Source organism: Lampris incognitus, chromosome 18 (genome assembly GCF_029633865.1).
Source record: "Lampris incognitus isolate fLamInc1 chromosome 18, fLamInc1.hap2, whole genome shotgun sequence".
NCBI lineage: Eukaryota > Metazoa > Chordata > Actinopteri > Lampriformes > Lampridae > Lampris > Lampris incognitus.
This window is the reverse complement of record NC_079228.1, coordinates 13,846,534-13,963,377: the sequence shown is the minus strand read 5'-3', so window position 1 is coordinate 13,963,377 and position 116,844 is coordinate 13,846,534. Positions and strand designations below refer to the sequence as shown.

At 44.9% G+C, this 116,844-nt stretch overlaps 6 protein-coding genes across 9 annotated transcripts; 3 read left to right on the top strand and 3 right to left on the bottom strand.

Moving 5' to 3' along the window:
• Positions 1-8,822: 8,822 nt before the first annotated feature.
• Positions 8,823-25,992, bottom strand: kat2b (K(lysine) acetyltransferase 2B). The gene is made up of 18 exons (XM_056298428.1): positions 25,741-25,992; positions 23,758-23,884; positions 22,246-22,391; positions 21,949-22,035; positions 21,612-21,793; positions 20,003-20,194; positions 16,674-16,777; positions 16,026-16,151; positions 14,163-14,296; positions 12,980-13,188; positions 12,124-12,250; positions 11,908-12,018; positions 11,039-11,182; positions 10,501-10,615; positions 10,369-10,399; positions 9,886-9,949; positions 9,684-9,768; positions 8,823-9,016 (listed from the first exon to the last, which is right to left on the bottom strand). The coding sequence occupies exons 1-18, from the start codon at positions 25,939-25,941 to the stop codon at positions 8,823-8,825; spliced, it is 2,379 nt and encodes a 792-aa protein (XP_056154403.1). The 5' UTR covers positions 25,942-25,992.
• A 600-nt stretch (positions 25,993-26,592) lies between these two features.
• On the bottom strand, positions 26,593-41,051 carry rab5aa (RAB5A, member RAS oncogene family, a). Of its 2 annotated transcripts, none has more exons than XM_056297883.1 (6): positions 40,872-41,051; positions 37,996-38,206; positions 37,229-37,380; positions 34,370-34,492; positions 29,523-29,616; positions 26,593-29,262 (listed from the first exon to the last, which is right to left on the bottom strand). In XM_056297883.1, exons 2-6 carry the CDS (start codon positions 38,159-38,161, stop codon positions 29,147-29,149), a joined length of 651 nt encoding a protein of 216 aa, XP_056153858.1. In that variant the 5' UTR covers positions 38,162-38,206; positions 40,872-41,051; the 3' UTR covers positions 26,593-29,146. The 2 variants fall into 2 exon arrangements, with proteins under 2 accessions (XP_056153858.1, XP_056153859.1); XM_056297884.1 differs by having other exon boundaries at positions 37,996-38,174.
• Positions 41,052-47,591: 6,540 nt separating this feature from the next.
• On the top strand, positions 47,592-54,094 carry otud6b (OTU deubiquitinase 6B). The gene is made up of 8 exons (XM_056298626.1): positions 47,592-47,857; positions 48,461-48,609; positions 49,142-49,243; positions 49,537-49,737; positions 51,382-51,502; positions 51,704-51,765; positions 51,855-51,961; positions 53,182-54,094. The coding sequence occupies exons 1-8, from the start codon at positions 47,782-47,784 to the stop codon at positions 53,264-53,266; spliced, it is 903 nt and encodes a 300-aa protein (XP_056154601.1). The 5' UTR covers positions 47,592-47,781; the 3' UTR covers positions 53,267-54,094.
• Positions 54,095-63,646: 9,552 nt separating this feature from the next.
• zgc:110239 (uncharacterized protein LOC550326 homolog) lies at positions 63,647-73,905 on the top strand. 2 transcript variants are annotated; one of them, XM_056298456.1, is made up of 12 exons: positions 63,647-63,692; positions 64,654-64,730; positions 65,662-65,721; positions 65,807-65,899; positions 66,254-66,426; positions 66,638-66,899; positions 67,847-68,042; positions 68,268-68,461; positions 69,060-69,151; positions 71,512-71,673; positions 73,083-73,272; positions 73,382-73,905. In XM_056298456.1, the coding sequence occupies exons 1-12, from the start codon at positions 63,682-63,684 to the stop codon at positions 73,567-73,569; spliced, it is 1,698 nt and encodes a 565-aa protein (XP_056154431.1). In that variant the 5' UTR covers positions 63,647-63,681; the 3' UTR covers positions 73,570-73,905. The 2 variants fall into 2 exon arrangements, with proteins under 2 accessions (XP_056154431.1, XP_056154432.1); XM_056298457.1 differs by lacking the exon at positions 63,647-63,692 and adding an exon at positions 64,400-64,434.
• A 2,531-nt stretch (positions 73,906-76,436) lies between these two features.
• Positions 76,437-83,575, bottom strand: si:dkey-166k12.1 (solute carrier family 22 member 13). Its single transcript, XM_056297968.1, has 10 exons — positions 83,210-83,575; positions 82,374-82,477; positions 81,630-81,784; positions 81,081-81,249; positions 80,478-80,592; positions 80,179-80,285; positions 79,801-80,012; positions 79,122-79,230; positions 78,778-78,990; positions 76,437-76,536 (listed from the first exon to the last, which is right to left on the bottom strand). The coding sequence occupies exons 1-10, from the start codon at positions 83,573-83,575 to the stop codon at positions 76,437-76,439; spliced, it is 1,650 nt and encodes a 549-aa protein (XP_056153943.1).
• Positions 83,576-88,247: 4,672 nt separating this feature from the next.
• Positions 88,248-109,507, top strand: LOC130128550 (trafficking kinesin-binding protein 1-like). Of its 2 annotated transcripts, none has more exons than XM_056298177.1 (18): positions 88,248-88,391; positions 92,424-92,618; positions 94,664-94,740; positions 94,920-95,036; positions 96,928-97,034; positions 97,297-97,402; positions 99,304-99,382; positions 99,616-99,746; positions 99,947-100,021; positions 100,157-100,294; positions 100,565-100,641; positions 100,938-101,186; positions 102,883-103,163; positions 105,469-105,587; positions 105,829-106,036; positions 106,177-106,282; positions 106,510-106,626; positions 107,514-109,507. In XM_056298177.1, exons 3-18 carry the CDS (start codon positions 94,690-94,692, stop codon positions 108,178-108,180), a joined length of 2,628 nt encoding a protein of 875 aa, XP_056154152.1. In that variant the 5' UTR covers positions 88,248-88,391; positions 92,424-92,618; positions 94,664-94,689; the 3' UTR covers positions 108,181-109,507. The 2 variants fall into 2 exon arrangements, with proteins under 2 accessions (XP_056154152.1, XP_056154151.1); XM_056298176.1 differs by having other exon boundaries at positions 102,880-103,163.
• The last annotated feature ends 7,337 nt before the right edge of the window (positions 109,508-116,844 follow it).

Here is a 116,844-nt window from a genome sequence, read left to right as displayed (position 1 = left end):
AGAATTTTGTTCTCAATTTCTCAGCTTCATCTTTGGAGAAATATTGTAAAATTTAGTTTCTGTTTGATGAAAATGGATATAATTCTTTGACAAAGACTCTCCGGATTGTGGTGCTGGGCAACTTTAGACCGATGAGATCACGTCCATTCACCAAACGTTTAGGAAGGTGTGGCTGTACATTACTTTGATACAAGTTATAAAACATCACTATTGTAGAGTGTGGAATTGCTTTGACAACAGCATCATATTGTTTTCGGTAATTTAAATTACATTTTGAAAAAAAATTTATTATAAGATATAGCGTTTCCTGTATTTTTCATTAAGTGCTTTACAGACCATATTCCTTTCTTAAGCCAATTTTTATAAAACAAGTATTTATTTATAAATACCACATACCTTCAGTTCCACAATGGGGTGGTATGGGGACTAAAATTATGCTTGTAGATCATTTTCCAATATAGTAATGTCCGTTGATGAGACGTTGATAATTAGATAGGGAGTTTTTTAAGGTCATAATCACATCTAAGAGGAAGATTGATGCCTCCAAGCGTTGTAAAAATTTGGCTTGGGATATGGAACCATAGGCTGTTTTCATCTTTCTCAAAGAACCTTAACCAATTTAGGTTGATAGTACCATTAATACATTCAATGTCAATAGCTTTTAGCTCTCCTTCCTCAAAATCTTTAACCATAATTCCTTTTCTAATATAGCTGGGGTTTTTTTTCTTTTCCAGCTATAATTAAAGTTGACCTGGTTTATTGCTTTCGTTGCATTTTTGGGTAAATGAAATGAAACGGGTAAATGCATCTTGAAATGCACTTGTGAGGGCAATTTACATATAAATGTATGTTGCTTATTTTTAATCGTTGACCACAGGTCAGCCATACGATGTTGACATTGTCTGGATGGATGCCTGGGGGCTCATGCTAACCAGCATAAAGGTGGTGTTAAAAGTGCCTCTTCGTTTAAACATGGTAAGGGCCTGATAACAGAGGCAGGAGTGAAAACCCTTGTGAGTGTCACGGGAGGCGGTCCTGGAGGGTCCTGGCAGAAGACAAGATGAGGGACAGACTTAAGTATGCACCATTGTGGTGGAAATACCTCCTCTTCATAACAAAGGAGACTCTGGGTGGAATCGAAACAATGGGCGTTGTTCTACCGCAGGCTATAAAGATGGTGCGCTCAGATCGGGGCCTGTGCGTCATGTACATGAACAGTAAAATCGAGTGCAGTACTGCAAGAGATTTTTGTGCCGCTCCTCATTTCATGTCAGAGTGGAATAAAGTAATTGCAAAACCATTTTTTGGGGGGGGGGGCCTCGCCCGGGAAGCCTAACTCATATTCTGCTTTGACCCACTCTGCGCGGATTACATCTGGCCGGCCAGTCTGGTGAAGCGATTGAAAAATCGCCTAAGATCCAGGAAGTCTACCTCCCCTGAGGACGGCTCGCAATCACTCCCGAGGTTGAAAAGAGACCGTTGCAAGAGAGGGGAGTGGGGAAAGGAGTCTTGTGATACGGCTTTTTGTTTAACTGAGGACGCAGTACTGAAGACCACGTGAAGACGTCTGAAGGTAATGACATTCACTTAGGGGTGACGACCCATTGGCAAAGGAAATAATGTCAATTGAATGGTCATGATAGGAAATTTCCGGGTAAGAGTGACTGCAGATTAAACGAATGGGTAAGAAACAAAGCAAACTTTTAACTGACAAGTCTTGTCTGACAGGATGTTTCAAAATTATGTGTGAAAGACATGGTGATGACTCATGTAATCAGCTTTCAATGAGGAGAATTTTCCTGAAACTGGTAGAAGAAAAAACGGCTGCAAAAAAATAAACTACAGGCTAGGGATAAGATGGGAAAACATGAAAGTAAAATAAAAAGGACAGTGTTCCTTTTCCTGTCTCCGTCTTCTGACTAGCTTCGCCGGAAGTTACAGGGGAACCCAATTTATTTCGGGTCCAGGGCCGAAGTGCGCTGGCGCTGTCCGTCACTTCCTGGTCCTAGCTAGCTAAACTCCGAAGTACAACCCAACACAGTTCAATAGTTCACTTCGTCTGAAAATGGCGAGGACACCGTCTTCTCTCTTTGGAAACACATTTAATCCTTCTTCACAGCTGCACAAAACGTTGACATAGGTTCAATATATCAGTTCTTAGTAATATTTCCTTTCACTTGCGCGGAGCTCCCAATACCGTTCGCGCCACACAACAACTTCCTCATTCGCCCCTCCCTACCAACCAATCAGAGTCCGACCCCAGATCTTGCTCTTAAAGCGGTAAACCCTTATTTACCAACAACAGGCAAATTGATCTTAAGCACTGATGATGTGGAAAGAGGAAACAGAGAAAAGAAACAGGCAAAAGAACAGTGAGAAAAAATATGGGAGGGACAATTAATTACTGTCCTCAGCTTTCACAGAAGGACCTGGATCTCTTCCCCGTCTCAGCCGCTCATCAGAGACCCGCAGACCAGCAGCAACCTGCCACAGACCGACGGCAACCTGCCGTCTATTTAAACAGGCCCGAGTACACCGGGCTGTAGCCGCAGCCCGTCACGCCGAGCCCGGCGACCGCCCCGCCTCCACACCAGGCGTGCACAGCCGACTCAGTACGTTCACATGATGTTGGAAAAAGTCGATATATTGTGTTAGTCCGACTGAAACTGGACTTTTGAAATACATGTAACCGCGTTAGCCCGACTGAAATCGTACTAAATTGAACGGGACCGAAGCGTTCTGCGCACCAAATTCCAGCGGCGGTCTTTCACCCGGAAGTCGAACAGCGTAGTATCAACATGGCGAGTGCTGGAGCGGGAACCACGCATTTCTGGACAGACGTGTTGAGTCTAAGGCTAATCATAAACATGTATTAGCACCTGAATTAAACCAGACTCCGAACTGAATCAATGATGAACTTTACTTGTCACCTTGCAGTTCCATACATCACAGGTTCTTCCACCCATAACTCCCGGTACATTCCAGTCTAGACAATTACGTCACAGCTCTTAAAGGAACAGTACATAAATCACATACGTAACAGGATGAGGAGACAAACTTTATGTTGCGTCAGCTAAACGAGTTGAATATCCTTAAGTACATGGAAGGAAGGAGAACGCAGAATGGCGAACTATTTAAAGTGGCGGAAAAGTTGGACGAAGCGGGATTTAAAAGAACCCCGTGTCATCCGAAAATTCTCCCTCCACTCGCCACCCGCATCCAGTATGTACGAGAAGCCCGTGGTAGTAAAGGGGGCTCAAAGCGGAGCGTAGCGGAAGTCCCGTGGTGGGAACACTCCAGGAGCATACGGCGCTGTCTTCTGCCTTCGGACATCACCATAAGCACCAGGGATAGCGTGCATCTCATTTGTACCCAAAGTAAAGCGTAAGTAAAAGTAAAGTATGTCTACGGCTACTACTGCTACTTTTCTGCTCCCGTTAGGGGTCACCACAGAGTACGTATGAAATGTACAGCGCTGTAAACATGTCCATGTTTTCACCGCTCGACGTGCAACCCCGCTTGCTAACGTGTTTGGTATGTGACGCAATAGGTCAACCGGAAGAAGGTCCGATAGCAACCAGATGAAAGCGTCCGGGTGGCGTAGCGGTCTGTTCCGTTACCTAGCAACACGGGATCGCTGAGTCGAATCCCCGTGTTACCTCTGGCTTGGTCGGGCGTCCGTACAGACACAGTTGGCCGTATCTGCGGGTGGGAAGCCATGTGGGTATTTGTCCTGGTCGCTGCACTAGCGCCTCCTCTGGTCGGTCGAGGCTTCCCCCCCGGATCGGCAGAGGGGGTGGCACAGCGACCGATGTCGCCCCCAAGTCCGCTTATAACACGCGACTTTGGGCTTCCTCCTTTTTTTTGAAGTCGCTTGAAAAAATCATGAGTCGCGGGTTTCGTTTTTTTGACGTGTTTTTAAAACTATGGTTACTTAAATTTAGACATAATAAGCGACTTTGTTTTTACATCCAGAGTGTATTTTCAGCAGCTGCGTTGATTGACACTATCTGCTTACAGCATGGCTTCTGCGCGTAGCCTACGCAGAGCCTACGTACGGCGCAGCCTGCGCGTCGCCTACGCATCGAGGCTGCCCAGTACGCGGTTGGCTCTGTAAACGTTGGACGTGGACGCATACAATCAGTGCAGCGAATCACCCAGCGCTTACCTTGCGATCGTCAATAGCCGAGGCAGTTGGGAGTCAGAGATCCTATTTCCAAGTGTGGAAAAAAAATATAACACGGACTGGGAGAAGGACAAGGAACTGTGGTCGGTGATGAAAGTAAGGGTTTATGTAGGTACTGTAAAGCAGAGATTCGTGCTCACCATGCAGACCTCCTGCAACATGCTAACGCTGACGAGCATAAGAGGAATGCTAAGCCATTAGCGAAGCCCTCCACCAAAAGTCACACAGCTGAGCTTCAGCTTGCTACCTATGTAGCTTGCCATACAGCAGTTAGTTCAATTGATCACTTGGGCGAATTGGTTGGGTCAGTCTTTGGCCAGGACGTGAGCATTCGTCGCACAAAATGTACGGCCCTTATTAGCAATGTCATAGCTCCCTGCATGTTCCAAGACTTGTTGAAAGACATTGGAGAGTCTCAGTATTCTCTGGAAATAGATAGCACAGATGTCGCCACTGTATTCTGAATGTGAATGTTGTGTTTAAATGTTCTGATTTGCCAAACAAATATGCATGTCATAATTTGAATTGAGTTTGATTAATGCCTGCCTTCCCTATGTAGGCATACTTTGTTGCTGTTGGACGAGTTGGTAAAATAAATTCTATTTTTGTTTTTCAAACTCTAAATTGTTTCAGTTTAATATATGTTGTTAAGGCCACGACAGGCTATAGCGGTATTGGGCTTGTTTTTGAAGCTGCAGATGCTTATTTGTCTCGCGAGAGTTGACAACACTGTGCCTCTGCCGCAAGAGGAAGGAATTTAGGTCATCAGAGTATCAGAAACTAAGGTCAGTAGGTACAATTAGGGTGTGGCAAGCCATTGTACATATACCAATGGGATCTGTCGCCGTCGGGGCCGAGATCAATAACCTCTGATTTGCTTAAGATAGCGCATACTTGCATGTCACCACAGCACACGTTCATAGAAGATTCTGAGTTGCATGTTACAGCCAATGTAAGGAAGAAGGTGATGAGTTTGAAGAAGTTTAGTTCAGGCAAGGGAAAGACAGTGATCTTATGACTATTATATGTGTGCATTAACAGTTGTGCCGACCCCGCCGTAACCCAGCTCTACTGGGTGTGTAACTTGGCACTGCATGTGCCTCTACTCAAAATAGTTGACACCCAGTGGGAGGATTTAGGGCCATGGATCACTCGGTGTTCACAAGACCACATGTGGGAGACTAGGGGAGAAGGAGTGCAATACTCACCCCAAATGTAAGCATACAGATGCCCATTCCAGAGCACTTTTATGGGAAAACGGACTGTGCATTTAGCAGAGCAGTAAATTCAACTTGACGTTTCAGAATGTGGACCAGGATGCCACAAGGTTATGTAGACTCCCCAGCAGTCGACTCGCAGGTTTTGTTGTGCATGACGTTGCTGCACAACAATTCTGACTAGTCAAAATGACGTTTTGGATATCCGCAAGTTTCATTCTGCCTAGTCAAAACTGAATTACAGATGGCTTGAATTACTGACTAGGTGAAATGACGTTGCAGATATCTGTAATTACGTCATTGCAGATATCTCGTCTAGCTAATAAATGTTAAAAAGGCTTGCCATAAGAGACTGTACCAGGAGTTGTGCTGCATGCTCAAGACAGGTAGGGTCTACTTTTCCTGTTGTACTGGAAATCAATTGTTCAATTAGTCAGACCAAGCAATTCAGAGGATTTGGGAATGTTTGCAATCACAGCATTGTAAGATGGTGACAGATGTACTCTTAGGCCCCATGGCGACATGAATACTTATGAGCCCCTGAAATGAGATCCAAGCAGTGGTAACAAGAAAAAGGTGAGAGATTGTCTGAAGCTGTTAGAACAGAACAATGCTATTGACAGAATTTTGTACCATAGATTATAGTCAGGGGAAGCTACATCTTTATGGAGAGGGATGAAACAGTGGTCTCTTATGATGTTAAGTCTCTTTTCGCGTGTATGCCTGTTGATGAAGCAGTGGAGATAGTCTGTATGAAATTACAAAACGACCCCACCCCTGGCAATAGGACACTAACCAAGTGTGTCTGCTACTGAAGCTGTGTCTTCAGTCCACAAATTTCACATATAGGGAGCAGTACTATAGGTAGAGGCATGGGTGTGCTGTGGGTTCCCCCGTCTCATCTGTAGTGGTCAACCTGTAAATGGAGGAAGTGGAAAGAGGGCTCTGATGTCCTATCCAGGGGCACCACCTATCCGTTGCTTCAGATTTGTGGACGACAAAGTTAAATCTCAGGACGTACCGCATTTCACCGACCACATTAACTGTGGACAGCCACATCAAGTTCACCAGGGGGGATGTGAAAAATTAAAATTAGCCTCCTCCTTGGACTGAAATTGCAATTGGTGATGGGGGACATTTGATTGTTGATGTTTACCATAAACCAACACATACTGATCAGTATTTCAGGTTTGACTCTCATCATCCACTGCAGCACAAACTAGGAGTCATCAGGACGCTGCACCACCGAGCTGACAACGTCCCCACTGACAGCGGCCGGGGAAGGGGAGAAATCCCATATTAAACAGGCCCTGGTTAAGTGTGGTTGTCCTGACTGGGCGTTTGTCAAAGCCAGGAAGACACCCAAACAGTGCACCAGGCGATCAAAGAGAGGAGAAGGACAACAGCTACCTAAGAGTAAAGCAGGGGTGATTACGTATGTGGTGGTAGTGTCGGAACCATTGAGAAACACATTTTCCAAACACCGCATCTTGGTTGCTTTCAAACCCCAAAACACGCTTCGCCAGAAATTGGTCCACCCCAAGGATCGGGTCCCCTGGCATAGACCAATATAGTGTACACTGTTAAGTACCAGGAGGACTGCCGTGACTTGTACACTGGGGAAACTAAACAGACGCTGGCCAAGAGGATGGCACAACACAGGAGAGCTAACACGTCAGGCCAGGATTCCACAGTCTACACCACCTACAGGCCAGGGGCCACTCTTTCAAGGATGAGGATGTGCACATCCTTGATAGGGAGGAGGCCATCTATGTAAGAGGGAACAACCATCCCTGAGCCAAGGGAGGGTTACATCTGTCACCATCTTGTTTGTAAGTGGGGATACCTGCAATCAGTTCAGACTGAAGAGGTCGCATAGATGAGTGATGAGACATATATGTCAATAATAAGTGTTGTGTCCAGATGAACTGATTCAACTTTCTTTGCTATTTTGAACGTTTACCAAATCTAAATAGAAGCATACAGGGGTGTGGTTTCTTGATACTTGAAAGAGGAAGGGTACAGATACACAGCATTACTTTCACTTTTCACATTTTATTCGTTCTAGAAAATAGGCTAATACTATGTCATTAAAACAAATGGTACAAAGAGCATGAAATAACTTCTCCAGACATATTACAAAATTCAGTTTTCCCCTAAAGTTTGAAAAGTACAAACATCTTTTTACAAAACAGCAAAACTACATAGTATTGCACAATCTTGTTTTTTTTTTCGTTTATCTCCAAAGTACAAAGGTATCAATCTCCATCTGCAGGACAAAAAATAAGACTAAATAAATTAAGACCTTTCGTAAGCATTATTCTTTTTTTTTTTTTAAATTACAGCACATAAATAAGAATAAACTCTAGATATTTAAATTATCCATTAGTCAACAACGATAGTTTTTTAATCTAAAACATTTTTTTTGAATGGAAAGAAGACGCTCTTATTTCCCATGTTAAAGAAAACTGGGGAGGGGGGGTGCATCTGATGGCCTATTGGGGGAGGGGGGAGTAGCTTTTGAATTCTGAAACAAAAAAAAAGAAAAAAATATATATATACATTTAAAATATACACATGTAGTTTTAAGTGCTCTAAAAGAGTTAAAACTTGCACATATTTAAAATATGTTTTATCTTTTTTTGGCAGGATGAACTCGACACAGACTTTGACCTTATCGACACCCTGCGCTCCTCGCCACAGGACAGGAACAGAGTCAGATAAACAGGAAGTCCTGATCACTCAGTCCAGTTCTTCACAGGCAACACCAGTAAAAACTATCGACTCCATACAGACGTGGTTTCTGTGTTTGACATCTCTTTACCTGAGTCAGCTGAAAGGGGGAGAGTAAGAAAGAGGCAGACTGCGGCCGACAGTGACACGAACGAAGAGAACAGATGGAGAAAGATAAAGTAAGGTATATTGGTGAACCTCGGCTCGTCCCTCGTCCTGTGTTGTCCCTCAGCCACCGGCATAATACAGAAAATGGGAAGCCATGTTTAATATAGCACTATAACACCCTCCATTGTTCCTTCCTTCCTTAAGAATACAAATGGCGGGTTATTTACAGACAAAGGTTTTGTCCTGAATCACATAATCTCTTCACAAGGCGGACGTGTATTCTCCTTAAAAATACCACTTTGGTCTCTCTCTCGCTTTCCAAGTATCAACCTAGGCTACCGATTTAGTATCTGGGCTGGCATGCATCAAATAATAAAGGCTACGTAGAAAAAGAGTGCTAATCTGAAACCGGTTGATCAAACTTCACGTGGTTATGAATACTGACCCTCGATCAGCAACGCCATTCTTTATCTCGTCGATGCTCGCGGGTCCCGATTTTTGTTTCCCATCTACCAAACCTTTACTATTCGCAGGTCAATCTCATCGAGGGGACCTCCTCGGAAAACCTCGTCTTCCGTCTACTTCTCAATGAGGCCCGCTTCCTTGATCTTGGTGTAGAAGAACTTCTCCAGCAAGTTGGCACACTTGTAGTACTCGCTCTCGGGGGGGTTGTATTCACGACAGTTGGTGAAGATGCGCTGCATGTCAGCCATGAAGAGCTTGCGTGTTGTGTAGTACCTGCTCTTTAGCCGCTCGCTCATGGTCTTCAGGTCTGCAGTGGGAGCATGACACAACACCTCAAATGACTTTTTTTTCTCCTCCCTTTTCCCCCCTACTTGTATCCGGCCAATTACCCCACTCTTTCGAGCCGTCCCGGTCGCTGCTCCACCCCCTCTGCCGATCTGGGGAGGGCTGCAGACTACCACGTCTCCTCCGATACATGTGACGTCGCCAGCCACTTCTTTTCACCTGACGGTGAGGAGTTTCACCAGGGGGATGTAGCGTGTGGGAGGATCATGCTATACCCTCCACAGTTCTCCCTCCCCCCTGAACAGGCGCCCCGACCGGCCAGAAAAGACGCTAGTGCAGCAACCAGGACACATGCCCACATCTGGCTTCCCACCCGCAGACCCGGCCAATTATGTCTGTAGGGACACCCGACCAAGCCGGAGGTAACACAGGGATTCGAACCGGCGATCCCCGTGTTGGTAGGCAACGGAATAGACCGCCATGCCACCCGGACACCCTCAAATGACTTTTCAAGACGTCACAGTGGTCCTTAATGGCCGTTGAGCTGTGACACAGCAGGGAAACACTGAATTAATTGGTCTCCACACCTAAATAACTGGGTGTCCAAAAGAGAACTCCCCCTCTTAGTCATCAGCAAATGTCACAGTGGGTTTCTCTGAAGTATACCTTGCACGGCTGTACATACATACCCATAGGGAAGCGGATGACTTGGTAATACCCGGGGGCCTCCGTTTTCTTCACAGGCTCCATAAAAGGCCAAGCGTTCTGGTGGCTCTGAAACACAAAGAGCAGTTTGGCTAGAAGAAAGTGTGTGTGTGCACGTTCGTCCGTGTGTGTGTGTGTGCGTGCATGCGTGTGTGTGTGTGTGCGTACTCTGTGTGTGTCCCCCACCTTAACATGTTGGAGGATGGTCTTCAAGGTGCTGTACAGCTGATCTGGGTCTTTCAGCTCCTTCCTGAAGAATGACCAGTTGCAGAAAAGTTAAAATTGTGCGACCTCTTTTAGTGAAAACAACAGCAAAAAAGGGGGAGAAAAATCAACAGGTTTTACTCGTATTTAAAATGATTACATTTCCTGGCCGCAAATGACAAGGTCTACATGCTGGGTCAATGACACGTGTAAATTTTCTGAATCTTTTCCTTCATATTTCAAGGCAGCAAAACGGGACCAAACACAACGAATGTCAATCTGTTGGTCTGTCACCGGCTCATTAATATTTATGGAGCTCTTAAAGACCATCAGCTTCCTTCATAGTACCTTCAAGTTGTAAATCTAAACCATTGCCCTCATGGGGGGTATTAGTTCCCCAGCCAAGGCATTTAAGAAATGTATAATTCGATCTTTACGAGAGTAGAAAAAACGGGTCCCTCTTACCCTTTACCAACTGGTTTCCAGCCAGTTTCACCTGTGGATATGAAGAAACTCTGTTCAGTCACATCACTCTACTGCACAGCATGACATTTAAAAAGATCTCTGGACGAGTCAGAGTGATGGGGAGTTGCGTACGTATGCCGGGAATGCTTTCAATGGGAATCTGCCGTACTCCTTCCTTAAAACAGGACAGCCCTGGATAGACTTTCCTAATTTGAGCCTGCTTTCTCTCGATCAGCTTCTTGATGATCTGAGACCGAGAGAGAGAGAGAGAGAGAGAGAGAGAGAGCGTTTTCATGGATGGATAAGAGTGATACAAGATTTGGAAAAAGTCACAACTGAATTCCAAACTCAACAGTGAATCACAGACACAAACGGACGAGCGTGCACACACACACACACACAGATCGTGCACACACACACACACACACACACACACGGACAAGTGTGCACCCACACAAATGGAAAAGTGTGCGCACACACACACACAAACAGACAAGTGTGCACACACACACAAGCGTGCTCTCACACATGGACAAGCATACACATACACGGACAACTGTGCGCGCACACACACACAAATGGACAACCGTGCACACACACACACACACGCGGACGAGCATACACACACACAGAGGAGCGTGCACACACACAGAGGAGCGTGCACACACACCTCCTTCTGTTTCTTAATGATGACAGAGAACTCTGTGTAGGGGATGCTGGGATTGAGTTCACATCCCATTAGCGTGGCTCCTTCATAGTCTTTGATGTAGCCCACATACTTGGCCTTGGGAACCTTGATGTCCTTAGAAAACCCCTGTAAAAACAGACACGTCCAATTTCTCATGACATTTCGGCTCGAGTCCAATTTTGTGGTGTTGCTTTTGAAAAATGGGCAAAGGATTCTGCCGATGGGCTGAGATATCAATTTGCTTTCCGATGCATTTTCACTTTATTTTCCAGCCAGCAAGTCCATCATCAAACAAGGCAGAATAAGGCAAGCCACTGTACAAATGTTAAAAAAATCAAATGAAAGCTTTATCTCCTTTCTTTTTTTAATAACATTTACAGATTCAACATTGGATTATGTAGCTTGTTAAGGTGGCTCTTTATGCAGCACATTTCTGCTCTCGCAGAAAGAATATGTAAAGTATATATTTTATGCAATGCAGTATATACATATATGCAATGAAAATGCAAAAAAAATAAAATTACAGCTCTCTCCTCTTTTTTAATAACATTTAAATATTCAATATTGGATTATCTAGCTTGTGAAGATGGCTGTTTGTGTGATGTGTTTCTGCTCTTGCAGAAAAGACATGCAGAGGAAGTATGTAGAGTAAATGGGGGGGGGCGGCACAGAAGAAGGGCAATACAGAGAGGGAGAGAGAGCTAGTGAAAGACAAGGTCATGACCCTGCCTTGACCTCGCTACGTGACAGGCGTGTTACATGGACACTGCAGACCACTTCAGCCCTGTGATAATGGGCCAACAAGCGGTTATCCCATTTCAGCACTTCAGATAAGGTTATGCAGGACTGACCTGTTTCTTGAAGTAGCCAATGGCGTACTCATCAGCATAAGTGAGGAAATTGAGAATGTCATGCTTGATGTGGTATTCTTTCAGGTGGTTCATCAGGTGGGTACCATAGCCCTGTGACCAGATAGCAAGAGCGGTGAAATATCAAAACTGACCAAACAGATTTGGGTCAGGTCACTTTGGGCTGACCGATACCAGACAAGACAGGAATCCTCTTACCTTGACCTGTTCGTTGGAGGTGACGGCGCAGAAGACGATCTCTGTGAAGCCCTGTGACGGAAACATCCGGAAGCAGATGCCGCCGATCACACGGCCATCTTTGATCAGCGAGAGAGTCTTGTGCTTCCTGTCAAAAGAGGAAGTGTATGGATTTCTATTGGGGAAAAAAAAGTCCTCTCATACTAAGTGTATCAGTAAAATCGAATTTCAGCAAAGTAAACACGTCACACAAGGAGTCCAAACAGTGAAGTGGAGGCAAAAAAAGGTAAACTACCTACTCCAACCATCAGTCTTCACTGGGGGATTAACCACAAATACCAATAAAAAATGAAAAGTTTTACAAAAACGTTAAAAAAAAAAAGAAGTTAAGCCTTTACCACTAGTTTTAATGCAGAATTTAATGCATAAATTAATGTCAAGTTTTACCTCATGTGAAACGGGTAGTTAAACTTTACTTGGTAAATCTACAGGTTGGTACGTAGACTAAGTTAAAATGGATTTACTGAATATACAAGACACCTCTCACACATTTGCACCCGGGGTCGAGGCACTGTGGCTGGGGACACGTGTATAACATTGAACATTCGTATCATATTATATACTAGTAGCAAATACAGTATTTTAAGCCCCCCTTCATGCACATTTCTACACCCTAGTATGAGCCCCTCCGTCTGGGTAAGAGTGCTGACAACGCCGGCCTGGTGCTCCAGGCGACCTCTCATACACGTGCACCCGGGGACGAGGCACTGTCGCTTGGGATACATGTATAAGGCACGCTCATATCATATTATATACTTATAGCAAATACCATCCTTTAAGCTCCCCTTTATAAGACGTGACATGGACTTCAACTCACGGATCAAAGACGAGCCGTGTGATGTACTCCTTGGGCATGCGGGGCAGCTGGTGGGAGAAGACATTCTGGAGGCCCACCAACCACATTAGGATCCTCTTGTTGGGCTTCTGGTTGAGCGAGTTACCGATCACGTGGAACTCTATGACGCCCCGTCGCTCCTCCAGACGGGCGGCTTCATCACGTGCTGAGTGGGCTGACAGCAGGCTGGTCTGAAGAGGAGAGAAACCATCGAATACACAGTCAGAACCACCGGTCGTCTTCCTCCTCATGGTCTTCACCGCTTACAATAACGCCACGCAGGTCTTTATCCCCATCATCCTCATGAACATTATCAAACCCAACTCGTATCTAACTCCAAAACTACCTCTTCGCTACTGACACAGCTTTGTATCTCAGTACTGGGAGTAAGTCACTGATGGATTTAAAGTGGTTGTAGTGAAAACAGTAAATGAGATGTAGTCAACAAATTATATGCAGTATTTTCTTTTTTTTGGGGGGGGTGTTCCCCTTTTTTTGCCCTAATTGTATCCGGCCAATTACATCACTCTTCTGAGCTGTCCTGGTCGCTGCCCCACCCCCTCTGCTGATCCGGGGAGGGCTGCAAACTACCACATGCCTCCTCCGATACATGTGGAGTCGCCAGCCGCTTCTTTTCACCTGACAGTGAGTTTCGCTAGGGGGATGTAGTGCGTGGGAGGATCACACTATTCCCCCCAGTTCCCCCTCCCCCCTGAACAGACGCCCCGACCGATCAGCGGAGGCGCTAATGCAGTGACCAGGACACATACCCGCATCCGGCTTCCCACCCACAGACACGGCCAATTGTGTCTGTAGGGACGCCCGACCAAGCTGGAGGTAACACGGGGATTCGAACCCACAATCCCCGTGTTGGTAGGCAACGGAATAGATTGCTACGCTACCCCGACGCCCAACATGCAGAATTTTTTCTTGGTTGGTAGCGATATAATATTTCCTAATTAAGCCAATCGATTGGCAAGCTCTAGTTTTCCAAACTCATTCAATAATTCTTTTTTGAAAACACCATTCATTGTTAATGAATGAGTATTCCAGTCCCTGTTTAAGCCGTATACTTAGAGTGTCAGACTTAAAATCAGAACCCAGTATTGTTGTAAAGCACTCAGGGAAATGCTGTTGAGAAACCCTGGCGTGCAGGCTGGTTTACCTCTGGAATGGCGGCCGGGTCTGTGATTGTTGCCATCACTTCATTGATGAGGTCCATAGGGATGTCACCCAACACCCTGGGCCTTTTGTTGTCCTCGTGCAGAAGAGGCTCTGACGGCTTGCGCTTCTCTCCAACTGAATGCAAACACACATGCAAAATAACGTAGACTTGGTTGAGTGACGTATTTAGCCAATTTTGATTTCTATTTGAATTCTGTTTCCGTGCACGTCTGTGGAAACGTAGTCACACAATGACGCAAGACTTATGCGGATGTAAAAGAATTCTCCGGAGAATTCGTGGGAGTAAGTGGAACCTAATTTCCCGCCAGTAAATCTATGGAGAAAAAAAAAATACCAGAAACATTACTTAGATTGGTAATCTTGAACTTTTCCCACATCAACAGAGGACCGAGTCATTCTTTTCCAGGTCATAAGCAAGTCTCAGATCTTATCACTCAAGTCCCGAATAAACTCCCATTTCCTAAACGTTTGAGTTTCAAGTCCCAAACAAGTCATCGTGCACTCCTCTTCAAATGTAATGCTTTGTCAAAATTCTAACAGAATAGCAGTTATACTAAAATGTTTAAATCACGAATGCTTTTTAAAATGTGTATTTACTACAGATTGATTCAAAGTGGATCTGTAATGATGGAAATGGAAGAATTGATTGGCTGAACACTTTTTATAAGCATCTTGTCTTTGGTCTTGGAGAAGGTTTCAAGTCTTTCAAGTCAAAAGGCTCGAGTCCAAATGAAGACACGAGTCACTGGTGTCAAAGTCGAGATGCAAGTCTTTTTTCAATTTTGTCAAGTTTAAAGTAAACAAATTTGTGACTTGAGTCTGACTCAAGTCCAAGTCATGTGACTCCAGTCCAAGTCATGTGACTCAAGTCCACGCCTCTGCATGTCCATTTTGTTACTGTCCATCACCGACTATAGTAAAACAATAATGATTCAGCTCACTCTCAGTTCATAAAAGCCTTTTCTTCTAAAAGCAGTCGTTTTTCAAAAAAGTATTGGTCTGTCCCATACCACAAAAAAAAAAAAAAGACGTCACTGATTCTTCGATATGTGAATCGCAGTCTTGAGGATTTGTACCTGTTAAGACACTATCTTTGGTCAAAGGAGGTTACACAGGGATGATTCAGTCTGTCACCCAATAATGACAACCTTTGTGTTTGCAGCACACTGAAAATACAAAGGGGGCTGTCTGTGCCAACAGCTGCGGGGGAAACAAATCCCAAACTGCACACAGGTAGGGATGCATTTTACCTCAGTCAGCAGCGATTGGTCCATGAGAGAGGAAGACGTGGAACTTCCTTGCTCATGGACCAACCAGAGAGAAGCCTCAAAGACTCAACTAGCAAAAGTCAGTAATCTAATGGATGGTGGAAATCTTCAAAATTACCACTTAAATGTCTACAAACACAAGCCTTCCTTTAGTTAAGGGGCCTTTGGTTTGCTGACATCTGTTCAAGTTCACATTGTGTTATAATTCAGCCTCTCTCACACCCTGTGATGATGAGAATCAGAATCATATTCATTTGTCATGTAGGTTTGCACAACCGTCAAATTTGACTCCAGTATTGTGGCTCTCTCAGTTTATTTAACATAGAATAACAACATGACAACACAACAATCTTCAGATATATACACAAGGATTGACTATATACAGGCAAAATAAGAGGTGATAAAGTGCAGTGGTGCCGAGGATATATCAGAGATGCTGTAATAGATGTTAGCAGGTTACTTACATACATGCCTGAGGTAGATGGACATGACAGATGCTCCAGTATACGTACATGTACAGTACAGTATATACAACATGGTTGGGTTTATTTGATGAGTGAGGTTGTCTGACCTACCTGGGCTTGGCTCCAGTACAGACGCTGTTTTCCTGGCAGGACTGACGCTGCCACAGCTGGATGGGTCCATTGACACAGGACTAGTGCTGTAATACAGGGGTCTGGTCACCGGCGGGGCACTGATGACTGCAAAGGAAGAGACGGTCCCAGTGTGAGATCCAATCACACTTTCATCCCGCTGTTGTTCTATGTGCTTATTTCTTGTCTGATCTATAAACAAGGCTTAAAAATTGTCTGTCAGCTTTTGGCCGTGTGTGCGACGCAGAAGGTTTTCATGGACATTGGTAGTGCAACCTTTTAAAGTAATGGACTGCGAAACACTTTTCTTCAACAAAATGTGTAATCAGATGTCATCATCAAGGATGATGTGAAGCAATATGATGGTCACTTAAAGAATACTTAACACATATTGTCATTTTGGTGCCCTACAGTGGTTTATATTTTCACCCTGCTCCACAATCTGCCCCAACCCAACCTGTGATGGCACAATAATAAATGTAAATTCAGAATGCAAAAAAAAAAACATTTTAAATAATTGGCTGAACTTCAACTAAGGAATTGCTGTTTCGTTTCTGAGCACACAAATCACACACTTTAAACACTTACAAATCCTGTCCTGTCAGCAACAGAAAGTGCTTTTTGAGCTACCTGTATGGATCGGGATCTGTCCTCCTGATGCTCCAGCCAAGAAATCTTGGCTCCAGATAGGAGAACTGTAGCTGTACACCTCCTCTTCCAGCATAGATAGGAATCTACGGCAGAAAAGCCAAAAACCATCACAACTTGACAACATGAATAAGGGACAGATTAAGTACAATCAGGGGTTGCATTAACTGAGAATGTTCCATCATTTATTTTGACTGACTCAACATTGGTAATCTTCGTTGGCTTTTTGAGGAAAAGCTGACTGATGTTCTTTGGAAATACACTGGAGGGAAACAACAAATATCGCACAGGAGAATTTATATTTAAAATTCCCATAAGGAATATAAGAAACCATCTTTGCTCAGTTAAAACCAAAGAAAGAAAGTTGAACCAGTTCATCTGGACACAACGTTTATTGGGAGAAACGTTTCATCACTCGTCTAAAGGCCCAGACACACTAAACCGCTTCTGGCCAGAAAGCAGCACTTGAACACCCCGCAAAGACCACAGCCAGCAGCCAACTAGCATGTACGTTCTGTGCCTCCGTGAGAGGAAATAACGCTCCATACCAGCAGGTGGCGGTAGTCTGTATTCGTCATTCAAAATTTGAAACCGGAAAACCCAGGACTGCGGATATACAAACCGAATATGAATAAATGTGAATAAATTGACTTTTAATCTTTCTATAACATTTTATGAAGCACGGCCCTTGTAAGCCCCTTTATTGCGCATCCGTTAAGTATTATAATGCACACATACACAAATGTAACACAAATCATATTGTGAAACATGAAAACATTTAAGACGGGTAAAAAATCAACTCTGAGGAGTCCGCGGTGGTGTAGCGGTCTAAGCATCGGCTCTGTGTCGATGCAGTTGCCCACTGGGGACTGGGGTTCGCGCTCCGGTCTCGTCAGATCCGACTATGGCCGGACTCGACGAAGCAGCGATCATTGGCAACGCTGTCTTCGGGAGGGGGGCGGAGTCGGCTTGTGTTCGTCACGTGAATGCGTCTCTGTGTGTGTCGGAAAAACAGTGGTTCGGCTTGGAGTCGCCTTGTCACGAAAGTGGCGAGGCGGTCTCCTTCGAGACTGCCGGCCGGAGAGATGCAGTTGGCGAACGCATACAGTGCGAGGGTGGGTGTTTGAATTAAAATAGGGATCGATTGGCCACTAAATTGGGAGAAAAAGGGAAAAATCAGAAATAAATTAAAAAAAAAAAAATCAACTCTGAGGGAGTCTTGATGCATGCTCAATCATCCAGGTAGGAAAATCAAAGAAGGTTGACTCAGTTCATCTGGACACAACGTTTATTGAAAGATACGTTTCATCACTCGGTGACCTCTTCAGTCTCAACTGACTGCAGGTATCCCCACCCTTATAAACAATACAGTGGCATCACGACCGAAACCAACGACCAGTTTCATATGCAAATATGGGTGTGACCATTAACTAGATTTTCAATGGTCATGTGTAGTATTCGCAGAGGATTTGGGAATGTTTGCAAGCACAGTATTGTAAGATGGCGACAGATGCATAGCGGCCAGGGAAGGGGAGAACTGCCACATTAAACAGGCCCTGGTTAAGTGTGGTTCTCTTAACTGGGCGTTTGTCAAAACCAGGAAGACACCCAAACAGTACACCAGCCAATCAAAGAGAGGAGGAAGACAACAGCTGCCTAAGTGTAAACCAGTGGTGGTTCCGTATGTGGCCGGAGTGTCAGAACAGCTGAGACGCATATTTTCCAAACACCGCGTCTCAGTTGCTTTCAAATGCCAAAACACACTGCATCAGAAATTGATCCACCCCAAGGATCGGGTCACCCAGCACAAACAGAGCAATATAGTGTACACTGTTAAGTGCCAGGAGGATTATCGTGACTTGTATGTTGGGGAAACCAAACAGATGCTGGCCAAGAGGATGGCACAACAAGAGGATGGCACTTAGATGAGTGATGAAACGTATCTGTCAGTAAATGTTGTGTCCAGATGAACCGATTCAACCTACTTTGAAACTATGAGGGAATTTTTACAACCCTGCCCGTCAAAGTGATAGATCATAATTAAGTATAGCACAACTGTTGTGTCTTCTGGGTAGAAACTAATTTCCACACACACTATAGAGATGTGCAGGCATCAGCTGTAATCTATGGCAGAAAGGGTTGTCGATTGCAACCATACAGTGCTGACTTACAGTACACTGTGGTGATACACAAATGAGGGTAGATTCACCAGGAGCTGCTGCTCCTTTAAGGCGGACATTCAGAGTGCTGACGTAGGCACTGCTTAAGAGTTTCCGGGGGGAGCCATGTTTGCAGCAGCCTAGCGGTTAGCTTGTTGCCAGGAGAGATTGTGCTGTATCGGTGTTGTTTTGTGTGCGAGTAAACGGAATTGACTCGACTCGATCTCTCCGTCTCCTCATTCCTACACTCCCACAACATATATATTTACAACAGTATACATAATTGTTGGGGTTTTTTTGCAGATGTTGACATGAGAAGTCAAAGATACAGATGACGTTTTAGCTCTTTCTAAATATGAGAATAGGATTTGGGATGTTTGGGTGCGTCGATTCAGTTAGGATAAACATGTTCACAATAGTAAAAAGGACGGCACGGTGGCGCGTTGGTTAGCGTAGTCGCTTCACAGCAAGAAGGTCCTGGGTTCGAGCCCTGGGGTTGTCCAACCTTGGGGGTCATCCCGGGTCATCCTCTGTGTGGAGTTTGCATGTTCTGCCCGTGTCTGCGTGGGTTTCCTCCGAGTGCTCGGGTTTCCTCCCACGGTCCAAAGACATGTAGGTCAGGTGAATCGGCCACACTAAATTGTCCCTAGGTGTGAATGTGTGTGTCAGCCCTGTGATGGCCCGGCAGTCTGTCCAGGGTGTCTACCCGCCTGCCACCCAATGACTGCTGGGATAGGCTCCAGCATCCCTGCAACCCTGAGAGCAGGATAAGCGGCTTGGATAATGGATGGATTGACAATAGTAAAAATTTTACCTCGTCTTTAAGTAAACACTATTCAATCCAAGTATGATTTGCAGTGAATTATTTACTTAAGGGCAATAAAAGGTGATGACATTTGACAGGGTGTAGCTAAGGAGGAGTGAAATGTCTAACACCATAGGTATCAGTGTGACGACTGTGCCATAGCAAAGCACACATCCAGCTTCTGTAGAAGACCTCTTATTAACAAGAATGAGTACCTGTGAAAACGTGATATGCAATAACTGGGTAGTAGTGTATGCATGTATGCACGAGAGGCTTTGTGCATGATTGCATAGTGACATGTAACTATATTTTTTTTCCACATGTTTGCTCGCGTCTGTGTCTCTTACTTGGGAAAGTGTGTGAGGATGAGGGTGCGTTTCTCAGGCGGTAGCTTGTCCTTCTCCTGTCTGGCCTGCTCCAGCAGCTGTTTCCTCAACACGGTGAACACCGAACGCAGAAGTGTCCGCCCGAAGATCTGGGTGGTCTCGTACCGAGGCAGACTGTCACAGAACTGAGGGACGTTGCAGTAACAGAGCCACCTGTAGGAAATAAACCACAGAAATAAGGCCTAAACGTTATACCTGTAAACAGATCAACTGCGGGATGAGAGGATATGAGTGAACAAGATAAAAGATACTCCAGTGGAATGGTGGAGCCTATCCCAGCAGTCATTGGGTGGCAGGCAGGGAAACACCCTGGACAGGCCGCCAGTTCATCACACAGCTGACACATTCACACCTAGGGACAATTTAGTACAGCCGATTCACCTGACCTACATGTCTTTGGACTGTGGGAGGAAACCCATGCAGACACGGGGAGAACATGCAAACTCCACACAGAGGATGACCTGGGATGACCCCCAAGGTTGGACAACCCCGGGGTTCGAACCCCGGACCTTCTTGCTGTGAGGCGACCATGCTAGTTCTCCAAATTCAAAACGTGACAAAATCAACAAAATCTGCTTTTTTTTTTTTATTTCAAAGAGCAGATAATTATCTTCAATCATTATTAGATTAATAAATTTGAAAACATTATATAACGGGTAATAAGGTGGTGCAGGAAGTCAAGGGAATTTTCATGTCCCAAGTCAGCCAACATCAGCCCGGCTTGAGAAAGACACTGAATCCCATCTGCCTTAAGGAGGACGGTTTTATAGCTCGGCCCTGACGGCCCTGGACTCTAACAACAGCTCCGTTCACAAAGTCAGTGTTTGCAACTGACAACTGCATTTACCAATGAATCTCAAACTGCGCTGTACGTATTACAGCAGGGGTGTAGGGAAATGAACAGGTGAACCGAGTCAATTCCCTTACTGGCAATCTCACCATAGCAATGACTAACACCTGTAGTCATGGCAACGTTTACTACACATCAAAGAAGAGCAGTTTCAGGAAGTGTTTCTCATCTCACATGGCCAACCCGAGGTGTGAGTTTATACATCCATTTGCACTAAACTGACAGCAACTTCGGATGCTTTTGTTGTTTGCGGATTTGTTAACATCCCCGGACCACAACACTGGTGGGAGCAACTCCAGCTAAAAATGGTCGGATGACACATCGCCCTTATCTCCGTCTCTGTGAGTTACTGGCACCCCGACATGGAAAAACACAAAGCACAGCAGCTGTTACTTGGTGGCATCTGAGCATGCTCGAGTACCGCACATTTTCCTTCTGCACACTCATGTCATACATGCAAACATGGCCCGCTATCGCCTATCCAGTGCCGTTCTGACACACACAACGGAAATCAGCCGAAGCCACCCTCAAGTTTGGCGGTGACTACCTGAACATCGCCGGTCATCAGTTTGGTTGCAGAATGTGGTCGTCACTCTCTCTAAATTATTACCAAATCTAGCTGCTGTGTGAACGCAGCCAGAGACTTCTCTGTAAGACTGAATTACATGAAGCATCAGCTCTCTTCCTCTCTAAAGCTTCGAGACACGGCGGTATGGTCACCTGGTGTAGTTGGCTTTGTATCCGGCCACGTCATCGGTGGGTACCCTCTGCCGTCTCTGGGACGGGGTCTCCAGCTGCCAGTAGTTGATCTGGTTGAGGAACATCTTGGCCAGCTCCATGATGGTCTGACGCTCTTTAGACGGCAGGTGGCTGAACTTGTACTGGACAAAGTTGTTCACCCCCTAATCAAAATAAACACACAAGGAGAATTCAAATCTGTGGAAACAAAATGAGAATGTTGACAAATCGTGGCATAAAAAGCACCGTAACTGATGCTTGCTTTTGTATTGTGACTGTTTTTAGTGATGTGTTTGTGCCCGTGCTTCTGTGTGCTCGCCTGTTCGATGCTGGGTCTCTCAAAGGGAGGACTCTCCTGTGCTTCTAACATAGGCTTACCCATCTGCAGGATGGATTTCCTCAGCAGCTGAGAGGTAAACACAACAAGGAGAAATCATGTTGTCATGACACTCGAAGCACAAACACACCGCAAGAGCAATCCACGTCACAGCAGGTTGAAAATACAGTGCACATCCTTGCAACACGGGACGGGTGCATAACATGAAATACTGAAAACTCCTTACAACACGTCAGTCATCCTTAAACTTGAGATTTTTACTGGTGAGCGGAGGCTTACTTTGAAGAGGGAGAAGTAGACTTGCTTTGTGTCAGCGTCCTCCTCCTTGTGGACGCACGTGTACAGGTACTCCACATCCAGCACGATACCCAGAAGTCTGTTCATCTCCTCCTCTGACACATTTTCAAGATGGGTCACATGATCGCCTGAGAGAACGAGCGAGGAGAGAGAGAGAGACAAAATGAGAGGACAGAATAATGTCTAGTGTAGATGGAAATCTGCTAGAACTGTCCTTAAACTGAGGGTCTGTCACCTACCAGCACAACCTAAAGGACCTCACGTTCTACACCAGGGATGTCTCCATCAGATCTGAGACGTTGGTATCAGAGCCAATAGAGACCTATTCGAACTGATCGGTATTGGCCGTATTAAGCCTGGTCAAATTCCGGGTACTGTTTGTTTTACTGCCTTGTGCGCCATCTACGCCAGCTGTCGTAAAGGTGATGTAAACGTCCCATTGCCTCTGTCTAGGGAGTGGTAAAGGGAAATTATCCACAACCTGCAGCAGTGAAGTGCGTGTTTTAAAATGTCAAGAGGCTAATATGTCTGCAGTTTGGAGCTCTTTCATATTGGGTGATGAAAGTCGCCCAGCAGCCACTTTGTCCTCTCGTTTTGGTCCTTTCATAGTGTAGTGAGCACGGATAAGTAGACACGGCTAACGGGTCGGCCCCTTTAGTCGACTGGTTGACATTGTCACCCATGGTGCGGGAAATCCGAGTTCGCATCCCGGCTGTGACGGTCCGGCTGGGCTGCCCCCCCCGGAATTTGCTGCATCATTTCCCGCACCGTGGGTGACAACGTTAACCGCTTGACTAAAGGGTCCGACCCGTTAGCCAAGGGCCAGCGAGCCTATTTATCCGTGTACGTTACACTACCCCCCCACCCCCCGTCGGGGAGCGCATCCGATGGAGGGGACCGCCACAGCCGGGACGCGAACTCGGATTTCCTGCACCGCGGGCGACAATGTTAACCAGTCGACTAAAGGGTCCGACCCCTTAGCCCAGGGCTAACGTGTCTATTCATCCGTGATCGTTACAATATATTGTATGGGCTGTTGTATTTATTATCACTTTTGTACTTTGATTATTGTGTTAAAAATAATAAACAAAAACCATTATGTGGAGCTTATTGAATTGTCAAGCATACTTTACCTAAACTGGATCACTTTTACTCCAGCTGTATTTATTATACTGGAAAATCTAAATATCAGATCAGGAATCAGTTATCAGCATATGCTCAAGACTTAATGACTCAGATCGGAGGCGAAAAAAAAACTTGACGGAAAAATCCCCACTCCAGGTTTCAGCGTCATGATCTAACTGAAACCACTTCACCGTCGCTCCTCACAGTCCCCCCCATTAACCCCCACCTCTTTCTTCTTCTGCCAGTCTCTTAATACTACTTAAGACCTTTCTTTCACCTCGGTCTCTCTGCTGAGGTCGGTTTCATTTCACTTCCCAGATGTTGGCCTTCCCAGATGTTGGCCACCCCAGAAAATGTGAACAGGCATACCCAGAGTGTGGGAGCAGCTTCTGCACGGCTCCTGCAGGTTGACTGTGTTGGACTGCTGGTCGGTTCGTGGAGGTGTTGGAGGGGGATTCTGACTCTTCCAGCCATTGCACTTACAGGCTCCTTCAGCCTGCAGAGAAGCAAACACATTAAATAATTAGACAACACCATGCTGGATTGTTGGCCTCTCACAACCAAACGGAAACTGAGGGAGGCCTTCTTCAACTTGGGGCTGGGCAATATACTGATATTATATCAATATCGTGATGTGAGACTAGATGTCATCTGGGATTTTGGATATGGTAATATTGTGATATGACTTAAGTGTTGTATTTTCCTGGTTCTGAAGGCTGCACTAAAGTAAAGAGATGCAATTTTCTGAACTTATCAGATTGTTCTAGTTGTTCTATTATATTTGTCTCTTCCTGTCTGGACATAATATCCACATTATTAATGAGTGTTTATCAAAAATATCACTGTGTAAATGTTTTGTGAGGGCACCAGTACTCACTTCCACAATATCATCAAAATATCGATATGAGATATTCGGTCAAAAATAATGAGATATTTGATTTTGTCCATATCGCCCAGCCCTACTTCAACTATGTCCCCAAACTGTGGAATAGACTTCCTATAGATATCAGAGAGGCCAGCTTAGTGGACATCCCCAGCAGCTTTTTAATTTAGATTTTAACCAAAACTGCCTTTCATCCTCTCATCTGCACTACCCATAACTTGATCATTATTTTAAAAGGCAAATGCATTGCATTTATATAGCACTTATCTAGCTGCCACAGCCACTCAAAGCATTTTACAGTCAATGAAGGCCACACACACACACACACAGATGTAAACCATGCAAGGTAACGACCAGCTCATCCGCAGCAGCTAGGGGGTGCGATGTCTTGCTCGAGGGCACCTCCACATTTTTGCAAGGAGCCGGCGATCGAACCGGCAACCCTCAACTTACCTCACGACCTGCTCTACCTCCAGGCCATAGTGATCTTATTCGTTTTATTATTATTTTTTTAACATTCATCTTTGTTGTAACTTTTAATTGTATGATCTTATAAGCTCTTAAAATCGTTTTCCTCCTGTTGTTGACATTTTTTCCTACTTGTCAATTCGTCTATTTCACGTGGGGGGAAAAATGCTCAATGAACAAAGTTAACGATGATGAGGATGGAGATGATGACCATGAGTCGAGTAACAAACCTTTCACTTTATGGTGTCTCGCATGAGAGGGTCAGAGCAGCGGACTAACATTAGAAGTCTTGATAAGGAAGCTGTCACCGCCGAGGATTTGTGTACGACCGGGGCCGTCAGCTGGAGCCGCTGCACGGCGCATGCGCTTTGAAACAACAACAAACTCCGCCCCCACCCCCGGCAGCTGTCACCCTGTCAAAACAAAGACACCGTCCCTCTTCGCCGATCATAGATAAACCCGATAAAATAACGCGGTTTGCCGCCATGCTCGGAGAGGCGGCGCCGGTCCGGCTACTTTCCAGGCGCACAGGACGCGGGGGTACCGCCTCGCTTCTGCCCGTCGGCACGCAGCCACCTTTCACTCTGCGAGACGCTGAATCTGACAGAGCGCCAAGCCAATGTTTACGTTCACCCACCCCCCCGTCTACCCCCCATCCACCCCGCAGCAACATTGTGAAATTATTACGGGAGGGAGGGCAGCGCTTGCAGCTGGGAGGCCTCGGGTAAAAAGCCTGCGTCTATCTTGACGCTAGAACTAACTACACGACCCCCCCCCACGTCATTTTCAAAACAAATGGCTCGCATGAGCGAAATGAAAAAAAGAAAAAAAATGTGCGGCAATGGCTTCCTTTGCTGCGCTTGCATTTCTGCAAAGTGTTGCAAGCAAAGCCCGAAAAAAAACAAAAAAACAAAAAACACGAACGACTGAGCGCATTGCAAAAAAAGAAAACGTATAAAATACACATTACGGGAGGTCGGGCGTCAGCGAAGCGAACCTACTTTGCAGGAGGAATACACCCCGAGTTTTTCCAGTTTCTTCGGCCGCGGCGAGGAGCGAAGCTGCGCCTTCTTCACGGCGATACGTGCGGATCCCACAGCCGCGCCGGAGCCCTCCGTCCCCCCGGCGCCCGGAGCGGCCGGAACCGAGCCCGCAGCTCCGATGGCCGGGGAACCTTGCTGGATCCCGGCGCTCTCCGCCATCCTTTTACACCGAGCCCCGATGGGACCCCAGTCGGGGAATTATTCGTCCTGGTGTCCGGTGTTCTATTCCACAACCGGAGGCTCAGACATGGCGCTCATCCTTATTTTTAATTTCTCACTGTAGGCCCATTTTCTTCCACTAGGGGACCCAAAATGGGATAGGCCTAATCCACTGTAAATCAGGGGGAGAGGTCACAGAAATGTAACCATTTCTGACAAGGACTCAAGGTCAAATGTTTTTATTCACGTCGTGTGTGTAGGTGTGCTGTGCTTCCCTGCATCAAAAGCTGACAGCTGGCAGAACATTTAGGTTATTTTGATGGATCAAATTCAACGTTATACCGTCCGTTATAAGACTCGCATACTTATCCTTTAAAACAAGAACGGCCTGTTCGTTCCATTGAAATAGGAAACCCACAGCTTATCAAAGCAGACGACACTGAGCTGTGAAGACCACTGGCCTCTATAGGAGACAGTCGAATGTCCAGGTAAGAATAGAGGGACGACGAGAAGGACATCACGGGGGGACTGAGCAGATGTCAGCTATGGCCAAACATCAACGTGTTTACAAAACCATAACCTCAAGAACCTACACAGCCAAATCCACACACAAGCACATATACAACCTGAGTACAATAATAAATGATCAAATTTATTTCATTATTTATTTGGTCATTTCATAACAGTACTGTAAAATGCTTGCATTTAAATGTTTCAGCTGCAATTAAGTGTCCACAGCAAAAAACTTACAACGTTCATCCCTATTATGCGTTAAATTATTTATTCATGATGCACCAGCGGGGTGGCTTATGGTTGTTACGTTGTTCCTACGCGGCTCCCATAATGTTACTGAGACGTTACGGGAGGGACAGACGGTGGTTAATCAAACTGTTTTATATTCTGGAGCTGTGACGACCATTGTCTCTGGAAATTCAGTTCTACTCACAGGGAGAAATGTTGGACAAGGCATCCTAGCCCGATACCACAAATAACAAAAGAAAAATGAATTAGTGAACTCCAAGAAAGAGATAATGTTAAAAAAGAGAAACCAAAATATTTGATTATCTTTTTTTTTTCTTTTGAGGGAAAAAAATACAAGACAGACCACTAAATAAATTTGATTTCTTTTTTTTTTGTTAATACCTCTACATACATTTATAAAGACCACCACTGATTATAATTTAACCATTTGTGTGAAAATAGGAACAGCAACAAAACTCCAAATGCAGATCGAAGCTGTTTTTTTTCCTGCTAACTGTACAGTTTTTTCATGATTATCTAGACAACTCCCTAGCAAGCATTAGTCCTGTCAATTGTAAATCGAAAAAGTAGACTACATTGCAACACCCTATTTACAGTATATTATTTATATATTTATATATATTTATATCACACTGGCTGTAATTATGACAAGATATATTCATGAGCGTCATTAGTGCAAGGCATGAGTAAGACAGATCTGTCAAGAGTTGACCAGATGTGTGTGTGTCTAACAATGTTTCAGTGAGGTGGTGGGGCTGGAAAGAAAATTAAGTGTGTGCGTGTGAGAAAGTAGTGTAACAGATAGTACTTTATGTGTATGTCTGTGTGTGTTGTGCACTTGTTATGTACAATGATGTACAAGACTAGAAGGGTCCAATGGGGAGAAATCAATTGCTTCTGCCTGCATGTGCAAACGTGTGTTCACTTCACACACTCACACACTCACTCACACACACACACACACACGTCACACATGTGGGCATGTGTGAGTGAGTCCCATAGATGTAATTCATCACCACAAAGACACAAGGCAGTGTCTAAAGCACTTCTTAACAAGCGAGATGACAAATTATCCTTACTCCGGCATCAACTGATCTTAGGTACTGCAGTTCCTCAAACATAAACATCACCCTGGCTGTTTACCAGTTACATAAAAAGCAGCCATCAAGCAACTTTGACACACCTGGAAAGGCACATTCTGCATAAACCAAATAACCCAGAGGCAGACAATATGAGAATCAGTTGAGACAGGGACCAATAAGCAGAATGGCCCAAAGTCAACAGCAAAGACGTGGTCGATACAAAATTCATAAAGGGGTTGCAGGGAGGCTTTGCATCAGACACAAGACTGACTTGTGTGTGTGTGTGTCTCTGAGGCCCCTGTGTCTTATAGTGGAGAAATTTGGGTAGTGCCAGGGGCTTAAACATTGTGTTGCGTTGGTCCTTGCAAACACTGAAGTCACAGAGTTAATACTGTGAAACATTGCACAATGCCACTAGGAACAGCTACAAGCAGACACGGCCTTGGGACAGGGCCTTGGAGCAGAAGAGGGAGGGCAGTCGAGAGAAATTTACATGAGGGCTACTTTAGGTCAAGTGGGCAAGAGCACGTGGGTACTTTTTTCTTGCAAGAAAGAGGTGGGCAGGAGGATGAGGGCCAGAGAGAGAGAGAGAGAGAGAGAGAGAGAGAGAGAGAGAGAGAGAGAGAGAGAGAGAGAGAGAGAGAGAGAGAGAGAATCTGAAGGCCTGAAGTCCCAAGGCCAGTCTTTTTAAACTTTCAGATGAAATGGCCCTAATGAGTCATAGAGAACTACAGAACTAGAGATTCCCCTCTTTCTCTCTGTCTACTTCCTCATCTTCCCTTTCTTTCACCGATGTACAGAAATGAAGTCCTCTTCTTCTCCAATAGATATTTCTGTGCTACCAAAGACAACAGTTTAAACAATTTTTTTTCTACATTTTAGGCCTTGTACATGCGTCCATAATTCTGAGTTGTTGTTTTTTTTTTAAAGAAAAAAGAGAGAAAAGGTTGCTACTAGAAAAGCAGTGGCAGTCTTAAGCTACCCCAGGACAGAGAAGAGACTGCTTGAAAGAGCGACACCTCTCAGCTCAAGCCAACACATAGGGAGGTTGATGGGAAAAGACATGGGGAATCAATATCAATCTTATCTATTAACAATGATAATGGATGGGAAAAGCTGGAGGAGAGACGAGGAGCAGGAAGGATTAGGAGGCCTCAATTATTTACAGCAGGACCAAAGTAGGGAAAAAGGAAGAGGGGCCTGAGGGGCTTCTGTTCTTGCTTTGCAGATTGGAGAGTGTGGAGAGTACGACACATCACATTAGTAATTGCAGTGGCATTTGGGGCATCGGTCGCATTTGTTACTGCAATACAGGATGCAGGGAGGGGTCGGGGGGGGGGTCAGAGGCCTTCTTCATGTTTTCAGTTACTGCAGCACGGCGCCTTGGTTGGCTGGGCGGTTTCTGTCAGATCCACACCCCGGTTCCGCCCACTGTTGGCTCCTGCAGCCTGGGGCTCACTCTTGGGCAATCTCTTTGCTAGAAGGAAAACACAAGCCCATTAATGACAACTGTTTTATCTAAATCATGAAGCAAATAAACAATCAAAAATATCTTCCATTAGGTGCAATAATAAGCAATAAAATTAGTTCCATAAGCCAAAGAGCTCTTGTTAACTGTTGTTTTATCACAACATATATTCCATATTGGAACCCATGAGAAAGCGTGAGAGGGCTCCATTTATAATACCCCTGCATCCACATGTGCAAATTCTACAGGCCAGATGGTAAGTCACCTACCAATAGCCATGAATATCTCATTCACATTCATAGATGTCTTAGCTGACGTCTCCATGAAGAGTAAGCTGTTGTCATCTGCATACGACTGAGCATCCTGTGAACACACAGCAAACATGAATGAGCTCCCAACCCTTCTCTCTCTCTCTCATATACAGTGCATCCGGAAAGTATTCACACCCCTTCACTTTCCCCACATTTTGTTATGTTACAGCCTTATTCCAAAATGGATTCAATTCCTTTTTTTTCTCATCAATCTACACAAAATACCCCATAATGCAAAGTGAAAATGGTTTTGTAGAAATTTTTGCAAATTTATTAAAAATAAAAAACTTAAATATTGCATGTACATAAGTAATCACACCCTTTGCTATGACACTCAAAATTGAGCTCAGGTTCATCCTGTTTCCACTGACCATCCTTGAGATGCTTCTACATCTTGATTGGAGTCCACCTGTAGTAAATTAAATTGATTGGACATGATTTGGAAAGGCACACACCTGTCTATATAAGCTCCCACTGTTGACAGTGCATGTCAGAGCAGAAACCAAGCCATGAAGTCAAAGGAATTGTCTGTGGACCTCCGAGACAGGATTGTATCGAGGCACAGATCTGGGGAAGGGTACAAAAAATTTCTACAGCTTTGAAGGTCCCGAAGAGCACAGTGGTCTCCATCATTCCTAAATGGAAGAAGTTTGGATCCACCAGGACTCTTCCTAGAGGTGGCTGCCCAGCCAAACTGAGCAATCGGGGGAGAAGGGCCTTGGTCAGGGAGGTGACCAAGAACCCGATGGTCACTCTGACAGAGCTCCAGCGTTCCTCTGTGGAGATGTGAGAACCTCCAGAAGGACATCCATCTCTGCAGCACTCCACCAATCAGGCCTTTATGGTAGAGTGGCCAGACGGAAGCCTCTGCTCAGTAAAAGGCACATGACAGCCCGCTTGGAGTTTGCCAGAAAGCACCTAAAGGACTCTTAGACCATGAGAAACAAGATTCTCTGGTCTGATGAAACCAAGATTGAACTCTTTGGCCTTAATGCGAAACGTCACGTCTGGAGGAAACCAGGCACCTCTCATCACCTTGCTAATACCATCCCTACAGTGAAGCATGGTGGTGGCAGCATCATGCTATGGGGATGTTTTTCAGCGGCAGGAACTAGGAGACTAGTCAGGATCGAGGGAAAGATGAATGGAGCAAAGTACAGAGAGATCCTTGATGTAAACCTGCTCCAGAGCGCTCAGGACCTCAGACTGGGGCGAAGGTTTACCTTTCAACACAACAACGACCCTAAGCACACAGCCAAGACAACGAAGGAGTGGCTTCAGGACAAGTCTGTGAATGTCCTTGAGTGGCCCAGCCAGAGCCCAGACTTGAACCCCATTGAACATCTCTGGAAAGACCTGAAAATAGCTGTGCAGCGACGCTCCCCATCTAACCTTACAGAGCTCGAGAGGATCTGCAGAGTAGAATGGGAGAAATACCCCAAATATAGGTGTGCCAAGCTTGTAGCTTCATACCCAAGAAGACTTGAGGCTGTAATCGCTGCCAAGGGTGCCTCAACCAAGTAGTGAGTAAAGGGTGTGAATACTTATGTACATGCAACATTTCAGTTTTTTATTTTTAATAAATTTGCAAAAATGTCTACAAAACCTTTTTCGCTTTGTCATTATGGGGTATTGTATGTAGATTGATGAGAAAAAAAAGGAATTTTATCCATTTTGGAATAAGGCTGTAACATAAAATGTGAGGAAAGTGAAGGGGTGTGAATACTTTCCGGATGCACTGTACATGCACAAAAGGCAGGCTAGCACAGGTGACATGAACACTATTATTCTTCACACCAAAGATTTTTTTTGGTCTATTTCAACCTTACTCCAGTGAGCAGGGTCTGGCTGAATCTATTACCAAAGTCAGATAATGAAAGAATCAGATGACGTTTTTATATTATGAAGAAAGAAATCGCTATTCTGGTGAGCGGGAATTCAGGTGACTGCTCTTCTTAAATTACATCAAGTCGCAAATATGTTGCTGACTTGGGGAAGTGAGTAATGGAGAAATGTCCTGCCAAAATTTCACAGAAAATATCTAAGTTTGTCAACTTTGTGGTTTTAATTCTAATGAAAACAGATGAGCACAACCTACTCTATGGTATGTAAAACAGCAATATATTGTGGCTTTAGATGAACTGACTCATCGGGTGACGTGACTGTTGCTAATGCCAACTCCCTGCAGACAAAGGGCCATATCTGAAAAACTGGGCATTTATTGTGGCTGATTGTCAAACAGGCAAGGACACTGTAGTTTGAAACTAAGTGATTTATAGATATTCTTCACGAATCTTTGAGTCAAACATGCCTTGAAGAGAGTGCGACCAATTTTCTTATTTAAGTTATCCATGTTTAAAGGTTTATAGTGTTGCCAGGGGAATACTGAAATCTTAAACGCAATGTGCTCGGAGAGGCAAGGGTGAGATGTGTCTGAACAGATTTGACTGGCACCAATCAGTGCCCGATAAAAGTGTCTCACATCAGTTAGGCCGGACTACTGGACAAGTAACAAAAATGAACTAATGACTAAATCTACTAAGACACACAATGCTGAGACACCCAAGTCACAACACATACTGTACCACATTTATAAAATGTAAAAAATACACATATATAGAGACATTAAAGTAACCTGTCATACTAACTGGGCCATGGCACATGAGACCTGTCACGCTGTTACTTGAAAATAACCTGTTGCCGATCTGAATGGAAATTTAACTTATAAACGGCAACGCCATGTAGGCACGTTAAGTACTTTCAATTTTCTCATTATATCCATATCGTCTTTATTCTGATTAACGCCAACAAGTCAATTGATTTTTCATGCTATTGTCAAGTCCACAGACTATCAAGTCAAGTTAACTGAAACGTGGGAAAGGTGGGACTTTACTGACAATACTACATTGAGTGAATAAAGTAGATGTACACAGTTATTTTCACATTTAGACAGAGAGGAAATCCCCAGACAAGCGGCCCCTGCGGACACACAATGAAACGCGTGTTGATACCAGGTGCAAACAGAATCAGTCTCTAACACAATAGCTGGATCAGGGCTTAATTTATGACGGATCCTGCCAGAACAGGATCTAGGACCTCCCAAAATGAGACAGGCATCTTTTTGACTGGATCCGGCACCTCCTTTGTCACTGTAAAAATCTGTAAATAAATTCTATGTAATATTTAATGTTAGCTGTTCTGTCATTCTTTTATTTCCCAATGAAGTTACTCATAAATCACTTGCTTGCCTATTTTGGATGCATTTTAAATCTGATTTAAAAAAATTTAAAAAAAAAGATGTCAGGTCAGTGACACCTGAAGTGCGTGAGTTATGTGCACATCACATGAGCTAATGTTATTAAAATTTGAATTAGGATACCCTCCGCAATGAGGAAACCAGTAAAATGTCAAAAAGAGTCAAATTTGTTGAATTTCTTCAAACCAGTGGGTCAGCCAGACCCTAAGCAGGCCAAAGTTGTTTCGGCGGATCAACAGGGTGGTGATAATGGTGCTGTCGATAGTACTGAAACAAGAGTGCAGGAGATCGATAGACAAGACACAGAACATGTCACTTAGTTCAGTTTCTTAGACTGCTCCCTTTTCATGGTTGTAAATGGAATTTTCGGCCCTAATTCCATTTTCCCCCCATTCTAGCAAGGAAATAACAAGGAGGTGAAGGGACAGCCAGCGAGCGAGCGAGTAAGTGAGAGAGAGAGAGAAAAAGAGATGGAAACTGTAAACAGCTGTTTCTATGCTCCTCCCTGCTAATTTTGAGTGATTACTGTGAATGCTCTGATTAATAAATGTTAATACATAATGCTTTGTATGTGATGACAGCTGGCATCTAGGCGTTGTCCAGTGTGCTCCAGGCACTGTTACAAATTAAGCAAATTGATCTGGAAACAAGAAGACAGGGCTCGACTTCTACAGTCGTCTGGTTGTCTCTGATGACTGGAATTTCCATGGGGCAACGAAGGTAGAACACCTTTTGAACGACTAAAAACAAGCTGTTGACAGTCTTACCAAAATATATTCAGTGACAGATCTACGAGTTATTCAAAAATTAATGTTCGTTAACTTTTCATTTGTAAGGCAGAACACATTTGCTTGGTGGTTTGAAATAACAGTAGCTGTTACCACATGTTTATTCAGCTTTCAGTGGTAAGTGTTTGATTGTTATCAATTGTGGAGTGTGCTTTTGACTTCTCGGTTTTCCTTCTCTTGCATTTAAATGTTACATGCTGACCTTAGATTAAGAAAAACAAATTTCGAACTTGTGAAATAAAATCAGCCAATCCTGAAATTAGCTAAACGTACTGCCCAAATTATGTAATTGTTCTCATTAATATATACCACTTTGCTACATTCGAGTTCTACTTGTGAAATCAACTTTGTGATCTGTGCCGTTTTTGAACTGAGATGGTTTCTGTAAACATCAAGACTTGCGTTCCAGTCGTTCAACTGATCCTTTGACAAGAGTCTTTCAACTTATGCTTGCGGTTGTACACATTTTTGCTTAACTGCATTACAAATCACCTAAGCAACACAAAGAGTTTTCAAAAACAGTTTGCAACTGTAAATGAAAGAATGAAGCCCTCACTGTGGTGGTTTGGCTCAGTTTTGTGTGGGATGACCTTAACTCTTGAGGGACACCTTAAAATGAGCTCTTGGGTGTCCCATGTATTAGAAATGTTCCTTAACATTGACCCTTGACAAGTTAACAGGGCCTGAAGATAAGATCAAGAAACTGCCAATCTCATGTTTAAAAAACTGTCAAAATTAACAATCCAAATTGTCTCTCTGACCTGGAAGTCAACAGCTCGCTTGTTGGCGAGGTCCGCCTTGTTGCCTGACAAAGCAATGACGATGTTGGGGCTTGCTTGTCTTTGAAGCTCCTTCACCCAGTTTTTGGCTCGTGCAAAGGACTCCTACAAAAAAAGAGATGTGTCGTGCTGTTTGTAATATGGTCTGATGACTTGGTTCATTACATACAATCAATCAATCATGCTGCATTTCATATAGTGCTTTTCTAGCTGCAACAGTTTCAACTTTAGGTTATTGTACTCTTCTAAAGTGAGAAAAGCTGGTGCTGGCCTGATTACAAGTCCACTTTCATTTCTATCACTGATAGGGAGAAATAGGAGGAAGCATTTTAATTAGGGAACAAGCTAGGGATGGGACATTTAGCAATTTCAGTCCGTACCACGGTAAAAACGCACGACAATAAGTAAACCATTTCAAATTTTAACTTTCACAGTAATCGTGCTTGACTACTGCATTTAAAAATTCATGATTTTTGTGATGAAAAAGGGATTGGCCACTGTGCAACATCAACCCAAGTCAGCCACACAGCTACAAAGTACGCAACCAGGCAGGGGCAATATGCACTGTGCACTTGGCTGCAGTGACTGCACTCTGGATCTCTTCTGCTCTTCTAGGACTAAGTCAGAAGGATGGTTGTATCTTGGTTACATTAAAAGTGCTGAAGGGAGGTTAATAGAAGATGAACACCCTTTTTGGAGAACATATGGAAAGAAAGTTGCAACAAAAGGGGGTGTTACACAAAAATCTGCAATCTGTCAAATCATGTGACCCTACTCTAGACGCTATTTCAGCCAGGATACGGCAATTAAATACAGTAAATTTAGGCATCGGGTCAAAAATGGTTAAGTTTAGGCATTAGGCTGAAAATGATTAATTTTAGATGTGGGTTTGGCATAGTTAAAATAAGATTAGCATCTGGGGAGTGGGGGCTGAAATTATGTATTATAAACAGTTATTAGGACAGAGTCATATAATCTGATGGATCACAGATTTTGATGCAACAGGGGCAACGCAGCAAACTTAATCCGCTGTCTGTGAGACCTCCATCTGTGACACTACCATCTGTGAGACCACCACTTTATAGTGAATACAAGGTAAATCAACTTTTACTTCAATGCATTTGAGCTCTGTAATAGGGAAAACTTGTGGTTTGTTCAACTTGCTAACAGCTTGCCAATATGTTAAGTGTAGCTTCCATATTATATGCTCTAGTAAACGCACTGACTGCAGAGGTGTTGTCTCGCTATATGGATTTCTTTCCTGTGTCTGCATTATAGTATAAATAAAATGTAAAAAAAAAAAAGAGTAATCCAACAGGAGAAACACTTGTTATCACTGTGTTCTGAAGACTCATCTGCATTTATGTTGCATATGCAAAAAGTGTGAGTTTCAGAATAAAATGTGGTGAAATGAGTTCAGTGTGTATGTATAAATGATACCGCGGTGAAACCATGAATCATGATCATTTTGGTAACTATAATTAAGGCTGGGTGTCTGTCACGGAAAATATTGACTCAAGTCACGGAGCAATCACGGCAAAGTTGTAGACAATCACGGAAAACTGAAAAGAAAGAGGCAGAAATCACGGAGTGTTTTAAATAGTTTGAATGTATTCAATTAACCAAGAGATCTCATGCACAGTAGTGGTAAATTATTGAAATAACATGCGCAACTGTAGCAACAGTAACAAGTGCTTGAATAAAAAAAAAATTAAAAAAAACAGCCTGCCCGCTGTTCGCCTCGTCAGCAACAATGCTAATTCCGTCACAAACCTTGAGTTTGTCTTTGATCTCGTTCACGTGTTTCACGAATATGCTAGGCAGGTAGGTGTGTTGGAGTTGACAGGCACTTGGAATTACTCCGATGTCGCGGAGATTGCGTTCCAGATAGGACTTCAGGCCAACATTGTCCAGTGTGTGTAAGGGGATGTTGGCTGAAGTGAAAGCTTCTGTAAGTTTAATTACCTCACTCTGTCTATGCAATTGTGCGGTTGTTTTAGCTTGAAACAGCTCTGACACAGTTTTCTGCTCTTCTCGGTTTCAATGGCCCCATCTGCGGTTTTCTTTTTATGGACGTTTGTCTGCAAATGCTTGTCACAACTTGCTTTTCGAGTGTAGTCCACTGGGATGTTACACACTGAGCAAAATAACAAACCACCACTGACATGAAAAGTTTTTTCTGGGTATTGTAGGGATCGTGCTTTAGCGGAGGTCTTTGCAGTTTTACTCATTTTGAAGTTTTTGATCGGACCGTGACTAACGTTAGCTGTTCATTCATTCGCACTTCTAACGTAACCATGGGAACGTAACATTACACTAAACTTCCGCTAATTGGGACAATCTATGGGTCGGAGTGTAGGTCAAAATGTACAATGCTAGGCTATATGCGGTTCAGAAGTGATGGTTAAAATGCTTAGTGCCTATACAGATCACACTGTAGGCTACGTTAAGATTGACAGTTAGGCTACCATTCAAAACTGTAGAAAAATCACGGAAAGCACTAAAAACTGGGGAAATCGCGGACATGGCAAAAAAATGGCGAGAATCACGGAATCCGTGACACCCGCAACTTCCGTGACAAACACCCAGCCTTAACTATAATCGGTGATATGAATTTATGTCCCATCCTTAGTGCAAGTTTACAGTGTACTATGGCAAGGATGTATGCATGGTTTTCATTGCATTCTGGAGTCGCGGAAATAAATACCATTCTTAAACTGCAGCACCTACTGAAAATGACTCTATAGGAACAGGCCTAAAAGTATGCCTGTGTGTCATAACCCAAATTATCACTGTCTTAAAATAATAAAGTACAGCTGCCACAGATGTAAATGAACACACCTCATTTGTGATGTCATAGACCACAATGGCGGCCTGTGCTCCTCTGTAGTACATGGGTGCCAAACTGTGGTAACGTTCCTGGCCTGCAGTATCCCAGATCTCAAACTTCACCGTTGTGTCGTCAAGACATACCGTCTGGGTCAGAAAAGCCGCTGGGACAACAAAATGAAATGGGGGATGAATTAGAAATAGATTAGTGACCAAATTACAAAGACACTTTATGATGCAATGTAGTTTAAACTACTCAAATGCACACATTAGACAAACACATTATCAAACTTTGCATACAAGACAAATAATTTCCAGGCTTTAATGCCAGCTGAAGAATAATAGGCTTTCGAAAATTAAGGACAGATAAATTGATTATTTAAAAATCAGGGTCAAGTTGATAATAAGTTGAAGGATCAAAGCGGCTGAAGATGAGATGAGATGAGATGAGATGAGATGAGATGAGATTAAACACCTTCAGCAATCAAAAAAAAAAAAGCTTATTAGGGTTAATACTCCTGTCTGTGCCCCTGACCGAGGCATGGCAAGACGGACTGGAGTTGGTCTCCAGGTGCTGCACAGCGGCTGCCCACTGCTCCTAGTTACACAGCTAGGATGGGTTAAATGCAGAGCGTAAATTCCCCACAGGGATCAATAAAGTATCTCAAAATCAAAATCAAATAAAAAAAAAAGAATCAATCAAATTCAAGCCTCCCTATAATCTTCAACTTGGTCACAGCCTATGAAAAAATAGCCTGTCCGGTAGGTAAGGAACTTACCTCCGATTGTGCTCTCTTGAAATTCATGAAATTGGCCCTTGACAAAGCGGAGCACCAGGCTGGATTTGCCCACGGCTGATTCCCCTAAAAGAACCAATTTAAATTGGCAGATCTTGTTCCCCGAGTTGGGCCCATTGGGCCTTGTAGCTCCTCCCCGGTTGGCCATGATCCCCGGTGTCCTGTGTGTCAGAGTTCACAATCAGGACTTCAACTGTAAGAGCAAGAGAGAAATTATTTTTTTCAGTAACTGTCAGAAAAATATTAAACATCATTTTAACTTTGAGGAGTGAAAGATCTAGGCGTGACTATGACTAAGAATATTTATTTGAACACTAACTGCTATAAACATATTTGCATAGAGCTGTACAATTACTGTGTTGCACTGGGAGTAACTAAAGCACACTAGCACATTCCCTTTATTGTGTAAATTGGCACACAAGGTGGTATATATCCACATTTAACAGAGCATCTTCTTTATCCTTATTACTTTTTCTTTGGGTGCTTATCTTATTTCTGTTTACTGCAACTAACTTGTATTGTACTCAACTCACTCATTCATTCATTCACTATCCAAACCACTTATCCTTTCTCAGGTTCGCGAGGATGCTGGAGCCTATCCCAACAGTCAAATACTTTCAACTAGTCTGTGCTTATCCACATGCTGGAACAGGTAGTTTTCGCTCTTGAGTTCATTTTGGTTTCATTTCATCAGATCCTTCAGGTAATTAGATATCAATTATTTCTAACCAAACAGTTAAAAAGTATACTCTATGCTTGTACAGCTTAACTCATCACTGTCAAATTCAACAGTGACACAAAATAAATTATGCCATAAAAAAAGACTATATATAAAAATGACCCGATAGTTCCCATTTTCTTTGGCCAGTAAGCTGTTTCTGGCCTTGAGATGATGTGGGAATTTTTAAGGCTCATAATAGCATCATTTCTTTGTTTCCTTTATGACACACTAAAAGCCATTTAAAAGAGCAGCAGACAGTAGGACTCAAAGACTTCCTGACAGCAAACCCTATGTGTAGGTTAGTGATGATTTGGTAATCATTTTGAAAGCAATAGGCCACATTGAGAGTGAATGACACATAGCACCTTTATGGGTGAAATGACTGCAGAGCCACACCAACCCACACCAACAACAGAAGACAGGGAAGCTATGACATGAACTCCAACTATTCAGTTTTATCTAACAGCACCACAACAACCCATTGCTACAATGAGTCCTTCTGTATGGTAATATGCATTGCATTCTTAAAATACATTAAGTAATTTTAGATTTTAACTGTTAGTAGGCAACGGTTTGGTTGTTGAAAAGAGAAAAGCAGAATGACTAACTTAAACTCTGCAGAGATCATTTTTCAGAATTTGTTGTGAAATCTATCTCTGATCAGAAAACTAGATAGTATCTTCCTGTGAGTATTCCTTTCTATGCGGTGTATCCTGACATCTTTGATCACAACAATAATGAGAATACAATGGACTCAGGCACCCTTGTTGTTTTAGCAATCCATGTGTCTACAAGGCTCCACAAACGGTGAAGTTCAAAATAAACGTGGAATGCGTAAATCATACACAGCCATGCAGCCGTTGTTTTTAACAGGCTTCCTATCTCAGGAGATGGATCTGTGTGGCTGCTGTGTAAGTCAGAACCTAAACTGTCGACATAATCAAAAACCATATTTCTGAATGTCTTAGACTGTCTTACACCTGTGCAAGCCTTTCACTGGTGGCGCTTTCTAGTCTGGTCAAAACAAAACAAGAAGTCATTAAAACGTCCAAATATAACTCCGATACAAGTAAAATTATTCTTCCTGTTACCTGAGAAGAACTTAAATAATGGCAAAAGATCCATTTAGATGAGTAATGGGGGAGAACACAAAAACATTCTTACAACCCTGACTGCACAGGTCAACCGTGTCAAACCATGTAACCCGGATTCTATTGGACACCGAAGACAATTTGACAAACGAGCGTTCAAAATGTTAACGTGTACCGAGACAACGGTGCTGTTTTTAAGACGTCAATAACGCAACATGAAAAAAATAATAATGAGGAACTCACGACAAAAGACAAGATTGTAAAAAATATTTGGGCTGACCCAACCATGTAATTTAACATCAATCCAGCTCATGTGCGCCAGCGGTCACATCACAGAGCCATCATCTCGGTGGCGTTAGAGCGCGAGCCCTGGCCGCTTCTGTTTACATTTTACAGAGGACGCCATCTTCCAAAAAGTATTTTATTGCCCAGCCGGCTAGCTCGTTCGCTATTAGCTAACGTCAACTACTTTCGTAGCCCCCAAATTGCTAACTAGCTAACCGACAAAATGTTAGCTCCACAAGCTACCTGACGCGCAGGCACAGCGACGCGACATTTCATCGCCAACACCTAAAACTGGAGGGTAACATCGGCACATGTAGAGTAGAGGCGCGATACTGGAACCAAATTAGTTCAGGGGTGCCGCTGAGATTCTGACGGGGCGCAGCCAAACCTTAGGCAGCCTAAACGTTGGCTAACACAGACGTTAGCCGACCAGCGCTGTTAGCATTCCACCCAGCGACTGGAGACCCTTTAAACGAGCCAGTGACGAAGCCAACCGCACACTTCGTTTTTCCGAACTGGATATCACCGGCTATTCACCGACTCTACCATCAGGACACATAAAATATCCCACGGGGCTCATTTAGTCGAGGCAGGCCTGCAATCCCCCCCCCCCCCGACACTATTCTCTGGTCTAACAACGGGGCTGGTTAACCCGCACGGCATAGCCCCGCTGACGGCCAGCGCTCTGCTAACGTTAGCCTTAGCCTCTCGGGCAGCTGGGGTCCGTTAACTGGTCGGTCGAGTCACGCCAAGTGCCCTACCTGAGAGCGACAGGGTGTCTTCGGACTCTAAATACCACCACGGCAGTGTTCACACACGAAACCCGGGGCGCCGCGGCGAGTCGAGAGTGCTGCGCGGACACACGATTTCAACAACCCCGATCACGTCTCCTCCTTTCTTCCTTTCTTCTCGCAACTTCCCCCTTGGAACCAAAACACAAACGACCTCTTCCGCCTCTGGTGCCACGTCACGCGGCGCGTCTGCCCTCCGACAGCAGCGCCTTCTGGTTTCATCCTTAACAATTTCTGTTCATTTCCACTATAAATTTTCACGCACGTACACGCGAATGTACATGCAACAACACATCCATAAATGCATTATACCTAAGCCTTGTACATAGAGATTAGTACACAGATTGCATATATATTTTAGGAAAACAGACAACAAAAAGGTGGGGGGGGGGTTCGCTGTTGCCCCAATCTAACTACAATCTTCCTTATTGATGGGGGATTTGTAAGCTCTCGTAATACTCGAAAAATGGGTCCAAATCTTCACAAACGTTTGTATAGACCCTTGACGGGTATATCTGATTTTCTCTACTTTCAAAAACTGGATAATATCTTTAATCCATCTGGAAAAATTGGGCGATGCTTGTTGCTTCCATGAGAGGACAATCAAGCAAGGAGGTAAATACTATAATTACATGTGCTTTACCTTTAAAGGGTACGAGTTTCTGGAGCAAAACCAAATAGGGCACATATGGGGTTAGGAGGAATGTCTTTTTGAAACTGGTCCAGAATGTGTTAAGGTTAGAGCATGACCAGAACATGTGTGTGACCTGCTGGTTGACTTTTACAGCGAGGACAGGAAGGGTCTGCACTGGGGGGGGGGGGGGGATTGGCCAGTCTAGCATTGGTCAAACATGCTCTCAAAACAAACTTTAGTTGTATTAAGCTGTGTCTTGCAAATGGTGAGGACTAAGGAGGTATGTATTAAGCCAAGTGCAGCCTCCCAGTCATCATCCATCGTTTCCCCCTCCAAGGACCTGTTCCCAAAGTTTCCAAACAACTTACAGTGAGTGAGGGGAAATATTACTTATTCTGTCACAAAGAACTGATACTAAGCCTTTGCAGTACGGGGATAAAGAAAGAATGTGATCGGTTGTATTGTTTGCTGGCAAATTTGGAAAAGAAGTAATGTTTTCCTGGGCAAAGTGTTGGATTTGGGGATATCTGAAAAAGTGAGATTTTGGCAGATCGTACATACATTTGGGAAAGTTGTGTAAATGAATCTCATGTTCCATCAATGTGTAAATCAGAAATTGACTTGATTCCCTTTGAGAACCAAACTCCAAAAGTAGAATCAGAGAGACAAGGTGGGAGGTGCCAATTATTTGGGATAGGGGAAAGTACTGATGTCGTATGCAACTTAAAACATCTCCTAAATTGCGACCAAATTCTAACTGAATGGCACACTATTGGGTTGGAACAAAATTGACTTTGAGGAGGGGGTGAGGGGGCACAAATTAAGAAGTGTAAATGAAATGGGCTGGAAGCCTGTTCCATTTGTACCCAGGCCTCACAGCTGTCTGTCACACATTCCTCCATCCAGGATAATATTTTCTTGAAGTTACAAGCCCAATAATAATGAATTAAATTAGGTAGAGCAAGGCCAGCAAGCTTTTTAGGCCTCTGTAGGGTGCTTCTTTTAATTCTATGTGCTTTACCATTCCAGATAAACGAAGTTATACTCTTCTCTAACGAATTGAAAATAAGACTTCTTGAGCAGAATGGGGATATTTTGGAATAAATAAGTAAATTTTGGTAATACAATCATTTTAACAAGATTAACTCCTCCAACTGGACAGCGGGAGCTTCATCCATCCAGCCATAATTTGTTTATTCATTATGTGTTGACTTCGATGACAGACTTTGATGGAAAGACAGGTGGGCGTTACAGCCTACAAAAAAAGTCTGCAGTGTGGGCTATTTCTGTTTCAATTTGACAATTACTGGCCTATTTTGAATATTAATATCTAACTGTGAGCATTTCTAAAAACTTTTTGTGATGGTTGAAGGGAGCAGATGTCCTCATTTACTGGTTGAAGGGAGCAGATGTCCTCATTTACTGGTTGAAGGGAGCAGATGTCCTCATTTACAACAAAGTTCTTTGATACACCATGTGGTGCAACCTGGACGCATCATCAGTAACGAACCAGGGGTCATCAGGTGTTTCGGGTCTTAACATCAAACACCCTCGCCCAAGCGACCCAGCCAGGAGTGCTCGAGCCCCGACGTGTCACCCCTCTTTACCCAGAGCCAACGGGAAGCCTTTTAGGCGACTTCCAAGATGTGATCCTAATGGCTCTTCTTCTTTGCAGCCCCAAGAGTCTCAGAACCTGGTGTAAAGACTGGCATTCAAAGCCCCTGCAACCCACTTCAACCGGCTCACAGTGGGCCTTCCACCATTCCTCCGACTCTCAGCTACCAGATCTGCATACTTGGCTCTCTTCCTTTCTTGCGCCTCCTCCATAAATAGTTTTCACTTGAGTGTACATCACAAGTGTGGTTCGTAGTTTTGGTGGCATGGTGGCGCAGTGTTTAGCGCAGTCGTCTCACAGCAAGAAGGTCCTGGGTTCAAGCCTCGGTTAGCCCAACCTTGGGGGGTTGTCCTGGGTCATCCTCCATGTGGAGTTTGCATGTTCTCCCCATGTCTGCATGGGTTTCCTCCAGGTGCTCCAGTTTCCTCCCACAGTCCAAAGACATGTAGGTCAGGGGAATTGGCCATACAAAATTGTCCCTAGGTGGCAAAGTGTCAGCCCTGTGATGGCCTGGCAGCCTGTCCAGGGTGTCTCCCTGCCTGCCGCCCAATGACTGCTGGGACAGGCTCCAGCATCCCCACGACCCTGTGTAGGATAAGCGATTTGGACAATGGATGGATTTTCAAATAAAATACCAAAATTCTTGGTGAAAAGTCTCTGTGTGTGATTCCTACCCCAATATATTTAAAGCCATTTTTGACTAGCTTGAATGGGAAATGTGAAATAGAAATTAGGTTAGCTGCCTGATTAAGGGGAAACATTTCACTTTTCTGAAAATTAACTTTGTATCCTGAAACTTTTCCAAACTTAGTGAAGATATCAATAATGGGACGAATGGAAGTTAAGGGGTTTGAAATACACAACAGAAGATCATCTGTGTACAAAGACAGTTTATAAGTTAGGCCTGCACATTCCACACCCAATAATTCCTCGGACTGTCTAAGAGCGATAGCTAGGGGCTCAATGGCGATAGTGAAAAGAAGGGGCAAAAAGGGGCAGCCCTGACAGGTACCCCTGCCGAGTGCGAAATATTTAGATTGTTGTCCATTGGTGATCACACTGACTGACCAAAAGATGAGAGTAAAGTAGTCTAATCCATTAGATGATGACGTCATCAAATCCGATCGAACGCTTTTTCTGCGTCAAGAGATGCAACCAATTCAATCGGGAATCAGGAACACTTTTTTGTCATTATGAAATATCGTTTCTCCCAGCCCAAAGCAGTGCAACACAAAGACAAAGACACATATTTAAAAACTACAAGAACACATCTATCAAACTACAAAAAAATAGGATAAAATAAAATTTAAAAAAAGGACAGGAGAGCGGAGGATTCAGGGGAGCGGCTCGAATAAAAAAATGATAATAAAAGAAGTTAAAAGAAGAGCGTCTCACGCTCTGAAGTAGGAGATTTAAGACACCCAGAACTCAAGAGAATTCGTTATTTCAGGTGTCCAGGAATATAAATCAGTATTTTGGCCCAATTTTAAAAAAAATCATGCAATATTGCTGAATTTATCAATTATCTGAAATGATTATGAACCATGTAATTGAATATGACAGAAACTAGAGACAAAGGAGATGTGACTGATAACCTGAAGATCATCATCATCCTCATCATCGGTGGTCACTCGAAGCGAGTATGACTGTCCTCTCCATTTGGGTTGTCTACTTGTGGGTCTTCAGATGGCTGTAGAGACCAATCTGCAATCCACATACTTTGGTGCAGTGTGAACAGGGGAAAGTGGCGGCGGTGGCCGGTGGTGGTGGTTGAGCCTTTTTCTTTCTCTCCTTGCAGCGCTGTCACTTTTCTCTGCGATACAGTGGAGTTCCATTTCATGACATGCCACTCCTTCCTGCATGGATTGCTTCTAGAAGCGCCTATCCAGTGCAGTGAGCTCCCAGTTGCTCGATGTGATGTTGAATTTCTTCAGACTGGCCTTGATATTGTCCTTACCTGTCTGATCTCCTTAAACCATACATTCCACCTCATGGTTTTCACTCTCAAAATACAGGGCTCCTGTGTGTACCCAAAGATAAAAAGAAGTCAGCTGGTATCAGGGCCTTTTCCTATCGGGCCCCATTCTTGTGGAATAACCTGCCTGCTGCCATCAGACAATCAGAGTCTGTTGAGTCCTTTAAATCCAAACTTAAAACTCATTGTTTTGCCTTGGCCTACAATTAGCTGTCTTTTAACTAAAGGCAACTAATTACTTGCCGTTTAACTAAAAGGCAACTAATTAAAACAACCCGCTATGCAGTAAAGATTGTGACGCACTCAACTGAGTGCGTCACAATCATTACTGCATGGCGGGTTGGTTTCTGTCTCAATTAATTTACCAGGCACTGTTCTGCCGACAGGATTACAGCATATAGATTATTGACTATTGCAAACTGTTATCTTCTCTCACATGTATTTTCTCTCTCTCTGAAGGATGTCTTCTCCTTTCTCTTCTTCTGTGTGTGTGAATGGTGTGATGTGAGTCTCCCTTGTGTGCACTTTTAGTTTATACCCCTCTCAGGTCTCCATGGTGATGGTGGTTGCCACCTGGACACTGCTTGGCATCCCCTGATCACATTTTCTTTTTATAAATCTTAACCAAATAATTTCTATGTTATATCCTTCTCTCACTCAGATGTGTGACTAATGTGTTTTTGTTTTTTTGTTTTTTTGTCTACATGGCTGTTCCGGTGGTGTCTGGACAGTGCTTGGCATCCTCCTCCTCATATTCTTCATATATTTTATAATTCCATTATAATTCTGTTATCCTCTTTCAGTGCTGTATTTTGTAAATTATGTAAACACAACATCCATTGGGGTGGCACGGTGGTGCAGTAGTTAGCGTGGTCGCCTCACAGCAAGAAGGTCCTGGGTTCGAGCCCCGGGGTAGTCCAACTTTGGTGGGTCATCCCGGATCATTCTCTGTTTGGAGTTCGCATGTTCTCCCCGGGTCTGCGTGGGTTTCCTCCGGGGGCTCTGGTTTCCTCCCACAGTCCAAAGACATGTAGGTCAGGTGAATTGGTGGTACTAAATTGTCCCTAGGAATGAATGGGTGTGTTTGTGTGTGTGGGCCCTGTGATGGCCTGGCGGCCTGTCCAGGGTATCTTCCCGCCTGCCGCCCAATGACTGCTGGAATAGCCTCCAACATCCCCGTGACTCTGAAAGCAGGATAAGCGGTTAGGACAATGGATGGATGGACAACATCCATTGCACATTGTCCATCTTGGGAGAGAGATCCCTCCTCCATTGCTCTCCCTGAGGTTTCTTCCTATTTTTTCTCCCTGTTAAAGGTTTTATTTTAGGGAGTTGCAATCACAGTATTGTAAGATGGTGACAGATGTACTCTTAGCCCCCCCACCCCCCCTTCAGTTCAGGGATGGTTGTTCCCCCTTCACATAGATGGCCTCTTTGACTCCCTGTTCAAGCCAACGTTCCTCTCTATCAAGGATGTGCACATCCTCATCCTTGAAAGAGAGGATAGTGCAGCCACTGGCCTGTAGATGGGTGTGGACTGGGGCCTGGCGCATTAGCTCTTCTGTGTTGTGCCATCCTCTTGGCCAGGGTCTGTTTGGTTTCCTACAAGCCATTGCAATCCTCCCAGCACTTAACAGCATTTCGGATGTTGCAGGTGTGTGTGAAGCAAGAAGAACGACTAGATTCTGAGAAGGGGAGAAGGACAGTATAAGTCTGTATTTGACTTTTGAAAGGGAATTGCCAGAAAGAGTGTACCTTGATTATGTGAGTTACAGGGTGAGGCCATATTAGGGAGCTCCTCTCAGATGTTTTTGCTGTCAGGAATATGGACATATTGCTGCTATATGAAGATGGGGGAGATGGGGGAAGGATAAATGCAATGTGGAAGATTGTAAAGTTGAGAAAGCGCAAGTTAAGTGCCTGCACTGCAAGGGAAACCATTAAACGGGTTCAGCACAGTGCCCAAAAAGAATGAAGGAAGAGAACATGAATAAGATGAGAGCAGAAAAGGGATTGTCGTATGCCGAAGCTGCTAAAAAAGGGAGGAAAAACAATGGGAATGATGTGAGACAGGAACCTAAGGAGGACGAGTCAGTCAAATAGTATGGCATTTTTTGCAACGGAAATTAACTGTACTCCTGGAGTAGAAAGGAAATCGGAGAGAAATTGACATTGTTGATGCATCGAGGATAACTGAGAAGACCCGTGAAGACGTTTTGCCTCTCATCAGAACTTTATCAGAACAACACAGAGCTGACAATGCGCCCAGCAGCACTCAGGCCCACTTGATTCAACTCCAACTCAATTACTATGACCTGGATGAATGAGAACATTCACAGACAAACTGAGAAGACATGAGTACGAGTTTTTTGGGGGGTTTTCCCCCGATACACAATCCATACCAGCTGGTGGCGGTAATGTACCAATTCGTTGTTTGCCAACCGTCAACAAACACCAAGAAGAAGGAGCGTTCGGCGAAGAAGAAAAAGAAGCTCAGCACATTTTATCGCTATAGTCAACATTTTATTTTCGGCTAGCGATGTTACTAAATTCTGAAATGGAAGCATTATGAACACCACCTTTGCCCAACGTAAGTCATATTTATGTGACTCGCCAAGGGTTTAAACCCAGCGGAACTGAACAGCAGTACACAGTCATGGACGAGGACAAAGCAGAGGCGCCGGAGGAGTTGCTGGCGAAGCAGCAACGCAAGGAAAAGAAGGACCTACAAGGTAGGCGACGTTACACGTGCTACTTAAATTAGCTGTGGTTACCGACTCGCCTCCTCCTGTTGGAATCGGTGTTATGTCGCATCACGCGTTTAGCGGAGTTCAGTGAGAATGAGGCTGAAGCTAGTCTTGAGAAACAGGCTGTGCAGTGTCATGCTCTCTTGCTGTCATTTAACTGCAACGCTAGTAATGCTATGAGTACGATTCACTCGTGTGTTTTGACTTGGTTATCATTTACTTGGTCTCACACTTTTGTGATGAAGTTTGCAGTTTTTGCAATAGGAAAGAGCGTCATGTAGGATTTGTAGGATGCTAGTGACCTTTTTCCATTAACCTTCTAAAATGTTTTAACACTAACAATGCCACTGACATCAGCAATGCCTCATTGTGAGTTTGTTTATTTTTATTGATACATTTTTATGTTTTTTTTCACTGCTCCATTTTATAATAGTTATGAACTGGTGATGCCTTGTGTAATTTGTAATTCACCACTAACCTGACAAGTCTTGTACTGGTTTCCATTTCTGGGTGTCGGTGTACTTCACTTAAGTATTGGTTCGTCGCCATAAATAATATGTCGATTTGCTCTTGTGCTACCTTTTCCAGCTAGAATCCAAAGCATGAAAAATGCAGTCCCCAAAAATGACAAGAAAAGGAGGAAGCAGCTGACAGAGGACATCGCCAAACTAGAGGCTGAACTCAACAAGAAACACGAGGAAGAGCTTGAACAGCTCAAATCTTCATCTGAAAAAGAAGTCAGTAGTCTCAAAAGTAAATGCGATCATTCAAACAACTGGCAAATCCAGCCAGTTAATAGCATTGCATTATTTCAATCTATTATAGCATTTTAGTCTCCTGTTTAGTAGGAGGCATGCTCCCTTGTACATAAAGAAGATGTAGGCCTGCAACTTTAATCTGTTTTTCTAGTCTTGATCAAGGTGCATTTTTCTGTTGCACTTCACTGTGACATATGGTATTAGAGACAAATTGGCACACCCCTGGTTATTAGCATGTATTGTTGAATAGCATCCCAGATGTATGTTGTCCCGAACTAGGAGATGTTGCTTTGTCAAAAATAAAACCAACTGTGACAGACTAAATTTGGTAAGGTTTTTTTAATAATAGTAATAATAAACTTTATGTATAGCACACCTTTCTAAACAAGACAGGATTTGTATGTATGTACTTTTTGTACTGCATTCGTCATATTGGGTTGCATACTTAAAATTAATGTTATAATTCACTTTATATTTCAATTGCACAGTTGTACTTATTCTATATTTTAAGGTGGAAGAGGTGATAAATGGGGTAGATTCCATTCACGTGGTGGATGAGCAAGAGAAAGGGGAGTTCAGACAGTCCCGTGTAACCAAGGCTCAGAAGAGAAGGGTAAGATGTTTGTAATTTGTGATATTGGGCTATACAAATAAAATTGACTTGACTCTTCTAAGTGCAGAAATGGTGATTTGAACTCTTGTGTGTCATTGACTACCAGTTAACAGCAGCCTGACAATCAGTTGTTATGCCTTTGCACCTCTTGTAAAATCACCAGGAACCCAGCCTTACAATCACTGCAGTATACTGGATTTGACCAAATTAGGTCTAAAATTCCAGCCCAGTACTGTTCTTTTCGTTTGTTCCAACAGTGGCTTCAAATGCTCACTTTTTACCCATTCATCCAGGACAAGAAGGCAGCCCAGGAAAAAGAGAGGGAGAGCCGAATAGCTGACGCAGAGGTGGAAAACTTGCTGGGTGTAAGGCACCAGGAGGGGTTAAAGCTGGGCCAAAAACTTGCCCAGCAACAGCTACAGATCAAGGAGATCTCCTCTGATGGCCACTGTATGTACCGTGCCATTGAAGACCAGCTGGCACAACGAGCAGTGGTGCGTATCATCCTAGCTGCAGGTTCTGACCTATAGATTCAGGAGGTGTATAGTTCAAGCCTTTGGAATCTGTAAAAGGTGAACGTATACGGCAGGGGTGTCAAACTCCATGCCTCGAGGGCCGCAGTGTCTGCAGGTATTTGTTGCAACCGTGCACTACACCACCTGATTTAACTAATTAGCTCACCTCCTGGATCAAGGAGGGAAAGGAACTAGTTTAATCAGGTGGTGTAGTGCATGGTTGCAACAAATACCTGCAGACACTGTGGCCCTTGAGGCCTGGAGTTTGACACCCCTGGTATACGGTATCAACTTACTACTAGGACTCTGCGATATAACAATATATATCATGGGGCAATATTAAAACATCTTATCGTTTCATATTATACTCTTATCGTTCATTTCGTTGTGTCACAAATCACTCTTTACGGCAATATTTTTTGTCATTTGGAATCTGTCCAACATTAGCACAGATTGCATAAATACACTACTCTTATGAGCTTTTTACGCATGAAGACTTTATTGCACTCTGAGTAGCGTAACTAGTGTAGTTGTCGTCAACTCTCCACCGCTGTCTCTCGGCTGAGCTCTGTGTGTGGAGAGTCTGAGCCCCGCCCGCGGAGAAACAGGGAGCAGAGGAGAGGAGACGAGAAACTAACACAACCATAATGACAGCAAAACGCAGTAGAGAGTGTTTATTTATGTTATTCACCTAATTTATGTGCACTCGTTTCATTTCAGTTCAGTGAGAGTTTCTACTGCGTTTTTCTGTCATTTATGGTCACGCTACTCTCCTCTGCTCTCTGTGGTTCAGCAAGGGCAAGGCTGCCCCTCCACACACATACACACCGTGTGCACATGGACTAGAAACTATTTATTCCATGAATTCACAGAAAATGTGCTATATCGTGATATTTATCGTTATCGGGATATGAAATTACCTTAATGAGAGTTTGGTCATAATAATAATAATAAATCAAACGTATATAGCGCTTTTCTAACACTCAAAGTCACTTTACAATAAACGGCGGTGAAACAAGACAACAAACATAAACATAACACAGACATACAGGGGTGGATGGGAAGGGGGGCTATGAGAGGGAGAAGCAGCGGCCACATACGACGTCAGCAGTACTCTCCCACTTAAACAGGTACAAAAGGGCAAGAAAAACAACAGCACTGTAGACGTTACGTTTCTGTAGGGGTTTACTCCCGTAGCCCATTCCTCTCCCGAGGTATCCACTAGATAGTGGTACTATTGAACCCATAGCTGGGGGCTGGTTCGTGGGCATCAGGGAATACCACAACTCATCATGCCCATATACAATGCTATATACTCCCATTATATTACACCATATTATCTTATGTACCAGAAGTATACAGTATATATTCACTAGGGGTGGGATGATTCACAAATCTCACGGTTCAATACGTCTCAAGATTCAGGCGGGTCATATCGCACAGCCCTACTTACTACTAATATCTTATCTACAGCTAGTTTTGTTGGACATGGCACTGTTTTATCTTGACAAAGTAAACATATTGGTACAGTTATCTTGCAATTGGTGATGCTTTATTTCAGACAAATTCTGTTAGTTAGATAGAATAGATTCTGTTTCTATTTCTACTTTATTTCTGTTCAAGTCTGGTCTAAACCTGAGTCTGAAGGAATTGCGATCCCGTACTGCAGAGCATATGAGAGGCCATGCTGATGATTTCATACCCTTCCTCACCAACCCCAGTACTGGTGACATGTATACAACAGGTAGGAATATGTCCCAGAGAGTCGTCTTTGTTAGAAAAATGTTTAAAAAAAACACTTATTAGTAAGATTACATTAAAAATAAAGTATCTGTCCATTGTTGTAAACATGTAATAGCACACGTTACTTTTGGAGAGTTTCGTTGTACAGGTTTATCAAGCATGCTGTATTCATGCAAGAGGTGTGTTTGTGTGTGTCTTTCAGATGAGTTTGAGAAATACTGTAATGATGTAGAGCACACAGCAGCCTGGGGTGGACAACTGGAGGTTAGTCTTTACAGCATAATAATAAAAACACCATGCATTTAGTCATCAGGTTTCCTTAATAATAACCGAGTTTCCTTTTTCCCTGACAGCTGCGCGCACTGACCAAAGTCCTTCAACTTCCAATAGAAGTGATCCAGGCAGACTCCTCCACTGTGAAAATAGGAGAAGAATATGACAGTAACCCCATCACTCTAGTGTAAGACTTTGTCTGTCTGCAACTTAAATTATGTCTTAAAATTCATTTTTGTGTTAGACAGGAATAGAAAACACTATGAGACAAATGGAACAAAATGCTTTTTTTTTTTTTACAGTCTTGTTGAAAGCAGACTGTATGCTCTGGCAAATAGATATGGGTATTTTTGGGCAGAAAAATCCATTTAAAGATGAAAAACTCTCAGTTTGATCCAATATCAAAAGGAAATGGTATCCATAAGTGTACAGAATATCCTTTGATAAAAGGCTCGTCCTTCTGAATGGTCAGAGAAAAGGTGACAATGGTAAAATAACTTGCACTTGTATCCACAAGTACAATACAGTGCCAACTTAAGTAACAAACTGCTGCAAATTTTCTGTGATGTCAAAATGAGAAATCTTCATTTAACTATGCTCGCACACACTGATATAAAATCTGTGGTTAATGAACAAACAACTTTTGATTATCCTACTTAATTGCTGTGCATTATGAAAGATACCTACAGACCCATACAGGTGTAACTGCTATGCAGTCTGTGTTTAATGTATCACAGACTGAAGGGATATAAATCTCTTCTATGATGTAATTAAGCAAACCTCTTTGTTAATACCTCAGTTGTACGTTTTTGGTCACAATTGTTTTTGCTTATTTTTATGCATGTAATCTAGGGCCTAGCTGGCCAAGTGGCTTCTGCAGTACGGACTTTCAGTATGGTTGCTATTGTTAAGTGTTTAGACAGTCTTGGACATATTATGCCAAGATTTTTAGAAACCACACTAAGTTATTTTAAAGAAATTGTTAGTATCTTATACCTCTATTTATACCAAATACTCAGTATGGATGGCCTGCTGTCATGCTGCACTACCAGTACTATAGAATTGCATGGCTGGCCTAGAATTATTTCGTGAACCTTTGAAAAATCTTGCAAAGCTTATGTTTGATAGGAATCATTTGTAATTTATATAATCAAGATATTCTTGGGAATTCTTTGTCTTAATAATGATTTAATATAGATGTAATGGAAACTAATTTATAGACGTAACTGATATAGAAATATGCAATTATATTGAGAATATAGAGCTGCACATGGTTGTAATGTTTCTTGATGTGAAGATGACAAAAACCTGGGGGGAACTTTTACTTTAGAAGTGTTTTCTATTCAACTATTCACTTTCCTTGTGGATTCATTCTTCCTCGTTTAAAATGTTGGCATTGTGTTACAGCTACATGCGTCATGCCTATGGACTGGGAGAGCACTACAATTCTGTGGAGCGTTTAAAGGATCCAGCCAATGAAGAGGGCAGCTGAGAGACGACGTAGTCATGGCATGATGTAATGCTGTTTAAAGCGGTGCTTCACCAGCCTCCTGTATCATGGGGGCCCCGAAATACAAATGTGTTTGCCAGGGGATCGCCCTTTGAGGACAAAATTGACTTGTAATTGAGAAAATGTTACCGTTTTCAGCTTTTACCGCACAGAGAATGGTTCTTTTCAGTTGTGGAGGGAGCGAGAAGGTAACAGTGGGAGGAGTGACATCTGATGGAATTAGTGCAGAATTAGTTTCTGAAAACTGTATTATTTTGTTAACTATTGAATTGCAAACTTGAGAAACTCTTCATTTTACGTTGGAACCCCCAAGCACCTCCAGGGTTCCCAAGAGTCCACCATTGAAAACGGTAGGGGTCATGTGCTTGCTCTTCTGTGAAATCCACAATGGTCGACTGTCAGAATCAGAATACTTTATTAATCCCTGAGGGGAAATTGGACTATGCTATTTAACCTGATGTTAACACATTCAGTGAGGGATTGGGTGAAGAAGCTTCACAATGAGTCTTTGCAGTTAGGTTCAAGTTTGGTTGTAGTACATTACAACAGTGTTAAATAGACATGAGTATTGATGAATCATGGTGTATCATTATTTGGCTGTAAATATGTCTGAAAAGGAAATATTGGCTGCAATCACAATAACATTCTCTTCAATATTTGACTGCAAAAGATTATTGTACAATGTGTGAAATCTAAGGCAACTATATCATATACAGTAAAACAGTATAAACACTCCAGTGTGTGGTCTCTGCATGTCTAAACACTTCTCTAAGCTGAGTGTGTATTTGTTCAGAGGATTAAAATGTGTGTTAAAACATTTTTCTTTTTTCATGTTCATATTTTTGACATGAAATCATATTTGAGCCCATTTTCATCCCATAGTATCATATATCAATGCTTTTGCCAAAGTGTCGATACATGACACACAGGGTATCCTTTGGCATCTCCATAGAGATAAACAATGTTAACCAGTGCCTAAACTTGAACCAAAACTTAAATTCTACCTAATCTTAACCCTAAATTTAACTACTTCCTCCTCTGTATGTCATATATCAGGCCGAACCATCATAGGAGAAGAAATATTGGCGTCAGGTAAAATAGCTCAAGGCATCCAAAACTACTGCAGAAGGTTTAACATTGGAGTCTACTGTACACCCGCTGTGTGTCAACTGCTGTGGGAGGATACCGTGTGAGTAGGCATAATGAGTGAATTGCAATCCTAAAATGAGAATCGCACTTGTAAAGATTGTCTGCGAAAATGTGCAGAACAGGTTTTTGCATTTGCACTTCAGGTCTTGCGTTTGCATTTAAGGTGTTACGTGTGATTTGCTTTTGACAGAGAAGTATCTCCATAATGATGCGATCTTGATGTGACAGCTATCACCAACTTAGAGGCCCATCTCCAACTTACCATTCCTCAGCAAAATACTTGAAAAAACAGTTCATTCTCAAGTTAATAACTATTTAATATCAAACAACCTTCTAGCCATTTATCAGTCAGGTTTTTGATCTCACCATAGCACAGAAACAGCACTCAAAGTGGTGAACAATCTACATATGAACACAGATTCTAATAAATTGTCTGTTCTTGTGCTCCTGGATCTCAGTGCTGCCTTTGACACTGTTGATCATGATGTTTTGCTTGAGAGATTAGAAAAATGGGTCGGCCTTTCTGGCCCAGTTCTCAACTGGTTTAGAACATACCTACATGACCGGCAGCTCTTTGTGTCTATTGGGAGACTTTTCCTCAGACAAAGTGGGTATAATGTGTGGGGTACCCCAAGGTTCGATTCTTGGACCACTACTATTCAATCTCTATATGCTCCCACTCGCACATATTACACAAATTAAATTACCATAATTATGCATATGATTCACAACTGTACATATCCCTATCTCCTGATGACATTGATCCCATACACTCCCTAATTCAGTGTGTTGATGATATTAATCTATGGATGTCAGAGAACTTTTTACAACTGAAAAAAGACAAGACAGAAATACTTATTTTTGGGGCAAAGACTCGGAGACAGAATTGCAGCTCATCGCAGCTCTCTGTCTCTGGAGTGCAAAAGCAAAGTCAGAAATCTTGGTGTAATCATAGACAGTGATCTAAATCTTAAGAGCCACATCAATCATCTCACAAGATCAACCTTCTACCATCTTAAAAACATTTCAAAACTAAGGGGCTTTCTATCAAAATCAGACTGTGAGAAATTAATCCATGCATTTATAACAAGTATACTAGACTACTGCAATGGACTATTCACCGGCCTCCCAAAATCAGTTACGCGCCAGCTACACTTCATTCAAAACGCGGCAGTACATGTTCTCACCGGAGCTAAAAAGTATGAGCATATTACACCTGTTCTTAAATCTCTGCATTGGCTCCCCGTCAAAATTAGAATCGATTTAAAAATTCTGTTAACTGCATACAAACCGCTAAATGGCCTTGCACCACACTATATTGTAGCGAATTCGGGGGGTAGCCCGGCTGGACCGTCACAGCCGGGACGCGAACTCGTGTATTCCGCACCTCGGGCAACAACGTTAACCAGTTGACTAAAGGGTCCAATTCGTTAGCCAAGGGCTACCGAGCCTATTCATCCGTGATCGTTACATTGCCCCCTTCCTTCAGGAAGGGCGTCCCCGGTGTAGCGGGCATAATAAGCCACGCCTTGTTGGGGTAGTAATAGTACTTATTTACCTTGAAAGATTAGGTTAATGAAGGGATCTGGGTCCCCATTCCCAATGCAATGTGTCTCAGTACCTACGTGGGTAAGTATGTCGATGCCTGTCCTGCTGAAGAGTGGTTAGTACGTTACACCCTATAAGATATCGTGAGGTGGGCTTCACGCCAAGGTATTCGACACGGCGGCCCCTGACGTGTAGAGTGTACGCTGTGCTATGGTTCCAACTCAGCATAACTCTCCCTCCCCAGAACCAACAGGACAGTTGAGCCGCCCCTACTCCAAGGTAAGTACACAACTCCAAAATACTTATAAACCCTCAGGTAAGTATTGTAATAAGCCCTAAACCGCAAACACTGTAAAGATGAATCAATAGGCAACAACAGTTTAGTATTAATTGAATGTAATACTATAGGATGACAATAACAAAAATAAATAAAATAAAATCGAGTTTGACTTTCTTTGTATACACAGTATCTCTGGGTATACACAATATCAACACAACCTCAAATGAGAAACTCACTCTAAATGGTGAGTATCAAAACCAATGAATGTTCAAACATAAACAGTTCAGTTCGTTTTTTAACACAGTCTAGTAATGAGTAATAATGACACTGTCACAAATACCAGTCTGATGAATCCTGGGCCCACGAGATGAGCTGCTGGAGAGACGACTGCGCGGCAGGGCAAACCACGTGACGTGCGTGTAATCTACGTGACTCACTATAGACGTCAGATGGCTCCAACAATTCGTTCAATGTTCACATTGCTCTTGAAATAACTTTCACTCAGGCAAGCAATCTTCCGTCACAAAACTAAAAAACACGATTGTCCTCCGAGTCCTCTTCTCAGCATCCAACAGTTCATCCGAACGTGCGCAGTCCCACTATTGAGAACTAACGAGCCACTACGACCAGTGAGCTAGTGTTGTCAGAGTTGAATTGTTCAGCGATTCTGGCGTGCATACCCACTGCTAGACCGAAATAATTGTTAACTTTACGGAGGAATAAATACACGGTGGGGCGTCAGTTCTTCTCTTGCCGGAATCAACGTAGAAAGAGGAACTTTGTTGACAGATGCACTGTTATATACGCACAGACCACATGTCAGTCTCAGCGCATTTCATTGTCTGTTATCACTGTTCGTCACACAGCACCCGTATGTACTCATGAAGTTTGCCTGTGTTAATACAAAAATAAAGATTTACTTCTACAATTGAGAGCACACGTTTCATATATGTCAACACCCCCACTTGCTCTCATATTGTTCATCTTCTTAACTCAAAACATCATAAGGTTTTCTACCTCGCATCATGTAACCTTTCACTTACATGGTTACTCTCCAAACATAAACTTTGCAAACTTAAACCAATTCAAATTTTGTTACGGGTTTCGTCATCACATCTGCTACCATCTGGCTTGTTGGGCAGTACTCCAGACTTATTTTTCCGTCATTCACAGTTGACCTTACAAAGTGATACTTCATGTCAACATGCCTACATCTCTGTCTGCTTACAGGATTCTTTGCCAACGCTATTGCACCTTGGTTATCCTCGTAGACCCTAGGTGGCGTGTACTGACGTCTGTCAACACCTTCTAGTAGTTGTACTAGGTACATACACCCCTGCGTAGTTGCGTCCAACGCCATATACTCTGCCCCACAAGTGGACAGTGCAACAGTGGGCTGCCCCCTGGTTTTCCATGAAACCAAAGGACCATTTTCATTTAGGCCTACACAATAACCAGTTGTGCTGCGCCTGTCAGCCACGTCAGCAGTCCAATCTGCATCACTGTACGCTTGTAGCCACAGTTTCACATCATCACATTTCCTGTAACACAACTCTTTGTCAGTTGTGCCTTTCAGATATCTCAATACATGTTTTACAGTAATCCGCTGCTCTTCTGTTGGCTCAGTAAAGTACTGTGACAGTTTACTTACTATAAAACTTAGATTGGGTCTCGTACATGTAGTCAGATAGATTAGGCTACCTACTATCTCTGTATTTTCTGGCATCACTCAACATTTCTGCATCATTAGTGTAGTTCAATTTTTGTTCACAGGGTGTTGCTCTAGGTTTACAATCTTGCATGTCAAACCTTTCTAGCATTTTTCCACATACCTCTTCTGTGACATTTTCACACATTTATCACATTGGTCAAAATCGATACCAAGAAAATGTTTCAATTTACCCAAGTCTTTCATCTTGAATTTTGCTGTGAGCATCTCCTTTACAATCTTCAGTGCATTTTCATCACTGGCAGCAATAATCAAGTCATCAACCCATATTATAATTATCACTTTCTCATTTTCTGTTTCCCTTGTGTAAACACAATTATCAGCTGGATGAATTTTGCAAAAGCTCATTTTCGTTCAGATACTCATGCAACATTTTGTTCCAGTTCCTGCCTGACTGTTTTAACCCATATAATGACTTATACACCAACTTTTCATTTGTACTGGATTTCACCTCGTAACCCTCTGGTTGTTCCATGAAAATCTCGCAATCTATTGGTGCATGTAGGTAGGCCGTTTTGACATCCATCTGATGTAAAATCAGGTTTTCCTGCACTGCTTTTTGCATCAGCACAAGTTAGCAGTAGGAGAAAATGTCTCCTCATAGTCTACACCCATCTTTTGACTGTATCCCTTAGTTACATAACGTGCTTTGTATTTGTCAGATCTGTCAACATCGTTCTTAATCGCATAGACCCATCTACCCCCCACTGCATTCTTACCCTCAGGTAAGTTGGTCAGGGTAAATGTGTCATTTTCTCTGAGCGATTGCATTTCATCATCCATTGCATTAATCCATTCCTTTGAGTTAGTTGAGGTTACCGCTTCCCTGAATGTTAGGGGTACATTACACATCAGTCTGTAACAGTAATCTATGTTCGTCAGTACCTGATCATCACTCTCCTCACCAGATATATATTCACTTAAATAACCTGGTTTCTGCCTCACTCTAGAAGGGTATCATGTAGGCTCATGGCTGGGGTCGCCCATCTGTGTTTGGCTGTTCACCTCAGGCCTAGTTACTGGGACCTGGCTCTGAGTACATCCTGGACTCACATCAGTATTTTGCCTGGTCTTGCTAGCCCTATTCTGAACCTCAAAGTCATTGTCATCAGGTGTCATGTCAGTCTGTGTCTGCTGTTGTGCAATCGGTTTTGTCAAAAACTTAACCAATCCATGTTTCTGCACTTTCCCATTGTCAGGATAAAAGACCATGTAGGCTGGGCTATTCTTGTCGTACCCGACAAAGATTCCTTTCTCACACCTCGAGTCTAGTTTTCTCTTGTCACGCTTATAGGCATAACACACTGACGCAAACTTTTGCATCCTAGAAATGTTAGGCCATTTTCCTGTCAACATTAAGTAAGGCATCTGTTTTGTGCGATTACAAAATCATCTGTTCCTCATTACAGCTGCTGTCTGCACCGCATAGGTCCATAACACTTTCGGCAACTCGCTCTCTATTAGGATACACCTTGCCATGTCAAACAGGGTTCGCCAGTTTCGCTCAGCTGTACCATTCTGGTGTGGTGAGAATGGTGCTGAGGTCTCATGCCTAATTGCATTTCTGCTGAGTAGTGCCTGGTCATTCTTTCCCATGAATTCTGTACCATTGTCAGATCTGATACATTTAATTTTCCCATATGGGGCTGTGTCAGCAAGAAACTTCTCTGTTGCTTGCACCGTGTCACTCTTATCTTTTAGAAAGTACACGAACACTGCACTGGAATAATCATCAGTGAATGATAACGCAAACCTATACCCGCCTCTGGACTCTAGGTCTATTGGTTCCGCTAGATCTGTGTGTACCAACTCTAGAGCTGCTTTGGCTCTCACATCAGGCTCCCTATTCCTAGTTTGGATATATTTTCCCTGAGTGCACACTTCGCAATGTAGGGTAGGTTTGTCTACTTTGCCGTTGATTGTCATACCATCAACAACATTTTGTAATTTCTGAATATCATCGTAATTACAGTGCCCTAGAATCTCATGCCATGTCTGTATATCAAAACACGCTTTACATTGGTCATCACATTCATCATTTACTGTGTGCAAGTAGTATAGTCTGTTATGCCTGTGAAAGTGGAATTGCGTACCGTCTCTGTCTCGTAGAACGCCCTTTCCTTTCTTGAAGATTACGGTCGCTCCGCTGGCAGCAGCTGCTTTCACAGAAAAGATGTCCTGCGGGTATGAGGGGGTGATCAACGCCTGTCTCAGCGTCGTGTTGTGGCGTCGCCCTCTGCTGTCGATCAAGCACACCTCCGCGTCTCCTCTGCGATTCCGTTGCTCCTTGTGCCATCAGCCAACTTCACGCAGTGTATCTCGGCCTGGAACCTGTCGTCGAATTTCTTGAACTTTGCTATATCCGTGATGATACGTGAAGTTGCTCCCGTGTCCACCATCAGACCTCTCATCTTGACACCGCGCCCTGGCTGGATCTCCGCGTCCCCGTCGCTCGTCAGGAATGCATACGCCTTGTTGCTCGCCTCCTCGGACACTTGTCGCGCGTCGTCTCGCCGCTGTCTCCGTCTGCAGGTTGCGCCCCGATGTGTAGTGCTTTTGCGCCGACTACACCACTGCTTGCGTTGACGTGCTCGGGCTTTTGTGTCCTTTCAGGCCACATCTGAAGCACACTATGTCCGCACTCGCGGCTCCCCGATCACCAGCACTCGCCAGAGCGGGTCTCGGCACTGATTCTGGTAGTCCCTTCAAAATCATTGCTACTGTAAACTACTAATAAGACACGTTAGTCCCTAGCTAACGGGTCTGACCCTTTAGTCGAGCGGTTAGTGATGTCGCCTTTGTGGTGCTGTACGAAAATAACCGGTTACACTACTAATAGCCCATCACTCAATGTCTCACCAGCGTTTCTCAATGCGGTGATGGCTGTCTCTGCGAATATAACATATTCAGTCACTCTCACTGCTCGACTTCTGAAGTGAAGTCAGCTCTGTATACAGGCTAATTATACGAGGCTTCAATTTACCTGCAAAATAGTCTCAGAATTTTCAGCGCTTTCCGCCCACGCCCACTGCTTCCCGCATTACCAGCGACCAACTTTTATCATGCAGAAACTGGATTAGCTCCGCATATACCTCGGCATTTTTCGCTCCATCTACTGCCCGTCCATCATCGTCGGTAGGCTCATTTAAAATAGTGTTCTTTGGCCCTTGTAACCGAAGGTGGCCCAAAAACTTCATTTCCCACAGTTCATAGTTATTTTCATCTCCGTCAAAGGCGAGTCGAGACCAACGGCTACTCGAACTTTCCATCCTGGGTCTTTCGCCCCTGCTATTTGACTCGGCGACCCTTCTACTCACGGTGCCAGATCGATTGATAACTATCTCTGGGAAACTCTGGGCCCATAACCTGTTGTCAGAGTTGAATTGTTCGGCGATTCTGGCGTGTATACCCACTGCTAGACCGAAATAATTGTTAACTTTACGGAGGAATAAATACACAGTGGGGCGTCAGTTCTTCTCTTGCCGGAATCAACGTAGAGAGAGCAACTTGATTGACTGATGCGCTGTATATACGCACAGACCGCATGTCAATCTCAGCGCATTTCATTGGCTGTTAACATTGTTCATCACACAGTACCCGTATGTACTCATGAAGTTTGCCTGTGTTAATACAAAAATAACGATTTACTTCTACAACTGAGAGCACACATTTCATATATGTCAACAGCTAGCTAGCTTCACTGACAAATAGACTAACGTTAGTACTATTGGCTTATCCAGTGCGGTACTAAGCTAGTGCTGGAGAGAGACCAATCGCTAAACACTAATGTCTACTATTGTCTGTCTAGAATCCTCTTCGTGCCTCATGCACACTACAACAATGACAAATGTCCCTCTGAAACTCACGGCACCGACGAAGCACTGACTTCCGCGTCCTCAGTCCATTTCAAACACTCCACTGCTAGTCGGGGGAATTCATGCTAGCTGGTGGTCACTCGCAGCCTCCGAGCAGGATACCTTCTCCGACGCACCCCAGGAAACACGAATTCGTCCCAAAGGATTCTTGTAGACGGTAACAGAGTCACTCCACGTTCAGTACGTGTCTGTCTCTCTCTCTCTAGATTTCGTTCGGCGACCCACACACAGCCGCAAAGCTCTCGCACACCACCTCTCTTCTTCTTTTTTCCTTTTTTCCCCTTCCCCGTGTGTTAGAGAGCCTCACTCTGATTGGCTACAATGGAGGCGGCTTGTCTGATACTAACTCAATCATATACGACTATACTCAGAATAGTTGCATACCCTACACCGGCCGGACCGTCACAGCCGGGGCGCGAACCCGTATCTCCTGCACCGCGGGCGACAACGTTAATCAGTCGACTAACGTGTCTACTTATTCGTGTACGTTACACTACCCCCCTCCTTCGGGAAGCGCATCCGATGGAGGGAGCCGCCGCAGCCAGGACGCGAACCTGGGGCTCCCGCCATCAACTTCGAGGCACAGGTGTTCGCTGCGGTGTGTCAACGCACGGGGGTGAAGAAGAACAGGACAACGCCCCTCCACCCCCAGAGCGACGGACTGGTGGAGAGGTTCAATCGTACGCTCACAACACAACTTGCTATTGTCACCTCATGGCACCAGCGAGACTGGAACTGTCATCTACCCCTGGTCCTGTGGGCGTACCTGTCGGCAGTACAAGAAAGTACTGGGTGTACACCGGCAGCGCTCATGTTCGGGAGAGAACTGCGAACCCCTGTGGACTTAGCCTTTGGAAGGCCCTCTGGCACTGACCTTCCCAAGATACCCGGCTCCGAGTACCTGCGGGACATCCCACTTCTGACACAAATGTAGCGAATTCGGGTGGCAGCCCGGCCGGACCGCCACAGCCGGGACGCGAACTCGTTTATTCCGCACCGCGGGCAACAACGTTAACCAGTCGACTAAAGGGTCCGACCCATTAGCCAAGGGCTACCGAGCCTATTCATCCGTGATCGTAACGTTATAAAATACATGTTAATTACATACAAACCAGCAAGAACTCTCAGGTCCAATGGCAGTGGTTTTTTAACCATTGCATCCCTCATGCTATAGGTCTAGAGCAGGGGAAGCTGCATTTTGTATTTACGCCCAGATGTAACGTCCTGCCTGAGGACCTGAGAGAGGCCCCCCCACACTGGACACATTTAAAAGCAAGTTAATAACCTTACTTTTTCAAACAGCCTACAGCTAAGTTTTAAGTGTGTGTGTTTGTGTGTGTGTGTGTGTGTGTGCGCGCGCGCACGTATTTTGTATATTTTGCTATTTTTATATATTCTGCTCCGGTTGTTGTTACTTTTAATTAATCAATGTTTATGACGCTTTTATTTATTTTACTAACTCAGTTGTAAAATTGTCTGTACTTTTATAAAATCTGTCTGTACTTTTTTTTTTTACCTGACCGTTGGGTTTTTTTTATGAGGGGGGGTATGGTTTTATTGTGTGAAGCACTTTGTGTTACATTTGTTTGTATGAAAAGTGCTATGCAAATAAAGTCTGACTGATTGATAATGAGAATGTTGCATGTGGTTTTACCAGGGCTGCCAACCCAACTGTTCGTTGGTTCCTTCTCCCCCCCCCCCCTCTATCGCTCTGAGGTCACTGCCCTCTGAGTGTCGACTGCACAGGCGCACTAGCACACATACGGTCTTTGTGTTGCGGTGTTTCTCATGACTTGAGTTAGCGAGCCAGGGCCCAATGTCTTCTGTGTGAGTCACAATAATAATGTTCAATAAAAGCTTCCATACCAGAGACGCCCATTCGACAGAGCGAGTCCGCTCCTTTCTCCACGAGCTGTCTGCCAGTCTCAATTCAGCAAGATTGTTGCAGCATTTCTAAAATAATGGAACATGCTAATCGAGGGCCTGATGTTGGTTTTAGCAATGTTAATATTTTGGGCATTACACGGTGTTCTCAGGTTTTGAAAATGTTTTAATTACGTCATACTTAATTGTTTTCATTTTTAAAAAAAACATGTATCCTGTCTACTATAAATGACTTCTTTACCTGTATGCTCGGTGGGAGGTGACGTGGTTGGTTGCGCTAACCTGGCATGAGACGCTGACATCTAGCGCCCAGTGCAGTTTCGTAAACCGTGACGTCGACATCCGCGTGCAACCAATTAATGTCACGTCAATTTTATTTGTATAGCACATTATCACAAATTAAAAATTGGCATCACTGGGCTTTACGGCAATACAACATCCTATCCTTAGACCCTCACATCGGATATGCATCAACTCCCTAAAAAAAAAACCTTATATTTAAAAAAGAAAAAAGAATCCTTGGGGAGAGCAACAGGGAGGGGTCTCTCTCTAACGTTCTTTCATCTTGACGTCATCTCCACGTGTACTTTGACTGCGCGGTGTAGACGGATGAGAATAAACGCTGAGCAAGGCGACCCTGAAGACGCTAAGCGCGAAAGCCACAAAAGTGGTTAAGGTTTATCATGTGAGCGCCGATCACGTGATTAGCTGCCCGCTGTTTCATTGGCGGAGCGGTGACGTCAATAACGTCCACCGTACCCTGAAATCACGCTTGGCCCATTGCTGCTATGTTGAAACTGATATGTCGATGTCTTCTTGTCTTGTGAGGGTTAGTTAAAAAAAATTGTCTTTCGAGAGTTAGTTACACGTTTTTTTTTTTTGTGTGTGTGTGTGTTTTGATCAGAATCAGAACGGACGGGTTCACAGCGGCGAAGATGCGGCCCTGGTGCGTTGCGGCAGTGCTTCTGTGGTGCGTGACAGGTAGGAGACGGCGAGCCAGGTCCGAGTGTTGTGTTTGGATACATGTAACACGATGCGCCCGTTGCTCCACGCGGGGCTTGATTTCGCCACGGGGAGAAAATCATCTCCAGAATGTCTCATTGTGTTGACCTAGTTCCACACACCGGTCTGACAGACAGACACCCCCCCCCCACACACACACACATTGTAGGTTGCATCAGGACAATACGGAAAAAATATTATTATGAAAGCGAATTTATAAAGGACGATATCTGCTTACACGTGCAAATATACGGTATTTAAGAAGCACACTGATGTTCATCCCAATGAACAAAACTAGAGCTCGAATTAGGGTAACACTTTAGTGTGGGGAACATAGATGTCACTTTAGTATGGGGAACATAGATGTCACTTTAGTGACATCTAAGTAACAAAAACTTAATTTAGAGTAATTTAACACTATTAACACTTGTACTTTTGTGTTTTGTTATGTAAGAACAGACCATATTCATTACGTGTTAGTAAGGGAGAATAACTCTTCTTGTGGTACTACCACCTTATAAAGTACGCACCTACTTAATGGTGTATATGTTCCCCATACTAAAGTGTTACCCGAATTAGTACTCCCCTAAATATTTCACACCTCGTTTCGTGGGATTTTTTTTTACAGCAGATTCTCGTTATCATGAATTCCGTCATTCACTTTGAAGATCAGAGTAACTTTAAATACAGAATAATACCGTGATCTCAATTACACACTCGTGACTGCGTTACTACTATGACAGCTTCTCAACCAAAGGATGGAGTGGAGTTTTGCTTGTGTTTGCACTGATGGGGATGCAGGCATGGCAGAAAACGTAGTTTCGGTCACAGGCTTTGAGAATTAAGGAAGTTTTGAGGTTGATGTTGGCAAAGCTCTCCAATCTCTCTTCTCTCCTTCTGTGTCCGGCAGCCACAGATGGCAAACCACTCCCTTCTCTGCCAGATTTTGGGAAGACCTATCATGTCAAAGGTAAAGAGTATAGTGCCCTTATATTGCATGTTCGCTCCTCCTTGTCTGAATTTTGTCTAATAACGGTGTTTTGTCTGCGTGGCAGGAGTGATATCCCTACCCTATGCTGAAATAAAGGAGCCATTTGAAGCCTGGTTCGACCTGCCGGGGAACTCCAGCCGAATAGACTACTACCATGGTAACTTTACTTCTTAATCCCTCATCTTTTTTTGACTTCCTTTTTTTATATTTGAATTGGGTGGATTTGGAACTTAAGGCCTATCGTGTCCAATGATTGTTTGTGTATGTGGAATGTGAAATCACCACTCAGCACCTAAACAAAGAAGGGAAAATGAATGATTAAGCTTTTGGAAGAGCTTATTCTGCAAATGCATGCCACAAACTTGTTTGTGGTTACTGAGACTCTGGCGACACTGGTGAAACATACGTCGCTGATATAACTGGAATAACTCTAACCCTGGCCTAAAAGAAGGGGACAATGTCTAACCCTATCATGTGTTGTTGTTGTTGTTGTTGTTTTTATCACAAACAGGTCAGGTGTCCACATATCAGTTAGGAGCAGAGAAGCAGTGGGGTGTGTCCTACAAAATCACTCCTGAGACAACGGAGGTGGAGCTGAATGCTATGAAATGCTTTGAAGTCAATGGTACAAAGGAGGACCCAGTCAAACCTCAAGTGTCACTGCCTGATGTCCAGGGTTTTCAGGTGTGTGTGTGTGTGTGTGTGTGTGTGTGTGTGTGTGTGTGTGTGTGTGTGCGTGTGCGTGTGCGTGTGCTTGTGTAATCTCAGTAACTGAAAATGTGTATGCGTAATCCCTCAGGAACTTGATCAATAAAATAACAGGTTGTCTCTCTGGAGAGATAAATGTGTAAACCTGTTTGGAAAGACTTTCACCAAGATGCCTTTTCCCCTCTAGTTTCTGGGAATGGAGTATTATGGAGGTTCCCTTTGTGAAGTCTGGCAAAACGTGACCATTGTGGGTCACAAGAAGAACACTTACACGCTGTGGGTGACCAGGCCAGAGAGGGGTGCAGAGACCAAGGCAGAGCTCCCCACACCCCTCCATTATGAGATGATGGGCTATAACACACTGCTGGGATCCCATTATGACAAATACCTGGTGGACTACAAGGAGTTTAGCACACATGTGGACCCAAAGGTCTTCTCACTGCCCGAAGGTTGGTGTTCTTAGTTATATTCATTCAGGCTTGTGGGGCAGCAGGGTAGTGCGGTGAGAAGGTACACCGTCCTCTGACTGAATCCAAGCCCGCACGTCAACATGTCTCCACCCTGCTGAAGTGTCTCTGAGCAAGCACACTGAACCCCTATCGGCGTCCAGGGTGCACCACTTGAGTCGAGCCACAAAGTTCAATGAAGAATCATTAAACAAGTATCCAAAAATCTGCTCTGTTGCACAAATAGTGGCTTTTATTCTGTTGTGCCTGTTTCTCAGACGTTAGGCTCAGGGTTCATTCGGTCATGAAAAACCTGTAAATGTCAATAAATGTGGAAATGCAATTTCCATCGTGTGTGTTCACACAACAAACAGTTTGTCCCAGTATGCTAACATGTCCCTCCACTGGCTAGCTTTCTTACAACACACATTTTCAGTGGCAACTCTAAAAAGAATGTTTATTTTTGCTTTGCTGTGGAAGTTAAGATAAAAGTTACGGAGAAGTAATGGAAGAGTCATTCTAAAACCACTGGGCAAAGAGTGAATGAACTCTAGCCTTGACTGACCATTTGAAAGAACATGAACAAAATGGCCATGTGAAAAAAGCATGATGATGAAATGTCACAGCGTCTTCTTTGAAACACAATATCACAAGTATTGTGTGTTTTGCATTTCAAACCACCTTTGAACCCGTATTTCATCGTTCAGATCATTGTTATAATGGTAGTTGGGTGTGGGCATATTACTGAACAGGGGTTGGTTATTCTGTGCCTTAGATTTAGGATTGATTTCAGTATTAATCCACAAAGGTGGCACAAAGGCCACACAGCAAAACAGATCTTCAACCACATTGTCAATCCAACCATCTCGCGAAATTAAACAAACTTCTTCCGTCGGGACTGATATTGGCAAGGTTTATGCTCTGTTGTGTGTCTTTTCCTCTGTCCATAGAGGTGAGCTGTGGAGGATTCCCTGGTCCAGGTGTGGAGCACCACATGTTGGCCAATCCAATGAAGGAGCTCATCCACACATCAGCCTCGGGCCACGCACAACGTATATTTAGCCACTATAAGAAGAAATACCAGCGTCGCTATGGGGATGAGAGGGAGCACGAGAAGAGAGAACACGCTTTTCTTCATAACCTACGGTGAGAGGGATGTGTGGGACTGACGTAACAGTCACAATCCTAAAGGACATGAAAATGCGATTTTGTCTGAAGTGTATTATCAGGGAGACCAAGTTGGTGACTTGGTGGAAACGTTTTACCTCGCCGTTCACCAAGAACCAAGAAGTCTGGATTCAAAAGGATTTGGTGATGTGTTTTTTTAAAAATGGCAGCTGGTGATTCTGTGAATCATATCTTCTCCTCCAGATATGTCCACTCTAAGAACAGAGCGGGTCTGACTTTCTCCCTGGCGCTGAACCCGCTGTCAGATCACACCATGTCTGAGGTGGTCACCATGATGGGAAGAAGACAGGGGAAGACCCCAAACAAAGGGCTGCCCTTCCCCTCGAAGCTCTACGATGGGGTGCAAGTACCGGATTCTGTCGACTGGAGGCTTTACGGTACTTTACTGTGCAGGATTTAAAACGCTTATGAGGGGCGTCCGGGTAGCATAGTGGTCTATTCCATTGCCTCCCAACATGGGGATCACCGGTTCGAATCCCTGTGTTACCTCCGGCTTGGTTGGGCGTCCCTACAGACACAATTGGCCGTGTCTGCAGGTGGGAAGCCAGATGTGGGTATGTGTCCTGGTCGCTGCACTAGCGCCTCCTCTGGTCAGTCGGGGCGCCTGTTCGGGGGGGAGGGGGAACTGGGGGGAATATTGTGATCCTCCCATGCGCTACGTCCCCCTGGTGAAACTCCTCACTGTCAGGTGAAAAGAAGCAGCTGGTGACTCCACATGTATCGGAGGAGGCATGCGGTAGTCTGCAGCCCTCCCCAGCTCGGCAGAGGGGGTGGAGCAATGACTGGGACGGCTCGGAAGCGTGGGGTAATTTGCCAGATACAAGTGGGGAGAAAAAGTGGGAGGGAATGCTTACGAGACAGGTGATGCGTTCCTGTAGCAGGGAGCTTGCAGCTGAGGGTTTACGTGCACAGTTGCTGAAGGACGACTGTGTTTTAGCCAATCGCCTGAACTGTCATTTGATCGTTGTTTTGCAGGTGCTGTGACTCCAGTGAAGGACCAGGCCATCTGTGGGTCCTGTTGGAGTTTTGCCACCACTGGAACAGTAGAGGGTGCCCTCTTCCTGAAGGTGAAATTAACACAAAAACACACACTGCCCCAAAGCCACTGGCCCCACCTCAACAGGCTGAACTGACGTCGCTGCTTCCTTCCCTGTGCTCTCTGAAGTCACACACGGCCAACACGGGGCTTCGTCATTGCTTTGGTGTTGGGTTCTCTTATTTAAATTATTAGATTAGATTAAATTAGATTAGCTTTATTAAGCCCCAGACGGGGAAATGTAGGTGTTAGAGCTGCAGAAGAATTAAAAGAAGAATCAAGTAATAGATGTGAGAGAATTAAAACAAGCATACAAGCACTAAGAGTAACAGTATCATAAACATGCAGCAGTCATACAATAGCATTAATAAAATGCATTGCCGATACGTATCTATCGTTGCCCTGACTCTGCCACTAAATGCGAAGGAGGGTAGACAAGTGACCAGTCAATCCCTCACTTTAATTATATAGCACATTTCATACATTAAAATGCAATGATGCACTTTACAGTCAATGCAAGTGCACAGATATGAAGAGGGTAAAGATAAAAGAAGAAAACTGAATTGGTAAAAAAAAAATTGGAATATAAACCTAATTATAACAATTATAAAACCAAATGACATTCAAAATAAAACAAATTGGCTTTGTTAAGGCAGACTATGAGAGTTTTCCCTTTTTAATGTAGCACGCAAATTCTTTAAATAGGTCTAAAATAAGAGATGGGGTGATACGCTTTTTGATAAATTCATGCCTCCTTTGGTTTGTTTTGTCCCTTTTTATGTTGTCCAGCGTATCCCCCCCGGGTTGCAAAATAGCTCCTCCTTGATAGTCAAACCCATGCTGTCCTCTCACTACGAGCTGCCTATTCACGAGTTTAACTGTTGTACAAAGCCCGCAACGGGCCTTTTATCCCTACGACCACCCCTTTATACCACCGCTGTGCTGTTGGCAGTTGTCCCTGTGACTACACAACATGACCTTGGCAAGACTGACTGCTCCTCAAGACTTCTTTTTATAACACGAACTCGTTTTCTGAGGACAGGTTTGGTTGTTTTTGTGAAACCACGTTCTTTGCTCTTTCCTCTTTCCTCAGAGTTTGGGGAGGGTAAGGCGTGAGGTGGATGCTGTGTGGAGATTGGTTCTGTTTCGGTCATTGTCTGGATTCCTGATTTAGCTTTAGGGTAGGGTGTTAAGTCTGCCTTTAGGCAACTTTCACTGATGCCTGCTTCATCCAGATCTGTTTTAGTTCTCATTCAGTCTTAAACAAAACCTTCCTTGTGAATGGATGGATAATTCCTCCCCTTAGATTTACACCCTGTGGTTTTAAGCCAGCTGGCTGCTTGGGTTACTTTAAAGAAGGGGAGGAGCGAAGGAAAGCCTCATTCTAAGAGCCCCTCAATCCCGTCCGACAGACTTTGACGGTGTGCGAGATGGGAAGTTGGTGAATGTCAGACTTGGCCTGACTCCATTCTCTTGACCACCTGACTCAAAGGCATTCCTCCCCCCATGTTGCTGAGCAACGTGACTCAAGTGTAAGTTCAAGTTCATTCTGCAGTTTGACGGCGCCCTGGCGAAGTGGCTGAGTTTCGCAGAGATCTACAGACATCTACATGCTCTTGTCCTGCAGCTTACAATGAGCGATGAGGACAAACTGTGTAACAAGGCAGTTTTGTAGTGCCATGCAAGGATTTATGTGAGAGTGGGTGTGTCTTCCATCAAGTAAAGTGTGTGTGTGTGTGGGGGGTGGGGGGTTAAGTCAAGCAAGTCCGACGCAAAGTGAGCTGCTGAAGCGGGCCTCCGTGTTGCAAATATGTGGCGATTGGGATGGGGATGGGTCAACGCCACAGTTGTTCCTCTTTGTAATGTTGCCAGTACACAGGAAGCCAGCATGTGCAGCAGCAGGAAGTGACCCACCAATGCCCATTTACCCCCGCATACCCACAGGCAGGTTCACAAACACATCCTCCCCCTGGGGGCCCAATCATTTTCTCCATCTCCCCGACCTCACAGCATCCACCCAGCAACCTGTAGTTAGCAGCTGGTTTGGAAATGTTCATTAGAGAGCGGTCACACATTCTGGTTCCCGCTGTTCCCGCCTCATGCTGTGCCCCTGGTTATTTTTCAAAATCATCCCCAGTCTGTGTTTTTGAGTGACCTTGTACCTCATTTAATCCTTCAAAATTGCTCACATCGAATTTCTCCCTGTATTTGCTTTTTTTTTTCTTCCTCACAGTGCTTTTCCTTGCTCTGCTTGCTGTGGCTCATGCAGTGATAAGAGGCTAAGGATGGCAAGATCCTTACATTTTATGTTGTTTATTTGGGAAGGGTCTTTTTAAGAATGTCCGCCTCTTGCTGTGTTTGTTCTTATACCGTGGTGTGGTCTCCCTACAGACGGGCTCCCTGCAGGTCCTGTCTCAGCAGATGCTGGTGGACTGCTCCTGGGGCTTCGGCAACAACGGCTGCGATGGCGGGGAGGAGTGGAGAGCATATGAGTGGATAATGAAGCACGGGGGCATCGCTACGACCGAGACTTACGGAGCCTACATGGGAATGGTGAGAAACCAAATCGAGGACAGCTGAGGAGACACATTACAGCCAGGGTCCACTCAGTAAACTCATGTGATCCCCTCCCCATGATTTTTACATTTACAGTGTTATTTTACAGCCAGTAAAAGTACTTTCTTTTTTTTTACTGTATTTACACCCAATGCCAGGTGTAGATGAGATATTAGTCTTAGGTATATACGAGTACATCCTCTTCATTCTTGGCAAATGAGTGGTGAAATTACTGAGTGGTTATCCAAAGGAGTTGAATCAAGTGCAACTGGACTTGGTATATATCCACAGACTAGCTTGGTCTAGTCAGAAAGGCACGAACTGAGGAAGCCTCTTGGATGAGAGGCGAAACATCTTCACGGATATATACCAAGTCCAGTTGCACTTGATTCAACTCCTTTGGCTAACCATGACCTGGATGAATGAGAACATTCACAGACAACTTACTGAGTGGTAATTTTTCAAAAACTTCAAGTGCATTCTTCTGAAAATCTAAACTTTTTGAAAAACTCATAAGAGAATAGTTCCACAAAAAGCACCCGAGTCAGTTTGGTCTGTGTACGTCTGTTATGAGGATAGAAGTTGGAGGGGGGGATCACAAACTGGAGCTCTTAAAACATGTAGTCCAGTGACTGAGTAAAGACCCTGCTCTTCATTGACAACAATGCAGTGGCTCATTAAAACGCTGCAGCTGGGACATCCGGGTGGTGTAGCCGTTGCCTACCAACATGGGGATCGCCGGTTCAAATCCCCGTGTTACCTCCGGCTTGGTCGGGCGTCCCTGCGGACACAATTAGCCGTGTCTGCGGGTGGGAAGTCGGATGTGGGTATGTGACCTGGTCACTGCACAAGCGCCTCCTCTGGTTGGTCGGGGTGCCTGTTCGGGGGGACTGGGGGGAATAGCGTGATCCTCCCACGCGCTACGTCCCCCGGTGAAACTCCACAGTCAGGTGAAAAGAAGCGGCTGGCGACTCCACATGTATCGGAGGAAGCATGTGGTAGTGTGCAGCCCTCCCCAGATCGGCAGAGGGGGTGGAGCAGCGACTGGAACGGCTTGGAAGAGTGGGGTAATTGGCCAAGTGCAATTGGGGAGAAAAAAGAGCAGGAAATATAAAATTTAAAAAAACAAAAAGTAGTGCATCTGGAACTTTGTCCCACAGTACAACGGGCCTGATCGGCACATTATGGAGTCGATGCCATACTCATCTTTAGGGCCTTCATTAGTGCCAGGATCAGAACAATGACTGTTACTGGAATGTCCACCAGTAATTTGTGCAGCACAGCAGTCTAAGGAAGGCGTATGTGTGTATGTTCTTCAGATAGTTCGAAGTTTAATGTAGTCCATTTTGAGAAGAACCGCTGGGTTTAGTGAGATGTCTTTAAACCGGGTTTCCCTGTCTGAACAGAACGGACTGTGCCGTGTGAACGCGTCCCAGCTGACTGCACAGATCAAGAACTACACGAACGTCACATCGGGCAGTGCAGAGGCTCTCAAGTTAGCACTGTTCAAAAACGGACCGGTCGCAGTCAGTATCGATGCTTCACATCGATCCTTTGTCTTCTACAGCCATGGCGTGTACTACGAACCGGACTGTGGTCAGTGCTGAACAACTACACATGCATCTGGTTTTGTATTTGTTTGTTTGTTTTGGCTGATCGACAACAAGTCTTTTTCATTTCATCGGTTCATTTTTTATTTTCACAGGCAACACACCTGATGACTTGGACCACGCTGTGCTCGCAGTGGGCTACGGCACCCTAGACGGGGAACCCTACTGGTTGATAAAGAACTCGTGGTCCACCTATTGGGGCAACGACGGCTACATACTCATGTCTATGAAGGACAACAACTGCGGCGTCACCACTGATGCCACATACGTCACGCTGGCATAGACCGCGTTCAGCTGCACTTCCTGTTCCTATTAGTGCCACTATGTGAGAGTGCCTGCAGGAGACTTATCGTTTAAGGGGTCGTGTGTGTGTGTTTGTGTGTGTGTGTGTGGGAGAGTTGAGGAGTAGTTTTGTCAGAGTGACTCGAAAGATATACAGCTGATGAAATGTACTTTTTCAATGGTGTTTTGGAGCATGTTTATCGCAGGCGACACAAAGGCACACGGCCTTCACTTCCTTTGCACAAAAGCACATGTTGTCCCACACACATGAACATGTCGTTGTACTTTTAACCCGTGATGTGCCACGCTGGAATCATTGCAATACAGTATGGAATGTTTTTACTGACTTGTTGTGTTCTCTGATACGTTTGCGGTCGTTGTGTCGTACCCGGGCAGCGGTGGCGCACGCCTCCCAAATCCGTGCAGGAAAACGATGGGTATTTTGGTGAATCCGGACAAATTGGGGCACATCTGAAGTATGCAAATGAAACAAAGCTGCAGGAAAAATGGATTTTTAGGTAATCATTTGCTTTTTATTCCAGCGTATCAGCCTATCAAATCACGACCGGTGCATGGTGCCCATGCAGGCGTTGGCTTTTTTTCTTTTACCTAGCTGTAAAGACAGACTTATTTCAATGCACGTTTCTTAAACCACTGGCGGTAAGACTTTTATAGATGGCGTCCCCCCCCCCCAAATTGTATCTGGCCAATTACCCCACTCTTCTGAGCCGTCCCGGTCGCTGCTCCACCCCCTCTGCCGATCCGGGGAGGACTGCGGACTACCACATGCCTCCTCCGGTATATGTGGAGTCAGTCGCCAGCCGCTTCTATCACCTGACAGCGAGGAGTTTCACCAGGGGGACATAGCGCGTGGGGGGGATCACGCTATTCCCCCCGGTTCCCCCTCCCCCCGAACAGGTGCCCCGACTGACCAGAGGAGTCGCTAGTGCAGCGACCGGGACACATATCCACATCCGGCTTCCCACCTGCCGACACAGCCAATTGTGTCGGCAGGGGCACCCAACCAAGCTGGAGGTAACACGGGGATTCAATCCGGCAATCTCCATGTTGGTAGGCAACGCACTAGACCGCTACGCTACCCGGACGCCCTTATAGATAGCATTTATAGGGCAGATCCTAACCCTGTGCATTGTGAGGCTATAGCAAGTAAATGATACAGTTTTGTAGCGTAGAAAAACAAGGCCTAACCTTTGTAAACAACGCCGAGGTGTAAAAGCGAAACCTTCTCTTTCTGAACCCTTACCATGCTGATGTCATACATCGCCCACAGGTTTCACACAAACTACATCAGAGCTTCATTACTAAGTACAGAGAGCCTACATTAGGCAAATTTAAAAAAAAAAAGAGGAAATGTTACATGCATGCATCGAAAATGAAAGACGCCAGCGTAATGCTTGTCAAAGCATTGGCTGTGGGGGACCACCCGTGAGTCATGGGTGGTCCCCCACGGGCTGTGACAACACTAAGTGATCCATGGTATACATCAGTCCTTGTAGCATCTTCAACGGCACGGGGCGGCACGGTGGCCCAGTGGTTAGCACTGTCGCCTCACAGCAAGAAGGTCCCGGGTTCGAACCCCGGGGTTGTCCAACCTTGAGGGTCATCCCAGGTCGTCCTCTGTGTGGAATTTGCATGTTCTCCCCGTGTCTGCGGTTGGGTTTCTCCAGGTGCCCCGGTTTCCCCCACCATCAAAAAGACATGCATGTCAGGGTTAATACTCCTGTCTGTGCCCCTGACCGAGGCATGGCAAGACGAACTGGAGTTGGTCCCCGGGCGCTGCACGGCGGCTGCACGGCGGCTGCCCACTGCTCCTAGCTGCAGAGCCAGGGTTGGTTAAGTGCAGAGCGTAATTTCCCTACAGGGATCATTAAAGTACATCAAAACCAGAACTATAAACTGCGGTTTGGCGTCCAGTTCTGTGGGTCTTTTCCAGGTGGATCCCACGGACTTGGTACGAATTTGGTCCCAGATCATCGTAGCCCAGGGAGGGGTGCAGTCTCATTTGGATAGTTTTACTTTTCTCTGCTCGAGGAGGGATATAGAAAAGGGGGCAGTAGGGATATACAATACAGACATGACACAGCTATACATATACTATAAAGCTATGACAAAGACATTTCACGGTCCACGGTTAAAGTACACCACAAAAATAATGCCCCCCCACCCCACACACACACGGAATCACTGACAGGCAGAATTAAACTCCAAAATCACTTCAGAAGCCCATTAAAAAGCTGTCCTTTTTGAAACCACCATAACAGACTATGGTGTGTTGCAGTGAAGAAATGATGGTCAGTTCACTTCCAGGTAAGACCTGCTGGTCCAACCAGCGTAGTCGCCGGTCTGGCCCCGGTCCACTGATTTCCATATTCAGCAGTGCATTGGTACGTCTGGGTGCATAAATATGTTTGAATATTAATTTTTTTTTTTGTTGTCAAGGGGGCTATTTGTACAGCCTCGGCTCATAAGTAAAAATACATCCATTTTCAGAATTAGGGAGTATCCTTGGGAAAGCGCAAGAGTACAAAAAGCCCATTAATATATTTTTTTTATTTATGAGTTTTTATCTGCATCTGGAAAAATATCATCTTGTTGATTTTCCTTGGCGATGGGAATGAATGGTCTGCTTTGTGCAAATGTGAGGTGTGTGTGTGTGTTGGGGGGGTTGGAAATGGGGGAAAGGCGTTGTTCTTGGCCATACATTTGCATAGGGTTCGTAATTAGACCTTTCAATATCTCATGAAATTGCATAGTAAAATGCCACGTAACTGGTAATGAGAGGCTGCATTGCATGTGTGTGTGTGTGTGTGTGTGTGTGTGCGTGTGTGTGTGTGCGCCTGCCCAGGGTCAAGACTGTGCTAGAAGTTCTAGCTCCTGCCCCTCTGTGCTGCTTGGTGATTGGCTGATGTCCTCACACACTTTTGTGCTCGCCTTGCTGGACGGTGACCTGCAGAAAACAGGCACGGAAAGAGAAGTCTGAGTAACCGAGGTAAAATTTGTCAAGGAGCAGACTTTTTGTGTATCCTCGGCAGTGATCATTTACAGCGTACCCTGGCTAAACCCTGCCGCATACATTCTCTACTGGATATGTCACATGCCAGCAGAAACAGACTTGTAATCTTGTCCCCGGGCAGACTGCTGTCACATTATAGACCACAGACGGACAGATACGCTCGTGATAAGTTGGAGCAACACAGCCACCAACAAAGCTGCATTTCACACAGCTAAGAGCCCTTCCGACACTTGTGTGACCCTGTCCTGCACATCTACAGCCGGCTCCTGAAGGCTTCTTATGCAGCCGCGAGGCTCGAGCTGCAGCTGCAGCCAGCAGAGTTGGTGGTTCAGACTGATACGGGTCCAAATCGCCTGGTAATAAAGGGTAGCATTAGATCCAGTGCCACTCTATTAAGCTCTCTCTAGTCAAGCGGATGAGCAGCCGAGCACGTCAGGTCTGCCTGACCCCTATCACACAGACACACCTCTCCCTCTCCACCCGAGGACATTTGCATTTTTCAGAATCCGTTGTGGGCAGAGGGCGGTGGAAAACAATGGGTTTTATTTTGTTTTAAGAGAGGACCAGTGGAGCGAGGTGATGGGAAGACACGCGAAGATATGACTAGGGGGAGACTGCCAAGCCGAAACTAAACCGAGCAATCAGCTCCTTAAAGTTCCAAGTGGTCCTGTTGTCTTAGGCTGAAGGACAAAAGGTCCCCTGACTCAACTTAGCTAACAGGGCTGAACGCACAAAAAAAAACTCTGATAACAGGAGAAGTTTGGTGGCAGGTTTACAGACCGTGCAGTACTCCACTATCAGCACAGGATTTCAATATGAAGACCACGGGAAAAAAGAGTGCAGCGTCAACCCTGTTTCCATCTTTTCCTGTCTTGTGCTATTGACCATGTTGTCCCCACATTCTCATTAAATTCTTCGAGACGGTCAGTAAAGAAAACCCAGTTAGGTGTATGAGACGTCCCACTTTCAGCTAAACACTGTGAGCGACCCGAAGCCCGACCAGCATGGCACCCATGTGGGTCTGATGGGCCCTGTTTCCACCCAATATTTCATTATTCCAAGCCGCTTATCCCAACCGGGGTCGCGGGGATGCTGGAGCCTATCCCAACAGTCATTGGGCGGCAGGTGGGGAGACACCCTGGACAGGCTGCCAGTCCATCACAGGGCCCTGATAAAAATTCCACTGCATTTAAATTCGGCATGAGAAATGCCACTTGCTATGCTAATATTGGATTAAAGTTACACTGGATTCGGTCTAAGATAAAGGTATGACACTGATTCCATAACTCTCCCCCTCCCTTTTTGTCCCCCAATTGTACCTGGCCAATCACCCCACTCTTCCGAGCCGTCCCAGTTGCTGCTCCACCTCCTCTGCTGATCCGGGGAGGGCTGCAGACTACCACATGCCTCCTCCGATACATGTGGAGTCACCAGCCACTTCTTTTCACCTGACAGTGAGGAGTTTCACCAGGGGAACAAAGCATATGGGAGGATCACGCTATCCCCCCCCCCAGTTCCCCCTCCCCCCTGAACAGGTTCCCTGATCGACCAGAGGAGGCGCTAGTTCAGCGACCAGGACACATACCCACATCTGGCTTCCCACCCGCAGACACGGCCAATTGTGTCTGTAGGGATGCCCGACAAAGCCGGAGGTAACACAGGGATTCGAACCAGCGAGCCCCGTGTTGGTAGGCAACAGAACAGACCACCACGCCACCCGGACGCCCCTCGTACATGTCTTTTTGAAGGTGGAAGGAAACCAGAGCACCCGGAGGAAACCCAAGCAGACACGGGGAGAACATGCAAACTCCACACAGAAAGGACCTGGGTCGGCCTGGGGCTCGAACCCAAGACCTTGTTGTTGTGAGGCAACAGTGGGCCACTGGGCCACCCTGCCGCCCTCTTTTATGTGGTTTTCTATGGCCCAATCCGAATGGAAAGCATCAGTGTTGAGAAAACTCCTCCTCAACAGGGGGTGTCACCTCAGCTTCTGCCACACTATCCGCCATCGTTTGAGCAGCACTTGATGGGGATCCGGCGCCCCATTTATGTGGGTTTCACCGGCCTCGCCGCTACGCATTATGCAGCACGGTGGCAGGTCCAAATGGAAAGCACCCACTGACTCAAACAATATTCAAAGGGTGAAGGCTCCCCAAAAGGTGGAGGTGGCCGTACCTGATGTCCCAGTTCTCGGCATCCTCCAGCGTATCAGGGAGAGGCCGGCCAGCGGTCTCTGGCAGTGCCAGAGCCAGGACGGCACCCAGGAGGGGCGAGGTACCAAAGATGACCAGGGGTGTAGAGGGGCTCCGGTTGTGAAGCATGTTGATGATGGGGGCTAACACACCACCCATCCTAGCAAACATACAGGACACACCTATGCCGGTTTGTCTGCAGGCACAGAAGGAGAGGTTGAAAGAAACGCTCTTGAAAGAAAGAAAGAAAGAAAGAAAGAAAGAAAGGAATCGCATTTCAAGTGTTGGAGAGAAAATGTGACACAAACGAAGACGCACACTTCTTACCGTAGCACGGTGGGGAATATCTCAGCAGTGTAAACATAGATTACAGCAAAGGACGCTGTTATGCCAAACTTCCCTACCATGGCTAGACCAGACAGGAGGTTGGGGTAGTCTACGAGAACGAGGGAGAGAAGGAGAGAGAGGGAGAGCAAGTGAGAGGGGGAGAGAGAGAGGGAGGGAGGGAGAGAGCGAGGAAGGGAGGGAGAGAGAGAAAGAGAGGGAGGGAGGGAGAGAGAGAGCAAGCAAGAGGGGGGAGAGAGAGAGGGAGAGAGAGAGAAAGAGAGGGAGAGAGAGAGAGCAAGCGAGGGGGGAGAGAGAGAGAGAGAAAGGGAGGAAGAGAGCGAGAGAGCAGTGGAGGAGAGAGAAAGGGAGAGAGGGAGGGAGAGAGCGAGAGAGGGAGGGAGGGAGAGAGAGCAAGAGAGCAATGGAGGGAGAGGGAGGGAGGGATGGAGAAAGAGAGAGAGAGGGAGGGAGCAAGAGAGGGGGAGGGAGAGAGAGCAGTGGAGAGGAGAGAGAGTAGAGATATTACATTAAGAAAAGTAGTTTAACAGAGTAATCATGGATGGGAAGAGGGGACTGTAAAGCAGTGACAGAAGAAACATTTCACAGGGGGATGACGAGGAAGAAAAAGAGGCAATAGTTTGTTGTGTTAAGAGTTCTGCACAAATGTCAGCCGTCCTACCAGCAGGGACGGCGAGCATAAGCAAACAGGCGAGCCCTCCCACGGCGAGAAAGCCACTCTGGGACAGACGGCGACTGCAGGGCAGGACGAGGAGGACCAGAGAACGGGCGGGGATCTCGACCAGCCCGAACACAAACTGGGTCAGGTAGAGGTCCGTCCCTAACCTGGAAACACCCAGCGAGAGACCGTAGTATACCAGGACATTCACGAACCTGTGGACACAAGGAGCGATGAAGAGAGAGCGGGCCAGTGACTTCAACCCAACACAAACATCTCCACAGTCGAGTTGGATGTACCTGCGACAGAACCATAGATTTGTCCGTCCACACACACACACACACACACACACACACACACACACACATCCTCTCTGTTTACCAGATGTAGAACAAGATGAGAGCCCTCTTCCTCATCTGAGGAGTTCGCACAAGATCCACCGCTGAGTGAGTTTGCTTTCCTCCCCCTGCTATCTCACACCTGTCAACCTGGTGAGCACACACACACACACACACACACACACACACACACACACACGCACACACACGCAACTTTAGCGTGTCATGAGACCTTCACAGATACCCCCAACAGCTAGCGTCGACGCCGCTGGGAGACGCCGCTCCCCGCTCCACGCCAGTGCAGGTGTGGGTGGGTGAGCGGGGATTAACTGGGAGGTATACCTGCACGGTGGGAGGTAAGACACGGCCGTTGACCACCGCCGCCTTGCGGAGGAGAACGATGGCCTCCTCTCGCCGGTCGTTGGCCAGCAGCCATCTCGCAGACTGGGGGAGCACCCTGACACCGGGTGAAGGGAGTACCGGGCCACGAGAGGGAGGGAGAGAGAGAAGAGAAACACGAGAACAGATGAAGACCATGTGGGGAGAGGAAGGAGTGGGCAAAGTCACAACAAGGAGCCACGGTGCAGTGAAGAGGAGGTAAAAATGAGGAGAAGAGGGGAGAAACAATACTAGGGTGTGCATTTACGCCGTCCCTGAGGCGTAACACAAACAATAAATGAAGTGATACCTACGACACTGCCACCCTGTCAGTGCTGGTGTTGTATGCACGTGTGTGTATTTATGTGTGTGTGTGTGTGTGTGTGTGTGTGTGTGTGTGTGTGTGTGTGTGTGTGTGTGTGTGTGTGTGTGTGCAACTTTGAGGCTGCACAAAACTTCCCATCCCATGCAGCCCTGCAGTTCTAGCCATATAGATGTCCCGCGTGCTGCTTTGTGTGCGTGAGCAGGTGGACGAGGGGTTTTGTGTGCTTGCTTTGCATCCGTCACCATATATAGAAGACGAGCAGGAAGCCGGGAGCTGATATAGCCAGCTGCAGCTTCCTCCAGTCTCGAACCAAGTACGCTACACCTGCGAGCAGCATGTAGCCCAGGCCGAAGGCATAGTCAGTGATTATACCGGCTAGCATGCGTCTCTGAGTACATGTCCACTCAGTACCTACACAGGGAGTGGAGGACAGAACAGCGGTGCAGGGTTTGACAGGAGAAAGGAGGAGAAGAGAGACAGGTAGATGAGAGGAGAGGAGGGGAGGGGCAGGGAGGGGAGGGGAGGGGAGAGGAGAGGAGGGGGATTGGGTTAAATTAAGGCAAAGCTTAAAATAGGCCAACGAGGCTTGGCAAAGCTTTGTGATCTGTGATTGGGTAAAAAAAATGGCGAGGGGGTAAAATGACATGGTAACACTTATCAAGACCGGATAACAAACTCATATAAACGTGGTTTATATGTTTTATGCATGTAAATATTCTTATCATAAGATTGTGTGTTGTGTGTGTGTTGGTGCAGCTGTGCACAGCGGCACTCGTGTGTTCAACTCGTACCGAGTACGAAGGCGTTGATGATGACTCCAGATATGGTGGTCCCCACTACAAAACGCAGGATCACATAGACGGCGAAGTTGGGAGCGAAGGCCACGGCCACCCCGAACACCGTTTGAAGAGCCAGGGACAACAGGAGGGCGAAACGACGGCCATACCTGATACAGAGAGACAGAGACGGGGGGGGGGGGGAGTGAGAAAGAGAGAGAGTGGGAGAGAGAGAGAGAGAGAGAGAGAGGGGAGAGTGAGAAAGGGGGAGAGTGAGGGAGAGAGAGGGAGAGTGAGAAAGAGAGAGCAAGAGAGAGAGAGGGAAGGGGAGAGAGTGAGAAAGAGGGAGAGTGAGAAAGAGAGCGGGAGAGAGCGAGAGAGAGGTAGGGAGAGAGATTGAGAAAGAGCGAGAGAGAGGGAGATTGAGAAAGAGCGAGAGAGAGAGGGAAAGCGAGAGAGAAAGCAAGAGAGAGAGGGAGGGGAGAGACAGAGTGGGAGGGAGAGCAAGAGAGAGAGGGAGTGAGAGAGAGAGAGAGCGAGGGAGAGCAACTACATGAGAATGCTCTTCTTCCCCTTGCACATGTATGGATGAGTGCATAAAAGCGTGCATGCAATCATACATGTGTGTGTGTGTGTGTGTGTGTGTGTGTGTGTGTGTGTGTGTGTGTGTGTGTGTGTGTGTGTGTGTGTGTGTGTTATCTATCCGTAGGGAAAGTCAGAGGGCTCCAGATAAGGTGGAAGAACAACGGAAGCGCCTACCTGTCAGCCATGGCTCCAAACACCAGGGATCCCACCAACAGGCCAAACATATAGACAGAGGAGCCGAAGCTGTTCAGCCCGGCTCTTTCACACACCAAGTCCCACTATAGGGACAGATGGGGGGGGGGGGGTACATGAGGGTGGGAGGGAAATACATGAACGACAAGATAGCACAATGCACAATAGGGGAAAAGCAGTGGAAAAGAGGAGGGAGAGGTGGAAGAGGGTTAAGATGTACCGATGCAAAGCTTCACAGCAAATACACAAGAAAGGTGTTCAGGACACCCAAGTATGGCTGCATCACAGTGGGCCATATCCCCATAATGGTTGCATCCCAGATAGCATCTGGATGTGGGCCACTTCAGGCAATGAAGCAAATATGGCCCAAATATGCCAAATCAAATGTGGGCCTCTTTTGGCAAAGAAGCGGTGCTCTCGGCTACATGTGATCTGGATGTGACCCTGAAGTGGCCCGTGTGGTTAATTGTGAATATGGACCAAATATCACAACACAAATATGGGCCACCTCTGGCAAATATGTGGCACATGCGGCATTGCTATGGCTTGGTTCTGGCCCAGATCTGGCAAACAGGAGCGGACCGCCCAAGTGCCATCATTCCAAGCAGTATGTGGGCCGGATGAAGTGTCGGGTGTGGGACGGGTCCGGGCCACAGCAGTTTTGCTATCTGGGTTAAACCAGATCGGTTGCACAGCAGATATGCCACTTTGTTCACACACACACACACACACACACACACACACACACACACACACACACACACACACACACACACACACACACACACACACACACACACACACACACGCACACACACCTCGGTGACTGTGGTACTTTGGAAAGTCTCTTTGCTGTATACCCATCCGTGCCCGCACGGTGCGCGCTCAGTCCGGTTCCCCTGGTGTAAAAGGTCCGTGGAGAAGCAGGAGGAGTCGGCATGCGGGTCCGCCGGGATGCTGAGGCTGAGGTTGGGGTTGGGGATGAGGATGAGGTTGGGGATATCGCGGTGGGAGGAGGACATGTTGGCATGCTCCCGGCAGTGGTGCGGCGGCGTGGCTCCGGTGAAGATGCTCACCATCATGTGGAAGGCGAGAAGGATCTGGGGTAAACAGATCCACACGTACAAGATCTTCTGGTATTTGCCGAACCCCCCCACCGCAGAAAGAATCTGGTCGAAATTCATTTTCGAAAATAAAAATTCGGAGGGTTGACAGCGAAGAAGAAGAAGAAGAAGAAACCAGTCTATTCCACGCGGCGTCAGCGGTGCAGCAAGTTAGCAGAGCTCCCGTGCAGGAATAAACCAACGAGGCGCTGGTGAGCTACACACCGTGTTGTTGTTCAGGACCAGTGCCCATGTGCTGCCGTGGACAGACCCAAACACCATTCACCAACATCCACCAGTCCGGACAGGATGATCAGCCACACTCTTCTTCTTCTTTTGGGGTCGTTTCATCCTATGTGCGCACTGTATCTTTGGCTCGGCGTGCACGCGCTCGAACAAAACCATGCGAAAATCACTTCTCGACCAGGACCTCGATTACCCAGATCATCATCAGCTAATATGATTAATAATAAGCCCTAGGAAACATGCATCCGAGCACTTGACGCTGCAGACAGAAAGCAGTTTGACGCGCTGTCGAGGCCATCAGCAAGATGCATCAAAAAACTTCACTCTGAGTGAGTCCCGGTGGGTCCATGAACCCCGTGAACCCCATGAAACACACCGCTATGGCGAAGCGGTTCAGCGAGCGCGGCAGCAAACGAGACACATCTGCCAGAGGAGACGGCTCCGCGGCAACGCCAAGGCTGCACCAACACACACCAATGGTGATCTGGAGACTCCGTTACCTCACCCGTAGGGCAGGGCTTCGTCGCCGGGGTAACATATTGGATAAGTCAGTGCCCGCTGCAAGTGAGTAAATCCATAGCCGCGCAGGATGCTGTTCATCATGGAGCAATGCAGCCACGCTCCTCTCTGGAAGCACACGTTTACTAAAGCGGGGTGACCTCCATTTTCCCCCCTTTTTCTTTCTTTTTCTTTCTTTTTTTTGTATGAAAGCCACTGTTGGGTTCTTATTAGTGGTGGTTGGGGTGGCGGGGCGGCGGGGGGGGGGGGGCACCTTGCACAGTATATCATAAGATACACTCTGCTGCCATCTTGTGTGTATAGATAAAATGACACGTGGCTCCCTCGTCCTGGCCGTTGCTGTTGGGCCGCCATTCATCTGAATTCCTACTCACAGCACGAACAATCTCAACTTTTCAGGTTTTACCACGATAGGTCGACGCAAAACGTATGACGTCTAACCCCAATCATGGCAATTCCCTATTCCAGAGGCATAATGTTTCATGCATTGTATTTCCTCTCACGTACTCCCTCTTGCTGAGCAGGCCGGTGGGCCTGTCTGGTTTGAATAATGGGTAAAACAGGATGCTTTAGTTTCTAAACGGTTGCATCCAAATTGAAGTGACGGTATGAAGCAGGAGGGTGTTTGGACCCTCATGCATGGTTATCTTAAACAATGCTCCCTCTGTGTCTTCAGTTCGTGCAGTTGGGGAAGTGGGTAGAGGGCCCAGCTCTCTCTCTCTCCCTCTCTCTCGCTCCCTCTCTCTCTGAAGTAAATGCCAGAGTTCATTATATATACTTTTTACAGCTTTCTCATTTTGCTCATTGTGGTGCATTACACAGTCAGTTCATGTTAGAGGGAATCCATTTGTTTATGTCTATAAAACGTTCCCATCAGCACCAACGATGGGAAACGAGGTAAGTCTTTTTCCATCTTAGCAGCTATTATGGAAGAAGGGAAATATGCACATTTGACTCTTGTTTTTTCTTCTAAAGTGCATAACATCAGCCCGAAATATCTGGGGGGGGGGGTTATGAACATCTTTCAGCGTGCAACATCGTGGCAGCTACATGATTTGAACAAGAGAGATGCTATGCTGAGAATTGTTTCAAGAAAGAAAAAAAACAACAATAAATACCTTCCAGTAAAATAAAAACTATGAAATGTTTTTTATGACATAGAATAAAAGGTTGAATTGCGCCTTAGCCATCCACACGGTGTTATTTTTCATTTTCACCTTCTTTTGTAAGGACTTGAAGCACAGACGACGCTTTGTCCTTACGCCTGATAGACTGGCGGGGGTCTTCGTAAATCTGGACGCCTCCCTGTGGACGGCGGTGGCAGTGACGTCATCAGACCGCTGTTTGAGTGACAGCGCAGCGGGACGGGGAGAGCAGAGAAAGAGATGGCTGCACGGGAGGACGAGTGGACCGGGCCAGCAACGACTTTTACTATTAATTAATTGTGACCTTGAACACACAGACCTGTCGCCGTTGGGCTACCGAGATCGTTACGCTTGTGAGTGTATGTGTGTGAGTGTGCGTGTGTGTGCGTGTGAGTGTGTGCGTGTGAGTGTGTGGACTGACGGAGATTTTACACTCTTAGAGAAAGGACGAGATCTGGATCGTCACGTTAACCCCGCTATTTTGGCCATTTCCCGTTTCCAACACACACCCGCTCCGGGATTTGGGGACGTTTCGGACCGAGAAACGCCGCTTGGATCGATCCCTGCTGTGAGTAGTTAGGCCCGCCCGGGCTATCTTACTGTCCGCGTCAAATACCGCTTGTGTTGTGATGTCGGCGTCGCCACCGCGTCGTCTTTGTCCGGTATGTTTGTTCGCACAAACGACAGTTTACGAAAACGGAGCCGCATCCGTGACGCGTTGTGGTGATGTAGACGAAACCACACCCTCGGCGCGCGGCAGAAGCCCCGTGCCATGTTAACAACGCGAATGAATGGACCAACCGGCGGAAAAACGCCATCATCGCCGCCTTCATCATCGTCATCATCATCATCATCATCATCATCATCACTTTAATCAGATAGACTGCGGGAAATGACACGTTTTTGCAACAGGGCCCCGATTGCTAATCTGAGTGTATTGTTGTCTGTCGTGTCATTTTGGGCTGTCTAAAGTATTCTGGGGGAGTGGAGGACCAAGGCTTAGCTGCTTTACATGGGGGAAAGTGTGGTGGCCCCTGTGTCCGGCTGGGGTCATTCAGCTGGGTTGTTTTTCAGGGAGATGAGGGAAAATTGAAAGTGTTAGTTTGCGTGATTTATAATCCCAGCTCTCTCCCTCTTTCTGCACAGATCTATGCTTCTTACTTCATCTGCAGTTGATGTCACTGTAGACTTGATTTGAAGAATTTTGAAGGATTTTTCTTTTTTTTTTCTATCGTCAGGCCTAAACTAGTAGTAGACCAGTGCTGACGGTTTGCTTGGACTTACTCAAGATAGTATGCAGTACACAATATGGTCTGTTCCTCCACCCCTCACTTCCACTCCTGTGTTAAAGTCTAGCCAACAGCATGCTGCAATGAGAGCGGTGTGCCAAGGTTATGATTAGACTTCAGATCCAGCACCAACACTTCAGGACACTTTTTCTGACTTGAGTATCAAAAAAAAATTGTGTTTATTTTATTTGTAAGGGTCCATGATGGTAACATTTAAACATAAATGTTTGTGTTTAACATTTAATGTACTGTACCAGAGTTAGCTTACAGCTCATCTTCATCCACAGTCTCTTTGGCATGTCACAATTAAAACGTATAACGCCACAATAACAAACAGTACAAAGCAAAGGATACACAATTCACATGATACGAAGTTAAACACAGTAGCACACCCCATGTATGTGTGTGCAGTGAACGGTGCATGCGTCATTCATTAATGCATGTTCTGTCAAGGTTAACAGATGTGCTCATCTTGTGCCAGGTGTCTGCTTTCTTATATAAGATCAACTACCACCCGGCCCTCCAACCAGCTACACAGCACTCCACAATGAGACACACACACACACACACACACACACACACACACACACACACACACACACACACACACACACACACACACACACACACACAGACCTTCTCTCTGGCTCTATTTTTAGTCTGTGAGACCGACAGAGTCGATGATCCTTAGTTGCTTAATCTCACCCTTAACACAGGTGAATTTTACAATGGAGGAGTTGAATTCACTGACTGTGAGCGTACTGTATATCTGCTGTGAAACACGGATCCCTGCAGATTCAAGGCAGAGCTCTGCAAGGTCACTTATCTATGATGGCTGCTATAGCTATGTACTTTAGCTATAGCTACGCAACCACAGGTAAGCGTCAAAATCTGGTCTCACCAAACACAGCCACTGGCCTGAGATGATGTGATGTCCTTGTTGGGATGAAGTAGTATTACATGGAGCTGCTCCACACCAACATCTTGTTTAAGATCTGGCTCAGTTTCCCCATTCAAAAGTGGCGTGCGGTGGCTAGGCTGTGATTTGTATGGCTGGCTGAGTGTCTGGCTGGCAGCCCAGTGCACTGTCAGCAGTAGTACACGGTTAAAGGCTTTGTGAGGGAAGCGAGAGCCGTACTCTCATCATGGTGGGTGGTGGGTCACAATCTCTTTGTGCCTCTTTAAACTTGTTTTTATCTAATGGGATGTCTGTCCGTCTGTCTTTGTAAATCTACACATTATCAAGTTCAGCTTTATTGAGAGCAAATCCTTAGTATGTTTGCACATACTAGGGATTTGACTCAGTGGGATTTGCAACTCAAAGAACACAAGGACATAAACATCCCTAATTGAAGAATGATTATCTAAAGCAAGAACCAACATTCACTCGGTCTTTCCATGCCCATTTCTGTTTTGTCTCCCACTGTCCAGGTGGCTGTAGTCTGTCTGTCACCAGGTGCCTGGTCACCTTACCCAGCTGCTCCGGCGCCACAGGCCCATGGCCGCTGTTTCTCTGTCATAGTGAGAGGTGAGCCAAGCTGGCCTCCCCAGCCTCCCCCCTGCCCCCAGCCCCAGACCCGGACTCTGAGCCTGACCCGCGCTACAGTCAGGAGGAGCAGTATGTAAGCGAGGGAGAAGTGAGCGAGTTTCCCACACACTCAGCGCCACCCATCTGTAGGGACGCTGAGACCATCACGGGTAAGTGTGTGTGTGTGTGTGTGCGTGTGTGTGTGTGTGTGCACGCGTGCGTGCGGGCGTGTGTGTTTTCTGCTTTCAGTGTCCTGACCAGAATAGAAAGAATATCTAAAGGCAAGGCAAGTTTATTTAGTTAGCATGTTTCATACACAAAGGCAATTCAAAGTACATACAGAGGAAAAAGACATTGAATAAGTGAGATAGAACAAGAAAGCTATTGAATAACAAAAAGAATATTAAAAGAATAAAACAAAAGATTGAAAAAATGTACAGGATAAGCAGAGTTGGATAAACTGTTGGATAAACTACCTGGGAGTTCACCTGGACAACAGAAACAACTGGAAATGTAACACTGAGGCTGTCTACAGGAAGGGACAGTAGACTCAACTTCTTGAGGAAGCTTAGGTTCTTCAGTTTGTACAGCAAGATTTTGCGTATCTTCTACCAGTCTGTTGTGGCTAGTGCACTTTTCATCTGTTGGGGCAGTAGCGGCAGAGCCGGCAACTCTAAGAAACTGAACAAGCTGATAAAGAAGGCTGGCTCTGTGCTGGGGACTGCTCTGAAGCTCTTACTCTTGCTCCAACGCGGGTTTCAACTCCCAATCTCTGGCATGGAAAGCCATCATTCATACCTACTAAGCTATCCAGCTGCTAAAATCAGTGTAAAATAGTGTACAGGAATATCTGTACTAAATACAGACCGGAAGTCCCAAAGTCCAAATGGGAGACACTACCAAAGGTGGTTGAGAATGGCAGAGCTAAGATCCTGTGGGACTTCCAAGTTCCAGACTGAGAAGCAGGGTTAATGTGCAGTAACTGAATTTCCCCAAGGGGATTAATAAAGGAAACTTAAAAAACATCCGATCGATGGCAACATCAGGAAGAAAGATCATGAGAAACTAGAGAAATAGCTGAAGGAACTAGATCAGATGTGGAAGGTGAAATCCACAGTAGTCCCAGTGGTAATGGGAGCACTAGGGGCTGTGACCCCCCCCCCCAACCCCAAACTGGGAAAGTGGCTCCAGCAGATTCCAGGAAAAACATCTGAGGTCTCTGTCCAGAGGAGAGCAGTCCTAGGGACAGCTAAGATACTGCACAGAACCCTCACACTCCCAGGCCTCTGGTGGAGGACCCGAGCTTGAGGACGACACACACCACCCGAAAAAGGGTCAGAGGGAGATATATTATTAGTGTGTGTGTGTGTTTTCTGGAATTTCCCTTTGGGGGTAAATATAGTTTATCGATCGATCTATTTATCTATCTATCTATCTAAAAGTCATAAAAGTAATGTACCATAGATAAATATGAAAAAAGAAGAGCAAGAATGTAACTTGATGATCAAGTGCAAAAGAGGAGATAAAAACCAGTAAATAAAAGCTAAATGAAAAAGGGAAGTTTTTAAGCCTTAGATAGCATTAAAAAGGATAAAGTGGAGTATCAAAGTGAAAAAGTGGTCTAACTACCAGTAGACGGAAGATCCATTAAAGGCAGTGGTGAACGTAGAAGTTTTTAGTCTAGTTTTAAAAGTGTTTAAAAGTTGTGGCAAGTCTTATATCCTCTGGAAGTATGTTCCAGCTATGTGTAGCACAATACTAAACGCTGCTTCACCATGTTTGGTTTTAACTCATTTACGATGGTTTGATTGATCGGGAAAAAGGGTCATATAAAGAGACTTGAAGGGAGACAATCACGATTTACAACAGCGTGTTGTACTCGCCATCAGCTGCCATAAAGCTGGGCGGTCCTCTGTGTGTCTCTGAAATGCCGCCAAAATTGTGTCCACTGGTAGTGTCACTGGAGGACCCGGTCCATGAGTCATTGTCTTTTTACGATATTCGGTGGCGTTTTTATTCACATTTTCTTCTACAGCCCAGACTCATTCGATCTAACCCACCAAAGGCAGAGGCAAACCAGGAAGTAGGAGTTGTAGTTTTCACATTCGGGGATTCTGGTGAACACTTTTCCACACAATTTTGGCGATGTTTCAGAGATATAGAGATGAGGGCTCAGTGTTATGGCTGCTAATGGAGTGTCATCCCTACAACGTACACTACCGTTCAAAAGTTTGGGATCACCCAAACAATTTTGTGTTTTCCATGAAAAGTCACACTTATTCACCACCATATGTTGTGAAATGAATAGAAAATAGAGTCAAGACATTGACAAGGTTAGAAATAATGATTTGTATTTGAAATAAGATTTTTTTTACATCAAACTTTGCTTTCGTCAAAGAATCCTCCATTTGCAGCAATTACAGCATTGCAGACCTTTGGCATTCTAGCTGTTAATTTGTTGAGGTAATCTGGAGAAATTGCACCCCACGCTTCCAGAAGCAGCTCCCACAAGTTGGATTGGTTGGATGGGCACTTCTTGCGTACCATACGGTCAAGCTGCTCCCACAACAGCTCAATGGGGTTCAGATCTGGTGACTGCGCTGGCCACTCCATTACCGATAGAATACCAGCTGCCTGCTTCTGCTCTAAATAGTTCTTGCACAATTTGGAGGTGTGTTTAGGGTCATTGTCCTGTTGTAGGATGAAATTGGCTCCAATCAAGCGCTGTCCACTGGGTATGGCATGGCGTTGCAAAATGGAGTGATAGCCTTCCTTATTTAGAATCCCTTTTACCCTGTACAAATCTCCCACCTTACCAGCACCAAAGCAACCCCAGACCATCACATTACCTCCACCATGCTTAACAGATGGCGTCAGGCATTCTTCCAGCATCTTTTCATTTGTTCTGCGTCTCACAAACGTTCTTCTTTGTGATCCAAACACCTCAAACTTGGATTCATCCGTCCACAACACTTTTTTCCAGTCTTCCTCTGTCCAATGTCTGTGTTCTTTTGCCCATCTTAATCTTTTTCTTTTATTGGTCAGTCTCAGATATGGCTTTTTCTTTGCCACTCTGCCCTGAAGCCCAGAATCCCGCAGCCGCCTCTTCACTGTAGATGTTGACACTGGTGTTTTGCGGGTACTATTTAATGAAGATGCCAGTTGGGGACCTGTGAGGCGTCTGTTTCTCAAACTAGAGACTCTAATGTACTTATCTTCTTGCTCAGTTGTGCAACGCGGCCTCCCACTTCTTTTTCTACTCTGGTTAGAGCCTGTTTGTGCTGTCCTCTGAAGGGAGTAGTACACACCGGTGTAGGAAATCTTCAATTTCTTAGCAATTTCTCGCATGGAATAGCCTTCATTTCTAAGAATAAGAATAGACTGTCGAGTTTCAGATGAAAGTTCTCTTTTTCTGGCCATTCTGAGCGTTTAATTGACCCCACAAATGTGATGCTCCAGAAACTCAATCTGCTCAAAGGAAGGTCAGTTTTGTAGCTTCTGTATCGAGCTAAACTGTTTTCAGATGTGTGAACATGATTGCACAAGGGTTTTCTAATCATCAATTAGCCTTCTGAGCCAATGAGCAAACACATTGTACCATTGGAACACTGGAGTGATAGTTGCTTGAAATGGGCCTCTATACACCTATGTAGATATTGCACCAAAAACCAGACATTTGCAGCTAGAATAGTCATTTACCACATTAGCAATGTATAGAGTGTATTTCTTTAAAGTTAAGACTAGTTTAAAGTTATCTTCATTGAAAAGTACAGTGCTTTTCCTTCAAAAATATGGACATTTCAATGTGATCCCAAACTTTTGAACGGTAGTGTATATATAGAGATAATGTTCAAAAACCTGTCTTTTTTTTCCTGGAACAGCCAATCTTTACAAGAACATTAAGAGAAGGGGGTAGATCAGGGTGAGGGAGAAGGCCAGGGGTGTATTGGTTATACACAAAGATCAGCTGTTAAGAGACCGGCACATCTGCTTGGCTCTACAACTCGCACAAGTATGCATCCATAAGAGGAAGCATCAGCAAAAGCCCTCCCCTCAAATTGTAAGCTTCCAGTCCACCACTGGGTTGCAGTATACCATCTCCATCAAATGCAGCAGTTCTTAACAGTTTTGCTTTCTCTCTCTCTCTTGCTCTCTCTCCTTCTCTCTCTCTCTCTCTCTCTCTCTCTCTCTCTGACTGTCAGATGTGTGTAACAGCACTGACCTACCGGAGTTTGAGATCATCAGTCTTCTGGAGGAGCAGCTCCCGGTCTACCGGTTGCGGGCTGACACGGTCTACGGTTATGACCAAGATGACTGGCTGCACACCCCGGTCCTCCCACCAGACACCAGTGTCGACTTGACGACCGAACAGATTGAGGAGACTCTCAAATACTTCTGTGAGTAGTTTTTCGCTGCTACAGGCATTTGCGTGCATGGCTCTACAATTGATTCCTTAGAGGATAATCTGCCGCTGTTTGTGTTTCCTTTTGTGTAAATGTGTGGGCTTTCCAGGAAAACTCTTAATTGACGCAGTGACGTATTGACTCTGTTTTGTTCTGTTTGTAATTGAGTAATTTGATTATCATGGGTCCATGTAATCACAACTTTGTATTTCATGTAAAAAGGGCACAGAAAGTATGAGAGGTCTGTCTTTTGAGCATCACACTGCGAGAAATCAAGGGCTGTAGGAGGAACACACTGAGTTCCTGTTTGAAGAGGAAGTCTAAACAAACTGGTTGACAGTCTTTTTGTTTTTGCTGTTTTGTGTGCTGTGAAAGATGTAGTGCAAACACACAATTTGTGTAGGTGTGGATGAAGGGGGGGTAAGAAGGGAATCACCATGGTAACTGTTGCCAACGGCAGATGGATGCTTAGTGACCTTGCTGAGGTAGGAAGAGAAAAGAGAGAAGAGAAGAGAAGAGAAGAGAGGGAACCAAAGCGAGGAACTAACAGGACAGCAGTGGTGAATGAGGAGGTGTGGGCTACTCCGAGAGGCGGCTTGTCTTGTCAGGCTGCCCTCTGTGATTGGCTCCCTCCGCCATCCTGGCTTCCAATCAGGACACAAACTCCGCTTCCTTTTTTTTTCACCTTTGACTCAGCAGCTATTCCAAAAACAGATACGCACCCTCGCTCATCTCTCTGCCTCATCTTTCCATTCTCCTATCTAATTTTGCTGTGCTTTGTGTGGGCTGGGGGTGTGCATGAGGGAGGAGGGTAATTCAGCCTTTGGGCCTGTTATGTACCAGCTGAGTGTAGGAGGGAGAGGGGGGAAGAGAGAGAGAGGGAGAGAGAGAGAGAGAGAGAGAGAGAGAGAAAGAGGTCCTCTGGAGTGGGTAAGTGCTACCATAAGAGTTAGCCTGGCCGTGGGCTGATGAAAATTTCTGCTTTTTGGTCACCGTGGAAATCGGAGGAAAGGTGAAAGAACAGATTGGAGAGACGGATGGGGGACGGATGTGAGCTGGAGGACTTGTACTTTGAAGATAGCAGAACTGGTAAGATGTGATCACCCCATGATAGCCTGGCAGATCAGGACATGTGATGACAATACGCCCTTCTGAAGTATGTGCACACCGCAGATTTTAGTTCTGAATTTTCAGGTCTAAGTATTTCCCTGTTTTTTGTTGTTTTTCAAATTTTCAAATTGGTATTTTTCAACACCACCGTGTATTGATTTGAAAGTGGAGGTTGTCCCTGGCTTTTCCCCTCCCTCATTAAATCAATTGCAGTGTTGCTTTGACTTTGAACTTGCTCAGATTTGACATGTCTGCACGCACACACACGCACACACGCACACACGCACACACACACACACACACACACACACACACACACACACACACACAGTCAGATTATAACTCCGGGTTAACTACATAGTTCATCAGTAGGACCGATCCTTTGTGGGCCAAGGTGACTATTGCATCCTGAACGCTGTTGATAATCGCTATCATAGCTTTTCCAAAAAAGGAATTTTGTGGGTTTTTAAAAAAAAAATGAAACATGTAGTTTTGGGTTTTGTCCTGATGAACATTTAATCCACAGATGCTGTCAGTGGAGAAGCAATATTGACTGAATGGCTTACCGTACCAGTAACCCGGTCCGACATCGACTGGAGCTCTGAGGTCAATAAAGTCCTCAGGCCCGACAGTGACCAATTGCTGTGTGCATCCTGGTCACATCCTGAAAAAAACCCCTTTCGCATTTTTTTGACAGTATCTCTCAGAGATGGGTGCGGGGGCGACTTTTGTTGTTATATAATGTGGCCACTACTGTTGTAAGAGCAGGCTAGTCATCTGCCAAGTTCTCTTTGCGTTTTGTCAAATCACAACACAGTCTCACACAGTCAGATGGTAGTGTGTTGACTACTTTCTCTGTTAAGTTCTGCACTATGTTGTTTATCTCACTGGTGTGTGCCTTGATAGTATAATCCTTGTTTTTCCCACAGTGCTATGTGCAGACAGAGTGGGCCAGATGACGAAAACCTACAATGACATTGATGCTGTCACACGTCTGCTGGAGGAGGTGAGGTCCTCCGTTCTCATTAATCCTATGATATCTCAGCCACTGGAGATTTAGTAACACATAAGGCGGATTTGGACGTTAGTTTATGATTAACACTCTGTAAAGGGACAGCTCTCCCTTCTCCACCTCTTCTCCTCTCCTCACTTCTCTTCAACTCCCTCTTCTCCTCTAATCAATAGAAAGAGCGAGATTTGGAGTTGGCTGCCAGGATTGGCCAGTCACTGCTGAAAAAGAACAGAACACTGACTGAGCAGAATGACTACCTGGAAGAACAAGTGGGGCACATCACTGAGGAGGTAGGCACACACGCACGCACGCACACACACACACACACACACATTACCCTCACCGTCACAACAACAAACGACACGTGATTCAGTCTAATCTCCATCTCCTTCCTTAGTCCTCACAACCAATCACAAAGCAATGGCATCTGAAACTGGTTTTGCTCAACACTCATTCACTCAATAACAAAGGCCTCAGACAGTAACCTTAATTTCCTCTGCCTCACTGAAACCTGGCATAAACCCCTTGACTATTTCTCAATAAACCAGATCACACCCACAGGATTCACATACATTGGACAAACCTCATCTCGGGAGGCGGTGCTGCTGCTGTTTACAGCAAGGACATTAAAACAACCACCATATCCATTCCTGCCACTCACTCTTTCGAACAACTTGCCTTCAAACTTTCTGGCCCCACTCCCTTGCTCACTGCCATTATCTACCACCTTCCCAAGCCAAACCCCTCCTTTTCCTCTGACTTCTCTGATTTTCTGACCCAGCTATGTGCCATCTCACCTTCTGTTCTCCTCTTGGGTGATTTTGATATCCACATCGATGATACTGACTGTAAATCTGCCATAGAATTCCTCATCGGTCCTCATCATCATCGGTCCCTACCAAAACCACTCACAACTTCTGCCTCACCATCGATAACTCCACTGTGTCCCCCTTCCTCTACATCTGCAACCTTGGGATCATTTTTACATCAACTTCTCCTTTGAACTCCACGTCAATCGAATCACCACAACAGCCTTTTTCCCCCCACCTAAAAAAACATAGCTCATCTCTGCCCACCACTCTCCTCTGCTGCCGAAACTTTGATCCATGCCTTCATCACATCCAGACATCTACTGCAACAGCATTCGCGATGGCTGGTCAGCCAAAGTCCTAAACAAACTCCAGTACATCCAAAACTCTGCTGCTCGCCTACTCACGCACTCCTGCTCCTGCGACCACATAACCCCTGTCCTCCAGAAACTCCACCGGCTCCCTGCCTCACAACAGATCCAATTCAAAATCCCTTTTCCCACTCACAAAGCCCACCATAACCAGGCCCCCCCCTACCTCACCGACCTGCTCCACTACTGTACTCCTTCCTGCAGCCTTCACTACTCCGATGCCAAGCTCCTGTCTCCACCACACAGGACCAAGCAGAGGACCTGGGGTGGCAGAGCCTTCTCCGTAGCTGCCCCTTCCCTCTGGAACCCCCCTCCCCAAACACATCAGCGACTGCACCGATCTGTCCCTGCTCAAATCCTTAATCAAACTCACCTTTTCAGAATTGCTTTTAATGTGTGATTAATGTTTTGTTATGGTGTGTTGCTTTTATGTTTATTTTGACTTATGTAAAGAGTCTTTGTGTACCTTGAAAAGAGCTCTATGAATAAAATGTATTATTATTATTTATTACTGTACACATGTACAGATGTACACATTCACATATACTCATGTCAAACTGCAAAAAAATCAACTAAATGAACTAATTCATGTCGTACTGAGTTGTAAAATTTCCTTTTTTTCTGAACAAGTCTGTCCTTCAGTGAGATCGTTCTACTTTTTTCCAGTGTTAATAATACTCCTATGATTTTCCTAAACCAGGTATCACTTTCTTGATACTATTGGATTGTTTTTCTCATTCTGCCATCTTTTGAGATACTGATGTGTCGCTGGGAGATTCCTCAAACAAGGGAAGCTGCAACAGAAATAAGTGGAATGATCTTCCCCTGTTGTCACAACGCTTCACCCAAGTCAAGAAAAACTGCATTTTAATGACTGAAAAAGAGACTGAATTGCTTTAAGACTTGAATGGATCTCTCTAAAGTACATGCAGACAGTTACACACACAAACTCACACACTAAGAAACATAAAATTAACATTTTCTGTCCTTTCCTTCCCCAGGTGGCCCAGCTGCACCACGAGCTGAACCTGAAGGATGAGCTGCTGCAGTTTTACACCAACGCAGCCGAGGAGAGCGAGGAGGAGTCCTCCTCCAGCGCTTCCCCAACGTTAGCACCTTGCACATTTTTTTTCACCACATGTCACACATCCCATCTGGAACCGTTTTGCGGTGGCCATTTTAATGTCTCGATCCGTAAGCTTTAAGTTTATCTGATGTTGGGATGTAAAATAGCATAAGTGAAAGCAGATTTAACCCACCCGGCACACTAGTTGCCCAGCAGGGCTTGTTGATACTTCTCACACAGCTGGCTTATTTCTCTCAAGACCTGAACACAGAGCTTTGAGCTGTTTCTGTCTCTCCGTCTGAAGGGGTAAAAAGAGTAAAGTGGGGAGCGCCTTGGGAGGCTTCGGGACCGACACACTCCAGAGGAAACTCAAAGAGCTGGAAGAGGAGAATCTCTCACTCCGCTCAGAGGTGTGTGCAGACACCAGGGACGGATTAAACCAATCTGGGGCCTGGGGCACAATAATTCACGAGGCCCCCCTGTAACAACACCAGAGAGTCTGAATGCAATTTCACCAAGCAGTTTTGATTAGTCACGTGACTTACAGTAATCACCGGAAACAACGCAACGCATGTGATATTATTAAAGGACCTACAAAACGTTACATTATTATTATTATTATAATTATTGTTGTTGTTGTTGTTGTTATTATTATTTCACCCGTCACCAGCACTAACTGCTAAGGCGTGCAAACGTCACGTTAACGTTACCTCCCAGAATGCATTGAATATGTAAGGGATAATGTACAGCGAGCCGGTTATTATTTCGTAATGATAACCGGCTTGCTGTACATTATCCCGCTTGTTACACGGCTACTTACTAAATAAATCAATAATTTGCCACAAACTATAACAAAAAATGTTTTTATTGATTTAAAAATTATTGTAGGCTATTGCTTCCATTCATCCAGAGGACGTTAGATTTCTACGTTCTACGCATAGCACCGGTCTGTTATACCTAGCAACGGTGTCTATCAAGAAATAACACACCGCTGAATGTCGTAATTGACCAATCAGAATCGAGTATTCAACAAAGCCGTGTAACAAACTACAGTATAGGCTACTGACATAAACATTAAATATGGCTGCACCCATATTGAGTAGGAATTAATTAGCTTAGCATAACCAGTAAGGTTACAAGATTATAAAAAGCATTTTACACACCTCACATGTGCCAACAATTTATACAAGCACCGAAAAGAATTGGAATACACGCTTTGGTATCAATATTGGAAAACGCGTGAATAATAAAGTAAATAAAAAAGTTATCAGCAAGCCAATCATGATGTGACAGTGACTTTTCGTGATACAACAGCGACGAATAGTGCCCGTAACTGCGACAAACACGAGCGCACAAGATAACACGATATAGGACCGATAGACAACCCAATTATCGTCTCATGGCGAAGATGGTTACCTAGCCTGCTCATCACCGTTTTTCTCCACGGTTGGGCTTGGCGGTTGCTCTTGCTGCAGTAACCCCCCCGAACGTGGCGACAGTTAGCTCGCCTGCTGATGAGCAGCCACTTTTATCCAAATGCTGCTGCTGTCCATTCATGGCGGTTGCTGTTAACGTTAGCTCATCTTCAGTAGGCCTAACGTTGCTAGCTTCATCACGGTTGCTAACGCTTGGCGGTAGTAGCGCTTCTTGTTCATCCTTATCCGGAGTTTGAGTTTCTTTCTTTTTAAAAAAAACTATCCAATTTTGGGATCTTTTGCAACTCGGACGCCTGTCTTTCAACTTTTCCTGTTTTGTTTTTCTTTTAAGGAACCCACTAGCATAACGCCTCTTCTCCATTTTTGTTTTTTGTATAGCCTGCAATGACGTAGCTACGTACTTGAGCGTGAATCATGATCGTCAAGAGCAAATCTATTGGCCCATGATGCAATTTATTTTAATGTTTTAATGATTTTTGTTTGTATGTGTAGCCTATAACATTTAATTGTACATTGGTGCTAATGAATCCATATTTGAAATAATACAGGAATATTTTTGGCATACAATTGGAAAAAAATATTTTGCCACCGTGATTGAGAATTCTGGTGAAATCATGTCTTATATAAACCCTGGTAATCGACATTACCTTTTGTAATGATTATTTATAGAAGGGGTAATCATTGGGCGGATTTCAGAGGACGTAATTTCGCTAATCTTGGGGGCCCCAGAAGGGCAGGCCCTGGGGCCCGGGCCCCGTCGGCCCGTGCATTAATCCGTCCATGGCAGACACCCAGACCTTACCAGACAAACACACACATGCAATGCAGGATACGTTAAATGCCCCATTGGTGCTGTAATCCTTGTCTGTCTGCAGGCCAACCATCTGAAGACTGAGACTGAAACGTATGAGGAGAAGGAACAGCAGCTGGTCAATGACTGTGTTAAGGAACTTAGTGAGTCCACCGCCTCTTTCACACTCCTTCTGTTTTGCTTTGCACTCCATTATGCTGTCTGTCAGATGACAGGCAATGTGCATTGATTTTCCATAGTTACTACATTTTACAACTCATCGGCTGAGTAAACTCCGTCTCTCTCTCTCTCTCTCTCTCTCTCTCTCTCTCTCTCTCTCTCTCTCTCTCTTTCTCTCTTTCTCTGTCTCTCCTGCTCTCTCACCCGTGTCTATCAGGGTTGTCCAGTCTCCAGATTTCCACTATAGCCGAAGAGCTGGCTCGTAAGACTGAGGATGCTGCGAGACAGCAGGAGGAGATCACTCATCTCCTCTCTCAGATAGTAGACTTGCAGAAGAAAACCAAATCTGTGAGTGCACACATACATACACACACACACACACACACTTTCAACCATTTATATATAAAATGTGTTTCAAGAGTAACTGTTGCCTCAATTTGCACTATTGGCTGATTCCAAACTAATGCAAAATTGTATCCTTTGGGTGTTTGTGTGTGTGTGTGTGTGTGTGTGTGTGTGTGTGTGTGTGTGTGTGTGTGTGTGTCCAGTATGCAGTGGAGAATGAGGAGCTATCACAACACCTACTAGCAGCTAAAGATGCCCAGAGACAGCTCACAGCCGAGGTACACACCCCCCCCCCACCCTACCCCCGCCGGCTATAAATTCATTCTCCAAAACACGGTCATGTATGTATGTGTGAAAGTAGGTACACAATTCACTTCTTGTGTGTGTGGTCTGGTTCTCTCTGTGAATCACAGCTTCAGGAGTTGGAGGAGAAGTACTCAGAGTGTATAGAGATGCTCCATGAGGCCCAGGAGGAGCTGAAGAACCTTAGGAACAGAAACTACCCAGCAGGCACACCTCGACGCTTCCATCCCATGGGACTATACCCTATGGTGAGCGTGCGTGTGTTTGTTGTGTGTGTGTGTGTGTTTGTGTGTGTGACCTTCATACAGGCTTGATACAGGATCAAGTGATGCATGATCAGGCCACAGGACTGAGGTGAGGTGCAAGATGACTGTGTTCTATATCATTTGTGTGTTTTTCAGTGTATGTATGTTTGCAGCAAGTGTGTGTGTGTGTGTGTGTGTGTGTGTGTGTGTGTGTGTGTGTGTTTGTTGGGTGGGTGTGTTTGCAGTGTGTTGTAATGAATGTGTGTGTTGCAGGACTCCTTGGCAGCTGAGATTGAGGGGACCATGAGGAAGGAGCTGAGTCTGGAGGACCCGGAGTGTGAAGAACAAAAGTATGGGCTTTGTTATTCATATTACAGATATACAGGTTTACAGGTATACTAAATATGTTTTCAGTGTTTTGATTCCTAAAAGAGTTTGGAGGTATTCAGAAAAAACTGCTTGATTCCCATGACATGCCAATGCTTTAGCTTGATTGAATCATACACATTTTTTGCACATGAGGGGTGGGAACTGTCAATTACAGCAAAGAAAGAAAGCAAGTTGGAATCGGATGATTTCTTTTCCAACACTTGGCAACCTACCGAGAAGCAGCGTAACCCGACTTTGTGTTTGGCCGTGTTGGTAGGGTCCACCATAAACGTGTGTTTGAGACGGTGAAGAACATCAACCAGACAGCCAGAAAGCGCACGCTGATCCCATCCAACGCCAACATCCCAGGCTCCAATCAGTCCCTGTCGTCCCGCACCTCACCTCAGTCCAGTGGCCTGACCTCACCCCACTCCAGCCTGTATGGAGGTGACAGTGGCGTGGATGACGTCACCCTTGACAACCGCACTCAGAGCATCCTTATGGAGACAGCGTCCAATCGGAACAGGTGAGGATGAAGAGAGGCAGAGTCAGAACAATACCTCAGTAAGAGCGTAGTGGGGGGACATGTTTGGGGTTTACGAGGGACTGGTGATTTGTTTCACAGTTGTGTTATGCTGATGCAGTAGAAGTGTACAGTGGTTAAGGCTCATTGATGCCCAAGTTTGTCGTTGGAGAGGTGTCATTCATGGGCCTTAGAGATTTTGGTTCTCGTTGAGACCATTTGTTACGGTGTTTTATAGTCGGAACAGCTTGCACCATCTCCAAACTTCAAACTTGTACCAGTTTTCACGCTATGGCACAAAAAGGGAATTGAAAGGGTGGCTAAAAATTGACTGTGACAATACCTAAGCTCGCTTTTAGGGAAGAGAGTAGATGTTCTGATTCAGAATTGATTGGGACTCCTTGTGAAGTTCATTTACGTTCAGGTAAATATCCCATGAACCCACAAAGTTCGTTTTGCAGCATCCCCACACTGTTTTAAGACTGCTATATTATGGTAGGGCGGCATGGTGGCGCAGTGGTTAGCACGGTTGCCTCACAGCAAGAAGGTCCTGGGTTCGAACCCCGGGGTTGTCCATCCTTGGGGGTTGTCCCGGGGCGTCCTCTGTGTGGAGTCTGCATGTTCTCCCTGTGTCTGCGTGGATTTCCTCCGGGTGCTCCAGTTTCCTCCCACAGTCCAAAGACATGAAGGTCAGGTGAATCAGGCCATACTAAATTGTCCCTAGGTGTGAATGTGTGTGTGCTGGCCCTGTGATGGCTTGGTGGCCTTTCCAGGGTGTCTCCCGCCTGCTGCCCAGTGACTGCTGGGAAAGGCTCCAGCATCCCTGTGATCCCAATTGGGATAAGCGGCTTGGATAATGGATGGCTGGATATTATGGTAGTAAAATGTGTCGCTTATAATAACAGACATTATAGTAATAGTTGCTCCCCTAGTTCCTAGCTGTGGGACAGTTTGTCATGTAGAATATGAAGTGGGTGGGCTGTTATAGGTCATATGACTGAAATGTAATTATATAGATTGAGCCATATATCCTTTTTAATAAGAAGTCACCGATATCAGCTTGTTGTCCTGGAGAGAATTTGGATGGAAAAACATAGCAAGTTTTTTTTAATCTTTTTTATATAACTTCTGTACAGGAAAAAATATCAAGGGGCAAAACCAGACTGCAGGAGACTGTGTGGGACAGATAAAGCAAGGCATTATCATGTGTTGTGGGGTCGCCCTTCCTTTTCCTCATACCGGGTAGCCACAAAAGAGAGTATGGAAATTGTTTTGGAGGTAGAGATTTGTCTTAATCTTGAGGTACTAAGGAAAGATATCGTTTCATTTTCAGGGGTCTATAGGGAAATAATTATATTGCATGCGGTCGCTAGTAAGAAAGCTGTAACTGGAAGACAGCTGAAAGCGGGTACCACCGGTTGGAGATCGGATCAGTGTGATGGAAAAGAAGAGATTTTCTCGGAGACTTCCAAGAACTCAAATCAAATTTTGAAGTACTGGATTGAGTACACAACACCTTTCAGGCTGAACTCTATATGATACTGAACATAGATTTTACTCATACTGGATGCTGATATCTCTACGTTAATGGCTACAAACCATCACAACAGATATGCTTTTGCTGTTATTTGTTTTATCTGTTTATAAGTACCTTATTATTATTTTTTTTCTTCTTCTTTCGACCCTGTCCTGGCAGCAGCAGCGACGGACGTGAGAAGAAGGCCGGTGGGGCAGAGGACCTCAGGCTGGCCCTGCGCCGCCTGTCTCTGCGCCGGCAAAACAACCTCAGCGAGCGCCGCTTCTTTGAGGAGGAGAGGGAGCGGTGGAGAGGGCGTGGTGGGCTCCAGGACGGCCTGGCGTTGGCCGAGGGAGGCGGGCTGACCCCGTCCGACAGCATCATGTCCCTGGGGAGCATCCACCTGTTGGCCTCGCGTGGGCCCTACCTCCCCGACAAGCTGCAGATCGTCAAGCCACTGGAAGGTGAGGGAGAGCGGGAGCGAGGGAGCGGCTGCAAGGCTGGGAGGAAGAGTGAAGGGTACCGGCGATGGGAGGCGGGGACAAAGAAAGGGAGCAAGCGGGGTTGTGGGTCGGAGGGGGAGCGGGGGAGGGAGAGCTGGCACGCCAGAACGTTGGAAGGCGAGATGGCGTCGAAGAGGGAGCAGGAGGTAGATAGGGGGTGGGCGGGGCGGACTGGGGCAGTGATAGAGGGGGGAGGAGGGGGCCGGTGGGCCCGGGACCAAGCTGGCAGCAGGAAGAAGAAGGGCAGGAGGGAGAGGAAAGAGAGACCGCTGTCCCTCATGCTGTTCAACTCGCTCTGGTCTTTGATGCACCAACACAAGACACACAGCCGAGAGGGTGGCTTTAGGCGTAAACCCAATGTATGACGTGAATGAAAAGGGAATGGAAGGTGATAGTTTTCTCTTTGTTAACAGAATTCAGGAATCCCACATTACTTCACATGAAAAAATGTCTTTATGCATGCTCAATAATCCAGGTAAGAAAATCACAGAAAGTTGAATCAGTTCATCTGGACACATTTACATTTATTGAGAGAAATGTTTCATCACTCATCTAAGTGACCTCCTCAGTCTCAGCTGACTGCAGGTATCCCCACCCTTATAAACGATACAGTTGCATAACGACCGAAAAAAATGATCGGTTTCATATGCAAATTGCCGTGACTTTTCAATGGCAGTAATGTACTATTTACAGAGGATTGGGGAATGTTTGCAGTCACAGCATTGTAAGACGGAGACAGATGAACTCTTAGCGCCCCCCCCCCTTGGTTCGGGGATGGTCGTTCCCTCTTCACACAGATGGCCTCTTTGACTCCCCCGTTCAAACCAGCGTTTGCATCTCTATCAACAATGTGCACATCCTCATCCTTGAAGGAGTGGCCACCGGCCTGTAGATGGGTGTAGACTGCAGAGTCCTGGCCTGACGCCTTAAGAGTACATCTGTCGCCATCTTACAATGCTGTGACTGCAACTATTCCCCAATCCTCTGTAAATAGTACACATGGCCATTAAAAAGTCACGGCAATTTGCATATGAAACCCATCGTTGTTTTCGGTCGTCATGCCACTGTATTGTTTGTAAGGGTGGGGGTTCCTGCAGTCAGCTGAGACTGAAGAGGTCACTTAGATGAGTGATGAAACGTTTCTCTCAATAAACGTTGTGTCCAGACGAACTGGTTCAACTTTCTGTGACTTAGTAATCCATTTTTAAATTGTATTCAACGTTACCTTCGGAAGATTTGAATGAAATAGTCATTGCACAACAGGTCCACGTCCATATAAACACACAGGAGCAGTGGAAGGCCAATGAAAACACAACGTATGTGTAGATAATTTAAAATAATCTGATGTCTCTGACTACAGAGAGCTGGTTTGGAGTAACCGTTTTGTTTGGCTTTGGCGACCTCTGCTGACATGAAACAGTACTGCAGTTAAAGACTTTCCCATTCGCCGTCCCCATTACATAGATGTCATCCTGTCCCTTCTTTCTCCTTTTACGTGTTTTATTATTTCTCTGTATTTCTTTATATTTGTGTGACCTCCTCTAGTCCTCTTGTGTTCTTAAACACAGTCTGTGGTTTCTATATGTCATTGACCAATAAAACCATTTTCTTCCTAATTTCTTCATTTCATTTCATCTCTCACTCTTCTGCTTCCTTTGTCCATTTCTTTATCACCTTCCAGTATCTGTGATCTTGTCAGCTCACTTTATCACTTATGAAAGGATGACGGAGCTTAATCCTTTCTTCATTGTTTTGAGAGACTTGATGAAATTTATACAGCGTTGTAAAGGGCTACCCTAACGTTTAATTTCTTTTTCTTGCTCCTATTCATATAGTCTACTTTCATACTCGTAGAATCTCACACTGTCCCCTCTCACAAAATGTGAGTTTCTTTTGTCGCCTGCACATGTAACACAATGTACTTTCTCAGTGGCCAGTAACTTCCTGTACCAGTGTCGCCATTACACCAACATCGAGTCTCCCTGAAATTGATTGTTAGTACTGTTAGCATTTTAAGTGAGCTCCAAGTTTACTGCCAACTGTGCCCTTTAGCTTCAGTGACTAATTCTATCAGGGGTAAGAAGCCATTTATGCAAAATAAAGGCAAGTTTAAGAACTCATTCCCAACCAACTACAGTACAAATATAAAATTATTGTATGTTGACCCTTAATCTGTACATACAAAGTATTGTGCATACTCATGTCTTCTTGATGGTTTTCATAGTCAAAAAAACCCCCTGCAGTTTTATCCATTTATTTCTGCTAGGCTCTGTCACCTTGCATCATTGGCAGCAGTTAGCCCAGCCCCATCTGGGTGTGATCCTGGATGCCAGGCCGGGAGTTGTGCCCAAAGGCTACAGACCCTTGGAACTGGAGCTAGAGCAGGTCTGCTTTTCTCTACATATGTGTCTCTGCGTGAGTCTGTGTGTGTTTGTGTGTATATGTGTCAATACCCTGTTAATGCATGGAATACATGCACATACATACACACATATATCACGTCCTTGTATTTCTGTGTGAGTGGTCACTATTTCTGGGTGACTCGTGTCTGTGTGTGCAAACAGTGATTTGGATTTTATTTACTGCATTTTAACAACTCTCTGGGCCACTCCTGCTGTGTCTGCAGGTTTACCAGTGGGGCGGCCTCGAGGAGGATGAACCAGGAGACCAATACTTCCAGAGCCTGCCTACCTCCTCGGCTACTGCTTCCCCGGCCGTGCCCTCCACCTCCAGTACAAGCACCCCCATCCCAGGACAGACACAGTCCAGCCTTGCACCATCTTCTCCCCTTTCCCCCTCACCATCCCCACATCTCAGCAACACCGACGCCTTGGGTGAGTACATGCAGCTGGATCACCTGTGTCGTACTTAGTTTATCATCAAAAACACATATAGTTTATCATCAAAAACTGTAAAATCAGTGTATGGACTACTATTAACTCACTTTGTGTGTGTGTGTATGTTTGATTTCTAGCTGCCTACTACCCAGGTAAATGCATGGCCCACACCAGCTCCACCTACACGTTTACTACCTGTCGGATCCTCCATCCCACCGACGAGCAGACCCGTGTCACACCGAGGTAAGAGACACTTTTAAGGTAAATTTATGGTTTCTTAGACGGGTGTGGCATCCACACTTTTCACTACAAAATTGTTTCCTCCAAAGGGGCCCGCATAGTAGAAAATGTAGTTGTAAATATGGTAGCGCTCCACTGTTCACATAGAGCACAGAATCTCCTTTTGCTCATCACAACCATCTTTTAGCCTCATATTCTTCCTCTTTCCTCCTCCTTTTCTCCATCTCCAGTCTCAACCCGGGCCCAGCATCGTCGTCCTGTGTGATGACCAGCACCCTGTTGGCTACACCTGCCGCCACCCCCCGACGAGTCAGCCTCAGGCCCTCCGAATCCTCAACTAACCTCAGGCATGCCTGAGTTTAAACCAGCAAATATTCTCTACCTAATGATAGCTATGACCACCACCACAGTCTCCCTGGAAGCTAGCCAGTTATCTCCCATAGTATTACATTGAACCTGCAATTACAGCATTTGCCGCTAGGTGGCAAATGCTGGTGAGTCAGGAAGCGCAGATTCACTCAGAACGACTGGGAGTCTATTAGGCTAAAATGCTGAAATTGTTCATTACAAAGAGCTAATTGATCCCAGGATACATTTCAGCTTAGAACCCATATTAACTGGTATCCAACACTCTTTTTTTTTGTCAGCTGACTTAACTGCCTCATGTGAACATGATTTTAAGTGTGGCAGGGATAACATTACAGCCGGATGATGCTGACTGGATGTGACGCTCATGAATGTTAAAATACAAAGGCAGCCTCAGCATGAAAACACATTAAAAATGATCAGAGGCAATGGACTTTTGTATGTACAATGTACATCACTGCTTTAACATTTATGACTCATGAATATTAATTTGAAAATGCTCCGAAATGGCAGTTTTTTTACACAAATTAAGAGGGACGGCTACCTCTGATTAGTGCAGGGATTTTCAAGAATGTTTTTCACTTCACCATTACATGGATAATAATAAAATATTTACTGGTGTAATTGGCTGTTTCGTGGGTTACTTCTCATAGAGTCCAAGTTATTCTGCACTCCCGTGCTGAACAGCGCTGTAGCAGCTGAAAGACAGTTACTTTGCTTCCTTTTAGAAGTACTTTGCCTCCACCTGGATCTGTTTATACACGAATTTGCAAGCGAGTACATGACTGCTTCCAAGCTTAAAACATATTGCATGTGAGTCTCAGGCTGTATTTCTATCACTGATTTGGGCTTCTGTTTTCATTTGCAGAGATGCCACGCGCACCACCAGCACCTCCCTGGGGTTAGTACGCCTCCTCCAGGAGAGGGGGATCTCAGCAGCCATGTATCACCAGAGCCAGGGATTCGAACACAGTCAGGGCAGGGGCGGGGTCTTATTCAGCACCTCCATCACCCCTCAGAGAACACCCCACCCTGACCCCATGCGCTCCTGTACCCCTCCTAACTCCCCTACACTACTGGGAAGCTCGGCTGCGCCCCTCAGAGGAAGTGCAGAAACTCCTGCTGGCTTCGACTTCAAGAGCCCCTCCTATGACAACTTCCTGGCCTCGAAGCCGGCGCGCTCCATTCTGAAGGAGGTGACGGGGGGAATGAGGGGCAGGCAGAAAGCCAGGGACTGTGAAAGTCAGACTGACGTGAGTGTGACCGTCCATAACCTCAACCTGGTTGACAAGGTGAAACGGCTTGGCGTGGCAGGAGCACCGGGGGGCGCCAGAGCTACCAGCCCTGGCCCCATCCTGGGGCCTCTGGGCGGGCTCCGTAGATCAGGCTCTCCTTTCGGTCCCGACGGAATGAGGAGGAACAGAAGTTATCCGGCGATGGTTGGGGCCAGTATGGCCATGAAGGGCCCGGGGCCCCAAGAGGAGTCAGAACTGCTGCTGGCCGCCAGGTTACCCAAGCAGGGCAGCCTTAAGTAGGGCATAGATAGGGCTGAGGGCTGGCTGTTGAGCAGTCACCTTGAAGCCAAACACTGACAAATTCATACTGTATGAGCTGCTGCAGCCACCATAGCACTACTGAACATCTGCCAATCCCTGCTGTCATCCCTCACCCACTACCATGCTAGACACTCCCAAGTGCTCCTGCTAAAAGCGACTGAATAGCAAAAAAAATCGAATAGGCATTTTGAGATACTAGTCTGGTAATATTCAAAGGATAAAGCATCAATGCTGCTAGCATCCACCCCTCTAAACTCAGATCCCTTCTCTCAAGACGAATTCTGCTGGCTAAATGTGGTACTCTCCCTCTCTCTTGTCAGAAATACACAACTAAACCCATACAAATGGAAATACACACAGAGAAACACACACACACAGATACACTATCATATTTGCTGTCGGACTTGTTGGCAGTACTGAGTTGCCATAGCACTTTACGTTTCTTTCCTCTTCACCGTTTCATTGGATTAAGGAACAATTGAGCTCTGTGTTTTGTAAATTAAAAACATTTTTACACCTAATAGATGAGAATATGTCAGCCTTCCTCTACTCTCGTTCCTCTCTTTCCTTCTCGCAGTCTCCCTCCCCTGCACACATTCTCTCCCTCCTGCCTGTTAAATCTTTCCTAATGGACACAGGAGTCAAGTCGCTTTCGAGAAATTGTTCAACTGACTTTCTGTCAGTATTCGAGATGCTTCTGCTTAGTTTTCTAATTGGCCATTAGAAGGCGAGGTTGGCGGTGTCTCCATCAGGCGAGAGAGATCAATACACTGTAGCCACAGGAAAGGAAGGATAGTGGAGTGAAGGACAGAAAGAGGGATGAGCAAAGTGATCGCGGCCAATCAGCCACGGTGGTCGGAAGCGTTCTCTGTGTTTTGGTTTTGTTGGTGAGTTGAAGAAATATAGTGCCTAGTGAATTGAAGCAATATAGTGCAATCTCGGTTTTATTGTGTTGGCAATGTACGTTCCACAGATATTGGATTGGGATGGGAAAAGGCTGCTTGGTTTCCATTAAGGGACGTGTCAAAGCCCTTTGTTAACTCATACTGTGATTATGTGTTTATTTATTTTGTAAATCCTGTCTTTTAAATCTATTTTTCGTGAAGGTTGTTGTGTGTTATGCCACATGCCCTCACTATATAGACAACTGTTTATTGCCATCGGATTGCACAGTAATGACAAAGTTAGAAATGAATTCACTTAAGACAGGTTATGTGTTGTGCATATGCAATAACCATACATTAACTGTAGCAAAGGGTGAGCATGCGATTTGGCTGTTAAATTTTTTTCCCCTTTTCCAAATAAAGATTTGGTCATAAAAGGTGGGTCATTATATATTTTTTTCTTCAGTACTCAAACATGTCATAATTTAATGTAGGACTTGAGAACAGAAAATGGTTGGTCTTAAGTCCAGCAGATGGTGCTGAGGTTCAGCTCAGCACCGAGAATTGTTTGCGCATGAAGCGCGGTCTGTCTTTCCTCTCCCATCCTGGTCTGCACAAACAGACACTGCCATTATCCACTACCCCCTATCCATCTGCATCTCTTGCTACAGGGGATATGTTGAGAGCTGTTCATTAAATCCCTGTTATAGCCTAGCTATAACTTAGAGGAGGAGAGATCCATGTAATCAATGGGCCCAATAACCCAATAATAATAATTGTATTTATATATAATACTTTTTAAAACACACAGTTAAAAAGAGCTTCACATATAGGATAAAAATACATGCAAATGCAAGTATACATACATATCTACATATACATAAATACACACGCACATATATATATATGTATAACTATGTTAAAAGAAACACTCAATGGTAGGGAAAGGGTTCAACAAATGAGCAAAATAATCCAGTGAGTCAAATAAATTCTTTATGAGACAGTACAAGCCTGTTTCATGCCATAAGCAATCATCAGCTGTCAATAAAGCTGCTAGCTTTATTAAATAAGGAGTAGCTTTATTGACAGCTGATGATTGCTTATGGCATGAAACAGGCTTGTACTGTCTCATAAAGAATTTACTTGACTCACTGGATTATATGTGTGTGTGTGTGTGTGTGTGTGTGTGTGTTTGTGTGTGTGTGTATGTATATGTATATATATATATATATATCAGTGTTTTCCCAACCCAGTCCTCAAGGAACCCCTATCCTGCAGATTTTCTTTGCAACCCTGAATAGGTACCCGTTTGTAGTTATTCAACCAATCGGCAATGAATTATGTAAGATGTTGCACACCTTGCATAATTAAGTGCTGTGAGATGATTGGTTGGTACATATATATAGTATAAAGATATATACATATATGCATGATACATACACAAAAATGAGAGCACGCGACCAAAATAAATAGAACTTGAGACAAACAGAGTATTTATAAAAAGGCTAACCTAGAGAAATTAGTTTTCAGCAGCTGCTTAAACCAAACCACAGATTCAGCAGATCTGAGGGAACGGGGAAGGCTGTTCCAATGTTTAGGAGCTACGACCGCAAAAGCACGGTCACCTCTGGATTTATAAAAGGAACAGGGAACAGATAAAGGCCTTGATCAGATGATCGGAGTGGCTGACAGCTAGAACAGGGGCTTAACAACTCTGCTATATATGCAGGGGCCAGGCCGTGCAAGTTCTTGTATGTAATTAGTAAAATCTTTAAATCAATTCTGTGTTTTACTGGAAGCCAATGAACGGAGACAAGAATTGGAGTGATGTGGGACAGACGACTAGCTTTTGTTAACAGCCTAGCTGCTGCATTTTGCACCAACTGAAGGCAAGCAAGAGAGCACTAAGTAATGCAAGTAAAGAGGGAGTTTAAATTCCCTCTTTACTTTACTACTTTGTGAGTCCTCTCACAGTGAGAAAGGTTAAGGTATGCACTAAAGGTTCCAAGTTTTTGGTGGACAGTATAGGTCTGATTTTTGCAGTATTTCTCAACTGAAAGAAACAAGACTGAATGAGCGTAGTAATATGAGGTTCAAAGTTAAAACGCTGGTCAAAAAGAATACCAAGATTCTTAGAGGCGGTCTTGGTGTAGCTAGCAAGGGGGGCCATATAGTAACTGACCTTAGTAAAACAATTGGGGCTGATCACAGTTTTGTCAGAATTGAGATGGAAGAAAATTTGAGACATCCAATTTCTAACAGAAACTAGGTAGTCGTGAAGGGTGATAAGGTTATTGGGTTTAACTGAGAAGTAAAGCTGCATGTCGTCGGCATAGCAATGGTAAGAGATACCACTGGAGGAGTTAAGCAGATGGCCAAGAGGTAGCATATATAATGAAAATAGAATAGGTCCAAGGTTGACCCTTGTGGGACCCAACATAAGAGACAAGCGGAGGAAGACACATAATTGATAATGTGAACATTGAAGTCTCTGTCAGACAAGTAAGAGGAAAACCATTTGAGTGCAGTACCAGAGATACCAACCCAGTTTAGTAGTCTATCCATTAGAATGGCATGATCAATGGTGGCGAAGGCAGCAGATAAGTAAAACTAAAATGGAATATTCCCCTTTATCTGCACAAATAAGAATGTCCCTTGTCACTTTACGCAGTGCCGTTTCAGTGCTATGTTTTCGACAGAAGCCAGATTGAAATTTATCAAAGATATTGTATCCCTCAACCAGTTGGAGATGCAGGTGGGCAACAAGTTTTTCAATAATTTTAGAAATGAAGGGGAGTTTGGAAGTAGTTAGCTAAAAATGTCACTATAACATCTAACTCAAAGAAATGACTGCTTATTGCATTCCAGATGCAATGTACTGAATAAAGGACGCCGTACCGGGGCCACTGCTGTGACCCATCAGGCCAATCTGGGGCCGGGGGGGGGGTGTGTCTTCATTCTGTGTATTACCTCAGACTCATTGAAAGTGGGATCTAGAAAGGATGTGCCTTGACCCGTCTCCTGTTTATGTTTTTTTATGGACAGCAACCAGCTGGCTGTCATCAGGACAGAAGCTCTGCTGTCTGTGGATGATATCAGTCTGTCAGCTTCATCAGACCATGAGCTTTGATGCGAAGTGAAGCTGTTAGCTGCCGATTGTCACGCTCAACAAATCCCTAAATCTGAGCTCGTGGTCCTCTCCTGGAGACAAGGAGACTTGTCCCAATTATGTGGAACTCTGTGTTGTGGAGGAGTCAGTTTAGCTAGTTGTCTTCTTTTGTAATTGAGGGTGAAAGGAGAAAAGGGAGAGACGTAAAGATATTAACTGCCAGAATCTCAATTGTATTCTACACATGAGCTTAGGGATGACTGAATTTACCCAACACTGAGGATGATGAACCTTCATCAAAGACTCACTCTTCGAACTAAAGCCCCTTTTTATGAGTTAGTGGTTTGTTTTTCTCTACACTTACAACTTTTGTTCTATGTTGAATAGAGGAACAGGGGTTTAGCATCTTGTACAGTAAACATAATAACTGTCTTACATTCTTCTCATATTTGTACAGTATCAGTTTTGGTGTCGTTTTGTCAGGTTCTGTATACAGTCCACTTTTCCAACATGTCTTGCGGTCTCATAATATGTGCGAGTCTTTCCATCATATGAATCTCCTCAATAACTTCCCCTGGGTTTGGGAGGTGGGGGCAGTTTGCACCATGTCCTTGCAACTACTTTCTTACTAGCTGGCAGATTACCCAAGTACATCACAGTACATGTCTTAGGTATTTTATAAACCAGTATCTCATTCAACACCATCCATACATTATCCCGATATCTTTCTGTCCTCTAACAATTCCAGCATGCATGAGTATGGTCTTCATTCATATGTCCACATAACCTCCAGCAATGGTTGTTGAAGAGAAAGACATCTACCCTTAACTTTAGGAGGAAAAATTAAATTGTTTGTATGCATCAAATTTTTTCCAGGTGTCTCCCCACCTGCCGCCCAATAACTGCTGGGATAGGCTCCAGCATCCCGCGACCCGAATTCAGATAAGCAGCTTGGATAATGGATGTATGGATGGTCTTTATTTGCTTTGTTGGAGGAATCCCTTTTCATCTTTTCACGAGTATGTGGTTTCACCCATAACTTTTCAAACCCTGCACACTTTCATGTATTTCAATCACATCATTCAGAATCAGTGGATGCACGCAATCCTGACAATTCAAATATGGTTGCATTATTAACCTCACTGATGCTGCACACACACACACAAACTACCTGCAAGGACACACACACACACACACACACACACCCACACACACACTGCAGCTATTTGATGTCACAATTCTTTGAGCAGGGTTTTGAGTCGATTCACAAGTGCCTCCCTGAATCTTAAGTTTGTAAATTTCAGATTCAACTGAGACCACGTCAGTGACTTGAATGCCAAGCGCATTTAGACACATTCTCTGTCTCTCTCTCTCACACACCCACACAACGCCCCCACACACAAATACACAGTCTTTTCCCCCAGGCATCCAAAACTAATTCTTTGAATAATTCACCAAGCTGGGTTTATTCATTGATCTCTATCTTTACATCTCACTCACCCAGACACATCTTTCACTTAAAGAAGAAAGCCCCTTTATTTTGTCATTATGCAGGTTACAATGACATTTGTTTTCTGCATTTAACCCATCCTATTGTATAGGAGCAGTGGGCAGCTGTGGTACAGCACCCGGTGACCAACTCCAGTTCTTCCTATTGCCTCACCTCGGGTGAGGCAAAGGGTGATGCTGGTCGTGTGGCTTGGGTCCTGGGCTGTTCCGGTGGCGTCTAGACACCGCTTGGCATCCTGCGCATTATATTCTTCATAAATTTTATAATTCCATTATAATTCTGTTTTTCAGTGTTGTATTCTGTAAATAGTGTAAACACAACATCCATGCACGTTGTCCGTCTTGGGAGAGAGATCCCTCCTCTGCTGCTCTCCCTGAGGTTTCTTCCTATTTTTTCTCCCTGTTAAAGGGTTTGTTTTTTTTAGGGAGTTGTTCCTTATCCGATGCGAGGGTCTAAGGACAGGATGTTGTGTTGCTGTAAAGCCCACTGAGGCAAATTTGTAATGTGTGATACTGGGCTATACAAATAAAATTGACGTGACTTGACTTGCCTTGGTCAGGGGTACAGACAGGATCAGGGGCGGACTGGGAATGAAAAATGGCCCTGGACTTTTTAACTCAGACGGCCCACCAACCCCCCTCCCCATGCAATATACCCCTCCCCCCACACAAACTACCCCACACTTTATGTAAACAAGATTACTGAACAATATTTATAAGAATAACTTTAGTAAAATAGATGTAAAATAGAACAAGGGGAACGTGTTGCTCTTAGGAGGAGGCTGGCTAGAAGGAAGTGAAAGAAACAATACAGGAAGAAATGTGTTGGTAAAAAGACTGGTGAGCAGGCAAGTCATAGAATAAAATAAAGATAAACACATTTCCATCCATTATCCAAACCGCTTATCCTGCTCTCAGGGTCGCAGGGATGTTGGAGCCTATCCCAGCAGTCATTGGGAGGCAGGCGGGGAAACACCCTGGACAGGCCGCCAGGCCATCACAGGGCCAACAAACACACAAACATTCACACCTAGGGACAATTTAGTACGGCCGATTCACCTGACCTACATGTCTTTGGACTGTGGGAGGAAACTGGAGCACCTGGAGGAAACCCCACGCAGGCACGGGGAGAAAGTGCAAACTCCACACAGAGGACGACCCGGGACAACCCCCAAGGTTGGACAACCCCGGGGCTCGAACCCAGGACCCTCTTGCTGTGAGGTGACCGCGCCAACCACTGTGCCACCATGCCGCCACTTGTATAATATTAATTCTAATTGGAGAATACAGCAGTTTAAAAAATACACAACCAACATTTATAATTTTTGTAGGATTTGCTCCGTCATTAAATCCTCGTGCAAGAAACATGACCTACATTGGTGGTTAGTCTCTAATTTGTTAATGCTAAGTGCTAATTTATCAATAATCATAACCATTCATGCATGATAATAGACCCTTCTACAGTTTGTAAACAATGACGTACGTAAGCGTGCGCACGCAATTTGGCAACGGAAGTATGGCGAGGTGCAATAGCTTGTCAAGCTACGCAAGGGCATTAACCACCAAAGACCGCGGGTGCTACCTAAACAAATTTGGCTTTGACAAATGGTAACCTACTTCAGATCGGTGTGTATTAGTGAGTGGGTGGAAGACATTCGCAAGTGGCACAAGATTCAGTGGCCGGATATTTGGTGGCGAGCCTAGCGCGTACACCAGAGAGACATTGCGAGCATACAAGTCACGTAGTCATGTACAGAACGTCAAATGCCATTACAAATTACATTACAAATTATACATTAGATTATTCGTCTACATCTTACAGATAATTGTTTATTCAAACAAGGGCTTTCCAATGAAATCAAAGTAGATAGCGTTACCTGATATAAAGTCGTGTCCTCAGTCCAGCGGCGGTGCGGCCATAGACGCCGACGGTGTTACACCGAAATCTGTTATCAATCAGATTATGTGACCCTGCTTGCGGTTGAATTTAGGCATAAAATTAAAAATGGTTAAAATTAGGCATTCTGGTGGAGACGGTTAATTTTTGACGTGGGTTTGGTGTGATTAAAATTTGGATTAGAATCTGGGGGGGGGGCGGCCGAAGTAGCGCGTTATAAGGGCAGGGTCACATAATCTGACGGGTGACAGATTTTGGTGTAACAGCGGTTGCTCTGAAACGGTCGTGATTCTGTCGGAATTCTGTAGAACTTGAATCCGCTGTTGGAGTATCGATTCTGAAAACCGAACATGCAACAACCAGACATTTTGATGCTGGTAACAGTTTTAATTCAATGTTTAAAGCCTGCTACCTCGTCTGGATGGCTGGGGCAAAACGCCACTTCCGTTGCCTCGATACGCGCGCTATTTTTGATGACGTCGGCTCACTGTTTACGTCAACGCTTTTCATTATGTCCCGCCCCATCCAGGCTGTGATTGGTCGGTTGACGAAAAGTGACAGGGGAGAAGGCGTTAATTAGAATAGGGATACTTAACCAGAATTAAGTAAGAATTAAATTATCTTTCAAATCAGACATCCCAAGATACGAGTGGAAAGTATTGCTCTTGCTGTAACGTAGCTTAACCATGTCATGTGATATGCTACTTCAGTACACTTTAACAACACATTACTGGGACCGCTACAGGAAATTGCAAATGAACATTTACTATCCAGGAATTCACATTATAGACACTACCACTGACTATCCCTGCAACAAACTGGCCACAATTCCCATCATTGACCACTGTCCAGCCATGTGCTAGGTTTTGACCTAGTCTTGTTTTAATCTTAGCTCCTCGCGCTCTCTATTAGCCTTCGCTTTGATGTCATTACCCACAATCCATTATGGTCTGATGAACCATTATAGCGAGCTCCAACTGTCTAAATGGTCGGTATTGATTGTAGTGAATAATTACTGCAAGATACTTTGTAGAACACTTAAATTAGCTATGCACAACTGGCATGTCCAACAGGCCCATATGAGTCCATTCTCCTCACGTGGAGTCGTCTATTGACCCTACTGACAAACAATCGATATATTACACAAAAGATACATATTGATGTAGATATTACAGATATTATGTATCATCATTATTATTATTGTTATCTATCATGTATGCATATACAATAATTATAATCACAAT

Coding starts and splice junctions, on each gene's coding strand:
- kat2b (XM_056298428.1), bottom strand. CDS start 25,941: ATGGCGGAGAGCGCCGGGATCCAGCAAGGTTCCCCGGCCATCGGAGCT. Junction 21,794..21,948: donor AGAGACCCAGCATCGAACAG/GCGAGCACACAG, acceptor TATTTTGATTAG/GGGGTGAACAACTTTGTCCA. Junction 20,195..21,611: donor TACAAAGCCAACTACACCAG/GTGACCATACCG, acceptor TATTTCCTACAG/GTGGCTCTGTTACTGCAACG.
- rab5aa (XM_056297883.1), bottom strand. CDS start 38,161: ATGGCCAACCGGGGAGGAGCTACAAGGCCCAATGGGCCCAACTCGGGG. Junction 37,381..37,995: donor TCAAGAGAGCACAATCGGAG/GTAAGTTCCTTA, acceptor TTGTTGTCCCAG/CGGCTTTTCTGACCCAGACG. Junction 29,263..29,522: donor TGAGATATTCATGGCTATTG/GTAGGTGACTTA, acceptor TTTTCCTTCTAG/CAAAGAGATTGCCCAAGAGT.
- otud6b (XM_056298626.1), top strand. CDS start 47,782: ATGGACGAGGACAAAGCAGAGGCGCCGGAGGAGTTGCTGGCGAAGCAG. Junction 48,610..49,141: donor AATCTTCATCTGAAAAAGAA/GTCAGTAGTCTC, acceptor CTATATTTTAAG/GTGGAAGAGGTGATAAATGG. Junction 51,962..53,181: donor AGTAACCCCATCACTCTAGT/GTAAGACTTTGT, acceptor ATTGTGTTACAG/CTACATGCGTCATGCCTATG.
- zgc:110239 (XM_056298456.1), top strand. Junction 66,900..67,846: donor GGTCTTCTCACTGCCCGAAG/GTTGGTGTTCTT, acceptor CTCTGTCCATAG/AGGTGAGCTGTGGAGGATTC. Junction 69,152..71,511: donor AGGGTGCCCTCTTCCTGAAG/GTGAAATTAACA, acceptor GTCTCCCTACAG/ACGGGCTCCCTGCAGGTCCT.
- si:dkey-166k12.1 (XM_056297968.1), bottom strand. CDS start 83,575: ATGAATTTCGACCAGATTCTTTCTGCGGTGGGGGGGTTCGGCAAATAC. Junction 81,785..82,373: donor TTTGGAGCCATGGCTGACAG/GTAGGCGCTTCC, acceptor TCTCTGTATCAG/GTATGGCCGTCGTTTCGCCC. Junction 79,231..79,800: donor TATGCTCGCCGTCCCTGCTG/GTAGGACGGCTG, acceptor TCGTTCTCGTAG/ACTACCCCAACCTCCTGTCT.
- LOC130128550 (XM_056298176.1), top strand. CDS start 94,690: ATGACGAAAACCTACAATGACATTGATGCTGTCACACGTCTGCTGGAG. Junction 97,035..97,296: donor TCCTCCAGCGCTTCCCCAAC/GTTAGCACCTTG, acceptor CTCCGTCTGAAG/GGGTAAAAAGAGTAAAGTGG. Junction 97,403..99,303: donor ATCTCTCACTCCGCTCAGAG/GTGTGTGCAGAC, acceptor GTCTGTCTGCAG/GCCAACCATCTGAAGACTGA.